The following is a 140,983-nucleotide window of genomic DNA, read 5'->3' on the forward strand; positions in this document are numbered from 1 at the left end:
TCACTGTATTTAAGCTTAAAAGGGCAATAAAGGGGGAAGAAGATTGAAACTGAAAGAAAGGAAACAAATGTGTTTTGCAAGTTTTGGGCGTTAAATAGGTGGGAGAAGAAAACACCAAAAGGGTGATTAATTACCAAATTAATGATTCTAAACTTCTACTTAAAGAGATTTGCTATACAAGTACTCATTTCACAATGGTAGAAAATAAAATTGGAGCGTTTAATTTTTGGACAAATGAAAAGATTTGTGTAAGTTTTGAATTGTGTGAAATGTATGGGATGAGGATGGAATATTCATGGGGGCCATACTCAATGAATATTATTGATAGTTGTTTAGATATTTGACTTGTTGGCATTGGCGATTTGGCTCCCCTCTCATGTAGAAAACGCCAACTTTTGGCACAACTTTAGGCTGGGTTCTGATTTTTTGTCTGCTCTGTATTTTATTCAATTTGAAATTTGATCCTATTTTGATATTTTTAGATATTTTTAGATCTACGTGCTCTTGAAAATGGTCTTGTAGCGAGTTCATAATCTCGTTGTTCCTTGGTTGTCCCGCTCGTGAAATCAGCCCTCTCTTCCCACTGCTCATCATCCCTAAGAAGAAGCGTCATCCACCAGATCGAGTATTTTTAGTATAGTTTAAGTTATGTACGGTTTTGTAGTTGTTGTGTAAGAGCGAGTCCAGCTCAGTTTAATTTCTTTATGTTCGTTTGTTTGTTTTTTAGCGTTAGGATGTAATTTTGTTTTTAATTAATGCACATTTTTCCGATGTCAATAAAAAAAAAAAGATTCAATTTTTATAATTTTTAGTTAGGTAGAGTTAAATATATTTACTCCGTCAAATTTTTTAATTTCTCCTTTTAACTCTGCTAATGCACATGTTATATTATAAATATATATGTTTAATTGCATCTTATTAAATTATAAAATTTTGATATACCTAATGTACACCAATCAAATAAGACCACAGTTCATAGATTAACTAATAACTATATATTTTTTTTCTTATAAATTGAAAATAATTTACAAGATTATTTTTACTTAAAAATAGTATCACAATTAGAAATAGAAAGAACAATACAAGCAGAGGGGGTTGACGTAGGCAGATTGGCGGAAAAGTTTGAAAAGGATTTGCGACAAAAGGCTTAAACTGTTTTGCGGAAAATGGGCCGACGGAGTCCGATTGACTATTGTGATACCTTTTCGGAAGCGGAACGGCCCAACGAGTCAAACTCACCTCTATGCTGTGATGTATAGGCTTTTTAGGCCATCCGGTCCGTTTAAGGCCCGAAATCAGCTTTTTAATTATTTCCGAATTTAATTATTTCTTTAATTTCGTTTTAGGGTTTTGTTTAACGTATTTAAACATTATTGGGTCAATGTTTGGAGGCAGTTTTTGACTTTTAATAATATCACAGAGTTTATACTCTTTTCTGGTGGATTCCGGAGTTTTATAGATTTATCGCTTGTAAATATGTGTGTTCTTGATTCGAGAATTGCGCTTGCTTTTCTCCGTTGATTCCGACTGCGTCAGGGGTAATAAGTTATTGAAAAATACAGGTTTAGTATATTTTGATCTAAATCTAATACAAATTATTTTATATTCTTTCTTTCTCATTTTTCTATAAGACTCTTATTTTGTTACAATTTTACACTGGCGAACCTACAAAGTTAACAAATTTATTTAGCTATCTTGTAGTAAAAACTACTAAATTAGTACTCTTTTTGTTTCTTTTTGATTTATCATTTCACTTTGGTGGAGAAGCATAAGTAACTCCAAAAGTGAGAGAAACAAATTAAAAAGTGAGAGAAATAAACTAAAAAAGACGGAAAGAGAACTTATAAATTGAGTTATTATTATATCAAAAAGTGGACAACAATGTGTAGATTAAAAAACGGATTAATAAGGAAATTGTTTAGATTAAAAAGAAAAGCATGGAGTATAACACACTGTAATGCATAATTTACCAATCTAAACATAAAAATTTGCACACAAAAAAATTAGCGTATTTCATATTATAACAAAATTAACAAAAGCATAGTTGAAGATCAAATATCTATGCTTTCAAGACTTATAATGAGACCTAGTACCATGTCGTAATTGGTCGTAATTCTACAATTTAATACTTAGTGGTTGTTTGGTATATGGTTAATTATCTAAGCCATAGAAATTCCCATGATTTTCTAGTTTGGATAGTTATTTGGTTGACCGAAAGTGGAGCAAATGGGGATAATCAAAATCCCTCGAAAACTGAAATTCCACAAAATTTGGGAATCTATTCACTCAACCGTCAACCCTCCTTAATGTAAACCAAACACATTAAGTCCATTTTCTAGAAATACATAAAAATAATTTCCTAAAAAATGGAACTTACAATAAAAATTAAATCCCATATATACCAAAAACCAATAGACTAACAAATTGATATTGACTTTTTAACCATTTTAATTACCATAGAATGTATAGTTAGACTGCAAAGAGACTGTTTTATTTACTATTTGAGGTAAAAGGGTCGCGTGACATAGATCCTTGTAGAGCTTTTAAGATTCATGGTACCATTGTAGAGTTTTTAAATATCAATATGCCTGATAGATCCTATATGAGCCCTATCACGCCACTAACGTAACCTTTCTTTAGAGACAATGGGATAATGTTGATATTAATAAATTGTAAATCTCTCTAAAAGACAAAAAAAAAAATAGGAAGAGATGCATAGAGAAAACCTACTTACAGATATATGTTCTTGTGGTTAAGTCTAGATGAATTTTCCTCTAAAAAAAAAAGTCTACATAAATTGAGGTCTCATATGAGAAGCCTTCACTCCGGAATACTGGCCTCCAGACAGCCAGCAGATGAATGGCAGTGCTTTACTGTTAAGAGACGAGAGTTAGACTCGATCGGCGAGGCATCGGCCAAGCCACTAAAGCTCGTTACAGACTTGCAGTGCCATTTCCCATCAGGTCAAGTTAAAAAATGCTTAACAAAAAACTTGTATGAAATAATTTCATTAGTAGGTATTTACAAACAATTGGGAAAAAAATGAATTCAATATAAACAAATCCATAAAACAAATATGTTCTCTTTTGGATATTTTCTTTCGTTCCTATCTGTCCTACAAGCAGTATGTCTGGTTCTGTACTGTTGATGAATCTTTGCTGTAATGGCTTAAAAGTGGCAAAATTTTCATTTTCAACCTGGTTATATGAAAAAGTGGGCCAAGATAAAAAAAAAAAAAGAAATAGGGGGGGAAGCAAGAGAGATATAGGGGAATCCTTAGTGAAAGTTGATATTCCTGCTACCTGCAACAACTCTGCGACGACGCCTTGAACCAGATCTTCTCTCTCTTGCACGCTTGGAAGGAATTTTCCTCCCCATTTCTCTACGTATTGTTGGTGATGTTCGTATAGGTGGCTGTCGACGTACAATGAGTCTAGGAGGTCGCGGAGGGGGCATGTGCTCCAATAACTCTCTATGGTACGTCTGCAATATGATCATTTTGTTAGATCCATATGAAACTAGCCTGCTCTTTGACAGTCTCCAAACACAAATCTCAAATCTAACACAGTAACATTTCCCATAAAAAAAGCAGTAAGGTGCTGGTAAAACTCGCATCATCAAAAAGATACTTACCTGATTAGTATTTTCACTTTTAACATTGGTTTTCTTTCAAAAAAAAGCACACTTGAACCAAGGAATTATATAGTGGTCACAGGGAGAAAACACATGAGATCTTATGTTATGACATCATTACCTGTATGACAAAATTTCGTCTTTCACAATCAAGGAACATGTTAATACTCCAGCTAACTTTCGACATTATTTTATCCCGGACAGTGGAAAAGCTCAACTGATCTCTAGAAGTGAAACGATCTACTTCATTGAACCACAAGCAGGTAAATAAGTTTGTAATTGGAATATGTTCTCTCAAAATCACACAACCCTCAGGAACATCTGCAAATTATCAATCATCAAGTAATTCACTGCTTTCCCCAAACAATAGAAAAAGAGGAAAGGAACCTTTTATAAACATCATAACTATAACAATTGACATACCACTAGTAATTGGCAGCTTTGCCTCTGAATATGGAGTCAAACCCTCATTACGATAAAAATTAATCTGGTCATCAATAGAGGCATTGTCATACTTCCCACCAGCTTTATTTGCCTCAGCTTCTACAAAGACGTCAAATCTTGTATAGTGCCTTGAAATGGCAAACGTTGCATTCTCACGCCACAAGAACCTGACAATACCACATTTGACTGAAAAGTATGAGATACCAAGATGAGGCAAAGGGGTATACATTCTCCTAGTGATGGAAGAAGAGCATGCATCGGATTCTTAGCGTTATTTGTTGAGAGAATTGGAAGTGCATATAGATAAGGGGTCTGTAGATGTATACTGTAGCAGATGAGTAAAATCTTGCTCGGATCCACAGATGAATGGATGACAAACAAAAAAAAGCCCAGTCTTCTATTTCAAACAAATAAGTTTTTTTTGTCCAGACATTGTCGCAAATCACAAGGAGATTAGGCTAACTGAGAATGCAACCATGTTAAGCATCTAAAGATCTATCATCTCCAGTAAACGAGGAAATTACCAATCATGTCTTATAATTGAAGCCTTGAAGGGATATCCCCATTGACTATGTACTATTATTCCTCCGCACCAGAAAAATAATATATACCAATATTACATGAGCAAAAAAAACTCTTTCTTTCTTCAAGCAAAAGCATTACGCTTCCAATCAAGCCAGAGAAAGCAATACTATCAAATATGGGAGGAAACTAGTTCAGTCAATAAAGTGACATAATATTATTCACCTAACCAGGTCACTTGTGTAAAAATAATCATCATTGCCAATGGAACTGCACCAACTGACGGATATAATGAAAGCATTCTACCACCAGATAAAATCTTTCTAATGTCGCAAACTCAAGACAGAACTATCAAACTACACTTGCTTGTTTTTGCTATCCTTGAGGTATAATTGGCAAGGCTTCAGGGTGGAATCTGAAATATCTAAAATCAAGAAGTCTAATTACTTGAATCACGCATATGATGCTCCAAGATGAAGAATGGCACATAGTCCACCACCCCATTATTTTGGAATCAGTTTGTACATTTCTCAAGTTCAGGAAGTTTCACAAATTTATTGGCGGCGTTCAGCTGCAATTGCATAGCACATAAAATTATGTCTTCATTACCTCACCTCCTTAATCTATCAATCCCTCCTTCTAAGTCCAAGCATTAGTTCTCAGCGTCAGTAAAAGCATAGTGTTACCAAATAAAACTTGTATACTTTGTCATCATAACGAAAATGAAGTGGACACAAAGCAAGTCTGAGTTTGCAGATGCAATTACCTTTCAAGAACTTGATAAGGATCTCGAACAAGCTTAAGTTTTCCATCAATCCAAATAGAATATCGGACATTAGGAAAAAGTCTGTGCAATAGAAGCTTAGGAACCTGGCAAAAAACATTAATCAACAAGATTCTTAATTTGAAATAATAGAATACATATTCTCCAACTATACTGTTAGCCCTGCTCATGCACCATACTCCCTCCATAGCCAAACAAACAAAAGAAAGGAAGGAAAACTGGAAAGGGAAAGGCAGAAGGCACCAACAAGTTTAACATGAGGAAGACATTTTAACAAACAGCACCAGACTATAGCTAAAGCAAACTTTTTTACATTATAATGGAATTTACATATTGAGCCTAAAATATCTGATCGACTAAGTGGTCGAGATATTCCTCTTTTAATTTCCATTCTGGTATAAGTTAATATAATTATAGGACGATAGAAAAGTGCAAGCTAAACTACCAAAATATATGGTGAAATCATACTCAACGAAGAGATCCATGCAGCAACTACATTTCTGCAAAGTCTTTCTTTGAATCCAATGTTTACATAGAAAATCAACCCAATCCTTCTAAATGGCATTGGCTTCATTACCAAGAGCATGTCAAATTTTGTTCTGACAATGGATGCTCGAAAGAGGATATCAAAAGGCCTGCCTTGTTAGTTCAAACCAATACTGTCTCAAATTTATAAGACCTTACTCTATATACACAATAGTAGCAAAAAATGAGCAAATAAGACAGCTATTTATTCACCCATACAGCCATAAGTTTGAAATGGCTACCAGATACCAAGTACTCGAATAGCCAAATGCATTCATCCCAACTCATAATCCATTACCACTAGGTAAATAAATGTCAACAACTCCCACAGCCAGATTAATTCCACCGAAGGGAGGTGTGAGATTACATCAATCCTGATTATAATTAAAATTGGCAACTTATGGAACTTGGACTCTTACTTTTATCTTAAGTACTCGTGTCGGATCCTCGATACTTCGACATGGATATGGTACTTCGAGACTTCATTTTTGGGTGAAAATCATAGACAATTTTCATAATAGAAATGAGCCCGACACTTAGACATGTACTCGACTCCGAGTAACAAAGTTGGCAACAACTCAAACTTATGCAATTCTTTAAAATTGTGTGCTTAGCAATGGAGCCAGTCCATGGGCCAGCAAGTTATGCTTTGCTGCCCTCCAAAAATATTCATAGCCTAGGCATAGCCCACGGGGTTAGGCTTCATGCTGCCTGATGTACTACCAACTTGCTGTCATCCCTAGATGCAACTTCTTTTGGGACATCCAATATAGCAATGTATGCAATTTATTCTGGGATGGAGAGAGAATTATCAACTTCTCAATACCCCAGTAATTCAAAAATTCATTTGTCAATCCCTTGTTACAATAATAAACCAGATCATGATCAGGTAAAATGTTACAATTACTTGAAATTTGATTTTGCAATCATACACAACTTAAATGGGTTGACTAACTCAACACTTACTCTATAGATGGGTAGTCAAGACTTCAACAATGTTTAATCAGCAGTACAAAGAGCTCGTTTGAAGAGAAATATTTACCCCCACATATAGAAGGGCAATAACTTCAAAAGGAATAGATTGATTGAAACAAGGTGTGCATTAAGATTTAAGAGGACCGCATTTACATTCCGACTTGGACATAGCACCATAAATCCAGCCTTTCTGGGGCTAAAATCCTACCATTGGCATGCTGAGAAACAGCTAGTTGGCAACCTATTCTTGTGCAAGTGTAATTGTGCATAGGCTTAATTTTTAACATCACTTAAAAGTCTCTTCAATTGTTACAAGGTACATTCACCAAAGCAATTTTCAGGTATTCTACCAGATTAACAAGTAAGAAGACAATTTAGCATGCTCTACCTTTCCATTGCGCCTTGCATCATTGTATGGAATATTGCGGACAACAATGATTCTCCACAGGCCCACCAACTTGCTGCTTGTCAAAACACTCTTATTTTTCATGTAATTTTCTGTTTCTTCGTCAATGAACATATAAAACGGAACATGCCTTTTTGCACTCTCGCTAATATTTATTGGTTCTTGAATAACATCATAGTTTCCTGCAAATCATAAATCAAGGATGTCAGAACGATAAAGAGCATTGTGACAAATCACAGAGCAGTTTATATGCATTTAAAATACCAAATATTGCGGATGCAACTATGACATCATGATACTTGTTCAACTCGGAAAGATCGTCTTCATCAATATCAAATCCACTTCCGCGACCAGGGCTACTACCTTTCACAAACCTGACAAAGGAGCATATCATCATATATACATAAGCCATATTATCATCTAATCGACAACCATTATACAATTTAAGCAGCACCAGAAACCACATCTTTAGTAATCTATGTTTGATACCATTGACATGAATATGATGACATGCTCTGTATAATATCAGACGGCCAGCACTTACCCACAGTGAACAGTCATCGAATCTTTTATATCAAAGGCATCAGTCCTCTGCTTCAAAGAAGGATATCCACCGAAGTCAGAACCTCCACGAGTTTCACTTTTAGTAGGGTCCTCCTCATGCACAAAAGTCAAATTCTGAAGCACTGGAGAAGCTGATGGTACACGTGGCATACTTGCTGCAGCCTGCTCATTTGACAGATAACATACTCGGCACGCTAATGCAGAAAAGGAAGCAAAGAAGTAATATCAACCATACTGTGCAATAGACACAACTATGGAAAAATATACAAAATAGGAAAGATATTGAGATGACAATTCAGAATTCTGATGGCTTATGTGCTACAATCCAATTATTTTTTTTAAAAAATCTTTTCCACTTTGTTTGGATAGAATATAGGACGACAAGGAAAGGAAGGATGGAGGAGGAAGGGGAGGGGAAAGAAAGGGAGGGGGAAGATGGAGCTCTGTTTTTCTCCAAATATCTCCCATTCAGAAAGGATGATATTTATTAAAGAGGGAGGGAAAATTGATCCTTCCCTCTCCCTCCCCTTCCTTCCCCCAATCCCTTAAGCAAACGAGGAAACTTGTTCCCCTCGCTTTCCCTTCCTTCCTTTTATCTCCATTACCTCCTATCTCAGGAAAGTGTTAAAGTTGAATTTTTTTTCTCTAGTTTTCAATTAGAAAGCTTTGATTCCTTCAATCCTCTATGAAGACCAAAAGATATGTTCTGCTTTTGGCACTCTGGAATTCCCCGGCGACTTTTCTCTATAAATTCACTACGTCGCAATTGATATGTGAAGAAGAGAAAGAAATTTCATTGATTGTAGGAAGGAGTACACATATATTTGGATTTTTAAAGAGGATCACAAAATAGACCACATAGGTTCAATTAATACATGGTCAACAAAAATATTAGAAGACTCCCTTTCCCACTTATATGCAAGATCAAGATAGCTAACATGTAATAGTTTCATAAGACTTACGTCTTGGCCCGAACCGTTTAGTATTCGGCGGAGGAGGAGGGGAAAATGTGAAGTTTTTGCATGGGTGAAGCATAGGAGGTACAAGAGCAGGAGAGTTTCCAGTGGTCTGATTCCGATTTGTCTGTGCGATCTTTGTGAAGTCCTTTGCAGTAGGACCTGAAGATATGGAACCAATAACAGTTCTTCCACGAGCTTTTGAATTTTGAAGAACTTCAAGGATATTTCTATTATTACTTCCTGTCGTTTCTACACAGAGAATGCAAAAAAGCACCTAGGTTATTGACATCAAAAGATTGAAATAATGTCAATCACTCGAAATCAAAAGATTAAAAAGAATGACATAGTCAACTACGTTGTATGAACTTCAGATAGTCAAACACAGAAAAGTCCCCAAAAAGAAGCATGAAAGAAAGAGTAAATAGAGAAGCTGTGATAACTATCACCTTCAAAAATGTTAAAAAAACAATCATCCTTCAATCCTTCAGTACTATCCTATTAATAGAAACACATAACTCAAGGTTAGTGAACTAGTATTTAAGGCGCTTTATTTTGCGGGGATATGATAGCTGGGCTCCAGGAGGCGGAAATCCAGGAAAAATTACCAACTTTACGCTTAAGTCCAATTATTATATTTGGTTATTTACTAAAATCACCTTTTGGAGAAGACGGGTAGATTGTTAGTGTGGACGATTTGGAAAGATATAATTGGAGGTCATGTATGGATAGGTTTCAGTAACATTAGAGCAACACTTCAAGAAAGAATGTGACAAAAAAAATTCAATATACACAAACAGCTTGCATACTGTACCAGTTTCGGCTAATGAAAAAACAGTCAAATCTACACTCAAACTCCCTAAATAGCTGTATTGCTGAAGAAGAATTACAGGCGATAAGGGCGAGATTAACCAACCTTTGTTAACAGTAAAGAATCCTGAAGCAAAAACCAGCAGAGCAAAGACAACCAGTATCACCATTCCAACTTTCCCCCGACACAAGTATCTGCAAATAAATGGAATGCACCTTTCCCTTTCCTTCTCCCTGTAACTTGAAAGTAGCACTTTCGACGACTTCCGTGGGAAGACATAGGATGTGTGATTCTGCAATACACCATTCGACTGTTGTAGTTGCAGCGATCCATAACTTCCAGTACGTAGTCCCAATGACTTCAGGGTCATTGTATCTCCAAACCCACAAATTCACCTCTCATTGCCTTAATCTCCACTACCCCTCACATATCAAGGAACCACTCAAACTTCCCAAATGCAAATTTCGATTCGCCTTCGATAAATTCACCGACTTATTCACTCATACAAATTGATCTCTAATAAAAATGCAATTCAGTAATCTGAACCAGAGAAAAATCAAACAGCATATGTCACAAATCTCGCATTTTACACAACCCATTTCATCATCATTATAGAAAAAAAAGAGATTCAAGCAGATAATGGCGTATCCAAGCAGGTTTCAGTGGGTTCAACTGAAACCCCAAATTCTGGATTTTTTAAAAAAATTTGAGCTCGCATATAGTTAAATAAAATTAAATAGATTCTTACTCAAATATTCGATGCTAAACTACAAACTTTAAATCTTAGAACTTACAATGTATCGTCGAAAAAATCCTTCAATTTCTGTCCTCGAAGAGTAACTTGAATTGATGTTGCAAATACGAAATTTGAAATCGAACCTTTTTAGATAGAAAAAAAACTGGAATGAAATCTGAATTCTGCAATTTGTACTCCGTAAAGAGAGATGTATTCTCTTGTAATCGCAGCAAATTCTAGGGATTGGAATTTGGAGAGCTAGGGTTACAATTTACAAACTTCTTCTTCTCTATGTTTTTTTTCTTTTCTTTTGCCTAAAGAAATAAAAAATAATAATGTGTGGGAGTAGACTGCAGAAAAAAATTACTTTTGCGTGAAATTGTAATTTGTACATTTATTTAGCAACTCTCTCAAATCTTGGGTATTGATTTATCAATATTAAGATTGTTCTTGGGTTTGGTGGGTAGCTTGGTGCGGTTTGAAATGTAACCCAAATTAAACAGCAAATATACGGTTTAATATTTTTTCAATTTAAATTGCACCACATTTTTGTTTAAACTAATCCCAATTGGATCACGGAAAATGGTTTGGTGCGATGCGATTTGTTGTTAACCATATTTTTTGTCCGATATGGTTTTCGCAATCTAAGAATTAAAAAAATTGGTACAAAGTTGCTAATAAACGAAAACATAATTCTCTTAAAACTAGATAATAGATATAAAGAGTCGAAATAAAATAAAACAAACTTCCCAATTCACAAGCTCCGATTGGCAGACGAAGTTAGAAGACATATCTAACCATAAACACTCTGTTAAAAAAAAAGAGGCACGTAGATATCACCACACCCTTAACCAAAACAAATAAAACTTTTCTTTAATCATAAAAATTTGCGATATATGATGCGGTTTCAATTTACAAAAATCAAACCCAACTCAAACCGCAAACAGAACCACAATTTTAAAATTGCAAACCAACACAAATCGCGAAAAAACGATTTGGCGCGGTTCAGACCGCACTTTGAACAACCCTAATCAATGTATGTAAAATAATTTTGTCGAAAAAACAAACATGGATAAATACATATGCTGGTTAAAATTTACGGGAGTTTTTGTGTATGTTATATATCTTTTGTGGTCGACTATACTCGTGTTGATTAATCATGGTGTCAAGTAAGCAAATAAAATGTTACTCCTACCATTTCTGAACAAATTCCAGTAGGAGTACACTCATTGTATATTCAGGTGTACCATGTGCACAGTAAGTCCAAGACTAATAGTCCTTTATTTGGGAAAATAAACATAATGAAAGCTCTAAGTGAGTAAAAATATCCTTTGGCTACTATATTATGCTCATTGTACACCCGTATGTATGTTAAATATTGTTTTTAGCAGAGTTGGGTGCTTTTGTAGATAATAATGTTAGTAGTGTGGCGATGCCATTTTATTTTAATGTGAAATAGAAGATTAATGTAATGATTGATGAGTTAACATTTACCAGTCATTGATGACAACGGGTATTTTATGACATACTTAAGGGAGTATATGGTCATAATTTTGGAAACAATGAGGAATCATGGTGAAGAAAAAATTATTAAATGGTTTATAATTCATGAATAATTAAAGAATATAACAAATTTTGTAGGAAAAATTGTCAAGAATAATTGAACCTTCAAGACATTCGCTAAAAACAAGTCTATTTTTTTTTTTTTTTTGAAATTAACATTAATTTATTGATTCAAAGTCATACGACATCTACAATAAAAATCAAAACTAAACAAATACATATCAAATGAAATAAATACAATTCTAATATGATAAAACCCGGTCGTTGAGTAGATCTAATACTTCTGAAAACCCTTGTCTTTCACATCGCTGTCTGATGCAGCCTTCTGCAAGGGCGTCTATCGATCTTTTGTAGTTTTGAAGTAGAACCGAATTCAATTCAAGTGATTGTAAAGGAAGTCTTGACATCTGTTGCAACTCCGCACAAATTTCGATCAACAAATCAACATCTTGAAATACACAAAAACCCAAAAACAAATTCTCTAAACTCTCACATGGAGAGAGATAAAACCCAATATATGGGTAGACATAACCCAATATATGGGTAGAAAAACTCTCCATTAGAGAGAGACTGAGATTTATTGGAAACATAAACATAAAAAGCTAGTAATAAAACAAGAAAAAGGGCTTACCACCGTCCAAAAGGGTGGTGGTAACCCCTAGGTTGAAAAATTAGGGTTTTATGGGAAAGGAGAGAGAAGAGAGAAAAAAGGAGCAGAGAGGAGGCGATAAAATAAGTCTACCTTTTGATTATCCTTGAATAAGTCAACCTTTAATACTAATATGTTTTTAACAAGTCCATGTCTGTTATTAACTAATTTAACCGCTTAATATGATATGTGTAACTCTTCAAAGGAATGAGAGAGAAAACAAAAAGAAATTAAAAATTACAAAAAAGAAAGAAAAAAGTCGGATTATTTAACTTGTTTAAAATTAATAAGTACTGAAGGTTGACTTATTCAGGAAATAATCAAGAGATGACTTACTTTTTAGCGAACGGGACAAAGGTTAACTTATTATTGGAAATTATTACAATGTTGTAAGGTACAAGAATGATAAAGAAAATTTTAATCATCAATATCATTATCTAAAGCAAAATCCTAAATCCTACGTGTCAAGCTCACAATCACCGAGCAATTCTAGAGCATCCACGTAGGATTGCTTATGTGGCATCCGAAATTTTAAAAGTTTTCGGTAATTAGGGGTGATTTGAGGTAATTATTGATGATTGGCTTAAATTGTGGAATAAAAAAGGCAAGTTCGGATTCTAAAATCTCCAATTATGTTACTAATTGTCAGAAATTTTTTCTTTTCTAATGTTATGTACATCCGTTTTTTCCTATATACTCCATATATGGTAATGAAATCAAAATATCAATCAAGGATGATTTATGTTAATTGTCAATCAACCTTAATTTCGGCCAATCAACTATTGAAATTAAAAAAAAATGCCGAAATTAATTACATTTTAGAGAGCTCTCTTTAAGTATAAATAGTACCGAATTTTCATTCATCAACACTACTCATTTCCGTGCTTTCAATTTGTACTGTCATGCCAACTTCCTCCTCCGCCTCAAAACCAATACCATGTCCTCCACAAAATATTATAAAATCCCATATTCGAAAGGAAAAATGGCCCACTAAAATTGACTATTCGAATTTTCTTGATGTGGAATCTATGGTTTTAACACTATTTCGTGGAGGGCGTCTATATTTCCACGATGTGTCGAGTATGTTCACGTTCATATCAATAGAAGCAATGAAGTTTGGGCTTATGTTGAAGATGTCAATACAACAATAGATGGTTATCGTCTATATTTTGATTTTTGGAATATGATGATATATGATCTACAATGTCATATATCCTCCTAGGGCTTACAAAGTTGATGATGACTATTTTGAAGACATTGATTTAAACAATACGGATTGTACTCTTAAATCATTTAGTCATTTAGTCATATTTATCAGTATCATTAGGCTCATTTGTAATATATTTGGGGGTTGAGTATGATTTACACTTTACAGCATTATTTACCTCTTGGAAATTTGTGGTTGAGTATTTTTGCTTTACAGTATTATTATCAATATCAGGTTCATTTTCTATACATCTGGGGGTTGAGTATGGATTTACTTTTTGAAATTTAATTATGAAATGCAAAAAAATTTTTTTTTTTACTTGTACCAGGACCTATTGCTGCGATTTTGGGCAACAACTGCATCAATAGACCAAGATATTGCTGCAGTTTCTAGCCAAAACCGCAGCAATACGTTATACTTTTTTTAAAATAAAATTCATATATTGCCGCGGTTTTACCCAGAAACCGCAGCAATATGTTCCAATATTGTTGCGATTAAAAACCGCAGCAACATATTAATTACCTATTGCTGCACCTTAATTGCTGCGCAGCCAAAACTGCTGCAATAGGCCACTTAATATAGAATAATAAAACATCATAATAGAAAACAAGGAGAAGAGAAGAAGAAAAGATATTCTTGAATTAATGGAAGAAATGTAGAGTCCTGTAGCATTAGAGCATTTACATTTCATTTATACATATTTAGGTCCCTTTTCATAAGTTACGATGCTTTCACGGGTTGTTTGGTATTTTGATGTAATCTCGAGTAATTTGGACTCTTATTTGAGGACATAAAGATTACTACATGTAGATGACCTTCAACACGATATATCATGTGCCCAAAACGGATTTAGAGTGAAGAAGATACACACGACTTTGTGTACTTGTGCTAAATATGACACATCTGCATCATTTTACCAATAACTTTTTATACAAGAATGATAATAAGGTAATTCTAATTGGGTTGGAATCTAGACTTCAGCTGCTTTCCAACAATATATTACATGTGCAAAACAAAGCTCTGGATCAAAAGTTATAGCGGTTCAAAGTTGAGCTGAAGTCACTGCCTTACTCGCACGCCCGTGCGAATTTATGCTCGAGCGTGCCACCTGCAACCAAAAGCCATGTTTCTTCCTTGCTCGCACGACCAAGCGAGATTTCGTTCGACCATGCATGGCCCTGCACGCCTGCGAAATATGTTTCTTGCCCGTGCAACCTACTGTAATGTCGTTTCTTCCGCATGACCTAACTCATGTTTGTTTATATTAATTTTAGCTTATAAATTGTACTTTAAACCTTATTTTTAGGTTTTTAATTATTATATCATCATTATTAGTTTATACTTAGGTTATTAGAGAGAGAAACTTATAAATCTACATTGTTCTTCAATACTCCACATTTCTTCCATTAATTCAAGTATCTCTTTTCTTCTTCAATTCTCATTGTTTTCTATTATGATGTTTTATTATTCTTCTATATATTTATCTATTTCAATTATACTTTCGTAGTTTATAATCTATGGTTAAGTTTAACCCTAGTGTGAATTAATTCATGATTATACCTTTAAATTTCCAGATTAATTGCTTAATTGATTGTGCATCTTCCAATACTAGGTTAGGGGTAACTAGTATTGTTATGATTTCATTGTCTTAATAAGAACGGAAGTTGGATTTTGACGGATTTGAATATTTCAATTAAGGGCATAAAGTTCTCCATGGGAGTAGGTGGAATGGATTGTTAGGAAGTTAGAGTGTTGTGTTTAATGTCTTTAATTTGCATGATTTCACGGGAGTAGGCGTGAGTGCATATTAGGGAAGCCATAGATACTCGGGAGATGTTTAAGGTATGTTATAGGGTGTACTTTTCCTTGTGAATATTAAATTAATTAGTTTGGGGTAGTAAGTATTATTGTATTAATTATTGCTAGTAGGGATACTTAACTCTAGAGTCTTTTATTTTGATATTGATTTAGCATAGTTTATTCCACCATTATTCTTGATACTAATCTTCTTTAGTCTTACCATTATTTAAGGGCTAATCATAGACCAACTTTCTCTCTATGGAATCGATCCTGACTTACCTAACTACGTAGGTAGGGTGTAAGTGAGGTTATCTATTTTTATTGGGTGCGCTACAACCTATCAAATTTTGACGCCGTTGTCGGGGAGATAGTTTGTTCTATTTAGTTTTTATTGTTGGTGAGATTAAACCGTATATATTTTTTTCCTTTTGTGAATACTATTTTTTTCCTTTTGTGAATATTTTTTAAATTTTCTGAATAACTTTTCTGTATCATGAAGTCATGCTTTTTTTATGACGGGGATAATTCTTTTGCTAAGTAACATAGTCATAATTCTTGGGATTCTCATGTTTACAGTTTTGATGCATCATATCAAAATCCTCCCAATTTTTGCATGAGTTCTCTTGAATTATCTCATATGTTATGTGAATCCCATATATATGCTAGTAATTCTAGAGCAATTTTTTCTTTTCCTCAATACGAGAATGAAGTATTCTGGAAATACTATCATAGACTTGGTGATTTTATTGGTCCTAATCATGGAATTGAACTATGGGATATGCGTCTAGTGATTTATGAGGGGTTAAATGAAGAAACTAGGATGGTGGTAGAATCTATGTCTAATGGAGGATTTTTATTCCAATCTTCTGATTACTGTTGGGATTTAATTGAGTGGTTGGCTAGTGATACTTATAAGTGGGAGATGTCTTTATCAACTAGAGTAATTCCTTCACCCCAAACTTACATTACACCACCTCCTAATCAGCTAGACCTATGCTCATATTTGGAACTTGACAGAACAAATACCTGCACACAACAACAAAAAAAATATGTCAAACTTTAAGTATTTGTCTCATTACTTTTCAACAAACACCCTGCCTACCATATTGCATTACAAGGCCCAAATATCGAGCAAGCCATCATCTTTTCAAACCAAGTTCTTCTTGTGAAGTCAAAGAAAAAATTGTCAATTGTTAGTGGGAAATTCTATGTAGTAGCACCAAATTCTTTTGTTAGGTTGTTTCCTTCTATGCCACCATAAATAGGACCAAAATCACAACATGATCAGAATTGTATTTTGAGATAAAAGAAAACAACCTAACACCTTAACAGTCCCATAATCGTGTACCAAAAACAACTTAACAATACAATTATCAGCAAATTTGACCAAAGAACAACCTAACAGAAGCATTTGTCAATAGACCTGTCCAAAAACAACCTAACATCAACAAATTTATCCAACAAAGTTACAAATATTAGGCTAACTAATGCAAAAAGCATACTACTACGGTGGTTGAGTTACAAATATTTGAATAACTCTTCCTGACAGTGATTTATGGCCTCATCATTGGATGGAGCAAACTCATTTTGTGCAGGGCTTGTGATGGGATTGTTTACTTAAGTATGATTCTTCTCTTAGGGGTTACTTCGGAAAGTGGTGGTTTAACAGAAACACTAATCAATATGGTTGCTCAATAGAACTTTGACCCCCACCCCTTGTTTATTTGATGAGTTTTGAGTAGCTCTGAAATTAAGGGTTGCTTTCTCTAAGTTTGTAGGCTCCAACACCTTCTCATCCCAAATATGAATCAACTTTTTAACAAACACATTGCCAAACATTTTTATCAAATCATTTTCACACCCCAAATTCACTTGCTTCATTTATGCACATATGAAAAAGTAAGGTAATCAATTTTGGATTTATCAACAAGTTCCAATTACTCCAGCACTAAATCAATCAACATCACCTTATTAATGTCCTCTATAGTCACATTAACATACTGCACTATATACTAAAACCTCATGACCACATTATATCCCCCATTCTGAATTTCAACACACAACAATGAAAGAACTCTTAGACATGCATTAAACGTTAAAAAGAATGTACTTACGTACTCTTCCTGTGACAATTGAGCTATTTTTGCATCATGTTCATCTCTAAGTAGTTGTTAAGATAGGATTATTTAATACATTAATAATTTCTAACTAATTGATTTACAATTTACCAAATGAAACTTAACAAAGAGATTATACATATGGAATAAGAGCTTCATTCAAATTTAGGAGTTGATCACATTGCAATTACATGAAACCCCTTCAACAGATCATTGTACTCTAATATACTTATCGAAAATTGTAAATTTCACTCGACTTCACCTGATTGATAAAACCACTCAATCTCTGCAATTGTTTCTCTTGATTGATAGCACACTCATTGAACTTCTACAACTCTTCCTCTTGCATATTTGAAACTAAGGATTATTATTTTTCAAACAACTTTATGAGTTTCCTACTATTATTTACTTCATTTTCATTTAGTGCTTGTTTGGCAAACCTTTTATAAGTAACAGAATTTGGAGCAAATAAAAATTACTTCATACAACATTTTTTTGGGTGATACTTCGTATTTTACAAATAAGCATACATGTAGAATAATCTATTACAATGTAGCAAATTGATAACTCACTCTCAACAAGAAATAATAATGTACAGGTAAGCAGTAAGAAACTATTTACTACATTGTTAGACAATAGGCCAAATGCCAAACAACATAAAATAATTTCAAATTTCCAGAAGTCGGAATGACAATTTTGAGGCTAAACACTTCTATTTTTCACAAGTGTTTATATAAAAACGGTTTCTATAGAATTATTAGGGAGTGTTTGCTATGGTATTCTAAAAAAGAAAAGGGCTTCAATAGGCCAAATTTCCTTTGTTGTAATTTGCAATGTCTACTTGATCATACACCCTCTCCTACCACCAAAGGCTTCAACTCTCATTCCCCACACCGGCACACCCGCATGGTATTTGGATTCCTTTCGTAAGCCACCTCCACGCCACCAATAGAGCACCACCACCATCAGCACTAACCACAACTGCCACAACAACATAGCCATCCCAAAACTCAAACATATAAAGTTACTAATGGGAAGATTTAAGAAAAAGGCAGCACATACAATTAAGTACTCAACTAATAAAAAAAATTCAACAACTATTTAAGAACAAATCAAATAACCCAACAACAATTCAAGCACTAATCAAGAGTTCATCCCCTCAAACAAAACTAAAAAAAAATGAAGAATTCAAGAATAAAACCAAACCTTAAAAAAAATACCAACTCAGCATTAGTTCTTGGTAACAAGAATTAAGTGACTCAATTCATATTACTAACATAAATATTAAACCAACTCGAGAACACGCTTCCAAGTCCCAACCACCATAAACCGCCCTCCCAATGCCACAACAAAACCCACAATCCCCAAACCCACATTCCCAACTACCGAAAACCATAAAAAACTACATGAAACCCCCCACCTATTAATAAGCCCACCCCAGAAAACCATTCTTTACCCTCAAACCCTCCTCGAAAATTTCCATAATACCCACCCCAAAACCCCCTTGAAATTTGCAGCAAGAACCCCTAAACCACCATCAACCCCCCTTCAAATTCGCAGCAAGAACCCGTAAACCATCATCAAATTATTGAAGGTTAGTTTAAAAATATCTAGATGTCTAATGTATCTTAAGGATCGTCTAGAAATATCTTGTAATATATCTAATAATATATGATTTAGAAAACTCTAGACATAAGATATCAGAAATATCTATTAGATGAATATTGAAAAATACTAGAGTTAAGTATGCAACCATTATAAATAATGTACCTAGTGATTGTGTTGATGAATGTAGAAACATAAGTGTTCTACCAAGGTTATGGGTAGCTAAGAGCACCCATGTGTAGTGAGAAACATGAGTTCTCACAAGATCAAGTAAGAGTGAGAGACATGAGCTGATCAAGAGAGCTCCCACAAAATTATTTAGGCGTGGAAATAAGGGTTCTATCAAATAGATAAGTCAGAGATATGGGCTCTCACAAATATATTTATACAATAATTCTTATGAATGTAATCAGTAAAATGTAACTTTGTTATATTATGAAGAGTTCATCAAAACTTCCGCGTGCGCTCCCAAATTTCTATCATGGTATCAGAGGTGGAATGTGATAATGCCAACGTCGGAGTAGCAATAAGAAGATAGGAGATGCAAATTATGAAGTTGAAGGTTGAAGCAAGATAAAAGAAGTTGAGTAAGTGTGAAGTTTAGAATATTTGGAATAATTTAAATTAAAGGTGAAGATAAAAAAAAAAGAATTGTGAAGATATACATTAAGGATAAAAGCACGAGGAGAAATGAAAATTGAAAAAGTATGTAAAAGAAAAAAAAAGATTAAAAAGAATTGAGAAGTAGTTAGTTAGTGACATGAGCACTAAAAAATAAAATGATGGGGTAAGTTGATGACATGAGCATCAACAAGTAAAACAAATTTGGAGAAATTTCACTAAAAGAATGTCAAGAAAAATATAGAATATGGAAAATTTTATTAAATGTTGGAGAAAGAAAAAATAGAGCAAGAAAGTGTTTGAAAGATGCTAATGCCAAGGGCATTAGTAAAGTATGTTGGTGACAAGAGCATCAACGGTTAAGAAAAAGCTAAGGAAAAAAATATTCGCAAAGAGAATTTTGGAGTTTGCTAATGATATGAGCATTAGCAGTGATGGGTGGTGACATAAGCACTACAACATAACAAAAAATTAGAGAATCAAATATTTTTAGCGACGGCTGATGACACATGCATTAGTAAGCTAGTTGATAACATGAGTATCAACGAGAAGATCATAAAACTTGAGAAGATTGAGGTTGGTAACATTAGTACCAACATAATTTCAAACAAAAATAGAAAATAAAGATGAGAAGCAATAACACGAAATTGTTTGGAGAAAGTTATGAAGAATTTAATATCAGGGGTGGTACCAATAACATAAAGAATTGAAGATCTACAAAAAAAAAAAGTGAAAAGAAGCAAATTTGAGGATAATTGATGACATGGGAGCCTATAAAAAATGGAAAGAAACTTACAAGAATCATTTTTGATGGCTACAAGATATTTCAATATAATTGTACAGTCCTTATAAATGTAATTAGTAAAATGTAATTTGGTTATACTATGAAGAGTACATCAAAACTTCCGCGCCCGCCCTTAAATTTCTATCACCCCCTTGAAATTCGCACCAACCACCCTTAAAACCGCCTTTGCCTCCTCGAAATCCAACCCAACCACCTTACTAAAATTTTCAAGCATGAAGCAAATTCAAGTAAAAACTAAATAACATAAACTATATTCAACGCTACATACCTCAACCACTGCGAAAATTTTCTATCCTTGTTCCTATACCTGCGAACACAATTACACGCTCAAATATCAGAATTACTTCAAAATCTAAATAAAAATTGAAGTATCTCACCTCCATCATTAAACAAGATTGGTCTCGGTTCAGACTTTTGAAAATACCAATATTTTTCTTGAACTTAACTAATTGATTAGAACCAGCTTCATTTTTAGGGTAAAGAATATGATGTTCTTTCCATAAACGACCTTCAAGTTTCAAACTCCTCGCATCAATTAAACTCTTTTCCCGCAAACAATTAAATAACTGATGACGCCATTGTCATCCTTCAGAAGCTCAACTATCTCACTCTTTCGCTCATGAGAATTCAAACCTGAAAGATTTCCTATCCCTCGAGCAGTTCCATTCTAGTTCTTAAACTTACGAATGCCATTTTTACCCAGAAAGAAAGCTAAGGAAAATACAAAAGTGAAAGATAGAGGGAAAAGGGGTGTTATGTCGCCACTCGATTAACAATGATGATGGATGAGTAAGGACAGTATGGTAATCTCATATGGACACTAAGTCCTCCCTCTTCCCTTACCTTTATCTAATAGAGATTATTACTCCATAAATTGTAAATTATAAAAGTTTATTGGTATAAGATTATTATTTTTAACGGTATATTTATTGGGCCTGTTCATTTGAACTTATTTCCGGTTCCGGTTCAGTTCAGTTTCTCTCAATACAAAAGAACGAGACCTTAGTATTCATTATTATTAATAATCTTTTTTATCAGTATTATTATTATTATTATTATTATTAATATTATTATTATTATTATATTAGTAGTAGTAGTAGTACTTTTTTTTTGAGGGGAAAAGAAAATGGCATTAATCAAGGGATAAAGAGTCCATAAGTACATAAGGAGTTACATTACAAAGCAACACAAATAAAACCTAGTCTATCCTGGAACGTCCGAGAGATCAATAACATTAAAAAACAAAATGAGGTTAAGAATTTCATTCAATCTCATTTAGTTGGGCTTGTTGGTCTTCTCGAGAAAAAGATTAAGGCTACTAATATGGGTAGTCTATATTAGAGAGTTTTTGATGGCTGGTGCTTTACTTATTCAAATTTCAGTTTTCATAATGGTGGTGTGTGATTATGGCCTAGAAGCCATGTATTTTCCATGTCAATATTGTGCAGGTATCTAGTTAGTATATTCATTCATATGTGCAGCATGTTAGTGGCTTGGCAGGTTTCTTTTGCACTTTTGTTTACGCCTTTAATGAGAAGGAAGGAGCTATGGGAGGATTTGAGGAGTTTCAAAACTAATGATCCATGGATCATTTGTGGTGATTTTAATCGTGTTATGAGCATTGATGAAAGGGTTGGAGCTCCTGTTAGGAGTTCTGAAATTGATCAAATTGTGCAATGCACGATTGAGTGTAACATGGAGGATGTCAAGGCTACAGGTCACTTCTTCACTTGGAATAACAAACAACAAGGAGCTGCTAGAGTGTTTTCCAAGCTTGACAGGATCATGGCAAATGAAGCCTGGTTAGAGATTTATGAGACTGCTGAAGCTACTTTTTTGAGCAAGGGTGAATTTGATCATTTACCTACTCGTCTTACAGTGCACCCTAAAATGGACTCAGGTTATAAACCTTTCAAATATTTTACAATGTGGATGTTGGCTAGTCAGTTTAGAGGTATTGTGGAGAATGATTGGAGTGCTGAAGTTTCAGGCTCCAAAATGTATGTTGTGATATGTAAGCTGAAGATGGTAAAAAGCAACTCAAAGAGTTAGACAGAACAGGGTACAATGAAGTTCAGGCTTCATATTTGAGAGCTTATAAGGATATGATTGTAGCACAGGATATTATGCATCAATATCCTATCAATGAAGAGTATACTAATGCTGAACTGGGGGCTATTAAGACTTATAAGTTGAAGCACAAGATTCACATGGAATTTCTAAGACAAAAGGCAAAAATGTCTTGGATTAAAGAGGGTGATGAGAACACCTCTTATTTCATAATAGTATGGAAGCTAGAAGAATGCAAAATCATGTTTATGCTATTTATGATTCTGAATGTGTGTGGCATGATGAGAGTAATATAGTTACTCAAGCTTTCTTGAATTACTACCAGCAACTTTTTGGTAGTACTCAAGACAACAAAAGAGCTGTTATTCCTGAAATTGTCCATAACGTTCCTTTAGTGATAGATATGCATAGAAGAAATTTGGATTCTCCTTACTCTATTAGGGACATGCCGGAAGCTTTGAAATCTATTCCTGGGGATAAAGCTCCTGGCCCAGATTGCTTTGGATCTCAATTCTATTGAGATGCATGGGAGATTGTTGGAGATGACATGGTTAGTGTTGTTCAGGATTTTCTCAGAGAAGGAAGATTGCTTAAAGAAGTCAATGCCACTATTATTACTCTCATTCCTAAAAGCAAATGATGTTCTAATGTGAGTTACTTTCGTCCTATTTCATGTTGTAATGTAATTTATAAATGCATTACTAAGGTCTTGCGTAATAGGCTGAGAAATGTTTTGTCTGATATTATTGATGAGAATCAGGGTGGTTTTGTTCATGGTCGATATATTATTCACAATATAATGGTGATTCAAAATCTTGTTAAGAATTATGTTAGGAAGTCTGTTCCTCCTAGTTGCTTAATGAAAATAGACTTTCAAAAGGCTTACAACATTGTTGATTGGAATTTTTTGATAGAAATGGTCCATGCTATTAGTTTTCCTGCTCACTTTGTTCACCTTGTTATGGAGTGTGTTACAACTGCAAAATTCTCTCTGTTGATAAATGGTAGTATGAAAGGTTTTTGTAGTTTAAAGAGAGGCTTGAGACAAGGAGATCCGATTTCTCCTCTCCTTTTTGTCATCTGTATGGATTAAGAAGATCGAGAAAGTGGCATATACATTGGATTTGCCAAATGACTTAAGTCGAGTTCACAATGTTTTCCATTTATCTCAGTTAAGGAAGTATATATTCCGGATGTGTTCCATGTGATCAACCTGAGACCATTGAGTTAGATGATAGTTTGATTTACGCGAAAAGACATGTAAGAATCATTGATAGTAAAGTCAGAAGTACTTGGACTAAGAATCTAATATTAGTCAAAGTATTATATATACGGTCAAACCATCAGACTGAGAAAGCAACATGTGAAGCTGAAGCGGATATGCGCAAGAAATATCCTGCGTTGTTGTCCGAGGTTAGTTGTCGAGTTACGGGGTCGTAACTCCTTTTAACGGGGGTAGAATGCGATAGAGTTTCGTGCTTTTAACATATATAGTTATTGCACTTTTAACATATTTTTGAGTCATTATATGCATTTTAGACATCATTTTGTGAGTCAGAAACAATTTTGGACTTTAATCCGTTTTTGGAAAGTGATTATGACTTTTTATCTTAAATTTCGAGGTCGAAACTTCTTTTAAGGGGGGTAGACTGTAATACCCCATATTTCTGAGTATTTATTGAAGTAATTAAAATATTTATTTTCTAACATAAATATTTTAAGCAAAGGGTATTTTTAACAACTTCACTCGTTTTTAAATTATTTTGGCGCGAAAATGACGTCAAAATGGATTTGTTAAGTTTTTAGTTTTAAATCCTAGTCATAAAAATTCAAAAACAAAAAAAAAAGAAATTTTTTTGGGCCATTTTTTATGGGATTCTAGTAAATGGGGAGGGGGTTTTGTTTCGTGAAACTTTAAATTTATGATGGAGGTTACAAATTTTTGGTAATCTCCTAATTTATGGTGAACGTTATAAATTATTTAATTTTGGAAATTAAGTATTGTTTATGCTAAAATTTATCTCTTACGACGAAATTAAAGTTTGGGACGATTCAACCAGATTATGTGTAAGACAATGAATGAATGCAATGGGGATCAAAGGGGACGAACACACAAAGATGGTGACGCGAAAAACCCCAATGAAGATGGGTAAAACCGCAAGTGGATGAAGATCCACCAATCTACTATGGTTGACTGTCGTTATGAGCTAGTGACAATTATTACAGAGTGTGTTTTTCTTTTCGCCTAGTACAAAGAATGTTTCGTAGTCCTATCTCATGATGCTTGTTCTTCTTTTGTATGCCTTTTCTTCCTTTGGCTTTTTTTCCAACGAATACAATAATAAATTCTAAATCTATTACAATGGTAACGGTAGCTTGATTATAGGAGATCTTCCTAATTATATCATTATGTCAACGTCATCCTGCAAAAACTCAGCCATAATAGTTTGCCCCCAATTGTCGAATCGGGGTTACGCGAAACCATAGACAATTGTTAAAAAATCATAAAACCAAATGAAGAATCTTTAATGTAATCAAGGCACTTCACCAAAAATAAGCATAGAAAAAATCTCATGCGATAAATATGGAAAAAATCCTTCGGAAAAAACATAAGGGAGGAAACAAAATCCGCTTGGGCGGTTATACTGGGCAACCCAAAGGTCTCAAAACGAAAAAGGTAGTTTTTTGTTTTTTAAATAGTTTAATTCTAACCGTTAGCCCAATGTCATGATTGCCTTTGAAGGCAAATATCGTGGGCGGTTAAGGATTTACTTTCACCAAATCTTTCTCTCTCCTTAAGTAGATAGTTTCCATAACTCCATTATTCTCTCCGCCGGAAAATCGACCACTGATACCAGGTAATTTCATACTTTCCGTTCGTCAATTCTTTAATTCGCACTTTTCTTCTCTTCCTCAATTGCACTTGTGCACCTATAGACGTAGCATTAGGACATTCGTGAAAAACCAAGAAAAATCGAGGGGTAAAGAAAAAGTCGTGGAACAGAGGAATGACAATGAGGATGAACTGTCAACGATGTCAGAGGAAGACATGCTAAGGTTTTTAGACTTAGGGAATCTGCCCGAAAGTACTGTTATTAGGAATGCCGAGTCTGATGAACCACCAGAAACATGTCCCCCCAAATGGGTGGTGCTTTATGAGTACCCCTTCAAAATAGGCCTGAGACTTCCCTTCATCCCCCTAGCAAGAGACCTGATGCAGATTTACCAGATCAGCCCTAGGCAGATTATGCCTCAAGTCTGGTGGATTCCGAGCGTCATCGACAGGGTGACGGCGTCATGGGAAGAAGCCTTCACCCTTCACGACCTACTGTTGTATTATGAAATTAGGGTCAAAGCAAAAAATAAAATAACCCTGCATGCAAAAGCGAGGTTAGAACCTCTGGTTTGGGGAGTTCAGTCGAATGACAGAGGTTGGAAAAACAGATTGTGTTTGTGAAGAGGTCTTCGCTAGGGGAAGCTGGGAAATCCTTGATTAGCGGCTGGAACACTGAAGGTGTGTTTATTTTTAGTCTTTTTACATAAGTATTGCGTCGTTAACACTACTCTTACATCGTTTCTACTGCAGGTCTTAACCCCAAGTTAATGTCGCATCACGACGAGTCTCGGAGTCTCTGCGACAAATTTTCAAAAGTACCAGAAGAAGACAGGCAGTTCAGAAGAATTCTTTTCGTTTCTCAAGATAGTTGTTCATCTATGGCATCTGGTGATTTTACTTATTCTTCCTGTCTTAGAGTACAACTTTTATCAGAAAAATTCACTTTACTGACTGAAAGCTATTGGACAAGTTCATCACAATCGCGCCCTAGGGGGAGTCTGGACAACCAAGCACTGGCTGAGATGCTGCGCAAACGCAAGAGGGAATCCTCTGCTGAAACTGTATCCTTGTCGACGTCGTCGACAAAGAAGGACACAAGTGGACGACGAACAAGATGTCGCGTCTAAGACGCGTAAAACCGACTTTCTAGCCCCTCCAGACAAGAGTGGGCCTTCGTACACTGTGACTGTTCCCAACGACATTATGTCATTGGAGAGGTCCATATGGCCTGAGGCTGACAGGTTCCTTTTTCCTAGTGCTACGGAAAGGATTAAGGAACACATTCTTCCTCGCATGATGTCGGATGGGTTGGAACTCCTATTCTAGGTATAGACGCTTAACTTACTTTGGGACATTATGCTATTACGACAATAACTTATAGCTGCCATATGACATACATTCTCCTCTCTTTATGCAGTCCTCTCAACATCTCCTTATGGCGAAGAGGGAGATCTCATCCCTGCTGAAGAGTCACTTGACCATGAAGCAGAGGATGGAGAAGGCTGAATCGGACGCGAAGTCCAAAGGCACTAAAGTGGAGTCTTACAACAAATCGATGGAGGTAACTCTAAAGAAAAATGGAGAAGAGCTGGAGGAAATTAAGAAGAAGGCGACCAAGTTGGAAGAATCCTCACGTCGAGAGATCGAGGCTCTCTAAGCGAGCATTGACGCACAGAAGAATGAACTGGACCTTCTTGAGGCTGAAGTGACGACCAGGGTCAGGGCTAAGCTAATGTACTAGTTCCTGATGAAGAAGACGGCGTTGTGGACGCCACAGAAGGATATCGACCTGTACCTTAAGTACATGGGGTCAATAAAGGATCTGATGGACGAAGAAGACTTGGCTGCGAAGGCAGACTCTTCATCAAAGGTGGATGAGAATGCTCCGTCCTGCGCCGGGTTTATTGCGTCGGACGTGCCGCCCGACCCGGAGACTGAGAAAGAGGTCGCAGCCGCTCTTCCGTCAACTGATGTGTCGCCGGAAAAAGAAGCAAACAAAGCCTCCGACGCTTAATTTTTTTTTTAAACCGTTCTATGTTATGCACTCTTTCTCTGAACTTTTATCGAACTTTGTTCTGGGTCACTCAAGGGAGTGACTCTTTGTTCTGTACTTTTTGGGTCACCTACGGGGGTGACCATAACTTCTGACGTTTGTACTTTTGGGTCTCCCATGGGGGTGGCCGTGACTTTGACAATTATGCTTTGTGCTTTTTAATCTTATGCTTTTACTTTGTGCAACATGCGTGTGTCTCAGTCGTTATTCTGACGTTCCTAGGGCATAGTCAGGCGCTTAGTAAGCCTTCTTTGGTCGTTCAGACGTAACGTTTGGACTTAACAACTTTGAATACACATAGGAAGTACATAAATACTTACATGCAATTGCCTGAAAAATACATTGAACGTCGAAAACAGTTGTGGCTTTGAATAGCAGTGCCGCTGTCGTAACGTTTAGCTGGGGAAGATAAAGATCGAAAGACTTTAGATTGTGATGACCATCACTTCTCGTTTTATTGTATAATAAGATGCAAGTTTACTCGTCACGCTGTAAAGACCGCCGCAGCGTTATTGGAACAGGTGGGAATGACTTGCCTGGAAGTCAATAACACACAGTGAGAGAACACTAAGGTCGCTGGCAGTTAGCGACGCAGAAATAATATCATTTATTCCTTACACAATGATGGGAAAACAAAATAAATTACTTAACTAGAAGAAGTATCGTTTGAGATGTATAGCGTTCCAACTGCGTGGTATAGAGCTTCCGTCGCGTCGGACCAGTTGGTAGGCTCTATTGCCTACTACCTTACTAATTTGATACGGTCCTACCCACTTAGGCCCTAACTTACCAGCATTAGCTTCTTGTGTGTTTTGAAATACTTTTCTTAGGACCCAATCACCTTCAACAAAGGATTTGGCTTGGACATTTTTATTAAAACTCCTTGCGACTACTTGCTGTTGTGATACATATTAATTAAGCATATGAGAGCATTCGAAATGAAAAAGAACAAAGGATAAGAACAATGTATCTAACCGGTTCGAATGAACGAACAAGCACCTCTTACACAACCCAAATAACCACCAAACAAAGGTAATAATAAGGTGAAACAACTTATTATTCAACCTACTTTGAATTTTAGCTCTCAATTCAATGAAAGACGAGCATACAATCAAAGATTTAGAAGATAAACAAAACCATCCCGGTTTTGGGCAGAAAACGCAACTGTTTTCTAAAAGAGATAACTCTCTCAATTTTCATTAAACAAGGCTTAAATTTTACATCCTATTAGTAAACTATTTATAGTACAACATATCCAAAAATCACATAGAAATAAGAAGTATAAATATATTAAAAATATCCTAAAAGATGATTAAGCTGCTGGAATCTCGGACAGAAAGACCTTTCTCCATTCCTTTGGCTATAACTTTTGATTGGATGCGAATTTTGTCATGAAACCAATTGTAGGGTTTCCTACACTTGAAGATCTTTCCAACCATAGGTCACACGCCCCAAGATGATGACGGGAAGTGGCTGCCCAAAGTAGAACAAAATGAAGCTGCTGGACGTGTGAAAGGCAGCTTGGTATACCTTGCCATGAAGTTCTCTCCTCTCATTTGTTGGTGCTTCTTTGCCCATGTGAACTTCACATGGCCCTTCTACTCATCCATGAGATCATCAACAAGCTTGAAGTGGCTTGGAATTTCAGCAAAATACATCTCCTTAAGCTATAACATAATCGGATTACAAGGAAAATAAGCTAGCTTAGCTCTACACATGATTAACTTAACTAATCAACCTAATTAAGCTAATTAATCACCATCTAAACTTGATTATCAATACTTAATGATGATTAAGGTATCATTAGTACTAATTAATCTTGATTAAAAGGATATTAGCAAAAGATTAGCCTAATTAAGATGCTTAAGAAGAGTTTTAGGGAAAACCGTGCTTGTTCTTGCTTATTACCACCTGGATTAGAGCAAATTAAGCCCTTGAAAACCTTTTTTTTATTCTCAAAACTATCCATAACCAATAATTAAATAAACTTATTAAAAACTTTGGATTGGTTAGCTTAGAGCAGCTAGATGCATATGCATCATGTTGAGCCGCCATGCGTACCAATGCTGCGTCGCGCAACTCTTCAATGGTGTCCAAGTCGTTGACGAGCTCGTCACAGTTCTGCTGCTCCGTCGTTAGACCACATCTCGCAATCGGGACGTTCACTTTAGAAGGCAGGACAACTTCACATCCATATACTAGTGAGAACGGTGTTTATCCTGTCGCAGTGCACGGTGTCGTGCGATTAGCCCATAAGATGGAAGGCAACGCCTCCGCCCATTTACCCTTCTTGGTTGTGAGTCGTTTCTTCAAAGTGTCAATGATCGTCTTATTACTAGATTCCGCCCGTCCGTTGGCTTGCGGATACCTTAGCGTTGACGTTAACAACGATATGTTCCATTTGTCATAGAAACGTCTTGTCTCGTTGCTAATAAACTGAGACCCATTGTCGCGTATTATTTCGGACGGGACACCAAACCTGCAAATAATGTTATTATATATAAAAGAAATCACTTCCTTGTCACGTACCTGTTGGAAAGAACCTGCTTCTATCCACTTAGAAAAGTAATCAGTTAGTGCCAACATAAAGACCTTCTGGCCTGGGGCTGGAGGTAAATTACCAACTATATCCATGCCCCATTTCATGAAAGGCCAAGGTGTTAAAGTAGGGTGCAAAATTTCGCAAGGTTTATGCGTCATACCTGCGTGTCATTGATAGCTATCGCACTTAACAACATACCTTATCGCGTCTTTCTTCATTGTGGGCCAATAGTATCCCATGCGCATCGCTCTATTGGACAAACTATGCCCTCCTGAGTGATTTCCACATGTCCCTTCATGCATGTCCTCTAAGACTTTCTCCCACTGATCTTTTTCCAAACAACGCAGATAGGGCCCTGCAGCAGATTTCTTGAATAGTACTCCTTGAATGAGCACGTACCGGGACGCTTTAAACCGAATTCTGCGCGCCTCTGCCTTGTCTGCTGGAAGCACGTTATTAGCAAGATAATCATAAAGCGGTTTTGTCCAACTAACACTTACGTCCTTAGCGTCGGGGTCGCTCGTAGCCACGAGGTTACCGATGTTATCAACGACATTTTGGGTGTCTTGAAGTTGTTCAGTCGTTGCTGCGATGGTGTCTCCAACATTCTTAGCGACTGCGGGATTTGCCAGATGAACTATTGGGATGGAAGTAAACGAAATGTCCCTTAAAGAGGATCCGAGATTGGCCAACGCATCCGACTGCGTATTCTGGTCCCTTGGTATCTGCAAAAATGTCAAACGTGTCAAACACTTTACTTTTACGCTGAGCTATTTCTAAGTACATAGCTGTTATGGCTGAATTTTTTGACAGGATGACATTGACGCAATGATGCGATGACTCAATGACATGATACCATCTGACATAGCGACGAAGTAATTAAGACCCGAAGACGCAGCAGAGGACGTGAGATTAGAGCTGGGGCATTAAAGAGTAACGGTCCGGCTAAATAAGGAAGGAGTATAACAAGCCATAAATTCAGCCGTTGAGGAGCGTGAATCAAGACGTTGGAGCCTAAGTGAAGGAGATCACCGTGATTGAAGCATAAGAATAAATGTAATAATTAGTAGATTTATTTCTGTATTCGTTGAAAAAGCCAAGAAAAAGAAGAAGGCATATAAAAGAGAGGGAGAGGTCTTAGACGAGTTTTTTACGCAACATTATTGGAAAAACGCTAGAGAGAACTTAGCATTCTTGTAACGACAGTCAAGTCACAAAGAAAGATAGTAAACTATATTAGTTTGGTGGATCTCCAACCACCCGCGGTTTTTTTACCCATCTTCATTGGGGTTTTCCGCGTCACCATTTTCATGTGTTCATCCCCATTTGATCCCCTTTACAATCTTTTGTCGCATTGTCTTTAACATAATCTGGTTAACACGTCCCACAACTTTAATTTCGTCGTAAACGATAAATTTTAGCATAAACAATAGCCATTTTAGAGTCTTTTGCCACGAATTCGCCTTTGATTTGGCTAACTATCAGCAATGAATCGTTGAAGACTTTTAATGCTTTTGCTCCCATGTCTTCTGCTAACGTCATTCCTGCTATGAGCGCTTCGTACTCGGCTTTGTTGTTTGTCGCTCTAAATTTACAACAGATGGCTCGTACTACCTTGCCCCCTTGTGGCGACTTTAGCACGATACCAAGACCCACACCACGAAAATTGGAAGAACCATCAACAAACACTACCCAAGACTCGTCATTTACTTGGTTAATCTTTGCAACTTCATCATTTGCAAGCTTTTCTAATTCAGGCTAAAGTCCGCCACGAAATCTGCCAAAGCTTGCGACTTAATAGCTGTTCTCGGATGGAACTAAATGTCGTACGCACTAAGTGCTATTGCCCACTTACTCATGCGTCCTGTCAATTCGGGGTGTCGCAAGACATACTTGACAGGATAGTTAGTCATAACGATAACGGTATGCGTCTCAAAATAGTGCCTATGTTTTTTAACAGCTACAACTATAGCTAAAATGAGTTTTTCCAATGAGGAATACCTGGTCTTTGCGTCTAGCAGAGACTTACTGACGTAATAGATTGGGAGCTGCTGACTTTCTGCTTCTCGTGTCAGGACGACACTGACGGACACGTTACTCGCCGCAAGATAAAGCTGCAGCATCTCTCCGTCACTTGGCTTGGACAGCAACGGTGGTGACGCCAAGTATCTTTTGAGTTCTTGCAGCGCGTCTTCGTGTTCTTGCGACCAGTCGAAGCCTTTATTCTTTCTCGGGACGTCATAGAATAGATGACATCTTTCGGACGACCTGGATATAAAACGGTTCAGCGCGGCTACACGATCGGTCAATTTCTGCACCTCTTTGACGCTCCTCGGAGATTGGATGTTGATAAGAGCTTTTATTTGGTCCGAGCTAGCTTCAATCCCTCGTTGCGTAACAACATATCCTAGGAACTTTCCTGCAGACACTCCAAATGTACATTTTGTGGGATTTAATTTCATGCCATACCTTCGCAGGACGTCGAAAGCCTCCGACAAGTGTTGGACGTGATCGCCTGCTTTCTTGGATTTGACGAGCATATCGTCTATATATACTTCCATGGTGTCGCCCAATTGGTCTTTGAACATTTGGTTGACCAATCGTTGATAGGTGGCACCTACATTTTTCAAACCAAAAGGCATAACGTTATAACAATATATACCTTTGTCAGTGACGAACGCGTCTTTTCTGATCGTCCGGGTGCATCAGTATTTGGGTGTATCCAGAGTATGCGTCCATGAACGTCAGGAGCTCGTGGCCTGCCGTCGCGTCGACCATTGCGTCTATATGAGGGAGAGGGAACGGATCCTTGGGACACGCTTTGTTCAAGTCTGTGAAGTCTATGCAGACTCTCCACTTTTCGTTCTTCTTGCTCACGACCACGACGTTGGCTAGCCAATCTGGGTATTTTACCTCACGAATCTTCCCAGTGCCGATCAGCTTTTGAACCTCGTCATTGATGATTTGATTCCTTTCGGGTGCGAATTTGCGTCTTTTTTGCTTTACTGGCTTGTGCTCGGGATCCACGTTGAGTTTATGTGTTATGACGTCGGGACTAATTCCTGTCATATCCTCATGGAACCAAGCAAAACAATCTTGATTAGCCTTTAGAAAGTCGATTAACTGACCTCGCATTTCTTGCGACAACGTCGCTCCGATTCGAATGACATGATCGGGGATGGATGGATCGAGCATCACTTCATCCACGTCCTGCTCACTGGGCGCATCGGGCGCTGATCCATCCTTTAATTGCTAGATGGCTGCCTTTGGCGGCTTGAGTGACAAGCTGTAGCATTCTTTCGCGGATTTCTGCTCGCCCTTTATTTCTTGAACCCCCCACTTGGTTGGGAATTTCAGCGTCTGATGATAAGTCGACGGGATGACCTACATCTTATGTATCCACGGGGTGCTAAAGATGATGTTGTATGCTGACGGGCAACCCACGACGTTGAATCTGGTTGGCAAGTTGACACCTTTGGCTAACGTTGGCAACGTGATCTCCCCGACAGTGTGTTGGGCCTCTCCACTGAATCCAGCCAAAATAGTAGATTTTTTAGTAATATCTTTATCACACAATCCCATACCTTCGAGGGCGCTTTTGAATATGATATTGGCTGAGCTGCCCCCATCGACTAGCACTCGCTTCAACAAGCAATTACTGGCTGTCAAGGATATGACTAGTCCATCATGATGTTCTACACGTCGCAGACTTCGTCGTCTTCAGAGGTAGTTGCCATCGCTTCTAGCTTACGTTCTTCCGCTGACCTGCAAGATTTAAAAACGGCGGACGAGGGGGTGCCCTCTCTTGCTAGCCTTTTGGCTGCAGAGTACATTAGTCCACATACATCAGACCCACCAGAAATAACATTAATTACCTTTACGTGCGTGGGTGACGCGTGAGGGATGGACTGTGCAGGATTCTTCTCGAAGAATGCTTTCCCTTTATCGCTCAAGAGATCCTTGAGATGCCCTTTATTAAGCATCAACGCGACCTCACGTCGCAATGCAATGCACTCCTCCGTCTTATGGCCATGATCATGATGGAACTGGCACCACCTTGTCTGGTCTTTTTGCACCTCCGGTCGGTCACTCTTCTTTGGCCAACAGACGGGTGCTCCGATTTTGGTCAAGGCATTTACGACGCCTCCGACATCGACGGAGAATCCATAGGAGTCTAGATCTGGGAAGGTTGGGGACTCTGTCCTCGCGTCATTACCTGCATTTTCGACAACGTCAGTAACATTGTTTACCTGGTTTGAGCGACCATACGGGTGGTTTCACCAATTATTCTTTTTGGGGACGAAAGCCTTCCTGTCGCTGGTAGCTTCCGGTGCACGACGCGTTGATATGGTGTTGAGGATGTCATCGTCTTCTTCCAGTCTCATTTGGGCCAACGCTCGTGACTTGACTTCCTCGAACGTTTGGCACGGGTACTTCGTGAGACGGTTGTATAGTTTCGATCGCAGAATTAGTCTTTTCCTGAAACATTCAATAGTAGTCTTAGTATCAAGATCTTTAATGCTAATCATTTCTTTATTAAAGCGATTATAATAATCGCGAATAGATTCTTTAGGTCCTTGGACGACGCCATATAGGTCGCTCGTCTGCTTTTCCAGGCTACGACTGCCTTCAAACTTCTCATAGAACTTGTTGACTAGGGTGGAAAAATTGCCGATGCTTCTTGGCTTGAGGGATCTGAGCCATTTGAGAGCGGGGCCGGTGAGCGTGGCTCCAAAAGACTTGCACATACAAGCTTCTACTAGATGCCAAGGAATTGATGCTTGCCACATCCGTTGCTTGTACTGGGCGACATGCTCGCCTGGATCAATCGAACCGTCGTAATTAGCAGCGAGGGTAGGCAGGTTGAGCTTTTTTGGGGAGCACAGCCCTCGCGATCCTCTCTACGAACGGTGATTCTGCATAACCGTCTGGATGCTCCACGATGCTTGGCGTCGGGGCCCCAGGGAGCTGGGACATGAGCTTCATTAAGCGCCTATTCTGCTTTTCGATCTGGACCATGCGCTTTGCCATAAGATTCACTTCTCCTTCGCCTTGATCGTTCTCTTCATTATTCAAGGGCTCTTCACCCTTAGGCTCTTCGTCATTTTCAGGCTCTTCTTCGTCTAACTCAGAGAAGTCCCTCATATAGGGGATGTCGTTCAAATTAGCGCGATGTCGGACCTTCGAAGCTTTAGACGATGCTAACTCCTCTTGCAATTTTTGGATTCTTTCCTGCGATGTCGTGAAGTCGGTAGCTAGCCACTCATTAGCTTGCTTCATTTCGAGCATTTCAGCTCTCATTTGTTCATATTGCCTCTGCATTTCATCAAGATTTGGTGTTTCTCCCATTTGATGGATTTTGAACAGTAGTTGGTCTGGTTATGCCCCACGGTGGACCCCAAATAGTTTATGCTAAAATTTATCTCTTACGACAAAATTAAATTTTGGGACGATTCAACCAGATTATGTGTAAGACAATGCAATGAATGAATGCAATGGGGATCAAAGGGGACGAACACACAAAGATGGTGACGCGGAAAACCCCAATGAAGATGGGTAAAAACCGCGGGTGGATGGAGATCCATCAATCTACTATGGTTGACTGTCGTTATGAGCTAGTGACAATAATTACAGAGTGTGTTTTTCTTTTCACCTAGTACAAAGAATGTTTCATAGTCCTATCTCATGATGCTTGTTCTTCTTTTGTATGCCTTTTCTTCCTTTGGCTTTTTTTCCAACGAATACAATAATAAATTCTAAATCTATTACAATGGTAACGGTAGCTTGATTATAGGAGATCTTCCTAATTATACTCCAACGTTGCAATCTTCTTCCCTCCTTTGCATAATCTACTCTCTGTCAACGGATCTCACGGCTACTTTAATGTCTTCACGTCATAGTCGTCGTGTCATCATGTCATTATGTCAATGTCATCCTGCAAAAACTCAGCCATAACAAGTACTATCTATTCTGCTCTTATAAATACCCCGTACCTTAAGCCATCTTTTACACACAAAAACTTTAAAGAATACATGGAAAAAGATTCCTTTTTTCTTCTTAAAAAACATTATGCTCATGATAGATCATTCATGTTTGAATTCATGATTAAGTTCATGTGATAAGTTACTTATTGGTTGATTAGGTGAAAGTTCAAGCATAAGAATAAGTGAAGTTACTAGTATACTCTTTGTCGGAGATCAAGGTACGTTATGTAGCTAGATATTTTAAAATGTGATTTTATGTGATAAAGTTGTTTATTAATTTAATGGTTGAATCGATTTGGAAATTTGAATTGAAGTGGTTACAAAATTTTATTATTCACTCTTAGAAGTGAAAAGAAGGAATGATTTTATCAATCATTTTAAGATAAAACTTTTATTATCTATTTTGGAAAATTAAATTACTTTTACAAGTAAAGGTTTGATTGGTCATTATGAACTGTGAATGTTCAAAATGTTGTTTCCGATAAAAGGAGGTTCATTCATGACTTACAAGTCATATTATTATTATTATTACCGCTTGATTAACATCAAGAAGGGTTTATTAAAACTTACAAATCCTATTATTATTATTACCGCTTGATTAACATCAAGAAGGGTTCATGATTCAAAATCCACTTGTTGGCAATTATTGTTACCCCTTGATATACATCCGTGATATTCCGCTGCAAGTTATTTCGTTAGTTAGTAGTTGGTTGCCGAAAGCGTGTTAGTCACGTGTCGATAATACTCCTAAATTACTCAAATATTATTTACTAAATTATTTCTTTAAAAATGAGTAATTTGGAGGTGTTACAAATGCATAAATTTTCTTTTTTAAAATCTAAATCATATAATTTAAATTTTTTAATTATGTCATAACAATAAAGACTAAAGCTTACTTGAACTTGCTGAAGTTGTATCAATGTACTCAAGGACAATGTAGCACTGACAACGAACTTGTTTGTTTCAACGAAATCAAGAAGTCATGACTATTTGTTGCTTTGATGTAGAGAAATAGGGGGCAAAAAAAAAGATTATATATTTAACGTCATTCGCAGAGAGATTGATACACAATTTACAAAGAGCGTAGGAATTGTTTTGGCAAGACATTCTAATATTCTAATTCTAACAGAATAAGTTTTGTAGAACAACCCTATTTCGAATTAGTCTGTTTTGGAGAGACGGTCTCACGTTCGTGTTAACGTGAGATCGCTGGTGTCATGCTGACATCACACGTGTGCATCAAGCAAAATCAGTAGAATTAGTTAAGTGCTTGCACCTATTAGTTATGCTAGCCTTGAAATGCTTCTGGATGAATTAGTTAAGCGCTGTAGTATATTAGTTAAGCGCTGGGGTATATTAGTTATATTATATATTCCAGATTATGATGCATTTTATTGACCCTAACTTCAGTATCACACATAAACATTCTTCCTTTCTTCTCTAATCCATCGAGACACCCTAAAACATGTATTGTTTTCTTCCTCCATCATTCTCTGCATTCAACCTGCTTTGGATGTTTAATTTGGATGTAAGTAAAATATTTGAGCACGAGTTTGCAATGACAATGTCCACAAACACTTACTTTGTTTTTTCACCTGATAAGATGTTTATCATGTTTGAAGTAAAAGAAGAGTTTGACACATATATTCATCACAAACAATATATATTGTCCATTGTTAGATGATAACTTGCACTTGCAAAAACTTTGAAGAAACAGATCAGATCACTTTTGGTACCGAAAACTTAACTTTTGCATCTGAAATTTTAACTTTTTATCTGAAAAACATAACTAATACCTAAATGTTATTAGTTATTAATTTATTCGTAATAGTTAAATAATATGAAGTAATAGTTATGCTGCTAGTATTGTTGTATTTTCATGCCTTGAGAATCATGCACATGCATCAATCACAAAAATACCACATAAGTATATTTAAAAGGTGGATTAGATATGTAAAGTGGAAAGTGTGGAACAGATAAATGAATAGATAAACCAATGTAACCCCATGGCGATATGAAACGACCGCGAGAGAATTAGTTCTACAATCTCATTCTCAAAAGTCAAGATAATGAAGATGCAAGAAAGACGCTCCAAGAAGTCTACGAAAATACTTCTGCAATTATAAACAAAGCCTTAACTACAAAACCATTCATAGAAGAACGATGCTCATCAAATACTACTACATTGGTCATTTTATACCCGTATGATTTAAAACAAAGAGAGGAAGTGCAAGAAAGAAAAGTCATTTTGAGAAGACTAAAAAAAATAAATTCCAAGAACCAAACTGAAATTGGTACAATAATTACTCCAAATGCTAGGTTGTTTTAAGTTATTTTTTCAGGTTGTCTTTTGTATTTGACATTTTAGATTTGTAAAAACGTTGTTTCTTCGTTTATACTAGAAACCAAAATAATGCTCAATTAATCTTAACTAATTATAGAACAACACTAACTAATGTATTGAATATGATAACTAAAAAACAATGGACGTCTACATAAAGATTACCAGCTCTAAACTATTGTGCTAAAATACTTAACCAATTCTCCAAAAATATTAACTAATTCGCTAAAATATTATCTTGAGAATTTGTGAGACGCGGTACGTTTTCTAAAAATATATATCTCTTGGGTTGGTCAGGACTCACGTTAAGACTAACATGAGACCGTCTTTTTTAAGACTTTGTGATTCCGAATTGAATCCTTAGTTCCAATTGCGCGCAGTAGTGGATCGCTAATTCCAATCACAGTAGGTTAATTTAATACATTAGTATAGTCAATATTTCTTTTTATATGTTACTTTGATATAAAATTTTAAATATAGTATAAATGGATCTTAATATAAAGTACTTTTCAAACACTTTCCAATGGTACAAAAATTATAAATTTTATGAATTATATATTAAAAGTTATAATCAATTTACTATATTTAAGTTTTCCATTGTGAACCCAACTCTATATTTGCATTTTAATAAGTTTAGAACTCTATTTATATTCAGAAAAAAAAATGACATGACATTTAATGAGCGCGACAAATGATATGATATCTATACAAATATATTAAAAGACGTGTGAAAGAAGTCTATGTGCCACGTGGCGCTCTCCTTAAATTTTTAATGGAAATGTTTTATGTCTATGTGGACTCCCCACTTTAAAAAAAAATGTATGAGTGCAAGGTATTGAACACATGACCTTTGAAATGAAAAGTAAGAGCTTAACCATCAATACACTATAACTTTGTTGTCTAATGTTTCAAATAAAATATGATGAAGTCTTGTAATAAATATAATTAACTAAAAAAAATAAACAAGTATATACATGTCTAACACTCTTATTACACTTACAAGAAAATATTGATGTCATATTCTCTTACCACGATTCTTTTTAAGGTATTGTTTTCAAACTCAAACCTTACAAATTTTTTTCCTTATCACGTCGTGATGTGAATTTTTCAATTTCTTACAAAAAATACGAAAAGTAGCAAAATAAATTATGAAATTTAAAAATAATAACATATTTGTTTATTGTAACTGACCCGAGACATTGCTCGGGCAAACTAAACTAGTTGATTGATTAAAAGGCGATCCTAAACAAGAAACGGTGCCAGTTGACACTCTCTACAAGGATTTATTAATCGATGTAATCACGTACAATATAAAATTAAAAAATGCTTTATATAAGATTTGATCCCGTCACTTGAAGCTCATATATTAAAGTTTTAACCACTAAACCAAGTCATATTTGGTGTTATGAATTTAAAATAAAATATGAGTAAATGAAAATATCATTATATAGGACATAACTCAACCTAAAAACTAGTTGTTTTAATTAATCCGAGATGGAGGAGATATAAAATAGAACGAAATGTGATATCATTCAATGCAAGTCTTTTCAATCAAAACATAATAGAGAGTTCTTTATTCAAATACATATATTATATATCTTCCAGAAAACACTCGAAGAGAACATTCATATTGGCATATGATATGCCATTTATTTAGGCCTCTCGATCTCTTTGCTCGTCGTGCGACCTGCATCATCAAACACCAAAGGCAAACAACATTAGAGAAACACATATTACACAATCCAACTCTTTTTATACTTGGAAACATATTAGTAAATCATACACTTGAATCTAATACCAAGTAAGTGTTGGCCCAGTGGTGATGGGGACTGGCTTTGGTAGGACGGACCCGTGTTCGAATCCTCGCAACACCCTTGGGAGAGGAATGGAACCTAACCACCCCGAACTTGGCCTCGATCCGGATGTAGCCCAAAGGGTGAACCGGGTGAAAACACCCAAAAATACACTTGAATCTAATAGTTACAAAGTACTCCCTCTTTTTTTTAATTTCATTCTCACTTTTTTATACGTATATCTCTAAAGCAACTCTAAATTTGAATATTTTTATTATGTATTAATAAGAATTATAATGATTGAATATCAATAAAGTACTAATGGATACGAATCAAATAAGACTTCGACATAACTATATTTTTCTTATAAATTGAAATTTTTTGAGAAAATTCTCTCTAAGTATGAATATTGTTAAGATTCCAAAAGAGAAAGATACACAAATCAGAAGAAGTACAAATCAACCAATAATTGTAACATACTCGTGTGACGCTAGTTTTTTTTAGAAGACAAACACAAAGGAACATAAAGTATCTGATAAAAAAGGTTCTAGCTGTCGAGCTAATTACCTCCAATTTGAAAAAATAATGCCAAAATTCTATTCAGGGCCGTCTCATAAAATTAGGGACCTTGTGCTAAAATAAATTATAAAGATAAAATTTTTTGGTGAATAGAAAGACGGAAGAGTTATATATTGGGCTTTTTGGAGAATAGGAGAAGAAGAAAAACACCAAATAGAAATTAATCTCTTTATATTTGTAATTAGATTTAGATTTTTTTTTTGGGCGGACCACTAATAAAATTAGGCCCCTTATATTTCGGAGGCCCTGTGCAATTGCTCATCCTGCACATGGCCTTAGGCGCCTCTGATTCTATTTTAGGTTGTGTACATAACTTTGCCTTAAAACATATACATTATATCAAGCATATTGAGTTCTGAGAGTTCATATTAATTTAAATAAATTTCAATAAGTTCAAAAGTCTCAATAATATCCAAGAGGTTCAGGTAAGTTCAATAAATTCCAGAATAAGTTTTAATAAGTTATATAAAGAATTATAAGTTTAGATAAGCTCAAATGAAAAGGAATGACGGCATATGTTACTCCGATACGGATTGAATATCTAATCGGATACGACTTTCAAGTATCCAACTTGGTTATTTGGTAGAAAAAAGTCGAAATTTTTAGTTTAAAATAAAGTATTCAATTAAGGTATTATGTCGTGCACAATACGACACCACACCCCATTTTTGAAATGATAAATGAATGTGTCGGAGTAACACTGATGACATTCACCAGATCAAATGTGACTAATTTATAAGGTTCAAGAAATTGTGTTACCATATTAATCACTGTCGCTGTCGCTGCTGCAACCACCATCATGGTGTTTGTGCTTCTTGTACTCAGATGACTTGCCACATTTCTTCTTGTAGCTCACATGGTGTCCATCTCCATGACCATGGTGACCATGGTGTATGTTACCATGATGGGCCAACGACCCAGGAACCTGACCATGATGGACCGATCCAGGAACATAACCATGATGACCTGCACCACTATGTCCAAGATACGGGACAGCGTGTTGCTGGTGGTGATGCTGGTGATGGTTGTCATGGTGGTAAAGGCCGTCAACGCCGCTATGGTGGTTGTTGTGGTGATCATAGTTTAGCTGGTGATCAGGGTAACAATTATAAGAGGCCATTGCTAGTAGTACACTTTCTGGCTAGTATTAGGAGACAAATGAGATATATTTTTTTGGCCTTGCTTTGTTTGATATTTGATCGAATTGAAGCACGTTTATATAGGAGTTGGACAATAGGAGCGTGGCAGAGGAATTTATGCTTGATTTTGAAATGGACGTTAGTTATCACATAAACTTGGATTCTATTCTTTGTTTTAAGCTAAAAGTAGCATATATTCAGAACTTATCTTGTTACTTTATTTAGTGCGAACTTATCTTATATATTCTATGGGATGTTGACCTTACTCAAATTCCTTTAAAATCTGACTTGTGTGAACCGGTTCACGTTAACATTAGTGATTATATTGCATATAATTTCACATTATGTTCTGCTAATAAAATACAATCCGTCTTGCGTGGACCCGGTTCACATTAAAAATATTGTGGATCAGACCTAGGCACGTACCTGTAGGAATCTATAAGTACTATAAGCGGAATTTCATGAATCTAATTCATAAGCACTTAAATCAGGATCACATGCATATACAATTAAGGATCACATATTATAAGTTTAGAATTAACCTTTGTAGCGTGAATTCAACAAAGCTTTGAATAACTCGGATAAAGAACCTCAGATGTGATTCCTCTACTTGGTCCACCAATCCGGATCAACACTCCACCAATACTAGTTGGAAAGGAAGAAAACTTCTTCTACGTTTATGGAGTATAACGTGACTTTTGAGAGAGAGAATAGGAGAGAGAAAATAATAATAGAAAACTGATATATTTTCTTTTCTACCTAACCCAATATATGAAAGTATCTAGGTCAGAATTTTCTCTCCTTTTCCCTTCTCTTGGCCGGCCACCCTAGGGCCCTCTCTTGTCTCTACGCTTCGTTCGTTGATCCAAGTTTAATGTGTGACCTTGTAAGATCCATTACATTGGGCTTCAGGTTTATTATTTACTAATCTGAAGTTCTATAGCTTTCTCTAGCAAGACGTACAGACGACCCAATATAATGAATTTATTATATCTCTATAATACGATCCATTATATATTAGTAATTGCATTTAAGTCGAGGACATAAATCCTTCAATCTCCCACTTGTCCGAGACGAGTGTGCAATGTTTTATTCCTCAAGTCTCTTAATGTCTTAATTTGATAGTATGATCATATTTCTATATCATCCATACTAGTTTCAAATTATTCCTTGAAATTCGAGTTCAAATTGTCAAACAAATGATCATCGAATGATCCATTTGAGCACGGCCATGCATTTTCAATTTTTCCTCTTCAAGGGGCCAAGACACCTATCCTATTCATATAGGAGGACTTTTCCAATCTTGTAGTAACCAATACTCCCACTCAACTTTTAGCACAACCTGAATGCTGCCTTTATAGTCCCCTTTTACGGCATGACGTTTGACGTATCAAAGTTATATCAATCATTGGGCTAATAATGTTCTACTCATGTCTCAGGAATCTACTAATATAATTTCGAAGTTCAAAACTTCTAAGTAGGTCAGTTCGACTATGTATCAACTATACATATCCATATGATTGATTAAACATCTCTATGTTTCCATACCCATGAAACGCGCTATCAATCAATCTTATATGCTAATCCCTTTAAAAGTCATTTATGTCCAGTTTAATGACTTAGATTAGGAACTTTAATATTCTAGAATTCTGTTCACTTATGGTTTTCATTCATCAAATCACATATTTGACAAAACCATAGAATTCAAGATATATTTTGGACATTTTATTTAATACCAAACCAAAATTAAATAAAATTAAATTTATTCTCATAAACATAAATAGCAAAACCATGTCTTTACATTGTAACCAGTTTCTCTAAACCTAGTACAATCTAAAGCCACTCTAACATTTGCTTCAAGCCTATAGCCCTCATGCTTGGGTTGAGGTAGCGATTTAGTTAGCGGATCAGCCACGTTTTCATCTGTATGAACTTTGCAGATTCTGACATCCTTCCTGTCAACTATCTCTCGAATGAGGTGATACTTCCTCATCACATGTTTGGACTTGTTATGTGACCTTGGTTCTTTTTCTTGCGCAATAGCACCATTGTTCTCACAAAACAACTCAATTCCTTCCAGAACACTAGGTACGATATCCAGCTCTGTCAAGAACTTCTTTATCCAAACTGCTTCCTTAGCTGCTTCAACTGCTCTAAATATTCTGATTCTGTCGTAGAGTCTGCTACAGTGCTTTGCTTTGAGCTCTTCCAGCTCACTGCTTCCTCCATTAGACGAAAGACATACCCTGACTGAGAGCGGTATCATCCTGTCGGTTTGGAAGCTTGCATCCGTGTAACCTTCAACAACCAACTCACTTTGTCCCCCATATACTAAAACATGCTCTTAGTCCTCCTAAGTACTTAAGGATGCTTTAGCTGCAGTCCAGTGTGCTTCTCCTGGATTTGCTTGGAACCTGCTGCACATGCTCAAGGCTATGCAACATCAGGTCGAGTACTTATCATGGCATACATGATAGACCCTATAGCCGAAGCATAAGGAATACTCATTCGCTTTAACTCTCAGGCTCAGTCGGGCACTGACTGTTGCTAAGCGATATGCCATGTGACATGGGAACGAAACCTCTCTTGAGTTTTCCATGTTGAACCTTGTAAGAACCTTATCAATATAAGTTTCTTGACTTAGCCCAATCATCCTTCGAGACCTATCTCTATGGATTTTGATTCCCAGTATGTACTCAGCTTCTCCAAGGTCCTTCATAGAGAAACAACTTTAAACCATTTCATGTCTGACTCAAACATTGGTATGTTATTTCCCATGATTAGTATGTCATCTACATACAGAACCAAGAAGACTAAGCTGCTCCCACTAAACTTCTTGTAAACACAAGATTCTTCTTTGCTTTTGATGAAACCAAATTGTTTAATTGCCTCATCAAATCGAAGATTCCAGCTCCGAGATGCTTGCTTCAATCCATAAATGGATCTCTGAAGCTTGCAAACCCTTTTAGGATTTTCTGGATCTTCAAAACCTTCAGGTTGTGTCATGTACACATCCTCATTCAAGAACCCATTCAAGAATGCGGTTTTGACTATCCATCTGCCAAATTTCGTAATCGTAAAATGCAGCAATCGCTAAAAATATCCAAATTGATTTAAGCATTGCTACTGGTGAAAAGGTCTCATCATAGTCTATACCATGAACTTGTCTGAATCCTTTTGCAACCAGTCTTGCTTTGTAAACATAGACATTTCCATCTTTGTCTGTTTTCAATTTGAACACCCATTTGCATCCAATAGGGTTAACCCCATCAGGCAAGTCAACTAGTGTCCAAACTTTATTCTCAGACATGGAGTCTAATCGGATTTCATGGCCTAAGCCATTTCTCAGAGTCGGGCTCGTCAAAGCTTGCTTGTAGGTAGTAGGTTCTGAATTTTCCAAAATCATAATTTCAGAATTTTCAGTCATTAGGAAATCAACCAACCTGTTGTTTGGAATCCTTGTCTACTAGACCTACGCGGGGCCTAAGCATCAAGAGAAATGTTATCTTCAATAGTTTGAAGATTTTCGCTTGAATCAACTTTGAATGGGACGGTAGGAGGTTCACGCGTTGAATACGTCATCTCCTGAATGACTTTCGTCTTGTTGGGCCGTCTCTAACATGGTGTGAGCCACGTCCAGTTGTTGCTCATATCGAATTTCTTCGAGTGTTATTTTACTCCCACTTGTCTTTCTAGAAACAAATTCCTTTTCAAGAAAGACACCATCACGAGCAACAAACACTTTGTTCTCTTGACGGTTATAGAAGTAATAACCCCTTGTCTCTTTTGGATATCCCACAAAGAGACATTTATCTGACTTGGGTGCGAGTTTGTCTGATAGTAACCGCTTTACATAGACCTCGCATCCCCAGATTTTAAGAAAAGACAAGTTTGGAGGTTTTCCATTCCATAACTCATTGGAGTCTTTCTACAGCCTTTGACGACCTCCTATTTAGTGTGTGTGCAGCAGTTTCGAGAGCGTATCCCCAAAAAGAAATCGGAAGATCAGCAAAACTCATCATTGATCGAACCATATCTAGCAATGTTCGATTCCTCCTTTCAGATACACCATTTAACTGCGGTGTTCCTGGTGGAGTTAATTGTGAAAGAATTCCACAATCCTTTAGATGATCATCAAACTCTTGGCTCAAATACTCACCACCACGATCGGATCACAATGTTTTTATTGTCTTACCGAGTTGATTCTGTACTTCACTTTGGAACTCTTTGAATCTATCAAAAGATTTCGACTTATGTTTCATCAAGTACATATAGCCATATCGACTCAAATCATCAGTGAAGGTGATGAAGTAATTAAACCCTCCCCTTGCGTTTGTGCTCATAGGACCACACACATCTGTATGTATGAGTACTAAAAGATCGATGGCTCTTTCACCTTTTCCAGTAAATGGTGATTTTGTCATTTTCCCCATTAAGCAGGATTCACATACATCAAATGATTCGAAATCAAATGATGGAATTATACCGTCCTTTTGTAACTTGTGAATGCGCTTTTGGTTTATATGACCCATTCGACAATGCTAAATGTAGGTTAGGTCAGAATCATTTGATTTCTGTTTCTTGCTATCTATAGACTGGTAATGATTTGTCAAGCACATATAAACCATTTATCAATTTAGCTCTGGCATAGAACATATTATTGTAAGAAATGGAACAAACACTTGTTCTTTATTTCAAAGCAAAAACCTTCAGAATCCAAAACTGAAACTGAAATTATGTTCTTAGTTATTGCAGGAACGAAATAACAATTATTTAATTCTAAAATAAGCCCATATGGCAAGTGTAGACTATAGCTCCCGACGGCAAGTGCATCAACTCGTGCTTCATTTCCAACGTGTAGCTCTACCTCGCCTTTTGCCAGCTTCCTACTTCTTTCCGAAATTATTCCTTGATGAAGTGTTGTAGTGATAGGCCGTCGTATACCAGTCAAAAATAATTCCTAACAAACCTTCTAACAATGTAGCAGAATAAGTAGGGTCGAATCCACAGAGAGATGGTCGTTCTAATCCAACTTCTAAGGTATGGAGAAACTGAACAAGATCAGAATTAGTTATCGCCCCTCCCCCTCTCTATCTCTTTCTCTCTAAACCCTAGCATTCCTTACCCTTTCTTCATCAATTAGGGGGCTGCCATAGATGTTTTCATCCATGGTAAGCCCCTCTCTCTCGCTCTTTTATTTTCAATTTTTATTTTTATTGAATAAATTAGTATCTCTTTATGGAATTTTTTTAGTACTCTCTGCTGTGGAGATCTCCTTCTCCCCTATGGGAGTTGTGAGTATGGTTTTTTTTGTTTTTAGGTATGAGAAATTGTTCTCATTGTTGAAGTTCGAGACTCAACATGAAGATATTAGAATCTCGGATGCGGTAAACATGGCTCGATCAAGGTTGTTCTTCCCAAACTATGTCAGAATGATAGACTTCCTCATCAATAGTTGTTTGATTCAGCAAATACAAGAGGGTTGCGCTGTATTGCTCGATCTAGTTCATTGTAGTTTTTTCGAAGACGAATTTGATTTAACCTTGTTTGATTTTATCTTGTTTTTATTTAATATCTATTGTAGATGCCGTTTGGCCTTCGATTAATGAAATTTCTCCTTCAAAAAAAAAAACAAGATCAGAAATATGTGAATTAAGGTTCTAAACTAATAAATATAGAAAATCAAACTAAAAAGATCTAGGGAAATGGTTCACCATGTTTATACCGATTCAATCAATACGATATAATTCAACAATGCTTGGATTGAGGGTCAAGTAATTAGAGTCTTTTGTTAATCCTACGGTCAGGTCTTAACACTCTTAGATCAATATATGATAGTATTATCGCTAAACATAATTAGATCTACCAATTTGACAAGCCTCTAATGAGTACGATCTTTAAATTCTCACTCCTATTAGCTAAGAATAACCCATGATATTGCGCAATTACATGAATTAAACAATTATAACAAATTAATAGGAATTAGTCTAATCCAATCCGATCATTGAAGAACTTTAAATCACAATCAAAGAAATATAAACATGGATTCCCAAATCCTATAAATAAAAACTACTCAATCATGAAATAAATAACAAAACCTAAATCTACAAAGAAATCAATGAAAGAAAAAAATGAAAACAATAACCTTATGAATTAAGGAAGATCATGAAAAACTAGGATTTACAACTAAAAACTAGAGAGAAAAAGAAGAAAAGCCTAAACTATGAACTAAGACTAAAATAACGTGATAGAGAGGAGAGAGAAAGAAGTTATTCCTAATCTAAATAATATTCAATAACCTAATATCACTAGGAAAGTAATTTACCAGATAAGAAAAGTCTTGAATAAATCATTTAATGGGCGGATTAGTGATCCGCGCCTACGATGACAATTTCCAGCAGAAACAATTCCAACTTCGAAAGGCATAACTCTTTGAGTAGAATTCTCCTCAGGGCGTGGCACGACCTATCGTCGGAAAGATCTTCATGACTTCAATTATAGTTTCCAGATCTGCTAGACTTATATGATTCTAAGAAGCATATCAAAAGTGATGATCAGAAGAGTAGACATGACTCCTTAGCTTTTCACATTTCTTCTCATGATTTTTCACTTTGTTTTCGCTCGAACTCGTAGTATAAAGTATCCGTAGCATTGCACCCTCCTTCCAAGAGGTCCTAATCCTCAAGCTTAGCTAATTGTACTCAAAATACATTCTCACTATCTAAAATTGATCAAAAACAAGAAAACATACCGAATAGGAGTAGAATAACATAACTTAAGAATATGATGCAATAATAAACCTAAATATGAAACTAAATGCTCTAAAATGCAGCTTAAATGTACCTAAAAACTATATATAAATATGACTTATCACGTAGCTTTAGCTATGAAGACCAACGAGGAGTCGAGATTAATTGCTAAAGCTTTAAGAAGACTACCAGATGAGTTACGAATGATGATACTTGCGGCTGCGGAGTTTCCACGGACAGAGCCTTCGAAATTGATTTTGAAGGAGTGTTGGGGAAGCGACTCCCAGGTGACCAAGATGGAGGTCAATTAGAAAACGGGGAACCAGAGGAGAAACAATTGTTAACTGTCTCCCTTAGGCTCCATTCTTTATGAAGCGATTTAGATTTATGCATGATTCTATGAATATTGAGTGTGGCTTTATTAAAGATAACATCAGTTTCTTATTTCCATATACTCAAAAGAAGGAAAACATATTTTGCATTAAGATTTTTAAATTTTCTTAGTTGGAATGATTTGTTAAATGTGGTACTGAGTAAAGAAATTGCGGAATCCAGTCTTTTTTTTAGGGGAGTGAAATCCAGTCTTTTAGTTATTGTGAATCCCAAAGAGGTGCAAGACATTGTTTAGAAACAAAAAGATGGTCTATGGACTCGTTTACAAAATTGCAGAAGCTGCACTTGCTAACTAGAATGATATATCTTTTAGCTAGAATTTGTCTAACTCCCAGAGTATTATGAAAGATTTGTTAGAGAAAGATTTGGAGCTTAGGTGGAATTTTCATTTTCCAAATCCAACGATATTGTCATTTTTCTTTGTTGAGGGGGACTTTATGGATAGCCAATTTGCTGACTTGATAGTGAACTCTCCTAAGGATAAGGGTCCCCAGATGGGTTCGTCCGGTAGTGGTTGAAAAGGAATCCGGATGCCTTTTATGGTGTTGATGATATATTCTAGGAGAAGAGTTTTTAACTTTTGAAGGTCCCATGATCTATTTGGGAGGATGAATTGACTCAAAAGAGTAGAACTGTCTACTTGATCGTGGGACAAGCCAAGCATGTTTAAAAGATTATCCTGGGAGCACCAGTTATGCAACCAGAACAGGAATTGGTTGCCGTCACGATTTTCCATCGAATGCCTTTTCTGAGAATAAATCTTTGAAGCAAAATTTTTCTCCATAAAGGTGAATCTCAAGGTTTAGGAGGACAACTGAAAAAAGACTTTCCATGTAGAAATTTTTGCATGATTAGTTTGACCCAAAGGTTATTTGGATCTATTAGAATTTTCCAATCGACTTTAAATATATAAACTTGATTCATTGGAAGGGTTTTCCTCAGGCCAAGGCCCCCTGGGATTTGGGGGTGAAGATTTTATCCCATGCAATGAGAGGAGTAGCGCTTTGTCTTTGTCTTATCTCCAGAAGTATTTTCTATGAATAATGTCAATCGATTTGGCAGTGTCTGAAGAAAGGACAGTTGATGAACAAGTGTATGAGGGAAGAGATTCTAAATTTGTTTGAATAAGAGTTATCCTTCCCGCTTTCGAGAGGAATTCGAATTCCCAAAGATTTATACGTTGTTCTATTTTAGAAAGAACTGAATTGAGGTATGTTTTAGTAGGATGGAATGAGCTAAAGAAGATGCCCAAATATTGTCCTAAGGATGATTTTGGTAATATATTGAATTGCTTGGCTAGGATAGTTTCCTTACTGGTTTGTACATGTTTGGAGAAAATAACAGATGATTTATGGAAGTTGACTAGTCCGCATGGAAGATTGTAGAATTCATCAAGTGTTGTTTTCAAGTTCCTGCAAGCATTATCGGATGCTTTACAGAAGAGGAGGATATCATCTGCGAACATAAGACAAGGGATATTTGCTGTTTGGGGGTGAATTTTGAACCCGATGCTAGAATCTCTATTTTGAGATTGGAGGGACAATTTTTGAATTAATACTTCCATGCATATAATGAATAAATAGGGTGATAAGGGGTCACCTTATATAAATTACCCGAGATGGTTGGAACCAGGGGGCGGTGGAGCCATTTACTTTTATTGAATAAGAAACGTTACTGATACATTCCTTTATCTAGAGTATCCAAGTAGGTGGAAAGCCAAAAGCTGATAGTACTTCCCATAGAAAGTCTCATTCAATCCGATCATAGGATTTTTTCATATCTAGCTTTCACACCACCCTGTTTTATTCTGTGATTTTTGAAATGTGTTGAGAGCTTCTTGAGCTATCTGTAGATTATCATGTATGGAGCAATCTTGGGTGAAGGCATTTTAAAAAGGGCTTATTTCTCTTTGCAAAATAGGATGTAGTCTGTTTACAATGATTTTATTAGAGATACCTTTATAAATTGTATTGATTAAGCTAACGGGTCTAAAAAGGGTCAGGGGTTTTCGGAACTTCTTTTTTGGGGATCAAGGTAATTAAAGTGTGATTCAGGGATGGTGGTAATTTACGGTGATGGAAGAAGCTTTCATGGCTATGTGGATATCCTTTTCTATGATAGGCCAGTAGCCTTGAAAAAATTTAGCACCATAACCATCGGAACCTGGAGCTTTGTTGGGGTTTATATCAAAAATTGCATCTCTAATCTCATATGGAATTATTGGGGCTGGTAGTTGTTCTGAGTCCATATTGAAAATAATTGGAGTGAGAAAATTGAGATCCAAGGTTCTTGGGGTATTGTTAATTGATTCAAAACGTTGTTGGAAAGACTTGGTCAACAGATTAGTTAGATCATGATGAGAATCAACCCGTTATCCTAAGTCATTTTTTAATCTGAAAATAGTTGATAAGGTTCTTATTTTGCCCTCTTGTTATGAAAGGATCTAGAATTACAGTCATCTTGAGTCAATCAAGTTTTGCGGGTGACATTACACCAAGATTTGTGGTTTAAAACAAGTAATTTTCTCTCTGAAGTAATAATCTATTGATATGTTTGACCCATATATCGTTGAAAGGTTGTTGCCATAACTTTGTTTGTAGTTATTTCAAATTTTTATTTGTTGGCTTGAAGTTTATTTGATGTATGTTTGTATTTGGCTTTGGCCCACGTCTTGAGTTCGATTTTGGTACGAATTAATTTTTGCTGGATGAAATAGAAGCGTGATCATGTTATTTGAATATTCCAAATTTTTCTGACAATTGAGTGTGAGGCTTTATCTAGGAGCCATAAATTTTGGAAACGAAATGGTGAAGGTTTGGTTAGAGCCCCTTTATTGGTTGAAAAAATTGGCGCATGATTTGACACAATGAAGTTTCTATAAGTGAGTTTGCTTTGATTGAAGTCGTTAAAAAAAGTGGGGTGGGAGATAGCTCTGTCAAGTCTTTCGTACATGAGAGTGTTACTAGAGATGCCTCTCTAAAAGAAGGCTTTTTGGAAGCAAGAATGTCAATAGGTGAGTGTGTTTTTGGTAAATGTGGAAGCCTTTTTAGTTGATTAGTCTTTAAAGGTGCACCACCAAACTTGTCTTGATGGAGAAGCATTTCATTAAAATCGCCTATTAGGAGCCATGGATTGTGAACATTTACAAGGAAAGAATTGAGAGTTGCCCAAAAAGCGACTTTCTCAACATTTTTTGCCGGACAATATGTCCCTATTATGGAGTAAAACTTGTTAGATGGTTTGTATAGAACTTCTAAATGTACTAGACGATCATGGGTTACGTGATTTTGTAGGGAAATATTGGTATATATTGTTCCACCCAAACCCAAATTTCTCCTGCGCGGTTAATCGGGTCCATAATAATATTATTATGACATTGCAGCATTTTTAGTATCCGATTACTATTAAAGTTATTGGTTAGTGTTTCAATAACAAAGATAATATCTGGTTTATATTTATTTTAAAAGTAGATTAGTTCGCTTGAGGCTTGGGGTTTTCCCCCCTTGAATATTCCAGCTTAATATTTTCATTTAATCTTGACTGGATTTAGGCTTGGATCTGTACTTAAAGCAACTAAGGGATCTGCTGAATGGGCCGAGAGCCTTGCTTAATCCACTTGCTTTGGAACTTGCGGCATTGAACAACCATGTTAGTGGGTGGAAAAAGCACCTGTCAAATAGAGAGTGTCTAGCACTTGATTTTGTAGGGCTTTACAAGTATGTTCGTAATAATGGATCAAAAGGCCCAAGTTCTTAATTTTTTTCCGATGATCTATCCGTGTCTCTTTTGGTACTATTTTGACAGGCTAAAGTCGTATCACCTAACCAAAAATAACCTAAGGTCCACTAACTGGTAGTCAAGAAAGTTAGGATCGAATCTATAGGGAGATAGCTATACTATTATATTTGAACTCTAATACTATACTAACTAAATCAGATGAAAAAGGTTGGTATACTGAACTAAGAAAATAACCAAATCACAAATATCAATTAAGGGAAAGACTAGGGAACTGTTCACCATATATGCAATTCAGGATATCAAGAGTGATTGAAGAACTCAACGAAAAAATTAAACTAGGGCACATGTAATTTCTCTCAAACATTACCTCCCTCGAAGGTCACATAAGCCGCTCTCGCATACATAGATAGTTAAGCCTACTATTGAGAGCCTATACAAAATCATACCTCTCTGTTTAAAATGTTGTATTGCAACAATAATCAACACAGTTGGCCAAACTTGCAGATTAACTTAAATAACTCAATAGCAAGAATCAAACAAATCAATGAATTAAATAATCATTCAGTCAATCCCTCATATACAAACATAGATCCCTAACACCTAGAAGGAGACTACTTACTCATATTTATGAAAGCAATAACATTATCAATATAGAAATTCATACTTGGAATACTTGCAAATAACTATGAAATTGAACTAAGCAATAATAGAGAAAGGAATAGAAAATATTACCAATTTGAAGAACTATATTGAAACATGTAAATAATCTAATGGTGCAATCTTGAATTCAGCGAGAAAAGCAATAAAATAAAAACTAACAAAAGGTATCTCACCAATATTCTGTTTTTCCTATTTATACTAAACCTAAAACAGAGTGAAAAAGTAATATAAAACTAGCCCAAAAATATAAAAATTAGTAAAATCGAGGAACCGCCCGATCGGGCCTAACCCACCCGATGTAATCGGGCTAAGCAGTGTTTCTTATAACTCAAAGCACGGCAGTAAAACAAACCCCCGATGGAATCGGGCTCAACCGTCCGATCGGGCCTCAACAGCAAACCACGACTAGGCGAATAACACCTGATCAGACCCTCAACAAAACCTCTTACTGACACTTGTTGGACACCGGTTCGTACTGACACTTGTTGGACGCCCGTTCGGGATCAGGGCGCCCAATGAGATCAGGCTTGGGCTATTATCTTCGCTCCTAGGCTTCAAGTGCCAAGTCTTCAAATCTTCTTTTGTCCAAGGGTCCCATAAAGTGTCCTCGGGACCTCGAAAATCAGCATACGAGTGTTCAAACCTCTCCAATCTACTTTAGCAGTTATAAAATAACATAAAATAGGAAAATAGTTTCCCAAAACCTATAAATCAACACAAACCAGAAAACCACCACTAGATGGAGAAAGTCAGTGTAAAGTGCTCCTAAGAGCACCATTGACACACACTTTAGCTTATAAGTAGGGGAAAACCTCTATATAAAACCATAACATCATGTTGTTGCCGAGTATCTACGCGGATGGAAATTTATTGAGCTGAGACCTAAAATTGTCACTCGGTGTAATCTGTGAAACCATAAACAAATGACCCATGAATTAGTACAATTAATGAGAGTTATTACCCAACATTTTTGAGGGGTAATTAGCAGTCTAGCTAAGTATCTTAAATCAAAATACAGAATGACATACTGCATTTGCCATAAAATCGAATAAAAATAGCAAAAAGACTCCCTTGTATTAAGATTTTTAAGCACCAAATGTAGAGTCAATACAAAAGGAGGAGGATCTATTAATGGGTGCGATACAATTAAGTATAAAAAAAGAAAAAAGGTGCAACCAAAAATGGAAGAAATAACATAGGTCCTCCAAAGTAACCCAAAAAAAAATGATTAGCCCTTAACATGATAATTAATTAGTGGGGGAAGAGGTGCCTTCAGACTCGTCCCTTTTGCGACACTTGAGACCATCCACCGCATGCTCACTATCTCCCACCATCGCAAAGGAGGAAGGAATCTCGGTCATATCCGCATCAAAAAGGGCATTTGGGTTTTTATAAATAACACCAAGGCTTTTAGAAAATCATCATCCAAGTCATCACTTGTTTTTCCAACATTGAGGTCTTCGTGAGTGTGAATGGAACTTAAGAGGGGAGGATTAAGTTGGACAACATCATTGCTATTAATTTGAAACTCAGCAAGAGAGGCGAAGGCATTGGTGATAACAACTGTATCGGCAAAGTGAGGAGATGATGGAGGGTTAAAGATGACTTCATTGCAAGTGAGATTATGCTCACCATGATCATTGGAGGGGGGATTTGTAGGTTGATATTTTTTGCCTTTGAATGTGGTGCGATAAGCAAAACGCGATCTACCACGACGTTGAGATTTGACAAAGAACCAATCATTGTTTTTATTGTTGATGGAAGAGGGAGGATTGAGGTTACTATCTTCAAGCTTGGCCACCACAAGCTCAAGGCAAAGGGCCGGTTTGATAGGAGAAAGAGCAAGAGTGTGGTCTTTTTCCCAACCAGGGGGACAAACCTCATGAACTCCCTCATAGGATAGGAACAATTCCGAGGACTCATAATCGGAAGTCATTATAATGGAGCGACAAACGAGTTTACTGATGTTAATAGTTAGACAAACACGAGCAAACAAAGCCTTATAATCGTTTTGAAGAGTGAACCTATCCAGCAATTTGATTAAGTGACTAATTTTGTGAGTGAAAGTTGCTACATGAGTCCAAAACCAATATTCATCAGGTAGGAACAGAATTTTGACCTATTGGTCAACATTAGTGATGGTATGAAAGAAGGGCATGAAAAAAGCTCTTCAAGGAATGAGGACGAAGTTGAGGCCTTAGACAAAACAAGGTCTTTTCTCCCTAACCTCAATCTTATCAATTATTGGATTAGTGAATTTGATGAGAAACCATCCATTAGAGAGACGACGAATAGAGAATTCCTCGTGAATGAAGTTCCAATCTTGTTGAAGGCAGTTTAGAACTGTGGTGGTATGCAGCAGATCACCCCAAAGCTTACCAGAAAAATAGGAGGATTTGTAAAGACCTAGTTCGGTTTCATCTAAGGTGGGAGCTACAAAAATTGACACTTGGGGTAATTGGATTTGAAACGTTTTGGAGAGGGGGATTCAATAAAGTTAAAGCTTCCTCCTATGAGGGATAGTAATTATTTATTTGTAGAATTTATCTTTAATGCCTTGTTTGCTGCTAATAACTGAAAAGAAAAGGGAGAATGGGGCTTCGAAAATACGCATAATGAGAGTAATAATTATTAGTAGAAGCATAATTACTCTAGATTTTTTTTTCTAAATGAGAGATATATATTGAACCATCAAAAAGACAATTTACAACCTAACCATGAAGTCTAAGTGAGGACAAACCAACTAGGTTGGACCCCCCTCACAAAGACTCAAGAACTAGCTACTGTGAATGTTCATCTTCAAAACATGAGGAACACACAACAAACCACGAAGGATCGGAGGCCAACGAACGACGAAGATGTTGAGCGACGACGAAGGCGTTCGAGCGAACGACGAAGGCGTTCGAGCGAACGACGAAGACGTCAAGCGAACAATGAAGGAGGAAAAAGGAGAGTAGGAAGAGAAAGAGGAGAGAGAGAGGATGTTGAGCGACGAAGGGCAGACGAAGGGCCGACGAAGATGTTGAGCGACGAAGGGCCGACGAAGATGTTGAGCGACGAAGATGTTGAGCAACGAAGGGACGACGAAGGATAAAAAACAAGCGAGGGGCCTGGGCTGGCGAAGGAGGAAAGAAGATAGTAGGAAGAGGAAGAGAAGAGAGAGAGGAAGAGGAGAGGACGAAAAACACCTGATATGTGTTTAAAAGACTAAGGGGAAACCCTACTTAATTTGGGTCGCGTGTTTTATATGAAAAAAAAGTCTATTGCTGCGGTTATTTAAGGAACCGCGGCAATAGGCTTCTGAAATTAAAATATTATTTTTTAATAATATTTTAATATATTGCTGCGATTTTGGCTAAAAACCGCAACAATATGTCTGGTCAAAAAGTCAAATTTTTTTCAAGAATTTTACGTTGAAAGCATATTGCTGCGGTTTTTGGCCAAAACTGCAGCAATATGGTTATTTTATATTTTTTCTTTTCTTTTCACGTGATATATTGCTGCGTATGGGTAAAACCGCAACAATATTACTGCAGCAATAAGCAATTATTCTATTAGTGCATTACATTATGAGCAATAAACCTTCCTTGAATGAATGCACCCTAGTTATCAGCTATAATAACAGGAAGCACACTTCTCATTCTATCAAAAATAAGCTTAGTTATACATTTATAGACCACATTACAGCAAGCAATGGGTCGAAACTCTGGCAGATAACTAGACACTTAATCTTTGGAATCAAGGTTACTAGAGTATTATTTGCATACCTGATCTTAAGAAGTCTTTCACAGCAGTTAGCACATCAACACCGATAGTATTCCATGCAGCTTTGTAGAACTCGGTACTAAAACCATCTGGGCCTGGAGACGTCTCCAGGAATTGAAAAGAGAGCAGCTCTGCCTCTTCATTAGTTAGTAGTAATTGATGTGTGCTTTGTCAGAGGAGTGATGCAGATGAGGGCACACCATGGGAGAGGTGAGGGAGGAGAGGTCAGGTTGAGAGAGGTAAATAGGATTCTTGGAGAAAGATTTTTGGTCTTTTCTTTCTTTTCTCTTTTCTTTCTCTAGAGAGCTTTTGCATCTTTTGTTTCTCTCTTTCCCTATCACTTGCTCTCTAATGCATAATGGTATCTTTTGTATATGAAGACTTTAAATAGATCGATACCTCAACTTTTATAAATGAAAGCAAAAATATTTAAAAACATAATGTGCTTGAAGATCCATTGATTTAGCTAACCCCAAATTTTGAGTTAGGATTGAGCACTTTCAGACCCGTAAACTAAACTGACACTTAATTTACATAATTAATATAAATCAGATGAGAGAATGAGTCACGTGAATAAAGTAGACCGCATTAACCTCTAGCTATCCAAAAAAAAAATACATTTGACTCACATTGCAACGTCATTTGTTATACTTTTTGGTAAAAAAAAACAAGTTATTTTATGTTCTGACAAATATATTGGTTATCTATAGAATAATATAATTCAAAAAATTCATTTTGGTGAGCTCTGATACAAATATGTTTAGTGATCAACCTCGAAATGGGAACAACATATTTGGTACTTTTAGGATCACCAAATAATTTCCTTATTACTTATAATTGAAATCGAAAAATTCTCCTATTAAAACAAAAGCACACTTGAAAGTTGTTCACTAGATATGGAATAAAGTACAACCTTTTGATACAAAGAAAAACAAATACAAGGTGAATTACAACCACAAACACTCATCGGCATGTTCTTTTCTTGCCATCTAATTTTTTAAAATCCAACATCAAACTGAAAACAAACAAAATATCATTAAATTCAACTATCACTCAACAAATAATCCAATTTATTCTAAGTGATATCACACCCCTTGATACTTTAGCATGGTACTAATCCATGCACAACAGCTCCATCCATTCATAAATTAGCATCTCTACAAACAAACATCAATGAAATTCATAGTTAGAAACCATCCAATATAATATATATTTCCAGCATACTTAAGAAAATTTATGCATGCAATAATTGAAAAATAAACCATACATCTAGATGCTTGACACCTTCCTTATACTTAGCTCCTTCCTTGTGGCCATGACACTTCTTAACATGACTTATCACCACACGTTCTTCAATCTTCCTCTCAATACTACTACAAAAAAGGGCAAAGATAACACTCCTAAATTAACTCTTATTTTACCAACTGTTATGTAAAGTCTAAATTTAACATTTTAACAAAAGAACTGTTATCTTAGCTTGTATAGAAAATATTACACTTAACACTTATCTTAATATGTGTTATCTTTGCTATGAAAGTAGTTTATTGTGTTTTATTTTATTTTTTATGAGAATGTAGTGAATTTTTATTAATAATAAAAATTTACTTAAAATAATTATGTTAAAAAAAGAACCGTTTTATTTTCAATTACTTTTAGGAACAAGCTTTCTACTCCCTAAAGAACAAACTTTCTACTTCATAAATCCTTTTTCTTTTATTTTCAATTTGCTGTAACTGAACCAAGTTGTGGGTCTGTTCTCGGCTCGCTCAACGCTTCTCTCGACTCCGGTTTTCACCTCCGATCTCCACCTCCACCTCTCTCTCAGTGGCGGGGCCAGTAAAAAATAAACGAAAAAAACACACTGCCAGACGCGTGAAGGTGAGGAAGAGAGATGAACGATTTTGAAATAAACACGCTGAAAGGAAGAGAGAGACTGAGGAAGAGAGAAATTGAAAAACGAAACCCTAAGCTCGGCAGCGGAGGAACGACGACAGTCGACAGCACATTCGCATTCGCCGGAGACGAAGATGACGAGCAGTGAGGAAGAGGAACGAAGTCACGAATTTGAACTTCGAACGGAGTCAGGAGCGGTGAGGAAGAGACGAAGAGGAACGAAGCCACGAAGCGACGGAGTCAGGAGGCGAAGCGACGCCGCCACCCCACCGCCCACATCCATTCGCCGTCGCGGACCTCCCGAGACGCCCAGCACTCACTCATTGTCACTCCAGTCAGTCCGTAAGTTTTCTAACCCTAAGTTTTAGTTTTATTTTAATTTTTTTTAAAGGTAATATTCACATTGTTTGGTTGTGAATTATGATCTTGTGAAATGTGAATTTGTGATTGTGGATTTATGGTTGTTGATTTGGAATTGGTCATGAACTCTATTTTGTAAATTGCTAGTTTGCAATTTCGAATTTCGAATTTGTAACATACATGAATTTTGTCCTTTGAGCTAAAGATTGAGAGCAAGAATTTTGTCCTCCGTGTTCTATCTGGCCCGGCAAATAAGGGAGAGATAGAGAGAGAGGAAGAGGGGCAACTATACACTATGCTGCTGAAGGTGGAGTTCAAGGAAGTTCCTATGCTTCTTTTTCAGTTTTGGTTTTGTTTATATGGGTGTTCAATCACTCTTCAATTTCATGTTTTTGTTGTTTTCTTGACGTAGTTTTCATCTTTTATTTTTAAAGATATCCTTATATGATAAGATGATGGTGACCAATCTTTCTTTGGGTCGCCAGGTTGGCTGATGTATTTCTGGAGAAGAGCTAGAAATCATGGTGTGGAACCAGATATAGCAGATGAGCGCGTGCACTTTTGGATCTACCATAGTGCACGAGCAAGTAACTCACATGACGCAGTTGATGGTATCTTATTTTTCCCTGTCAGTCTATGGAAAGTTGTGTATGGACTGTTTGCAATAAACAATTTGATCATTTGATCTAATATTCTTTTGGCAACACCCAAAGAGAGCAGAAATTTCACGTAGGCTTTGAAGGACTAATACAATTTTTTGTTTATGAACAAATGGAGGAATTGCTTTGGTAAAACATATCATATTCACGATAGATGGATTATAATGCACACAGTAGTGCAGTTCTCTTAATGAACACATAGTAAACCAGAAGCAAAAATTGCTGATTGTAGAATCATCAACTTGATCACCATATTTTTAGTTTGAAACACCACCACGATTATCATATTATTATTTTCAAAATTTGGCGGAAAATGTTTGATATTGTGGAAACACGATATTGCTACCGCGGTTTGATATTTTTACGGATTCCCCTTATATGAATGTAACATTATGCATATAGGAGTTTGAGATTACCCCCATAACACATACTCCTTTCATCTCGAAGTGTGTATCCGTTGTTTTACATTGTTCTGTCCCATATACTGTCCTTTGCTAATTGTTGATAAATGCACATTCTTTATTTCATTATACTTAAAAGATATTTGTTGAATCTCATTGTTCACTTAAGTTCCATATAAAATTTTATGGTATGTTCATTACTATCTGATTGCTGCTTATCATATCTACCATTACTGACAAACAGCAAAGAGTTGTGTCAATTATGCTGAATAATAACTAGAGAATTTCTGTATTATGGAGCTTGGAAGTTGGGGTTGGAAAACCAGTTGTGGAAAACCAGTTGTGGAAAGTTGTTGCAGCAGCTGTGGGATGGAATCTTGATACTACGGTACGGACACGACTACATTTTGTTGCAGGTGGACTAGTTATGATTGGAGCAAACTAACTCAAAGTTGAAAAAAAGACAGAATCTCTAGGAGAATGTTGAAATTTTCACTTAAGCTCTTGCTTTTAGATATTATTCTAGTGTTTAAACAAGTAAACCTTAAACTTATTTAGATATAGAGGAATATTTTGTAAAATGGGCCTGATTTCTTTTGAAGGATTAATAAGCCAAAACATTTGTTCTTCTAACAGTTAATTAAATACTCTCATCATTTATGTGTGTGTACAAGGGAAGTGGTATCAAATTTGTGAAGGCTGGCAATTTCTCTATCTCCCCTCATATGTGTGTGTGTGTGTGTGTGGAGGATGGTGGTGTTGGTGGTTGTGTGTGCGTATGGGTGTGCAAATTTCATTTTTTGTATCTATGATGTAATTCTAATATCTCTTACCATTTCTTGGTTGAAGTAGATCATATTCCCTGAAGACCATCTTTTGCAAAGATTATTTACTCCTTCACTAGCTAAGAAGCACGAAGAGCATACAAAGTGGTGTCAAATTTGTGAAGGTTGGCAATATATCTATCTCCCATCATATCTAAATCATTTCTATTATGGTTGTTTTAGTTATAATCTAGGTTTAATTTTACATGCATTTCAACTGACTATAACACCTAGTGATTTGTAAATGTAATAGGGTAATATGATTAAAAACCTAGAAGTTGGTTCTGATGGAAGAGTGGCTGCAGTGAAACTTGAAAATGGCTCTACCATAGAAGCAGATGTTGTGAGTTTTTCTTTCTTATGATCTCTGGGTTTGTTCCCTTTGCATAATAATAAGCCAATGATTTGGTTCTAAAGTGTGATTCTTGCATGTTGTTGTCCTGGTAGTCTGCTTTTGTTTCCCATGAATATCAAAGCAGTCTATCTGAATGTATCTCAGGAGTTCTGAATGAAATTTAACTGAGTTGCAGGAAGAAAAGAAAACCATAACTTTCTTAAACAGATTCCTCTTTAGGAACGAATTGAGAAGAATCAAGATATAAAGACTAATAGGAAAACGACAAAAGTTTAAGAAAGCGACAAAAGAGATCTGAAGTATATGGAGGCAAAGAAGGCCAAGTATATAATCTTTTCCCAATACCATGTGAGGGTTATATAATTTCATCGTCAGAATGCTAAAAACCGACCTTTTTTCTACATCACATTTGGTTAGAGGTTCAAAAACTGGACCCTCGATGGTAAATTTGAACAAATTGACGTTATCACCCACAAAACTATAGACAAACTTGAATCTTCGATGGGCACAAGGAAGAGTTGAGAGGGTATAGGTAGGAGGCTTGCTGGAAAGAATTAGAGAAGTTGACAATGTCAAGTCACTAGGTTTGGATTACCAATCAGGTTACTTTTTTCTTATCTTACGAAAAGAACATTAGTAGACAAACATGCAATGAGATTGTTTAAACCTTAATGCATCCCATACATGTTTATCTATAAAGTGATAAGGAAATGAGGCCCAACTCATAATTAATACTTTGTACTGAAGCATGTAGTTTAGAAACTAGAAAGCCCGTCTATTTCAAGGTGAATGTAGTGGCACCTGAATTAATATACAATCTTATTGTTTAAGTCTCAAAGATGTTGTTGTAGATATTTGACAATTTGTGGCACATACATACAAATGCATAATTGTTTTATGAATACTTATTATGTAATCAGTGGCGGATCCAGGAATTTTTTAATGGTGGTTCACCATAAATTACCGTTCACTAAATCAAAATAATTTTTAATAAAAAATACTCCAAACTAAATTTCAATCGAAAAGAAGATAAATATATAACCAATAATTATACAAAATACAACCAAATAGTACTAGAAAAACCAAATATCCAAATTATACTACAAATACAACCAAATACTAGTAAAAATGATTACAATTGCTCACGACGAGTTTTCATGTTTTGATATCGATTTACAATATCATTCATGCTAACATTCAAAAACAAATCATTCTCTAAATAAGTAATCAAACAATCATTCAACATTTGATCTCCCATACTATTACGCAATTTGTCTTTCACTTGCGTCATTCCAGAAAATACCCTTTCTACACTTGCCGTTGCAACGGGGAGAAGTAACACCAATTTTAAAAGCAAGTAGACCCTATCGTGAGTTTCAGACAATCCCGTCTCCACAAGTTTCATTGAAAGCTCACTAAGAGTCTTCAAATTCCAAAACCTTTCATCCGATCTCATAGCAACAATAAAATTCTGAAGTGTATGGTCAAAGAATATCAATTCTGAACTTGAAAATTCATTTGGATAGAATTTTGCAAGTTCAATCAATTTTGCTTTATCAAAAGAAGCAAACCGATTAGTTGGATTCAAACAAGACATACACACAAGTAAATCTTTACTTATCTCAGGGAATCGATTATCAAGTTCTTGCAACTGAAGATCAATGACACTCAAGAAAACTTCCACTCGAAAATGATGTAAATTTGACACTTGTGGGCCCTTGCCTCTAAACAACCTTCTCCCCGGGACAACATATTTCCCCTCCATGCTAGGAACCTCAATGTCATACTTAGCCATAAAAGAAATCACCTTCTCCATATGAGAATCCCATCCTTCATCTCTCATCTCTTGCAAATTAATCTTGGTCACATTAACCATTCGCATTGCATTTACAATGTCTTGATCACGTTTTTGTAATGCCACATTCAAGTTATTTGTTATCCCAAAGATACCAACCATCAAATGTGCCACAAATACAAAATCAAAAGACATCAACAAATTTGTAATAGTTTGTGCTTTGTTAGAATCAAGTGCATCAGAGACTTCTGCAATGTCATCAAGCGACCCAAGGATGGAAGGATATAAATCAAGCACATTCAATATTGTTTTGAAATGAGATGCCCAACGAGTGTCACAAGGTCTACCTAACCCACGTTCTTGATTTAAACCCGACCCTGTTTCAAGTTCACCTGAAGACAATGCTTCCACAATTCTTTGAGCTTGTTTTTCACGAAGAAATTCTTTCCTCTTTGGTGAACCTCCCACAAAGTTCAAGAGAGGGGCAAGTACATCAGCAAATAACCAAGCACAATCAGAGTTTTTTTTAGCAAGTGCAACTTGAGTCAACTGAAGTTGGTGAGCAAAACAGTGGACAAAGTATGCTTGTTTACATTCATTCTGTATTAGAGTCTTAAGGCCATTAATTGAACCTTGCATATTACTTGCCCCATCATAACCCTGACCTCGTACTTGAGAGAAAGACAAAGAATACTCCATCAACAATGACTCTATAGCAGTTTTAAGAGTCAAAGAAGTAGTATCGGAAACATGCACAATACCAAGTAAACGCTCCCAAACTTCTCCCTTTTTATTCACATATCTCAAACAAAGAGCCATTTGTTCCTTATCAGAAACATCAGCAGACTCATCAGCCAAGATAGTAAAGAAACCACCATCAATATCTTTAATGATTGCTTTAGTTGTCTCTTTTGCACATGCATTTATGATATCTTTTTGGACAATTGGAGAAGTAAGTTGACAATTACCAGGAGCATTTTTAAAAACAACTTTTGAATATTCAGGATCCTTTTTTGAAAGAAGAGTCAACAACGAGATAAAGTTACCTCTTCTCAAGGAACTTTCTTTTTCATCGTGACCACGGAAAGATAATCCTTGGAGTAGAAGCCATTGTATAGTTTCGATCGAAGCTTCAAGTCGTTTCCTATAAGCACTCATAGTTTCCTTTGTTTGTTTTGACAAGGCAGAGGAGATACTTGACTTCTGTTTCTTGAATAAATCCATGGCTATCACTGCTTTGTTGTGAGCACTCGTGTGTTTCCCGACATGTTTTTTATCGTATCTAATCTATTCCAAGATTTGAAACCCCACTAACAAAAGCATCACCTCCAATTGCATTCTCATCCTTGAATAAATAACAAAGAAACAATAGGCAGCATCCTTTTCCACACTATACTCAAGCCAACTCCATGTTTCAAACCACTGGGCAACAAATCGACGGTTTTTTTGTGCAATAAGTGTTTGAGGAAATAGAAAGTCTTTAGGTTGACAAGGTTTTCTCTCAATGTAAGTTCTCCTCACTAAATCTCTATCATTTTTATGAAAATCACTCATCTTTCTCCTTAATCCTGGGTCTTGTGGAAGATTGGCGCAATCAATTTCACTTAGTCTTTGACCAAAGACCGGAGCGCTAGGAGGATTATGAGGGGAATTATGAGGGGAATTTGGAGGGGAATCATGAGGGGAATTTTGAGGCGAATTTTGAATTGAATTGTGTGATGGAGAGGAATGTTGTTCGCTTGCTAGTTGAGGAGACAAAATTTGTTCACTTTGTGTTGGATGTGGAGGAGAATTTGGAGTTGGATTTTTCTTAGTGAAGAAACTAGCAATGTTTTGCATTTTGTTTGGAGTACGTTTTCTCTTCATTATCAAATCTGAAAATCAAGTAACAATTGAACTAAATTTGATGTATCTCACAAAATGAAACATGTCAATTTGTCATAACTCATAAGCCATAAACTATCATCAACAAAATCAACAATAAAGTGATAACACTCAATTTAAATATAATGTAATTCCAAATACAACAACAAAATCAACATTTATAACAATTCTACATTACATAATCTGATATATAAACACCTATAACAACTGAAATTGCAATTTATTTTTCAATTCTCATGAAATTGATAAACCCTAATCTATAAAGTAAAACAAGAAATCAAGCAAATTGAGTAGATTAAGATGTACCTAGAGTAAAACAAGAAATCCGGCCACTGTCGTCCACCAAGAAATCTGATTTCCGACCACTTGAAGAGTTGAAGCCACGAATAATTCCGACCACGTACTTGAAGCCACGAATCGCCCAGACGCGGAGACGCCCACTGCCCACGACGGACGAAGCCACCAGCCCACCAGCAGTGATGAATCGACCACGAATGCGCCACCGGTGAGGTCGGGGACGAAACCAGTCAAGCCAGCAAGGCAGCAACGAAAACGTTTGAGGTTTTATGAGAGAGAAAGAAGTATGCGATTGTGAGTGAGAGAAAAGAAGTTTGTGACTGCAGCCCACCAGCGTGATTTTTTTGAATTTTTTTTTTTTTTTTTTTTTTTTTTTTTTTTTGCTGGTGCACGTGCACCAGCGTGGTATAAGGTAAATCCGCCACTGTATGTAATTACCTTTATTGCAGTATTATTACGGCATTGGTCGAACCTATTCTCACGAGAAAATTGATGAACTCAAAGTGTTGTGGATTACATATGTCGGAGATCAACAAGAAACACAAATGCTGAATGAGTTCTAACTTCCCGCCTATTTTTTTTTTTACCTTAATCCATTTTTGGATGTACGTTATATTTTTGGATTTGGATATTAATATCATGTGGATGTGGCTAGTCTAGATTTGATTGTTTATAATTTAGATTAATATTGATTTGTATATATAGTAGTTTTTGGAAGTTTAGAATTATGAATGTTCGTTGAATTATATTGTAAAATAAAAATTTTGGGATTCAATTTGTTGGTTGTAAGATCCTATGGGTTGAGTATTATATAGCAGGTACTGTACGAAATTTTTGAGCTGCTGCAATTAACGCCTGCTTACAGGTGAGAATATGATAATTAAAAAAACAAATATCATAGATAACAGTTATAGGTAATATATGTTACATATATTATAGGAAAACATAACAGTTATTCAAGATAAGTGTTAAATTTTCCTTCTTCCAATTTGTCATATAAATAGCAAACATAACACTTATTTACAAAATGTGTTATCTAGCGGTATAACGTATATTATAAATGACTGTTATGTTTTCTCTGGCAAACATAACACTTTTGTCAGGTGTTATGTTTACTTTACATTACATTGACTTGGATAACACCTCAAAACTGTTATGTAAAGCCTTATTTAACAGTTATCTTTGCCATTTTTTGTAGTAGTATAACAATTGTTTCTGATTCATCAACATCCGAAGCAACGCGATCTCCGTGGCCGAAACGTTGACGTAGCTTGTGACTCCTCGCGTGAGGCGCGTCGTGACGGTGCTTGTTAGTGGCTTGTCCATGCCCATTATGTCCAGGTAGCTTGTGACTCTGCGCCTGAGGCGCTTTGTGACGGTGCTTGCTAGTGGCTTGTACATGCCCATTATGTCCATTTTTGTGCTCATTATGTCCATGTTTAGGGTGTGCATACTGTGCAACAACATGAGGTTGATGCTTGTTAGCCTGTGGCTGCTCATTTTTCTGCTCATGCCAGAAGTGGACATGATGCTTCTTATCATTGTTTTGCCCAATTTTTTGATGTCTTGTTTGATCAATGTGACAACAAGCGTTACCATATTGAGCAGGCTTGCATATATGCATGGTAAAAGAGTTTTTTTCCTTTTTCTTTTGGGGGGGGGGATGTGAATTTCTTGCTGGTTTGCTACTAAAGAAGAACTTGATATGGTTTATATAGTAATTATCTGTTGGTGGGTATTTTTCTTTTGCTTCCACTCTTACATTTTTTAAATTTGTTATTCTAAATTTGTTATTCTAGAGATGGGTTCCATGGTACATATTCTTATTTTTGGTTCGTTTATAGTTTTCTTTAAATTTAAATTAATGTTCTTTGTGACATAGAGTTGATTGAGAGAATGGAATATTTGATCATATCAACATAAAGCTTCCAGTGTCTTCATATCGTAACAATTGTTAAATTGAGTTGCCCATGAGTTTTTTGTTTTTCGGAATAATGAGATATTGAGGTAGGGAGCATCGAATTAGGCAACCAATTGTTACTATATGAATTTGAGAATTCCCTTAGGATACGGTTACTCCACTTGATGGACTATATATGATCCAAAATAAACTTAGGCCCTGTTTGACACTAGCGTTTGAGGTAGCGGTTTGATAAGATCAAAACGCTACTTAAGAAAATTATGAGTGCTTGGTAAGGTAGTGATTGTAGTAGCGGGTAGCGGTTGGAGTAGATTATGAGTAGCCGTTGTGGAACATTACTACACGAGTAACGTTTGAGATTTAGAGCTAGCGGTCTAGCAAACAAACACTATATAATAGCATATGGTAGAATTATTAACCAATGTTTTTCTTTTTCCTTTTATTGTTTATATATTAATTATTTTATTTTATGGTAATTCAATGTTTATTTTACAATAGCAGAGATGTAATTTAAATATTTAGTTTAAAGAAAATATATTTTTCAAGTATTTTAGTAACATTGGTAATATAAATTTTTCGAGGGTCGAATATTTTCTTAGATTTATACATTTCTTTGAGCAGCTAAAAAGTCGTATAGTCCTTTTGTGTAACTTCTTTGAAAAAATAAATATTGAATTTAACTATTAGACCTGATAGTCCTGATTACTACACCTAATTATGTTATTTTATCTTGTGTTTAAATATTATTAACACTAATTATACCTTATAAGCCTTGAAATTTGTGGTTTTGAATATGAGCAGAAACACACTCTGAGTTGATCTTGGATGCATGAAATGTCTAACTTCGAAACAAACGAGCCGTTGATTTCATGGTTTTTTCTTTTATTGTTTATTAATTGTTTTATTTTATGGTAATTCAATGTTTATTTTACAATAGCAGAGATGTAATTTAAATATTTAGTTTGAAGATAATATATTTTTCAAGTATTTTAGTAACATTGGTATTTGGTAATATAAATTTTTCGAGGGTCGAATATTTTCTTAGATTTATACATTTCTTTGAGCAGCTAAGAAGTCGTATACTCCTTTTGTGTAACTTCTTTGAAAAAATAAATATTAAATTAACTATTAGACCTGATAGTCCTGATTATTACACGTAATTATGTTATTTTATCTTGTGTTTAAATATTATTAACCCTAATTATACCTTATAAGCCTTGAAATTTGTGGTTTTGAATATGAGCAGAAACACTTACACACCCTGAGTTGATCTTGGATGCATGAAATGTCTAACTTCGAAACAAACGAGCCGTTGATTTCATGATTTTACCAGCAAATGAGCTACTAGCTACTATTGTTTGCATTCACACTAGCAGGCTAGCAGCTATATCATGCTCTTTCTTGATGTTTATATGGAGAATTTGTCCTCCAGTTCTACGTGGCCGTTTGAATGGTTAGGTATCTCTTTATAAAAGTCATGCTTCCTTTTTTAGATGAACATATGTTTGTTCATGGAGCATGACATTTGACAAGAATAAATGGACCATACCAAGCTAACTAACAGTCCTTTATAAGTTTCTAGTCTATTCGGCTTCTGCTGCTGAAAACTAGAGTTGTCAAATAGGCCGTGTTATGTTATTTAATATTTGCGTTATTTACTAATTGTAAAAAGTCTCGACACTAACCCGACTTGTTTAACTAATCGTATCGAAACCACTTGACACTAACCCGACCCTTTGATTAAGATTTTACCCGTGCCAACCCACTTAACCTATTTATTCAAATTATAATCCCTAAAAGTTTTCAACAATAAGTTGATTTTTATGTTCAATATTTATCGATCTATGTTTATTTAGGTAATAAATTGCTAGTATATTAAAAAGATTTGAAGAATTCGTGGATGTTTTGGCAACTTATATCCCAAATGGTGCTAAAATGTTGAATTTTCCTATATGTTTAAGTTAAATGTGTAAAGTCGGTTACTCGTGTCAGTTTGTGGTTGAACATCTCAACACTAAACCAACCCGTTTATTAAACAGTAAAACACATGTTAACCGTTTATATAAACGTGTCAAAAAAACTTGACACTAAACTATTTTTTCCATGTACATTTCGTGTTCCTCTTGTCGTTTCAACTTGTAACTACTCTACTCAAAACAAGCTCATTCTTTGAATTTGGAGGATGATTTTTCTTTGATTTTGAGACTTTATCTTCATGTCCTACTCAAACTCTACCCCTGAGTACGAGTCCTCAAATCGAGTTTGTAAATCATTGAAATAGTTTACAGTTGTTACTTTCAATCAATCTATTCCTTGGAGAACCGATCTGATGAAGGTTTTGAAGTAACAGAGGTTTTGGAAATTTTAGGAGACCAAGGTTTAATTAACATTTGGTGACGGGGTGGCGTAGGTGGTGTGGCGACGCCAGTGGTTGTGTGGCGGCTAGGGGTGTGCACAAACCGGTCTGGATCGGAATTTGGACCGGACCGGACCGAAATTTGGACCAGATCAGACCAGAATTTGGACCAGATCAAAGATTCCAGTTCGGTCCTCAATCCACAAAAATTCCCGAGTACGGGTTTCCAGTCCGGTCCGGACCGGTTGGACCGGAATTTCTTTTATATTAGTTAAAAAAAGTTAAAAAGGTAGAAAGTTAGAAAGTTAAAAACCTACTATTTATTACTTTAGGATTAATGTTATTAAAAATAATTTTTAATATATTTATTTTATAAATATATTTAAATGAAATAAAGAATATTTTTTTAAAAAAAAATATAGATTATGGTCCAACCGGTCTAGGACCGGACCACACCGAAAAAATTCTGGTCCGATCCTGGACCGGTGCACACCCCTAGTGGCGGCGACAGTGGTGGTGTGGAAGAAGAAGGGGAAGAGGAAGTGAATGAAGGGGGGAAAAGTGAAAAAATGAAAAGTATAAAAATAGCGTATTTTATACGTATTTAGGACGTTCCTAGAAAATTATAGGTCATCATTTAGCAACCCAATTATCACCTTCAAATTCCTTTTATTCAAGATTCCAACATAAATGATCTTTCCATTCGACTAGAGGTGTTCAACGGGTCGGGCACCCATATTTAGAGTCTTGATTCAACCCTTTTGTAAGAGGGCTTTGGAGGATCGGGCTCAAAAAGGATTGGGTTGGAAAACGGGTTGTATGAGAAATATAATTGGGCGGGCTAAAAATCGGCTCAACTAGGGTGAAGAAAGGGCTCTCTCCTCTTACTCTCTCTCTCATCTTCTCTTCTGACTCTCTTTCTCCTCTTCTCTTCTGACTTTCTCTCTCCAATTTCATTTTTTGTTGTCATTTTTCCTCCTCCACCATTATTGCCGGAGGAAATCTTAGAGCTTTGCTTTTTTTTTTTTCCATTGAATTCCCATTTCTTTCTCTCTCCTCCTATTGCCGCTGCAATTTAACAATTTTAATCTCGTACATTTGCCCCCTTCCCCCCTCCAAATTAAACAGGTAGATATCAAACCCTCTACCCACATAACATAGTAATGTAAACATACACGTTGATATTGATATTATCATGATGAGTTTTCACCGCTTTCACGAGTCATGGACCGACAAACTCAACAAGCTAATCACCGAACTAACATATAAAGGATGTTCAACGGACCGGGTTGGAAGGACCCGAATCCATCCTGACCGGTTTAACTTCTACATTTGGCCCATCCCGACCTGGTCCGACAAAGTTAGGTCGGACCCATTGATTTTTTATTCAATGGTTGATATTGCTCAAACTCTACCTTGTAGAGTTATTTTACAACTCTAGAGGATCCAAACACTCCAGCTGAACACCTCTACATTCGACTAAGTGAAAACAAACAAAAGGGTATGCTGAACCTTTTAATTGGAGATCGCGGAGATATATGTAAACATGGTGATGAGTACAAAGTACGCACCATTTTCGATATAGGGCGTGGGTATCCCAATATCATAGAGGATCTTGTGTCTTATTTTGCATCTTATTCTGTGTCTCAACCCCTTCTCCTTCTATTATATGACCAAAAATTAGTGATGTGTCAGAAGGAGAAAGGAGTTAGGACATAATATGGGATATCGAATGGGACAAAGGGAATTCCTTGAAAATGGGACAAAGAGTGTAAAAAATAATGTGATCTCATTAAAAGTACAAGTGTTGAAATTGATGTAGGATATAGATGAAAAAGGAAAGTATTCAAACTAATTTGAGAAAAAAAACAATGTCTGATGAGTTTATAAAATATGTATCACATTTAAAGGAATTTTCTAAATCGATTACAATGATATATCAATTACAAAATTTTGACATGTAGAACAAAAGTTATATTTATATTACGTATTGGGGTTATCTTAAGATATCGAAAATAAAATTCTATCAAAAAAAATTATCCTAAAATCTCTATACGTTTTTTGTAATTAATTTATTATTATCTTAAATCTCATTCGCTGAATTAATTAGCTTATGTCGAACTTTAATATATTTAATTAATTAATTATCTCAAATCTTATTCGCCAAACTATCCTATGTGGCACTAGAATTTATATTTTAAATAAATTACTTATGTTTGATCCCATTGGTCGAAAATGGGTGTTTGCTTATGCAGCGCTCCTAATGCTCCCGAAAAAAGCCACCTTTATATATATATACTAGGGCTTGGGAAAATGCACGGACTCTTTGTGAAGAAGATGTAGACTTTTGAAATATTCATATATCCCATTTGACTGTATTTTTTGTCCGACATAGAAGAATAAAAGTTACAATGTAATATATATGTTATTCGATTTTTTATATGTATATTGATAAAATACGAAATCAAAGATATTATTAGTGATTATAGTTTTTCAAAGTTTAGCGTTATAGTGAAAGTAGTTCAACTATTTGAAATAAAAGAACTATTGTGTCATCCATATATAATTTCATTTGTACGTCTAGAAGTCATGTTTATACATTCAAAAACTATATATGCATATTCATAATCTAGTTTTATGTTAGTACAACCAATACCTATTTTGTATTTTGCATGTCCATATATAATTTCTCTTGTACATCAAAAAGTATGTTTGCACATACATAATTTATTTTAAATCTTGTCTATACACAAGCTCTTTGGTACATCCAACAAGTATATATATTTACACATCTAAAAACTATGTTTACACATCTAGAAATTTGCTATTATACATCAAGAAAATATGTTTCTACATCCAAAATAAAACAAAATTTTGATTGTCAAACATAAGAAGGGCAAAAAAGTCTTTATCAAACTCTATGTTGGCACTAAACAATTTGGTTTCTAGCCATTTCTCATATCAATTACATACGGCTATATTAGACATATTGTTTTATTATCGAACATTTATTTTTTTGGTTCAACAGTGGGCTCCAGCTCCACCCGTATTACTCATCTCAAAAGGATTGGAGGATGTAAGTGCAGGCAGGGCTGGCATTAAGTTGACTTAGGGTTGAGTTCAAGTTGACCTGTTTGCTTAGATGGATGGAGATCGTCAACCCAACCCAATCCAACCTATTTAGTTAAACGGGTTGAAATTTTCAACCCAACTTGATAATAAATGAGATCGACTTGAAATTGATCCACTAACCAATCTAAAAGTATCTTCAAGATTTCATTAACGACAATCTGACTAATAATTACTTAAGTACATCACTAACTAATAAGAACTTCGAAGTATAAAGATTCCATGCATAATGAGAAGACAAATCCAAATAAAATAGGAAATACAACCCCTTTTTATATACTGTTCATTTAACTTGGAAAATTGATTTTTTGGATTGAGAAAATAAACGGGTTAGTGGGTCAACTCAACCCGAATTTGACCCAAAACTGGTTAGATGGGTTGAATTCAGGTTGGAATTTTCAACCTAACACACCTCTGTACAAACCAAATATGCATCATTCATGATTAATTTTAACAAGCCAAAACTAAAACTTATTACTTCATTTAAACATATCTAAAGACAGGAAAATTGAAAAGTACATACCTTCCTAGGCTCACAACTCTCATGATCACTCTCACTGTCACTGCTGCTGCTGCTACCATCGTGACACCGCCCTTCTCTGTTCTTCTTCTTCTTGTGGAACATCCCGGTGATCTTACCGATTATTCCATGATGTTCGTGATGATTATGGTGGTTATGATTCGGCGCGCCTTCACCCACAACCTCATGCTTATAAACGGAGCTGAATTCCGACACACCATGCTGATTAATTCTTGCCTGCTCATTACCATAGTAGGAAGTTTTGTCATATACTACTACTGGTCTGCAGGAGTCCATTTCAACCGAAACTAGTAGAGTTATTCTTTGTACTTGGTGAGTGTTCTTGTTTTTTCTTTTGATGCTAGGGAAGTAGCGAAGTATTGGCCTTATATAGAAAATGCAAGATTTGTTAGGTCTGCATGAAAATCATCTAGAAAATTTCCTCTAGAAAGATGATAAAGACTAACATTATTACAGCATATATTCTGACATTTTTGGACAATTATGTTGAGTCCGACTTAAATTTCTATTCCATGCAAAGATTTCCAGCACAAAATCAATAACTTTCGGTGATTCTAGTAGTTTATATCAGAGGCGTGAGATATTATCTAAGGTATGCTGTATATGGATGAAATTGAGTTATAAATCACATCCGGTAGGTTTACAAAGTAGTTTATATTCGCTATTTATCGCTGTGTAACCCACCTGTAAGCAATAAACAAAAAAAGGGATGGAATAATCTTTTGGGTTAGGAAGCCATGTCATGGAAGAAATAACTCTGCAGATGCCTTATACTTCAATTAGGAGCATAAACTATATGCGAGTTGGGACTAGGAATTGAGGTTGGCTCAAGTTGTGAGCTTCTCCATCTTTCCTAGTGAAGTTTAGGGTTCAATTCCTATCCCAAAGCATTTGCTTGCGATTAGGGGGTGTATGTCTTGTATTGAGCCTTTAGGTGGGTGGGCCCTATGACAGGACAACTCGGAGGATTTCTTCCTAACTTTTTTTTAAAAAAAATGTGAGTTAGGACTAATTGTCGCACATCGAAGGAATAGAAAGAGAAAGACTAACATATAAGATTGGTAGGCTACTCTATCTATTACTATTTGATTTTAAGATGAAACCTTGTTAAGCTTGTATGTGGTTAAACCGTCTCCAGCATGAGCTTGTGATAGGCCCGATGAAGTTATTATCTATCTGGAGGTCTAGTATTCCGTTCTTGTCATTTATTTGTCTTTTTTTTTAGATTTTCTGCCTCAAGAAAGAAGCAATCTTTTTTAAAAAAAAAAAGTTGTTAGAAATTAAAGTCATACATCTATATAATACTTCACCCGTGATGAAATAACTGCAACAGTTCTCCCCGACATAGAATCCTAATTCCTAGGGAGACTTTGTTATTGAATAATTATTGAGATGATTAACCATAAAACTACCCTAATCACCAACCACCACCATCACCACCCGGTCCACCCCACTAGCCACCTTCACCGCCACCGACCATCATTCCTATTTCCACCACCACGACCACCAAATCAACCCCAAAAACCTAGAATTCGAACCAAAATACCAAATTTGAAAACCCCGAATTCGAAAATCCCAAATTTGAAACCCATAAATTCAGATCTAAGAAGAACGCAAACCCACAAATTGAACGCAAATGAAGTAAGCCCGTAAAATGGTGTTCGAGAGGCGGCGAGTAGGACCGAGAATTGAAGAGAGGAAGACGAAGATTGAAGGAGGTTGAGAGGCGTGAGCGAGAGAGAAGAGAGAGGCGGCGGCGAGTGAGAGAGGCGAAGGTTGGTGGTGGTGATAAAAACAAGACGGGTGGTGATGATAGGAGGGTTTGATGAGTGGGAGTGGTGGTGATGTGTGGAATCATTAAGTTTAATGAATTTGTGTTCAATTAAAATGTAATGAAAATTAGGATGTTAATTATAATTAGATTATTATTTTCTTAGTTAAATAATGGCATTTTTGTAACTTTGCTGAAAAGAATTTACTAAAACAAGTAAGTTTTCATTTGTTGCATTTTCTTTTACATCTCAAAATGGCAAGTGTTGCACTTATTTTGTTATGGAGGAAGTAGATATTGGAATCAAAAGATTAAGAGACTACTTAAATAAAAATTCCTCTTCTTTAAACAAAACTAAGATCGATAAATTCGATATTGAACGTTTGTACATACCGTCTACCACATCGCAATTTCATAATACAAATTTTTACGAAGAGGGATCAATTGATGTGACAATATATAGTCTTAGAACGAGAATTTTCCTATCTAATATATAGAACTACAATCTACAACTCCCATCTTAATTTAATCAAAGATACCAATTGTCAAGATTGTGCATTATTGATAAGTGTGAAATTTAAAGTGAAACAATTAAATAAGAAGAGAGGGGACGACGTACGTCAATGACACACACGTAATTAAGCCTTAGTGTACTTACTAACTTTAATAGGGTATACTTGGATTGAGAGTAATGCATTAAAGAGGATGATGAAAGTCAGATAAAGAAAAATTAAGGTGGTTAAAGGTGATATATCAAGGGGAAGATCAATGGGTGATAAATAAGATAAAATAGTGCAGGTAAGAAGAAAACGGTATGAAAGAGGTATTGTTACCCTTATTTTGGGGATATTAATTATTACCCATCACCTTTGTTAAGGTAATTCTTATCCTCATATCGGAATAATAGCTTTGTGCTTCCTCATTTCTCATCACAATAGGCACTACAACTTATCCTTTTATTAATTACAATAGTTCGACTTTTATTACTTTTCTAATCCAAAATCATAAATTTAAATCTACGGAAAAGTTGAATATATGGTATTTCTTGGTAGGAGACTCATGGGTGTCCTGCAAGACGATCTTACAAATTTACATAGTAACATAATGATAGTTTTTCATGATGATATAGGTGCAACCCTGCTCCCTCATGCCCAAACTTTGTTTATCTCTTACCCTTGACTTCAGTGCTAATAATGAAAAGTGTGGTATACCTTCCATTCTTCCAACAGTTATGTAATCTCAAAAAAAAAAAAGGTTTTATGGGTGTCTGTAGGTGTAACCGAAATCACTAATCAAAAAGGAGTATGCTAATTATGTTCAATGAAGTTGTGGGTCTAGCTAGCATCAGCATGCAATATGCATACATAAATATTGGAACATCTTATATCTGTTTCCCCGATTTTGTTTTACTGAAAAGATCTTGTCACGTTCATTCTTTGCAAAAAGAACCCTATATAAAGTTTGGCAGATCTATCTTTTTACACGTCTCTAAACTCTAAAGTCTCCACTAATGCTTTTGCTGAACTGAGTTAAATGTGGGATCTAGCTAGCTAGGATGCTTGGAAAATTTAGAGGGAAATTTGGTTGATTCAATTCATCAAGCAAAGTCTGGTTCAATGCCTCATCTCCACTGGGCCTTCCATTGCTTTGTGTAGTACAGTAGTATTTCCTTTTTTAAAATAATTGGAACATTTGATTCTTACATTATTTATATACTTCTTTTGGCCGTATTTTATAAATTTAACATAAGGAAAAATATAATCATATAGGAATTGGGATCTTGTTCGAATTATCTAGTTCCAAAATATTGATTTTTTTTAATATTTGATAGCTGATAAGGAATTAGAGATATTATTGATTACCTCCTAAAAAAAAGATATTATTGATTATAGTAATGCATCAGCAACTGTGGGCGGAAAAATACTTCAAGTAATATGAAATAGGGGAAGTATTTGTATGCCATTATCTCTTATTGGTTGATTAGGAAGTGTTTTTCAATTTAATTATAAAGTGATGACTCTATTAATCCTCACAATCAATAAAAAATTAGTAGCATGCAAATGGTACAGATGATTTTATTTCATTAAGACTTAGAAAAATTTTGCCTGACATAATTATTATTTGAGATATGTATTTTATTTAATGGATAAATCTAGCTAGCTACTCTACTCACTTTCTTTTTCCATCCGTTTTTTGAAGTTCTACTCAGTAAGCTTTATTTCTCATTTGACAAAAATCAAAAAATATATACTATAATATAGTCATGTTTGCCCCTCACTCTATCTCTTCTATACTCTCTATTTCTCTTCAAATATAATAAACCCACACTCTCTTTCATCATTTAAAAAAATAATAAAGAAATCAACTGAACTCAGTTTCTACGTTCTCTGTCCAAATTGCCTTAAAATGTGTATCTATAGTAATTGAATAGATCTTCAAAGAATGAAGGGAGAGTATGGTCGTGTGGGTAGTGATGTAAACAAGAGTGTGATTAACCTTAGTGATGCAGACGAGATCCGATTTGAAATCTTTGTTATATTACCTTCACAAAACCTTTATTAAGTAAATTAAATAACATGTACCTAATCAACAATAACTTGTAAGAGTATAATAAACAGGGCGAATCAAGTCTTATTCCAATTTCCAGAATCGGGTCAAATTTTAATAAACCAAAGTAATTTCAGGTCGGATAATCGGATAGTCTCACATATTGATTGGTAGGACTAGGAGGCACTACACAATTTAGAGAAATAGGAAAACAGTTGCATTATTGCATTATTGCATTATTGAACATTGATATGGGACCTTCCCTTGTGTAGAATTGTGGTCTTAAAGCCTTTACTGACTGAGCAACATGCAACAGTGAACAGTGGCAATTTTGCAACTACCTAACGATATTTAATAAGGCCATAGGATTAGGGTCCCTTTTGTTACACAAAACAGGAAACTGGAGAGTGTGTGATGAAAATGAAACTGGAAAAGCTTAACGACCTTTTTTACATTTGACTTGAAACATAGCAGCTCTTACTTTTTCAAGTTTCTATATTCTACAGACTACATTATGTTTTCCAACTCCTGTACAGTACTGCTGTAGTAAACCTTTTCTTTTGTTTTGATGGAAAAGGAAAGCGCGTATACTGATTCCATTTGCTATTATTTCTTAATTTTCATTTTGTTATACTCCCTCCGTCCCATAATATAAGTCCTGATTCTATTTTTACGCGGGAATTAAGGTAAAGTGGAATCTTGTTTTATTTTGGATAAAAGTATATCTTTGTAATAAAAAATAAAAACTGAATATTAATGTTGCATGGTTTAATGTGTAGAGGAGTTTAATAGGGTAGAAGATTCCAATTTGTCATTAATTATAGTGCATTGGAAGCTGAAATTATGAGGGCATTTTGAGAATAAAATTATTTTCATGAGGGTATTTTGGGCATAATTATTGATTGAAAATAGAAATAGGACTTATATTTTGGGACACCTTATAAAGAAACAGGACTTATATTATGGGACGGAGGGAGTAGTACTATTGCGCATTCCGCCTTTCTCCTAGCAAAGCTAATCCTAAGCCTTTTACAATTGTTAAGCCAAAAACTTGTAATCTTGGCTTATGATCGATCACTTTGACTAAAGTCTGCTAAACAACAAACACACGCTTAGATCAACTGGTAAGGAAGTTGTACTGTTCTAGCTTAATCAGAGGTCTCAGGTTTGAGTCCTGGGAATGCAGCAGTGTGTGTTGGGAGAGCTTTCCCTCCAATTGGGGCATGACCCGGCTCGAATCCGGATTAGTCGGATCCAAAAATGAATTTCGGAAACTAGATGGGTTCACCAAAAAAAAGTCTGCTAAATAAATGCAGTATAACTTATAAGAGAATTAAAATAGGAATTTTCTACCATATATACCGACAAATTTTTTTATTCAACACATATATTCGATGTTTTCAAAATTCATTGTATATCCCTCAAAAACTTTATAATTTCTTGATCATTAGCTCCTAATTCCGTTACAAAACCCTAATTTTTTTATCAGTTTCTCGAAAAGTTGCTAAAGAAACCATAAGTCATGTGCGAATAATTAACATGCCTTGTTCACACCTTTGAAATACTATTATAGAGTTATCTACTAGTATCAGTTTTTAATATTTTAGTTCACTCAATTTTAGCCATAGATAATGTAGAGTAGCATAAAGCCATAAACTCATTTTCTTTAAAACTTAATTAGGTTCAAGTATGCATTAATACTATCCAAAAAAGTATTATGATTATATGCATGTTGTAAAGAGAATGGAGGGAGTATATAATTAGAAATCAATGGATTATCATATTGGAATTTTGTATATGTTACATATGTTTCATTTTCTACTTCTTCATATCAATTTTATGCTATAATTTATTCAGTTACATGTTGACGATACAATTATCTGAAAATGGAGGTAGTCTATTGCACTTATCCAATTTTCTTAGTATTATCGTATACTGTAGACAATAATATTCATTTTATAGATTATATTCACTCATTTATCTGTGTTGTTGATGTGTCCTCTAAGATTGCTCAGAAATGTGAGATACTAATGAGTCAATTAAAATCACATGAGTTATTTTTGTTCCACATTCGATCTTCCACATATTTGAATCTTTTGAAACCAACAAAATTTACAAATTAAGTCATCACAATAACCATGAAACAAATCACAAAGAAAACCCACTAAAATAATATATAACCTGACATCAAATCTCATTTACATTCTACTCACTACACACCAAAAATCTTCTAACATCATATACACTAATGATCAAATCCATTGACAATTAAATTAATCATTGAGATTGATTGATTGATATCAAATAATAAGAGTTATATTTTCTCTCAAAAAAAATATAACAACAAGAATCATACCATATACAATTAGCTGTAATCAATAACCATCCTTCCAAAATCACATAATTTCCAAACCAACCAAAACAACAATACAATAATAATCCAAAAATTTGTACCAATTAAATTATCAATGAATATAACAATGGTGTATATAATATATATGTAGTTTAGTTAAGCAATTAAAAATTTGTCTTAATAGTAGCTAATAGTTTAATACCCCTTTCTAAAATTAGCAACTCCCACGCGTCAAAAAGGGCGAGTAAGTAGGCGTCCCCCTCTCCAAACAAAGAATGTCTCACTCTCACAAGTGTAGTCTTCTCTCTCCTCTTCTTCACAACGTATAAATTCCTCGACAGTAAAAACTCCATCAAATTTTTAATAATAATAATACCACTCTTTCACTTTCTCTCTCTTCACATACACACAACAACAACAAAAATACACACACACTCTCTTCTCTCACTTTCTCTCTCCTCTTCAACCAAATTAATGCTCATTCTCTCTCTTCTCATGGACCTAGATCCATCTTTTTTTCCCCTTAATTTTAACCATCAATTGCTCAAATTAGGGTTTCATATTTGACAATTTTTTCAGCCATTTTATTGCTGAAATTGGTGAATGTAGGGGTTTTTTTTTTTTACCGATGCGATTTTCGAGGAGTTAGATCTAATGCGATGAGATATTGGAGTAATTTGGGGGAAGTGAAGTGAAAGAATTTGGGGAATTTTATGAAATTAGGGTTTAAAATGGGTTGCATTTGTTGCAAACCATCTGCAATTGAAGATGATAGTAAGGAGAGTCCGAGAGAGAGGTTGTCAACTAAAACGTTAGTGTCATCAAGAACAGCTTCATTGAGGAGAGAAGATCGGAATAATAATAATAATCATCATCAAATTAACGTTAATAATAATAATAATACTAATAATATTGAAGGCGGTGATAATAATAATGAGGAGAAGGTAATGTTGATTGATAAGCAGGTGAATAATGGGAGTGTTCGTTTACATGGGGAGAGTTTTGAGAGGAAGAGAGAGAAAAAACCGGAGTATGTAGTTGCTGCTGCTGTTCATGCTCATCATCATCATCCCGCGAGCGGGACGGTTCCGAAACCGGTTGAAGGAGAGCAGGTGGCGGCCGGGTGGCCTACTTGGCTCGCCGCCGTTGCCGGGGAGGCTATCAAAGGATGGGTGCCCAGGCGGGCTGATTCATTTGAGAAGTTGGATAAAGTATGATTCAATATTTTGTCATATTGCTAATTTGATTAATAATTATGGTATGCTACATTATGATATGATGCTTATTCTTTTATGTATTTTGTTTGGACTAGAGTTGATTGTTAATTACAGGTTGATTCATATTTAGGTGATGGAGAGTTTTGATTGGTCAGCTGAATTTGATATTATGGTACCTTAGATTTATGAGGAATATAGTGAAGTTTTACTTGGTCAATTTTTAAAATTTTTTGTAGTGTGTGTAAGAATTTTGGACAAACATGATTAGATTATATTAGGAACTTTTTGGGTTTGGGGGAATTTGAGTTTATGTGGCTTTATGTTTCAGGTTGCTTTCACGTTTCCTCTTGATGATTTGATGATCTATTTATTTGTCTGGTTGTTTGATTATTGTGGAGAATGGGTCAGAGATAAGTAAAAATTATGGTGACAAGCAAGTTAATACTACTAAGCTTTTATGTATCACTAGGAATAAATGTTGAATTTTGACTTAGTGAGGACTTTTGTTAACCTCAAGTTATTCTTGTGGGTTTTGACTATGGGTCTGAAGGTCATTGGATCAATACTTTCTCTGTCTAAATGATGAATCACGTGTTCGCGTGAGAAATTCTCGTACTATTGAATAGTAGCTAGGTAAATTATCTTGGCAAATGTTGCTTGTGTTGTAAGAGGTTCGTAATGGTTTTGCCTGGATTTGATGGAAGGTCATATGTCTTTTTTTCTAATGTTCTCCTGGGGTGTGTGTTTTACACTGGATTGTTTGATATTGATGTTTCTTGGATATAGAAGGTTGTAATATATTGCTTTCTGTTGCTTTTACCGAGGTTTATGTGGAGAAATGGTTTTCTTATTTATCATTATGCAGCTGGTTCTGATGAAAATTATGGTCTTTACTTTCTATTTTAGCCATAAATTAGATTTAATTGATATGTCACAAGCTTAATGCTTGCAGTTTCAATTATGTCTATTATTTTGTACATTTAGTTGAGTTGCTAACTTGATTTTTCTAGTTTGGTTTATTTTTGCCATCTTTCTTTACTGCTTGTCAATTATGTCTATGCGTGTCATTTTTCTCAGATTGGCCAGGGCACTTACAGTAATGTCTATAGAGCTCGGGATCTTGAACAAAGGAAAATTGTTGCTTTGAAGAAAGTAAGATTTGACAACTTAGAGCCTGAAAGTGTACGTTTCATGGCTAGAGAGATCCACATTCTACGTAAACTAGACCATCCTAATATAGTAAAACTGGAGGGTCTTGTTACTTCGAGGATGTCTTGCAGCCTATACCTTGTGTTTGAATATATGGAGCATGACCTTGCAGGGCTTGCATCACATCCAGCTGTAAAATTTACTGAACCACAGGTATATATTCTTCATCTTTGTGTTCTGTTTCCTTTTGGTTTCTGCAGTATGTACACTATAAGAAAGCCTAGGATTCAGAATATTTTCTTTAGAAATTGATCAATCAAAATACAATTATTTTCTAAGCATTCAACCTTCTAAGCTGCGCATATATGCACAGGTTAAGTGCTACATGCAGCAGCTGTTATGTGGACTTGATCACTGTCATAGCAGAGGTGTTCTACACCGGGATATAAAGGGATCTAATCTTTTAATTGATAACAATGGGATACTGAAGATTGCAGACTTTGGTCTGGCAAGCTTTTATGAACCCCGTCAAAGCCAGCCGCTAACAAGCAGAGTTGTAACACTTTGGTATAGACCTCCAGAGCTTTTACTTGGCGCTACATATTATGGTGCAGCGGTGGACTTGTGGAGTACTGGTTGTATACTTGCTGAACTCTATGCTGGCAAGCCAATAATGCCTGGACGAACAGAGGTATATGGTTTACTTCTCTTGTCATAATTTTATGCTCATTTGAGATTGCTTTTGTTCACTGCTCAAATATACATTCTCGAGTCTGGGTTCTGTGAAGTACTCATTTTGCATTAAATGGTTTAGGGTCAAGGCTGAACGGCTATTGTGTGAAGAAGAGCTGAAAACCAAATTCAGAGATGGAGTATTATCCATTGGATGGAATTTTTTCTTTAGCAGGACTTAAGTAGGGTTTGACCTTTTGGGGGTTCTGTCTTGCTGGGAGTTATAGTGTAGTCATGCTGATTGCTGTCCAGTTTAATATGAGGTTAGGAACTTGTTCCATTTTGTTGTTGTGCAAAAGTTTATGAAAACAATTTACACTGTTAGATTAGGGCTTGTGAAATACTTCCTCTGTTCTTTTTCTGTTGCAACAATTACCACTTTGGGTAGTTTCGCATCTATTGCAACAATTCACTTTTGGTAAAAACAACTTTAGAGTAAGAGAATCGGTGAATAACTGAGTGAGAGTGTTGGAGAGTAATTGTTTCGAGAGATAAAAACAGATGGGGTTTTTGATATGAGGGCTAGAAGAAAATTTATTAGGGTTTGAAGAGTTTTATCTATATGGTTTTAATATAGGTATATTGGCGGCATTCTAGGTACATGATTCAAGGCTCCAATACAAAAAAAACTCTTGGAAATCAGATTACCTATAATAAATACACATTTATGGGTCATGTTCGGGTTATAGTCTTTGATCTGAAGCGGACCCATATAATTAGCAGGTTGTGTCACACTCACACCGACCTGTGTAATTAGTCGGGCTAGACCCTTCGACCTGAACCTGCTAATAACGGTTCGATTTCGTGTTGGGTTGGTAACTGTTTCGCCTTTTACCACCTCTAATTAAAGGCTACCTTTATGCCAAACTACTCACCTTTTTCACTTCCTTAAAAACCATGCCCAAACCCATTGTTGCAATAGAAAAGAATGGAGGAAGTAAGTGATATGATTAGGATAAGTCAGTGCGACAAGATTATGTCTTTTTGATGGATATTTGTGTGTCTTAGGGGTGGGCAGTCGTGATTCTCTATCCCATTGTGTGAATCATCTTGTGTCTCATTATATATGGATGTACCATGCCATCTTTATTTAAGTTGGGGATGTGTCCAAAACAAAATGAGTTGGGACGCAAGATTTGACCTAAGATCCTGATCCAGGGTAGGGGCTATAATTTCTGTGGGAATTTTATCCGGACGAAGGTGAAACCCTCATCTTTGTTTACTGATTCTCAGGAAGTCGCTTTTGTGTTGAATAAAATCTTTATCTTGTGAATTCTCGACTTAAGTAGTGAACTTTCTATTCTTGGCATATTCTACTTTCTTCTGGCAAAGTTATCTGGTCTTCATGATACTAATATCTTCAGCAATCTCATCGTGCTGATATCTTGAAATATGAACGAAGAGTTTATTTGTTGCCCTATCTTTAAAATGCCTTTAGGTGGAACAATTACACAAAATTTTCAAGCTTTGTGGCTCACCTTCAGAAGAATATTGGAGGAAATCAAAGTTACCTCATGCAACGATTTTCAAACCCCAGCAACCATACATTCGTCGTGTTGCGGAAACATTCAAAGACTTTCCTGCTCCAGCTCTAGGTCTTTTGGAGACACTGCTTTCAATTGATCCTGCCGATCGCGGCTCTGCCTCTTCTGCCTTGAAGAATGAGGTAAATTTGTCTAACCAGTGGAGATTTGAAGAAACTTCTATAGAGAACTACATTTGATCTAGTGATCAAATTATTTGAACTTTGATTCCTTATGTTTTTTTGGTTTTTGGTGAGGAGTTTGTGCTTTTGTTTTGCAACCTCCTGTCAACTTTAATACGCTGACCCTTCACGCCAACTTGGCAACTTCTGCTTGAATTTTTTTTTTTCCTTATCCATGGTATTGAAACCATTTTAGAGATGTTTATTTATCAAATATTCATAATTTTTATTGCTCTTTTTACTTGTTGAGATGGTACGTTATGTCTATAGATTGATTCACATTCTATGTAACAGGCTTATTAAGTACCATATTGACTTTTGGTGCTATTTACATATTCCACTCTGTCCATCTTGCGATCTTGTATTATTTATTTATTTATACGGAAGGAAAAATATAGTCATGTGGGACCGTGTTAGATTTGTGTCGTTATATCAACTTTTCATAATTTTTACTTCTATGTAAGTAATATTACTAATGCTGAAAATTGAGCATCGACAAATGTGTCAAGGCTTTGAGTACAAGTACAACTGTAAAAAGGATAGGGGTAGTATTTCTAATATGGAAACATCATCTTTATCATCAAGATATTGCTTGTTAACAAGCTGTTAAACCTTTGTGGAGAGACCTAGAGGTACGAACTATGCACTTCTTTTATGGGTTACCAGATATCAGTTGATTTTCCTTTGAATCTTTGTTCAGTTTTATATGAGCTATGCACATACCCAAAAAAAACCATGATAAGAGCTATGGTATGTTGTTGGGCTCTTAGTTGATTTTCCTTTGATTTGCTGCTAACTGTGCTTGAAAGTTTTGCATTATTTGGTATTCTGAATATTATATTTGCTCTAGCATTGGGATTCAAGAAATTGTTTAGCAAGACAATCTTTTGTGTGTTTGTCTGTGGGTTTGTTTGTTCTTTTTCCTTTCTTCTCGCTCATATTTAAGTGTTATTAATTTAGCTGAATCTTGTGCCTTTATTCATGCATTTGGGCAACTATACTATCATGTTCATCGTGATCGGTAATTTCTTTGCAAGCTAGTTTTTCAGGTTTCTTTTACATATCCTGGGTTTAACAGTGTTTTTGTTCAAATTTTCAGTTCTTTGCTACAAAACCACTTCCTTGTGATCCATCAAGCTTGCCAAAGTATCCTCCAAGCAAAGAGTTTGATGCAAAAATGAGAGATGAAGAGGCGAGAAGGTATTTTTTTTATTGAATATTTTAACTATTTTTCCATCATCCAAAGTTATTTTGGGGTGAACTTCTTTCCTAGGGAATATAAGCATTTGGAGGGTAATAGGTAAATAGCAAGGTGTTCTTCACAATTATGCTATTAATTGCATTACACTCTTTCTAGTATTTGAATATGGGCAATATTTATGAGCTAAAAGGTAAAGTTCTACCCAGTCCACAGTTATCTCTCTCCCTGACAGGGCTAGTGTTCAGCAGCTTATGTTATATCCTTATTCAGATTAGATGTTCTACTTCATACTTCTGTACTCCTAATATTTCACAAATCAAAATTTCACGAAGACTCACTTTCGCTACGGTTCCGGTGGGTATGTGACAAGCATTTGCGGCAATAGGTCATGTGAACCAAAAACCTATTAATAGATTTTTTTTTTTTGCAAAAGGAAATAAGGATCATCTAAAGTCGAAATTGTTGTGGAAAGACATTTACAAAAGTCTAAATTTCTAGATGCATGACTTAGAGAGGGCGGGGTTACTGTTTTTCGGAGGTCTTTTCAAAAACATTATGAAGTTTTCCCATATATATATTCTATTAGCTATGTTTATTTCTTATTAAGTTCTATTTTCTTTTTCTTTATCTATTTTCTGTAATTGGGTATAATTTATGGAATCAATCTCTTTCAAAGATACCTCTAGGCCTTGGGGTGGTCACCCCTTGTCATTAGACCACCGTCTTGGTTTTCTTCATAGCTTTTTCCTAGGGGGTAAATCTTAAGTGCTAGTGATGATCCTTAACTGTGCATACACATAGTTTAGGTGTAATATGGGGGGATACCAAAGAGTTTCCATATCGGCAGCTGAATCTCTGTTATTACGGAAACACAATGCATTAAAGTTGTATATAATTAATCTTCCTGAGTTAATCTTCCTGGCCCATATAGACATGTAGGCTTTTTTTAAAGATCAGGTACTAGTACACTCAATTTCAGGTCCCGTTTCTGTTGTTAACCTTTTAAAACAGAACATCTTTTTGCTGATGATTCCACTTGCACTAGCTTTAAAGGTAACCCCAGAAAATAGTGTGTGTGTGTATATACATATATATATATATAGAGAGAGAGAGAGAGAGAGAGAAGAGAGAGAAGAGAGAGGATGTTGTAGAAGAAAGGAGTCATGACCGATTTATGAACTACTAACCCCTTCTTCTCCAAAAAAAAAGGAAGAATGAGGAAGCTTTGCAGATATGCTTATCGAGTATTTTTTTTATTATCCATGCAGACAAGGAGCTGGCGGGAGCAGGGCCCATAGGGGTGATCCTGAAAAGAAGGGAACACGAGAGTCCCGAGCAATCCCTGCACCAGATGCAAATGCAGAATTAGTTGTGTCGATGCAGGTGCTTTTCCTGTTTATGATTATCTTCATTGGTTGCAGTGTTTTAGACTGTCATTCTGTTGAATGCTCATGCAGCAGTCAAAATGATCAGATTCAGCTCAGGGATTGTTTGATGATTTGTTGAGTAATTACTCCTTAGTGGTTACCAAGGTCTAACACACTATACATTTTGGGTTCATTATGATTTATTCTGGCACTCTTGGAAGAGCCTTTTTGTTGTGCTTAAGTTGCATCTTTGATTGTCCATCTTTCGAAGCGTTGAAAGGTTTGCGGATCAGAAAAAAATATATCTTTTGGGCCTTTCTAATAGTTTCACCAGGATTACGGCTTTGTTACTTTTGGACTGTCTCAGACCTTACTTAACTCAGGTTCACATTAGGTTGGTGATGTTGTGGACTTGCGTTGGGTGTGGTAAGGGGGACTTAAGTTTTGAAAAGGGAGATAAAGTATGTGTGTAAGTTACTTCTACATCTTTAGAAAGCGACCTGGCCCTAGAACTTGACTTTTACTAACCTGACCTGATATTTTAAATTGATAGCACAAACTTTTAAACTGAAATAATCGAGGGGAAGAAACACATAATGCTTTGGACACATAGGATCTACTCCAACTTAGAGTTTAGGGTCAGGACTCAGGGTTGTGATATATCGATCTGTGACCTGATGCTACCTAACCCATAGTAATCTGAACCTAATAACCCGATGCAAACCCAACCTGACCAACCAATTGCGGAGGTCTAGTTGCTAATGCTATTATGGTTGGATTATGCTGGTCCTTGCTGTTTGACATGGCAGAAGATGCCTATATCTTGATGTGTCAGAATTCTTACCTGTATCAGATGTCTTTCTGAGTTTTGTATATCCTTGGATATGTATTCGGTTTCATTTTCCACCAGATTCCTCATATACTGTTCGTTGTTGTACTCCCTATGCATTTTCATATCTTGAACTTATCGCTATACTCATGTATATGCTGTTTTTAGAAGAGACAAGCTCAATCTAATTCGAAGAGCCGAAGTGAGAAGTTTAACCCTCACCAGGAAGATGTTGCTTCTGGCTTTCCGATCGAACCCCCTAGAGCAACTCAAGCAATGGAAGAATCTGGTATAAGCAGGCAGGGGCACCATCATAAGAGATCATCACATTCAGGACCACTTGTTAACCCAGCAGCGTGGGCAAAGGCTGGGAAGAACTTGGATGATGCTCCTAAAGTGTCAAACGGGGCTGATTTATCAACAATATCCGGTTCAATGGCAGCGAGGAGGAGCTTCTTATCTGAGGATAAGAGAGAAAAGTCTAGTTCTCTGCAACCTGGTGTTCCAAAACTAGTTGCTAGGTTCCCTGGATCATTCAAAGAAAAATCAGAGTCCATGAGTAGGCGAGATCAAGCAGATCAAATGCAGGGTCTTGCAAGCTCTCATCAAAATGAAGATGGAAGAAGCAGCAATAAAGATCCTGTCCTTGTAAGTTCTTTCTTCATTGGCTCTCTTTTTCCACCGTGTTAATTTTTAGTATGAAACAGCTTGAGCAATTGCATTTTGGCAACGAGAAATATATTCACCCTTTTTCGAATAAAACTGAAGTAGGTGTCTTGGATTTGTAATAATCAATGGGTCTGTTCTTGTTTCTCTTTTCTTCTTAGGGAAAATTGGCCCAGATCTACTCCATTGTAAAATCACATAATTTTTAACCAAAAGTTGCAGAATCAAATACTAGAATCAGTTTCCTGATTCCTGTCTGTTTATCTTCCTATACCTAATCTATCATGTTGTTTACTTTGTATTCTCCAGCTTGGTTATGGGTCAAAGGGCAACAAAATTCACTACTCCGGACCTTTAATAGTCCCTTCAGGCAACATGGATCAGATGTTAAAAGATCATGATCGCCAGATCCAAGAAGCAGTAAGGCGAGCACGCATAGACAAGGCTAAACTCAGAAAGATGCAGGCTGAAGGAAATCAAGTATCAAACACTTCATTATTTGTTAGTGGTCGTTAAAGCAGAGTAGGTAATATCAATGTAAAGATTTAGAGCAAAAATTTGGCTAGAAAGAGATTGCTGCAGATAGCTGAAAGCAGTGATTTTTGCTTCTTGAGTGCGAGTCACATTTTGTTTGGGAGAAATCCATTCTTTTTTCTTGTACAGGTTGGTCTTTTGCCCTGCAAAACTTGGCTAATGGCCGTTGTGCTGCCAAGCTTGTGGCTCCTCCAATTAATTATAACTCACTTGTAATCAGCTATTTATTTGCAATTTCTGTATCAAAACATGCCATCTTGTAGAGTTTCTTTATGTGGCAGCTGTATCATTATGCCTGCAATAATTGATGCTCTGCTTATTAGGTAGCTATATTGAGAACCAATACCCATTCGATACATGATGAGGTCTGTCAAGGTTATCATGTTGTGCTGTTATGAGGGTAATTTATGATGATAGTAAAGACTTATTATACATACACCTGTCACCAAATCCATAAGATCTGATATTATCAGGAGATTTTTGGTCGTCTTGATATGCTTATCGCTGTAATATACTAATGACGCATTTTGACTTGTGCACTATTCATATATATTTCACTTTGATCTTATTTTTTTACTAATATAAAAATATAAAATGTTGGATTTTGTTTCAATGAATATATTTTCATAATATTAAATTTTTAAATTTTTACAAATACATAATTAAAAATATTAATTGTTAAAGCTGTGCATTGGAAAACGTGAAAGTCAAAGTGTGTCACTTGCTGAGAAACGGAGGAAGTAATACCTTAGCTAGTTGGATGCACCAAAATTTAAACGCTTAGTTTCTTAGCAAGCCCAACTGAAGATCAGGTGACCTGAAATTTGCCTGAACTCAAAGCCATCTGATTCAAAACCAAGCTGACTAATAATACGCGTGAAGATAAAATTTTAAAGAAGCATTTAACATATTATTGCACCAACAGATATGGTGATATTTGGTTGTGATTCTGCCACGAGAGCTTGCGTTTCAGATGAATGGCAAATATTTGTGAAGATTCGAGTAATGGTGCTCACGTTCTGTTCAAATAAGTTTCTTTAGTATTTTTATTAATTTGGTGATGTGAGTTTATTATTGTGTTTTAAATGGTTACAAGTCGTTACTTGATCTTCATCTTTTAACGCCATGTATTTATATCATAGCTTTGGACCACTTTTTAATTATAGAACTATTTATTAGATCCGGGTTATGTCTCGGGTAAAAAAAAATTTCATTTATTAATATAATATTTTATGATAATAACACTAAATGATACAACTTAGTCAAGTGGTTAAGACTTTAGTATATGTAGGGATCAAATTCTATATTATGCAATTTCTAAATTTTTTTATTGTACATGGATTACAGAACTAAAATTCCCTAAGGAGAGTGTCACGTGGCACAATTTCTTGTTTATGCACGCCTTTTAATACATTTATATAGATAGAAAGTTTGGATTTTTTTAATGGTTCCTTTATAATAGGATGTCTCAATTCGATACTCATGTTTCATGTACATTTCACCTCCACTTTTTTCAGGTCTCTAAGTACCTTTATAGTGATGTAGACGAGATTATATCCAAAGCTTCGAGTACTACTCTCATAAGATTTAACCAAGTTAGATGACATTCACTTTAAACTTAATGACCCTTAATCACTTGTCTTTTCACTTATAGTGTTTGTTTAGAAATATTTTATGTGACCTGACAGAATTTTGACTTAAGGTAGCAAGCTGGCGACAATACTTTTGTTTACCCCATTCTCTTTCTTTCTACTTTCTTAGGCTATGTTTAGTTCACCTGAAATTTTCTGATTTGAACTTATCTGATCTGATCTGAACTTATTTTTTCTGATCTGATCTGATTACAAGATCTTATCTTTTAGATTTTTTTCAATATATAAGAAAAAATATAGTCATGTGGGGTCTTGTTTGATTCGTCTCAATGAGTACTTTATTAATATTCAATTATTATAATTTTTACTAATATGTAATGAAAGATATTTAATAGTAAAATAATTTTAAAATATAAGTCTGATCTGATCTAATATGAACTTATTTAATCTGATTTGATTAGATCTGAAATAAGCAAAAATAAGGTGAACTGAACATATCCTTAAGAATTGTATCAAGTTGATAATGTTTTATGTTATAGGGAACTTACATCTCCAATGTCAAGCTAAAGGCCCATTTAAATTGATGGGTCACAATACCTTCCCAAACAACATTTCTAAGTTACATACTTCCCGAGTGGATTAACCACAACACATCTAGCTTCACAATATCCCACATATTAATAAACAAAATTTGACAGTTTTTCATCATCACTAATTTGCTTTGCCAAACTTATCTCTCTCTCTCCCAAGTCCCAATAGTTGAGCTACTAGGTCAAAACTTCATTAAATTGCTACTAAGATTATCAATTAAACCCTTAATTAACTACTTCCTCTGCTTCATTTTAATCTACACACTTACACTTTTTACGCATGTCAATGCAAAACTTTGAGGACATATATCTTTAGTTTTGTATTTGTAAAAATTATAAAAAGTAGATATTAATAAAATACATGTTATGATGAATCTAATAAGATCGCACATGACTATATTTTCATCCGCGTATAAATCACAAATGATGGTCAAAGTGAAATTTGTAAATAGTGTAAAATATCAAAGTGTAACAATTAAAATGAAACGGAAAAAATAACTATTATTAGATATTTTAGTATGTTTACCATGTATATATTTACTTTTATTCTAGGAAAAATTGATTTAAACAGTCCCAACTATGGGCATCCTGACAAAAACAGTCCCAACTATCGTTTTTTATTGTTCAGTCTCAACTTTAACCCCACCTTTACACTAGTGGTCCAAGTGGACTGGTGACTTGCTAAACCGGTAAAAAACAAATTAACTCTTATTTTTATTTTTCTTTCACCAGTTTTTTTTTTTACCCCTCTTTCAGTCTTTCTCCCCGCACATCCTTCTCCCAGCCCCCACCCCGCAGTCCTAGAACGCCCCTACTATGTCCGCCCACCCTCTAACCCCTAACCCCATTCCATGCACCCTCCCTATTTCTCTCTCGCCTTCATCTTTAAGGGTTTTCGAGAGGTGGCTTCAAAGGTGGCAGAGGTGTTTCGGGGGTGCGGTGGGGGAGGTGTTTCGTGGGACGGGAAGATGTTTTGGGGGTGATTTCGAGGGTGGGGGAGGTATTTCGAAGTGATTTCGAGGGTGGTGGCAGTGGGGAAGGGTTTGGGACTGAATGGGTGGCTAGGGCAGGGGAGCTGAAGGAATGAGTGATTTCGGGGGAGGGGTGGCTAGAGCAGGGGGAGGGGTGGCGTAGGAGGGGTTTCGGGTGTAGAGAGTTTTACAGGCGGGAGGAGGGTTGGCTGGGGCAGGGGATGGGTGGCGGGGGGAGGATTGGCTGGGGAAGGGGGTGGGTAGCGAGGGCAGGAGGAGGGTTGGCGGGTGAGGGGTTAGGGGAGGTGGGGATGGGGTAGTGGGTAGTGGGGTGGAAGGTGAGAGAGACGGGTGGCAGTTGAGAGGGGTGGGTGGCAGTTGAGAAGAGGAGGGAGCAGTGAAGGAAGGATGGAGGGAGGAAGAAGATAGCAAAAAAAAAGGAAAATTACCTGGTACAACAGGTTTTTTACCTGCTGAGACTATTATTGTAAAACACCCTTCAAAGTTGGGACTGAACAATAAAAAACAATAGTTGGAACTGTTTTTGTCAGGACGTCTATAGTTGGGACTGATTAAATCAATTTTTCCTTTATTCTATGAAAAGAAAATCCATTATATGATTCTAATTTTAGGCCTTTTATATAAAATTAAGAAATATCGAGCCAGCTTGCAAACACAATCGTCAATCGACCTAGCAGAATTCAGGCTGTACAAAGAAAGACATGGCATATAGTCATTTGCTTAATTAGTTGGTTGCATGTAACCAAGCATGCTTGATAGTGGACATCATTTACCATTTAGCCATGCATTACCTTTCTAAACCATAACTTAGCTTAGGAAATGGATTCCCTATATAAAACCAGCTTCCACAGATTGGTTAATAAGGAGTAAGATCTTGAATTGAGGTAGAAGTTGAAGGGAATAATAGTCATGAGGAGAGACAATTCGACGGCGGTGGCGGCACTGGCCCTGGGGCTCATCGTCATGGCCCTGGTTGGCCAGTGTTACGGGCAGTTGAACGTTGGTTTTTATCAAGGAAAGTGTCAAGATGTTGATTTTGATGTTGAGCAATTTATCCGTCAGAGAGTGGAATCGGCGTATGAACAAGACTCTACTCTCGCAGCTGCTATGCTTCGTATGCTCTTCCATGATTGCTTTGTTAGGGTATGTTCCTGTACTAGCTTTCAATCAATATATATCAATATAAATATATTATTAAAAACATGAGATGAAGGATTTTAAATTTGTAACTTGCCACATAGTAGACTTGGTTATTGAGCAGGTTGGGTCAGGATAAGTGCAGGTTATAAGTAGGTTGGGTCATAAGAGGGTCACCTCATAAAGGGTCGTTACCAGGTCGGGGCAAATGGGTAGCGGGTCAATAATGGGCGTGCTAGCAAACGAACAAGAAAAACAAAGAAAAAAGAGAGCCAAAAGTGAGTTTAAATAAATGTGAATCCGAATATGTAATTATTTCTACAAAATCTATTTTATTTTTCAAAATCATCGGGTTTCCTATTATGACCTTGTCCAATAAAACCCTGTCTAATTAAAGCTTTTTAGATTTGACCCTAACTCTTTAGCTATTAGGCTACCTTGTCCAATAACCAGGTCTACTGTCTACCCATAGCTAATAATTATTGATGATGCATATTAATTTGTTTTCCCATAAGGTACTTATATTTATTATCTATTAAGAAGTGAGATATATGTTATATTATGATTTGGTGAATAGGGATGTGATGCATCAATTCTACTCAATGGAAATGACACTGAGAAGACTGCCGGGCCAAATAGAACAGTTAGAGGCTACGAACTCATCGAGGATATAAAAAAGGCTGTGGAGGAAATTTGTCCAGAAGTTGTTTCTTGTGCCGACATAATTGTCATAGTCACAAGAGTTACTGTATACTTGGTAAGTAAAATTAATGTTATCGCTAAATAATCCATTGAATTTGTATTAATCTCAATATAAGGAGCTAACTCTAAAGAACCCATATCACATAAAGTATGCATTACCATTAGTGCTTAACAAAATTGTCATCACATTCACTTTATACTACGTACTTCATATTGCAAACAAAATGAGATGTACATTTCATATCTCCTTACATTCTGTATGTCAATTACTACTCTGATCTTCAGGCAAGCGGCCGCACAAATTGGTACGACGTCGAAACTGGAAGACGAGATGGCGTTATCTCTCGTGCTAGTGAAGCCAAGAGCAACCTACCTGCACCAGACGTGCCCGTGCCCAAGGCCGTATCAATGTTTAATGTCATAGGATTATCTGTAGAAGACTTTGTCCTTCTTATGGGTAAACCATATATTTTCTTATATACAACCATCAGAATTTTGATTACATTACATTTATACATTAAGCTATTAGTGTCATAGTGTGGATGTGACAATTTCTTTAACCTCAATAACTCTACTTATCTCTTCTGATTACCAATGTAGGTGGTCATACTGTTGGCATATCACATTGTGTCAATTTTCAAGATCGTTTGTACAATTTCGGAGGCAATCCCGGAGCATCCGACCCGAGCATTCATCCAAAGTTTCTACCAGTTCTTAAGAGTACATGTCCAAAGAATGGAACTGGTGTTAACTTCACCAATCTTGACCAAATAACTCCCAAGTCTGTAGACAATGGCTACTACAACTCAATACGAAAACGTCTTGGAGTTCTACAAATTGATCAAGACATTGTATTTAACCCATTGACAAGCTCAATTGTGGCACATTTTGCAGCTAACAAGGCTGATTTTGATCTTAATTTCGGTGTTGCATTGAATAATTTGGCTAGAGTTGGTTGTCTTTCAGGCACACAAGGTCAGATTAGGACTACTTGTGGCTCTGTTCGGGGTTAAGAAATTGAGTCATCTTATAATGGAACATCCATTTTTAACTAGTTTCTATTATTTGGATTTAGTTTGTTGTTTTGTTCTTTCAATCACTCAATGTTTTTCTTGTACCCGACTTCTTATAGAGGTTGTTATTGGGTTTCCAACTCCATGTGTTTTTTCTTATAATTAAGTGATATATTAGGGTCTAATTCTTGTTTACATATTTGGCAAGGCATTTCAAGTACCTGAAAAGTTGAAGTGTTGAAATGTTTAAGGTCTTTAAAAGATTAAGTGTTTGAAAATTTTCATGTCATTGAAGTGATTGAAATTGAGAGTTCACTTTTACTTCAAGGGAAAAAACTCTGCTGACCCACCGGGTTGTCTACCCACCCTATGTGGCGTCTTGCGTGGCAGATTACATAGTTTGCTTGGCTTATGTGGGTGCACTGATGTGGCATGTCTTATTGGCAGTCATTGAATAGCTATTAATGCTATGTTTTCTTTGGTTTTTTTTCACATGTTATTAATGGATTGTACAACAATTACTCTATACAATGTAATTCATTGTTCCACGTTTTAAGATCCACGCAATTTATACTCTCAGGTCTCCTTAAAGAAAATTCTTCTCTTCATCTCATTTCATTATGCATCTAAGAGCCCTCAAAAACGGTGGTCATAACTGTATAGATATGTATTTTTTTTTACTAAACTGAAAGGGAAAAAAAACACCCTTGTCATTCTAATCAAATTAAAATGTTGTAAATATCAATTGGACAAATCGATCACTGTCATATATCAAAATTATTTTGTTGAACCAATTATTCTAATTATTTTCATCCTGCAAATCCATCATATAAGAAAGGATTGGTTCGGGACTCGGACGTTGTGGCTTGGCTGTAGCTTCACTAATAGTCTATGTTATGCTTCTTCCTTTAGTTTCTATTTCATTTTTGGTGATTCCGTTTTTTTCCAACTAGTCGTTGCTTGTAATGTTGTTAGAGTGGGGATGGTCGGATGGATATCTGTAAGGCTCGACTAATCTGCAGTCCTTACTTCATGTATTTTCATTCTTCCTCATTAATGGAATGACATGATAAATTATCAAAAACAAAAATCCATCATAAAAAGACCGATTTATAAAATGGTTAAATACAATTTCAGATTTGATCAACTTTTGATAAAAGAAAAGGACATAGTGATAGAGAAGATTTATGGTTTAAATTTATCAAAAAACTCAGAAATATGAAAAATTATACATCACAAGAGATATGAGAGAAATGCTTTATATAGGTACTAGGGATGGGCATGGGTCCAGGACCCTACCCAAACCCTGTTAGACCCGACCCTAATTTAAGGGTTTGGGTCCAACTTTTTCAGACCCTAAGGGTCCGGGTCCGGGTCTGGGTCCAAGTAAATTTTTTAGGGTCCGGGTCTTAAAATTTTGGACCCAGACCCTACCCAGACCCGACCCTTAGACCCTAAACTTATTTAATATATACATCTTAACTTTTTTTAAAAAAAACAAACTGATTTTCTAAAAGACTAAAACCTAAACTAAAACACCAAAACACCCATTCTGAACTCTTATGTAAGTTGTGTTTGTTTCGTTTTTTCAGTTTGTATGTTTGTGTTTTTGTTTCGTTTTTTTTTCAGTTTATATGTTTGTGAATTGTGTTTGTTTCGGTTTTTTTCTAGTTTATAAGTTTATGTTTGTGTTTGTTTCGTTTTTTTTCAATTTATATGTTTGTGTTTGTTTCATGCGGATTTCAGATGATTATTGATATTAATAATGCTGAAAATTTGGCAAAATAAAAAATTTAGGCCTGGACCCTCCAGACCCTCTAGACCCTCCAGACCCTCCAGACCCTAAGGGTCCGGGTCAGGGTCCAATTTTTTCAGACCCTTAGGGTCCGGGTCCGGGTCTGGGTCTGCAAAAATATTTAGGGTCCGGGTCTAGGGTCCAGCTGGACCCGGCCCAGACCCTACCCTTGCCCATCCCTAATAGGTACTTTTAATGGAGTAAACATGCAAAAACAAAAGAAAAAGGGTCGGGTGCTGATGAAGAAAACGGCGACGGCGCTGTACAGATAAAGAAGACTCACGACCCTGCAAGGGTTGTTACTTGAAATTCTTTTAGGGCTGATGAAGAAAGGGGCTGTAATATTTTTTCATGGAAGATAAACAGACGCGTGGACTTGTGAGAGAAAATGAGCGAATTGTGGCCATTAGATGTGGTTCACCATTTGAATCCAATGGTTAATAAGAGTGATTTGTGTACATCATGTTTTATACTTGTGTGCCCTTGATTGTTCTAATCTGATGGTTTAATTTAGATTTTTCCTATAGTATGGGTTTGGATTTTGCCTTGAAACACAAACAAGTCGACATCGACTGTCGTTTTTAATGATTAAACTAAAATATTTTTTCTTTTTAATAATAATAATAATATAACTATTATTAGTGTTATTATCATTAACATTGATACAATTTTTAAAAATATCAACTTGATTAACGTAAGTTTTGAGTTTTAAAGCGGGTATTGATGACGATTAACTCAACTTGATTGACGACTTATCAATTTAATTGATCGATACGTTGATCTAATCAATATCGAGCTATAAACTAATTTCATATCGATCATAAGTTTATATATTTACTTGAATTTAAATTAATCCATTATAGATAGCAATAGGACAATAATAATACTAACAGTAGTATCTTAATCGAGAACATGTTAGCTAATTAGGATTTATAACTAAACTTATTTTAAACTTTATCCGAACCAAGGTAATGTTAAATTTTAATCAAGTACAAAATTATCAATATGCACGTTCATGAATCAACTTAGGTGGACAAAATTAGTTTGTCCACTTATATTGATACACTGATCTTTTCAAATTACACTTTGTCTCAATCCAATTAGATATTTTAAGTTTGTAAATGAATGTATAAATATATGGCGATTAACTTATAGTCTTACATGATCACTTTAATTATAGGATCATACGATGAAGATTGCAATTCTACGCTAACCGAATGATCAATATTACAATTTTATTGTACGACTTCTATTATTTTAATTTTACATACTATTGCTAAATATCAATTGATCAAGCTTGAACCACATATTGTAGTCATCAGTAATTCATACTATTTAAATCCCCTTTACGCCATATGATCACTTTAAAAAAAGAATAGTGTAATTCTCCCTTGATTCCGGTATTCTCATTAACTATATATAGTAATACAACCTAATCCTCCTCAGTATATCTCTATATAAGATAACTTTACATAACTAGTCAATATTTATAGTTACATAATTATATACATTAGCGATGCCTCGATAGTCGACCTCGGCACTAAAGCGTGAGACTATAGCTTGATGCTTTGAAGACCAATAAATAAGATTATCACCTAAGAAGACACAATACCTAGATGTAATTGATCGATGAAGCTTGTTATATGATCATGTGACTAAGACTTTGATTTGAAACAACTAATTGATGGACGAAGCTTGTTGCACTCCCTCGTGAACCATATGATCACTTGAAGTATATGATGAAAATCGCAATTTTAAACTAACTGATTGATCAATATTTATATTTCAATGTTATCATCCGTATATTTATAATCTTTTTCGAACCATATGATTACCTTAATTATATGATCATATGAGAAGATTGCGATCTTAAATTAACTGATTGATCAATCTTATAACTTTATTGTACGACTTTTATTATTTTAATCTAGCCATTGTTGACTATAATTTGATCAAGCTTCAAATATATAGTGTAGTCATTATTAATCCATATTATATTAATCCGTTTCATTAAGCAATATTCTTTGTAGTACATTTTGCTCATTTGGATGGTTTCAATTGAGTAATGAGCAAAAATAAAAACCTGCGTGTACTATATATGCTCACGCTACACTCAAGTGTATAACAAACTTTGAAGTTAACTTATGAAGATACAAAAGGTATTGTTTTATAATGTGTCATATATGTTAATTTATAAAAGAATGTTTTTTTTTGGGTGAAATAGAAATTATTTTTTTATGTTGATAAATTATAAATAATATTTCTAAGAAGTAAAAATGTAAAATAATATTATCTATTGTGAATAACATGTCTTTTATTGAAATGATGTTACCTTTTCTTTCACTAACACATATTCGATGAATCTGTGTACAATAAAAAGATAACTCTTTCTCATTCCATTTGAGAAAAAAATGAAACTGAGTATTCCTGCAAAAATAACGTTCCCAAAAGTTTTGCAAAAAAAAAAAAGAACGAAGTTTTGATAATATTATTTTACTATTTTATTATCTATAATGAAAAAAATGAAACTAAATCCTAGAAGCTATTTTTCATTAAGGATAGGAATTAGTTTATCACTAACGTTGTAGATAATTCTTTCACTTAAACCCAAAACAAATCAAATTGAAAGAATATCATCTCTAAGTTAACAATTCTTTCACTAGATGTCTACAGTAATTATACATGGGAACCATGAAAAACTTTTGGGTATCCCATATGTATGGTTCCCATGTCATTGACGACCAATTTTCAAATTTAAGTTCTCAACCTGATTTTCCCACTCAAATTGTTCTATATAAATCATCTTTCACCAGCCCTTATGTCACTTGCCTCACATTTGATACATAGCAAGAGAAATGAAAATGGAGGGAATAAAAAAAGGTAACCCAAATTCAGTTGGTGAGTGCATTTCACAATTTTCACTAAGAGGAATGAAATTCTTTTATGAAGGAACAATGTCTGACTACAACAAACGAAGTCTTGAGGTCAAGGAATTGATCAAGCGTTTGTTGATCATGGGAGAGGGTGCTAAAATGAAGGAAGCTATGGCAATGGACAACCCACTTGTTACTCTTGTGAAGATGACTTTTGAAGAAGAGACCTTACTCAATAGTGGTACTTCACTACTTCCTATGAGTCTCCTTTAGCTTTATACAAATCGCCAAAGATGAAGAAATAACTTTCGGGGAACTCCTTCATCATCATCAAAGAAGAACACAAAAGTGAATCATGGATTTACGAATGCTTTCAAGGTTGTTGCAAAACGTGTTACTGAAATTGCGAACGTTGATTCAGATTGATTCCGGTTTTGATTATTTTATTGTGTTGTTTGATGGAAGAACTATTATCTAGTTTTTTTGTTTCTATCTTTTCTATTTCAATGTCATGAGTTGGACTTATTTGTCTCATTTAAATGAAAATTCCAGTGATGAATGGGTATAATAAGTTCCTATGGTTTTATTATTTTTTGTCCTCTCAAAAAAAAATTTATTTTTTGTTAAATTAGGCAAATTGGATAACTAGGTAAATAAGGGATATGCCACATTTGATCGCTTCCCCTTAAAAAAAAGGTAAATAATAAGGGATAGATTTTTCATTGCAAGTCAATTTAGAATATTATATCATCCTAATTTGTTAAGCAATCAAAGATATGATTACATATATATGGTAACGTAAATTTTATTCATTGCACAATAAATATTCAGAAGTTGGCTATGTTAGTATGGTTGGGCAGGAGAGGGTGGCGAGGTGCGATAGAATTCACGGGGTTGTGACCTGTCGAATATTGTGTTTGCTGGACAGGCCGGGCAAATTCGCGAGATGTGACGAAGGTCCCTGGGTGCGACACGAGCTTGATGTTCATACATGAAATTATTAACAATAAAATGCTCAAATGGATTTGATAGTGTTATTATGCAAGAGTTGAGTATTTTGATTAATACATAAGCTTGATGTTCTCCTTAAGCAATTCTCAAAACATTTATACTCATTCTATTTCAAGTTTCAACAATATTTCCAGGATAAATTCTCTTAAGGCGTCAATAGATTTTTTCAAATACATATGCATTCACATTATTGCACTTTATTTGTTCCTCTCCACTGTCCAATCACCCCCAAAACATCCAAAAAATTACAATTCTTGCTCAGCTTTAAGAGTGATTATTTTAGAAAAAAAAGGTCCATTTTTTTCCAACGGAAGTTGATCTTCTTCATCTTTCTCTCTCTGTTGCGAGAGAGATTTTCTCTTATTACGCCTATGCCTGAGTGCCTGACAAGTTCCGCATCCATCCTACGACTATTATTAGGTTCTAATAAACATATTAGAGCTTTCTTATGAATATCTTACCTCCCAAGATTTTGAGAATGAAATAAACATAGCTAAATCATACATACATGTCATATCATTTAAAGTATTCTACTATTCTTCCATCTTTACTAAGTATTAATTTAAGTAATGTCGTTTTGCACAGAAAGGATTCCAAGTTGCTATTTTAATTAATTTTACATCCATTTTCATATAAGTGCATCTTTTACTTACTTTAGTTAAGGGGAATGGAAATTAAATATAGGCTATGTGAGTCTATTGACATATTTGCGTGACCATGGAAATGTAGGAAGAACAATATATGGAGTATATTATAATTTCAAGCAATTGTGTGAAACATAAAATGAAATAAAATAAATCAATCAAAGTAGCTACTTTGAGTTCCTAGAATTAGAGGGCACCTGATTACTTATACAGAATACTGAAGGGAAAGAAAACATTCATACTCCTCAATCTTTCCCATTATTTGGATAATTACGGAGTGATGTACTGCAAGTTACCCAAACGCTAGTTAGGAAGGATATTTTGTGTGGATACTTACATGGCCACCTACAATAGGATGCTTATTAATATTTATTTTTGGATGATTGGTTAATTCTACCTTATTTTGGCGTCGATCTAACTGTATACAAAGTCGAATTATACAACTTAACATGGTTATTTTATACATCTTTGGACATAATATAAGGGGAATGAATTCTGTTTTCTGTGATTGTTTGGCTATATCTAAAAAAAAGGCCTTTAAGGAACACAATGTGTAGTTCATAACATAAATTTTCAATTCACTTACTCACAATTAGTAAGACTACTAGACATGAGTTAATAGAAACACAACTTCTATTGTTTGAAGATGTCACCACAATTCCACAACTCAATGATGTAGCACCAAAATTAAACTAATAGACATCATCCAACAAAATCACAACTCCGCTTGTGAAAAATGAGCCTCCAAAATTCAGCAACTTAATGATGTTTGAATTAGCCATCACGTAAGAATTGTTTAAATCTGTTTTCATTCCCTACTCCTGGACGAGAAGAATATGAACCTGCAAATAAAAATTAAGAAGTGTTACAATGAAATACACTTATATTATACATCTTTAAGTACAATTATATGCTAGTCTTATGTCAAAAGCAAGTACTGACTTGGTCCCATCTGTGTTGGTGCATCAAACTTCGTCATTGGAAAATGAAACATGAAGTTAATATATTGCTCAACTTTTAAAAAAAATAGTCATAGCAGACAATTTGTTGTAAATAAATAACTTACTCGCATCCCTTGAAAATGAGGATAAGAAGGCATAAAATTCCTGTGTGCACCATTACGTCCATATTGATTATACAACTGCATAAAGGAAATATAAAAAAATTAGAAAAAATCTACCTCCACAGTAACAACTACATAGAGGACAAACATTCCCAAAAGTAAAACACTTACTTGTGCATTAGAAGAGCTAGGAATATAATTTGACATTATTGCATACTTTATTCCGTGGAACTGGGATTGATCCTAATTGGAGAAAAAAAGTTCATCAAATCTTATTTTCATCTACATGTATGCAATATAATATCTTTTAATAATTGTGACCACTTTCTTTAGAAAAAATAAATACTTCTGACCACTTTCCATATCCAATATTTTAATCAGATGTGTGATGATGACTCTTCTTGTATATAGCAGACTATTGCTCATTTGCATATCCTTTCCTCTTGCTTGGTTTTTTTCCTTTACCTCTACGATCTACTGGATCATTGACTTTTTGTTGGTGCCCTAAATCCTCATGTTGATGACTATGTTCTTCTTCAGCTTTATCTCCTTATGAGAAATGTCTTCCATATAATTTAGCAATTGTACTCACAGTTTGGGGGTACTTCTCGACATCGTTCACCCAATGCCTTCACTTCCAACATCAACTTAGATAAAGATTCCATCCAGAAAGAATAAGGTTTCTCATATATGATTGCCAAAGAAGCAATTTCTTCAAATTCTTTATACAAAGAACTATGCCTTTTCGCTTGTGGATTTTTATCGGGAGTGTAATATGGAACCGAGACTCTTGTGTAATCTCGTACCATATCTTTTCTCCATCTAGATACGATGTACTTCTCAATAACACACTCAACATCCTCCTCGTGATATGCACGAACTACATGACAACATAAATTCCCCTAAATTCAAAATGTTTACACTCATAAGTCTCGATCTAATGTCACTTTAAAATTTTGTCTCTGAGGCCACTTAGCCTTTTTTTTCACCACATCATACACACAAACTCTTCCATCATCTTGAAATTTTGTTGCACTAGTATAAGTCACCAAACACACTTGATCTTGAAATTCTCAAACTTTTTGGATGTATAAAGGCGTTGAATTATGCTCTCACTTACATATTCAGTGAAACACATCGTTGGCTTATTAATTGAACGAAAAGTTTTAATGTACCCGTCATTTGCCCGTTTGCCTAGTGCAAGGCTATGTTGATCAACAAATTCTTTCAACGAAGTGTTCAGATTCACAAATGCTTTGAAAAAGTTATTCATACTCTCACTCCATTGGGTGCTAGACATTCCAGCCCAAAAGTTATCCTTGAAATAAACAGGAACCCACCTATGCCTTAGAGCATACATATCGTTAAACCAATTAACATCCTCCAACTTATATTTTACCAACATATCTCCATAATTCTTTTCAAACTCTTCAACATGAAGAGAATCACGGAGAGCATGTTTCAATGCCTTACGAATATCATCTCTTGCTTCATGAAAATTTAGATGTTTCTTTGCATTTCTCAAAATATGCCAAATACACCATCGATGTTTGGTATTAGGAAAAACCTCTTTGATTGCATTCCCTATATTATTAGAAATAATTTTCAAAGTCTACTTATGACAAATTATTAAGAAATAAAATAAAATGCATTAGAGCAAGTATTAAAGTGTATGAAGGTTACCTATAGCCATGCATTGATCAATTATAATACAATTTGGAGCTTTTTCGGACATACATGCTAGCCACGTCTTGAACAACTAAACATAGTTACTTGTATCCACATCAGCATCCACGTCATGTGGGTAGGCGACATGAAGATTTTCAATAAAGACTCTTTAATTTGCATTCTCCATCTGATTTTTTTGTCAAATATTAGGAAAGGTACACAACAATCACACGATCATTTGGGGAGATTTTAAATCAATGGTACAACTCTATTATCAATGTACATTTCAATTTACTAAAACAAACTTTACTTAAAGTAAATAAGTGAAAAAAAATTAAATAGTAAAAGACCTTTGCATTTGACAGTGGATAAAGGGAGCTCATATTCAATGGTTTAGCAACCTCATCAAATTTCTTTCTCCATTTTACTGTCAGTCTTAAAACTCTATTATTTCAAAAAAAATCTTCTATATTTGAAAAAGAAATTCACTCATCACTTGATAATTATCATTTACCTTCATCAAGTTGTAGAATTTGGGATTATTAATGCCGACAAAAAACCTCTTGTTAAGCGATTTTCATAATCACGAATAAGGTATGTAACAAAGTAACTAACTCTATGGGTATATATTCTTGGAATTGTTGTAGTGTTCTTAAGATTTTTTATTGCCCAATTTTGTTATCTTTAAACTTGCAAAATTTGTAACTATTAGAGATAAATGTTAACATGGTGCATGATAATGTATTGTGTTAAATCATCTTTTTAGTCTCCATCCATGATATATCATTATTATTCTGTTTAACATATTAGCTAAATTTATAAAAATAATGTAGAATAATTACAATGGCTACAAATGATGAACAAGTTGCTAGAGGTGGAAAAAAGGTTATTGATCTCAATATTGGATATCCTAGTGAAGAATGTAGTAGTCATGAATGCTCGGGTATCGACTTTAGTACAGACACTGAATTAGATATGATCAGAGATGACATTATTGAAGATGATAATGTATTAAGAGGTGATCAAAATCCAAATGAATGTAATGGTATATCCTTATATGAACCAACACCCACAACAATTAAAGAGCCACTAGTACCACCTAGTGTAGGCATGACATTTGGATCTTATGAGGAAATAATCAGTTACTACCATGAATTTGGAAGACAAAATGGGTTTCAAATGAAAATTAGAAGTCGGGAAAATGTTAAAGGAATCGACAGCGGAAATGGCAATGATTGCACAAGGTTGAGATTAGCATGTACGAAAGAAGGAAAATTCAATTCCAGAGAGAAAGATCCATCAAAAGCGGCACACACTCAGATTACTGGTTGTAAAGCTAAGATTACTGCCTCAGTTGACAAAAATGCTAGCAGATGGAAGCTCACTACTATAATTTTGGAGCATAACCATCCTTTGGATCCCTTAAATTCTAGATTCATGTCCAACTATCGATTTATTAGTCCACACAACAAGAAGATTATTATGACAAATGAGAGGGCAGGAGTACCTATTAGCAGAAATTATGCCACATTTGTTGTGCGTTATGGAGGATTTGGAGCTGTTCCTTTCTCCGAAAAATATTGTAGAAATTTAGTGAGCAAACATAGGCGATTGTGTCTTCAAGAAGGAAATTTTGCTGCCACGGAGAAACATTTTATTGAGATGTCTTCCAAAGACAAAGATTTTTATTACATGTACGACACAGACGATGATGGCACACTTAAAAATATCTTTTGGGCTGATGGAAGGTGTAGAGCTGCATATCGAGACTTTGGAGATGTTATATCATTTGACACCACATACTTGAGGAATAGATATAAGATGCCATTTTTCCCAATCATAGGTGTGAATCATCACAATCAATCAATCTTACTTGGATGTGCTCTAATTTCTGGAGTGGATACAATTAACTATGTTTGGTTGCTTAAGACGTGGCTAGCATGTATGTCCGGAAAAGCTCCAAATTGTATTATAATTGATCAATGCATGGCTATAGGTAACCTTCATACACTTTAATACTTGCTCTAATGCATTTTATTTTATTTTATTTCTTAATAATTTGTCAAAAGGTTACTTTTAAAATTATTTCTAATAATATAGGTAATGCAATCAAAGAGGTTTTTCCTAATACCAAACTTCGATGGTGTATTTGGCATATTTTGAGAAATGCAAAAAAACATCTAAATTTTCATGAAGCAAGAGATGATATTCGTAAGGCATTGAAACGTGCTCTCCATGATTCTCTTCATGTTGAAGAGTTTGAAAAGAATTATGGAGATATGTTGGTAAAATATAAGTTGGAGGATGTTAATTGGTTTAACGATATGTATGTTCTAAGGCATAGATGAGTTCCTGTTTATTTTAAGGATAACTTTTGGGCTGGAATGTCTAGTACCCAACGGAGTGAAAGTATGAATAACTTTTTTAAAGCATTTGTGAATCTGAACACTTTGTTGAAAGAATTTGTTGATCAATATTGCCTTGCACTAGGCAAAACGGGCAAATGACGAAAGTGAAACTTTTAGTTCAATTAATAAGCCAATAATGTGTTTCACTGAATATGTAAGTGAGAGCATATTTCAATGCCTTTATACATCCAAAAAGTTTGAGGAATTTCAATGCCTTCTTATCCTCATTTTCAAGGGATGCGAGTAAGTTATTTATTTACAACAAATTGTCTGCTATGACTATTTTTTTTAAAGTTAAGCATTATATTAAGTTCATGTTTAATTTTCCAATGTTAAAAGTTTGATGCACCAACACAGATGAGACCAAGTAAGTACTTGCTTTTGACATAAGACTAGCATATAGTTGTACTTAAAGATGTATAATATAAGTGTATTTCATTGTAACACTTCTTAATTTTTATTTGCAGGTTCAAATTCTTCTCGTCCAGGAGTAGGGAATGAAAACAGATTTAAACAATTCTTACGTGATGACTAATTTAAACATCATTAAGTTGCTGAATCGTGGAGGCTCATTTTTCACAAGCGGAGTTGTATTTTTGTTGGATGATCTCTATTAGTTTAATTTTGGTGCTACATCATTAAGTTGTGGAATTGTGGTGACATCTTCAAACAATAGAAGTTGTGTTTCTATTAACTCATGTCTATTAGTATTACTAATTGTGAGTAAATGAATTGAAAATTTATGTTATGAACTACACATTGTGTTCCTTAAAGGCCTTATTTTCTTTAGATATAGGAAAAAAATCACAGAAAACAGAATTCATTCCCCTTATATTATGTCCAAAGATGCATAAAATAAACATATTAAGTTGTATAATTCTACTTTGTATACAGTTAGATCAACATCGAAATAAGGTAGAATCAACCAATCATCCAAAAATAAATATTAATAAGTTAAGCATCCGCTATTGTAGGTGGCCATGTAAGTATTCACACAAAATATCCTTCCTAACTAGTATTTGGACAACTTGTAATACATCACTCCGTAATTATCCAAATAATGGGAAAGATTGAGGAGTATGAATGTTTTCTTTCTTTTCAGTTTTCTATATAAGTAATCAGGTGCCCTGTAATTCTAGGAACTCAAAGTAGCTACTTTGATTGATTTATTTTATTTCATTTTATGTTTTGTACAATTGCTTGAAATTATTATATACTCCATATATTGTTCTTCTTACATTTCCATGGTCACGCAAATATGTCAATACTCACATAGCCTATATCTAATTTCCATTCCCCTTAATTAAAGTAACTGAAAGGTGCACTTATATGAAAATGGATGTAAAATTAATTAAAATAGCAACTTGGAATCCTTCCTGTACAAAACTATATTATTACTTAAATTAATACTTATCAAAGATGGAAGAATAGTAGAATACTTTAAATGATAGGACATGTATGTATTATTCAACCATGTTTACTTCATTCTCAAAGTCTTGGGAGGTAAGATATTCATAAGAAAGCTCTAATATGTTTATTAGAACCTAATAATAGTCGTAGGATGGATGCGGAACTTGTCAGAAACTCAGGAATAGGTGCAATAAGAGAAAATCTATCTTGCAACAGAGACAGAAATATGAAGAAGAGTAGCTTTTGTTGGGAAAAAAATGGACCTTTTTTTTCTAAATTAATCACTCTTAAAGCTGACCAAGAATTGTAATTTTTTGGATGGTTGGGGAGTGATTGGACAGTGGAGAAGAACAAATAAAGTGCAATAATGTGAAAGCATATGTATTTGAACAAATCAATTGACGCCTAAGAGAATTTATCCTGGAAATATTGTTGAAACTTGAAATAGAATGAGTATGAATGTTTTGAGAATTGCTTAAGGAGAACATCAAGCTTATGTATTAATCAAAACACTCAACTCTTGCATAATAATACTATCAAATCCATTTGAGCATTTTACTGTTAATAATTTCATGTATGAAGATCAAGCTCGTGTTGCACCCAGGGACCTTCGTCACATCTCGCGAATTTACCCGGCATGCCCAGCAAATACAATATTCGACACGTCGCACCCCCGTGAATTCTATCGCACCTCGCGTCCCTCTCCTGCCCAACCATACTAACATAGCCAACTGCTGAATATTTATGGTGCAATGAATAAAATTTATGTTACCATATAATCTGGAATCATATCTTTGATTGCTTAACAGAGTAGGATGATAGAATATTTTAAATTGATTTGCTATGAAAAATCTATCCCTTATTATTTACCTTTTTTTCAAGGGAAAACGATCAAATGTGGCATATCCCTTATTTACCTAGTTATCCAATTTGCCTAATTTAACAAAACATAATTTTTTTTTGAGAGGACAAAATATAATAAAAACATAGGAACTTATTATACCCATTCATCACTGGAATTTTCATTTACATGAGACAAATAAGTCCAACTCATGACATTGAAATAGAAAAGATAGAAACAAAAAAACTAGATACTAGTTCTTCCATCAAACAACACAATAAAATACTCAAAACCGAAATCATCCGAATCAACGTTCACAATTTCAGTAACACCTTTTGCAACAACCTTGAAAGCATCCGTAAATTCATGATTCACTTTTGTCTTCTTCTTTGATGATGATGAAGGAGTTCCCCCGAAAAGTTTTTTCTTCATCTTTGGCGATTTGTATAAAGCTGAAGGAGACTCATAGGAAGTACCACTATTGAGTAAGCTCTCTTCTTCAAAAGTCATCTTCACAAGCGTAACAAGTGGGTTGTCCATTGCCATAGCTTCTTCATTTTAGCACCCTCTCCCATGATCAACAAACGCTTGATCAATTCCTTAACCTCAAGAGTTTGTTTGTTGTACTCAGACATTGTTCTTTCATACAAGGATTTCATTCCTCTTGGTGAAAATTGTGAAATGCACTCACCAACTGAATTTGGGTTACCTTTTTTTATTCCCTCCATTTTCATTTCTCTTGCTAGTATCAAATGTGAGGCAAGTTACATAACGGCTGGTGAAAGATGATTTATATAGAACAATTTGAGTGGGAAAATCAGGTTGAGAACTTAAATTTGAAAATTGGCCATCAATGACATGGGAACCATACATATGGGGTACCCAAAAGTTTTTCATGGTTCCCATGTATAATTACTGTAGACATCTAGTGAAAGAATTGTTAACGTTAGAGATGATATTCTTTCAATTTGGTTTGCTTTGGGTTTAAGTGAAAGAATTATCTACAACTTCAGTGATAAAGTAATTCCTATCCTTAATGAAAAATAGCTTCTATTATTTAGTTTCATTTTTTTCATTATAGATAATATAAATAGTAAAATAATATTATCAAAACTTCGTTCTTTTTTTTTTTGCAAAACTTTTGGGAACATTATTTTTGCAGGAATACTCAGTTTCATTTTTTTTTCTCAAATGGAATGAGAAAGAGTTATCTTTTTACTGTACACAGATTCATCGAATATGTGTTAGTGAAAGAAAAGGTAACATCATTTCAATAAAAGACATATTATTCACAATAGATAATATTATTTTACATTTTTACTTCTTAGAAATATTATTTATAATTTATGAACCTAAAAAAATAATTTCTATTTCACCAAAAAAAAACATTCTTTTGTTAATTAACGTATATGACACATTATAAAACAACACCTTGTATTTTCATAAGTTAACTACAAAGTTTGGTATACACTTGAGTGTAGCGTGAGCATATATATAATACACCCAAGTTTTTATTTTTGCTCATTACTCAATTGAAACCATTTAAATAAGCAAAATGTACTACAAAAGAATATTACTTAATGAAACGGACTAATATAATATGGATTAATAATGACTACACTATATATTTGAAGCTTGATCAAATTATAGTCAACAATGGCTAGATTAAAATAATAATAGTCGTATAATAAAGTTATAAGATTGATTAATCAGTTAGTTTAAGATCGCAATCTTCTCATATGATCATATAATTAAGGTGATCATATGGTTCGAAAAAGATTATAACAATACGGATGATAACATTGAAATATGAATATTGATCAATCAGTTAGTTTAAAATTGCGATCTTCATCATATACTTCAAGTGATCATATGGTTCACAAGGGAGTGCAACAAGCTTCGTCGATCAATTAGTTGTTTCAAATCAAAATCTTAGTCACATGATCATATAACAAGCTTCATCGATCAATTACATCTAGGTATTGTGTCTTCTTAGGTGATAATCTTATTTATTGGTCTTCAAAGCGTCAAGCTACAGTCTCACGCTTTAGTGCAGAGGTTGACTATCGAGGCATTGCTAATGTATATAATTATGTAGCTATAAATATTGAGTAATTATGTAAAGTTATCTTATATAGAGATATACTGCGGAGGATTAGGGTTGTATTACTATATATATTAAGTTAATGAGAACACCGGAATCAAGGGAGGATTACACTATTCTTTTTTTAAAGTGACCATATGGCGTAAAGGGGATTTAAATAGTATGAATTACTGATGACTACAATATGTGGTTCAAGCTTGATCAATTGATATTTAGCAATAGTAAAATTAAAATAATAGAAGTGGTACAATAAAATTGTAATATTAATCATTCGGTTAGCGTAGAATTGTAATCTTCATCATATGATCCTATAATTAAAGTGATCATATAAGACTATAAGTTAATCGCCATCTATTTATACATTCATTTGCAAACTTAAAATATCTAATTGGATTGAGACAAAGTGTAATTTGAAAAGATCAGTGTATCAATATAAGTGGACAAACTAATTTTGTCCACCTAAGTTGATTCATGAACGTGCATATTGATAATTTTGTACTTGATTAAAATTTAACATTACATTGGTTCGGATAAAGTTTAAAATAAGTTTAGTTATAAATCCTAATAAGCTAACATATTCTCGATTAAGATACTATTGTTAGTATTATTGTTGTCCTATTGCTATCTATATTGGATTAATTTAAATTCAAGCATATATATAAACTTATGATCGATATGAAATTAGTTGATAGCTCGATATTGATTAGATCAACGTATCGATCAATAAAATTGATAAGTCGTCAATCAAAAATGACAAAATTTCAGTTGAGTTAATCGTCATCAATACCCGCTTTAAAACTCAAAACTTACGTTAATCAAGTTGATATTTTTAAAAATTAACGTATCAATGTTAATGATAATAACACTAATAGTAGTTATAATATTATTATTATTATTAAAAAGAAAAAATATTTTAGTTTAATCATTAAACGACAGTCGACATGAATTGTTTGTGTTTCAAGGCAAAATCTAAACCCATACTATGGGAAAAATCTAAATTAAACCATCAGATTAGAACAATCAAGGGCACACAAGAATAAAACATGAAGTACACAAATCACTCTTATTAACCATTGGATACAAATGGTGAACCACATCTAATGGCCACAATTCGCTCATTTTCTTTCACAAGTCCACGCGTCTGTTTATCTTTCATGAAAAAATATTACAGCCCCTTTCTTCATCAGCCCTAAAAGAATTTCAAGTAACAACCATTGCAGGGTCGTGAGTCTTCCTTATCTGTACAACGCCGTCGTCGTTTTCTTCATCAGCACCCGACCCTTTTTCCTCAGTTTTTGCATGTTTACTCCATTAAAAGTACCTATATAAAGCAATTCTCTCATATCTCTTGTGATGTATAATTTTTTATATTTCTGAGTTTTTTGATAACTTTAAACCATAAATCTTCTCTATCACTATGTCTTTTTCTTTTATCAAAAGTTGATCAAATCTGAAATTGTATTTAACCATTTTATAAATCGGTCTTTTTTATGATGGATTTTTGTTTTTGATAATGTATCATGTCATTCCATTAATGAGGAAGAATGAAAATACATGAAGTGAGGACTTCAAATTAGTCGAGCCTTACAGACATCCATCCGACCATCCCCACTCCAACAACATTACAAGTAGCGACTAGTTGGAAAAAACGGAATCACCAAAAATGAAATAGAAATTAAAGGAAGAAGCATAACATAGACTATTAGTGAAGCTATAACCAATCCACAAAGTCCGAGTCTCGAACCAATCCTTTCTTATATGATGAATTTGCAGGATGAAAATAATTAGAATAATTGGTTCAACAAAATAATGTTGATATATGACAGTGATCGATTTGTCCAATTGATATTTACAAAACTTTAATTTGATTAGAATGACAAGGGTGTTTTTTTTCCCTTTCAGTTTAATAAAAAAATAAATATATTTATACTGTTATGACCACCATATTTGAGGGCTCTTAGCTGCATAATGAAAATAGATGAAGAGAATAATTTTCTTTAAGGAGACCTGAGAGTATAAATTGTGTGGATCTTAAAACGTGGAACAATGAATTACATTGTATAGAGTAATTGTTGAACAATTCATTGATAACATGTGAAAAAAAAAAATCCCAAAGAAAACATAGCATTAATAGCTATTCAATGACTGCCAATAAGACATGCCACATCAGTGCACCCACATAAGCCAAGGAAACTATGTAATCTGCCACACAAGACGCCACATAAGGTGGGTAGACAACCCGGTGGGTCAACAAAGTTTTTTCCGATAGGCAATATAAATTCTAGACTAATCTAACAAATTACCCTGAATTGTACAAAGATAGACTTATGTTAGACTACGACTTCCAACCACCCTCCCATCATATAGCCAATGAAACCAAATATCAAAAGATATGTTTTATCTAACTAAACTAGGATTAAGCCTAGTAGCTTTCTTGCATGCCAAAATATTTTTTGCCACTCAACCACCCTCACATCAAAATAATTGCATAGTCATAAATTCCTTTTTAGGTCATATTATTTTGGACTGAAATTAATTGAACACTAAATTGAATTGAACTAAACTAAACTAAACTTGAACTAAAGCTACGAGAAGAAACTAATTAAATAGAAGTGAACTAAAATTAAGTCCAAAATACAGGGCCTTAGACTAAGAGTCCTACTAAAGTACATGATTTCTTTTTTGGCAATTCAAAACTATTCTTGGCTACCAAAAAATTAGTGAGCACACCATACAACCTAAAGGCCCTGCTAACTTCCTAACAACAAATTAGGAAGAAACAGCACAAACAAAACAAAGTAACAACAAATACAAGATCAATAAACTTCTATCTCTTTCATTACAATTAACAGCTACTCTAAATATAATATCCTTGATAACTTGAGTAGGCTGAAGCAAACAACCTTTAAAGATCTTGTTATTCTTTTCCAACCAAACTGCATAGACAGATTCTGTAAATAAAATTACATAGAGCTTTTCTTTACTTCTTGAATTATGAGCTTTCACACTAGCAGTAGCTAATTCATCCTAAAAATCATTCCTCTGATGCTGCATATTAAGCATTTGCAGCAATGCTTTCCAAATTATCTCAGCATAATCACAAGCGAAAGATAAGTGATCGCAACTCTCACGTTCCTTGTTACATATACAACAAGTTAGAGAACAAGGGATAGTCCACTGATGCAACCTGGCTGTTGTGGCTAACCTATTCTGCACACATTAGTAGAATAATTTCTTGACAATACAAAATATAGACATGTTAGAACCAAAATAGGCCATTTTAGTCCATTTTAGGCCATTTTACTTGAAAATGAATGAACATGAATAGTTTGAAATTAGTTCAAGTTATAAACACCTCAAACATTATATATATACTTGGTTTCATGTATTTGATAGTAGTTTTGATTGAAAATACAAAATATAGACATGTTAGAACAAAAAATAGGCTATTTTAACCCATTTTGGGCCATTTTAATTCGAAATGAATGAATATGAGTAGTTTGAAACTAATTTAAGTTACAAACAGCTCAAACAACATATATGTACTTAGTTTCATATGTTTAATAGTAGTTTTGATTGAAAATACAAAATATAGACATGTTAGAACAAAAAATAGGCCATTTTAGCCCATTTTGGGCCATTTTAATTCGAAATGAATGAATATGAGTAGTTTGAAGCTAGTTTAAGTTATATACAGCTCAAACAACATATATATACTTTGTTTTATGTGTTTAATATTAGTTTTGATTGAAAATAAAAAATATAGACATGTTAGAATCAAAAATGGCTCTTTTAGGCCATTTTACTTCAAAATGAATGAATATGAGTAGTTTGAAACTAGTTTAAGTTATAAAAATATCAAACATCATATATATATATACTTAGTTTCATGTGTTTAATAGTAGGTTTGATTGAAAATACAAAATATGGACATGTTAGAACCAAAAATAGGTCATTTTACTTGAAAATGAATAAATTTGAGTAGTTTGAACTTAGTTTAAGTTATAAACATCTCAAATATATCATATATATACTTTGTTTCATATTTTAATAGTAGGTTTGAATGAAAATACAAAATAGAGACATGTTAGAATTAAAATAGGCCATTATAGTCCATTTACTTGAAAATGAATGAATATAAATAGTTTGAAGTTAGTTTAAGTTATAAATATTTTAAACATTCTATATATACTTAGTCTCATGTTTTTAATAGTAGTTTTGATTTAAAATACAAAATATAGATATGTTAGAACCAAAAATAGGCTATATTAGTCCATTTTGGGCTATTTTACTACGAAATGAATAAATATGAATAGTTTGAAGCTAGTTTAAGTTATAAACGCATCAAAAATCATACATATATACTTAGTTTAATGTGTTTTATAGTATTTTTCATTAAAAATACAAAATATAGACATGTTAGAACCAAAAATAGGCCATTTTACTTGAAAATAAATTAATTTAAGTAGTTTGAAGTTAGTTTAAGTTATATACATGTCAAATATAACATATATATACTATTTCATGTGTTTAATAGTGGGTTTGATTGAAAATACAAAATATAGACATGTTAGGACCAAAAGAGGCCATTTTAGTCCATTTTACTTGAAAATTAATGAATATGAGTAGTTTGAAGTTAATTTAAGTTATAAATATTTTAAACATTATATATATATATATATATATATATATATATATATATATATATATATATATATATATATATATATATATATATATATATATATATATATATATATATATATATATATATATATATATATATATACTTAGTATCATGTTTTTAATAGTAGTTTTGATTTGAAATACAAAATATAGATATGTTAGAACCAAAAATAGGCTAGTTTAGTCCATTTTGGGCCATTTTATTTCGAAATGAATGAATTTGAGTAGTTTGAGGCTAGTTTAGGTTTCAAACATGTCAAACATTATATATATATATATATATATATATATATATATATATATATATATATATATATATATATATATATATATATATATATATATATATATATATATATATATACTTACTTTCATGTGTTTCATAGTAGTTTTGATTGAAAATACAAAATATAGACATGTTAGAATAAAAAGTAGGCCATTTTAGTCCATTTTGGATCATTTTACTTGAAAATGAATAAATTTGAGTAGTTTGAAGTTAGTTTAAGTTATAAACATATCTCAAACATAATATATATACTTTATTTCGTGTGTTTAATAGTAGGTTTGATTGAAAATACAAAATATAGACATGTTAGAACCAAGATAGACCATTTTAGTCCATTTTGGGCCATTTTATTTTAAAATGAATGAATATGAATATTTTAAAGTTAGATTATGTTATAAACACCTCAAACATAATAAATTATGATGGAAAACATAATATGTTTGACCTTCTCGATGCGATTCCATATAGGAAGCACTACTTGTCTGCTGTGAACTCTAGATGGAGGGATTTTAAGAGCAAATTGGTATCTGGTTGGTTCATAATGATCAGAGTCAGATCAAGGAAAGAGAAGATAGGTGATACTCCGCTAGATGTATACAAGCACATCAAGAAGGAGGATTGGCTTACCTTTAAAGAGGCTATGACGTCAGATGATGTTGTAGTAAATTTATAATCTAATTATTAACTTGGTTTTATTAATTTAAATTATGCTCTACTAACTTAATGTGTTTTTGTTTTTGTAGAAAAAGCGAGAAAAGGCGCTCGAGAGTGCAAAAATGAACTCACATCATCACCACTTAGGTCAAAGGAATTATAGGGATGCTAGAGAGTTGTGGAAGCAGGAGAACTTCTGTCCACCTACTTTTGATTCTGGATTGTCATCTAGTACACCATCCTCCTCGGTGTCCTCTCATATTAACGGGGGTGATGACTGGTGGTGCGTGATGCATAAGAAAGATCATGTTAATAAACAGCGATTTATTCCAGTTGAGGAAACAAAGATTGTAGCTGACAAATACGTATGTATATTAGTATAATTTTTAGTTTGACATATCAATATGTTTTTTCTTTATTAACTACATTATACTTGTAACTTGTTCTTTGGGCACTTGGAGTACAAGGAGAAGCAAGCCAAGGGCGAGTTCAATCCAGTACGTAACAGAGACGCCCTTTTTATGACTCTTGGAGAGAAGCCAGACCATTCGGGACATTTTTTTGTTTTTGAGGCGTCAATGTTGGCTATAGGAAGACTTTTGGACGCCCACCTCCTAGGAACTATTGAAGCTCGAGTCGGGAACAAGAGGAAGCATTCATGTAGAAAATGACTGAAAGGTGGAGAAATGACATTGCCACTTATATGCAGAATGTGGTGATTTCACATCCCACTCAGCCACATACTAGGCCATATCCTTTTTTTTCTTCACCGTTTTCTGTGCCATATCCTTAATAGCCCACTCAGCCACCTATTCCACCATTTGTTCCATCATCTGCTTCACCATGTGCCGAGCCATATGCTTCACAGCCTACTCAGCTACGTACTCCACTATCTGAATTTTCCGACACTCATTCTCCTCAGTTGAAGGTACATATATCTATTATATATACATGTGCTTTATACAAATAATTATCATATATACACGTCCTTTATACAAATAATTATCATATATACACGTGCTTTATACAAATAATTATCATATATACACGTGCTTTATACAAATAATTATCATATATACATGTGCTTTACACAAATAATTATCAAATATACATATGCTTTATACAAATAAAAATTATATATGCATGTGCTTTATACAAATAATTATCTTACCTAATTAATTAGAACTTTGCTTTATTGTTAGGATGATATTCCATTTCGATTGTATTTGATAGATCCAACTAGTGGAAAGACTCGTCTAGTGGCAGATGCACATTCTTATGCTTTTGATGAGACCACAATAGTTCATGGGTCTAGAATGATGAATGATCACCTTCGATGAAAATTCATCGTTTTGTAGAGAAGTATGGTGCCACTACCTGTCCCCGTCCCTGCATATGAAATCGACACTACAACTACTGCTTTGTGTACGTGGGTGCAATGGCCAAAAAATTTAGTGCAAATGTTATGTGATGAGGTAACTGTTCAAATCTTATCCATCCTTTTTGTAAAAATAATAGCATTAAATTGAAATATTTCATAATTTTACGCACGTTCTCAAAAATAATATTATGTTACACCGACACCTAAAAAATGAAAAGGGATTTCGGTGGAGGCTGTTAGATGTTCTAGCCAGCAACTTTCAGCCGGTTCGGCTACTCGTTATAGTCCAGTTGTCGATGATGTATCGTTCTTGGACTCCCTCACTGAAGAATGTGGGGAGTTAGCGGATACGCTTTCCCCTGCCGTCGCAGACGATGATGTTGTTGGTGTTATCTTGCCGAGCTCCTTGTTCCATTATTCAGGAGATGCCACCGCTTATCTGACCAAGGAGGATATTGATCAGTTCCTGAAAGGAAAGATGCTTAATATTTCTATTATCCAAGTGCACATGAGGTAACAATAATCAAAGGTTTGATTTTTTTTTTTTTTACATTTCATTATATGATAGTTGTATTTTTTCACATAAAATTTTCTTTTGCCAATGAGTTTTTAGGGCAACGCAGTCTTACTTGGATGGATTTGGGGATGCTATTGGACGTGTTTGTTGGATGTGTACGGAGAGTACCGCAGATGTGAATACATTGGAGAATATAACGACTTACATTCATTGTGCTTTGATTGGATCTGTCGTTCGTGGTGCTAGTATCATCTTCGCGCCAATCTTTCAAGAGTAATATTCTATCTTAATATATAGTTTTACAAATATTGATTGTTCCATGACATGTGAATTTTTTAAGTAATTATTGTTACTCAATCTTGCAATAGCCGTCATTGTATGCTCCTTGTCATATGTCCCTCGCTCGGGACAATTTATGTCTTTGATTCCGCTAGCTTACACAACGAGCGGAAGTTAAATATTAGACCGCCTATGATAGCGTAAGTTGATCGGTTTGATATATTTAAAAGGAATTGAAATTATAACATACAACAATTAAAGTCTAAATCATTTGATATTGTGTTATGTAGTGCTTTTAGGAGCTTTAGGTTGAGCGGCAACACAGTTCGTTGGGAGAAGCTCCTTTGGAAGCGTGTTGAGATATAATAGACTTGTTTTATTCAATTAAAAGCCTACGTTATTCTCATTATACAGTAAATTTTCTCATTTTCTTAAAACTTTTGATAAAGTGCCCACAACAACAAGGAGGCATGGAGTGCGGTTATTTTGTCATGCGATACATTTTTGACGTACTCACTTCATATTTTGGTTCAGAAGATTTCGATGAAGTAAGTTTTTGTTTACTTATAATTAATTCATTTCATATTTTATATATTTAAATATTTGAGGCTAACTTTGGTGAATTATTTTCAGGTTGCTCGTACCTTTACCCATGATCCTTATACGGAAGATCAAATCAATGAGGTGAAAAATAAGTGGGCAAGATAATTTATTGATAATTGCATTGTGTAGGTTAGTTAATATTAATTTTCTTTGTTTTTCTACTTTTAGACGAATATAAATTAGTGCAACTTGTACCAACCAACATTATCGTTCTTGATTATATATATATATATATATATATATATATATATATATATATATATATATATATATATACTACCTCTGTTTTTATTTAGTTGCAACATTTTGACTTTCACGCTTGCCAATGTACAATTTCAAATCGTTTTATCTCTAATTGTATGTAAGTAAAAATTATAAAAATTTGATATTATGAAAGCTTACATCGAAACAAATCAAACAAAACCCCACATGACTATATTTTGTTTAACATATAAATCAATAAATGTGGTCAAATAAGAGAACATGAATAGTGCAATTTGTCAAACGTTGCAACTAAAAGAGAACGGAGGTAGTATATATATATATATATGTGTGTGTGTGTGTGTGTGTTGGATTCGCATGATATCTATGTTGGATTAAATGGTATTTATTTCTTATTGAATAAAACTTGGAATTTGGATGGTGGACGTTGCAGGAAAATTGGTTCTTAGAGGATGATGGATGTTTGATGAATTTTGAATAGATGTTATGTTGTTGGATAAATTTTGGATGATGGATGTTGAATGTTGAATGAATTTTGGATAATGGATTTTAACTGTTGCATATAATATTGTACAGGTTAATTCCCAATTATGGGTTTATCCAATTTACAAACAGAGCTCTGTCGAAATTTATGCATAAAATTTTGTTGCATATTGTTGCATTCTGCTTGCTGTATCCTGCTTCTTGCATGAGGAGGTTGGATGGGAAATACGTGCATAAAATATATTTTTTTTGAAAAATTCAGTATATTGTTGGTTTCTAAGGAAAACCGCAACAATATGCTATATTTTATAATAAGAAATAAGCATATTGTTGTGGTTTTCCCCATAAACCGCAGCAATATTTCAACATATTGCCGCGGTTTCTAGGGATAACCGCAGCAATATGCATTTTTTTATATTATAAAATACAGCATTTTGTTGCAGTTTTCCCTAGAAACCGCAGCAATATACATAATTTTTCTGATATAAAATAATTATATTGCTTCAGTTTTCGCTAGAAATCGCAACAATATGTTGATATATTACTGCGGTTAAAAACCGCAACAATATATTAATTACCTGTTGCTGCGCCCTTTAATTGCTGCGCAGCCAAAACCGCCGCAATAGGCCACTTAATGACCGCAACAATAAGCATTTTTTCTACTAGTGACAGCAAGCAAAACCGAAAATTTGTTGTTTGGTGAAGCCTTGATATTACATAAGATTCTTCTCCAAACCACTCTATCTTGATCACTCATGAGAATTGAGTAGGTTTTCTTAAGAAGCCAAGAGGTGTTGATGTTACAGTACTCCAATCCCCTATGTCTTTAATCAATCTTCTGGATTCAATAATCTTCCTAAGAAGCCAAGAGGTGTTACTACTAATAGCAAGAGTATAGATATCTCTTTTCTTGATATAATAAGCATGAATCCATAACCCAAAGCTTATCTCCTTTAAAAGTCAAAACCCAAAGTAACTTCAAAATTGCAGCTTTATTCCACAAAGACATATATAGATATATCAATAACATTCCAGCCACCAGCAAACTTAGGCTTAAGAAAGTTATACCAAGCAATACGAGCTTTCCTAGAGAAAGAGTATTGCCAGTCAGAGATACTTCCTACAAATGCTCTCCACTTCCTTAATGACTTTTAATGACAAAGGAAAAATGTGGCGGTAGTAATTTTGCATATTGCTCAAGATGGTTTTGACCAATTGCAATATACCAGCATAAGAGAACAGATGAGTCATCCAACCCTGAGCTTTCTCTATAATTTATTCAATGAGAGGTTTAAATTCAGTATGATTGAGCTTCTTTGAAGTTAGGAGCACCCCTAAATATTTAAAAGGCAGTGTCCCAGTAGGCATGTTTATATCAGCTGCTAAAGAGCTAGCTTCTTCTCCTGTAACTCTAGTCATGTAAATACAACTTTTCTCAACACTAGGCTCAAGACCAGAAGCAAGAGAAAACTTTTAAAATACAACCATCAACTTTGTGACTGAATTGATGTATGCTCTTGAGAAAAGCAACAGATCATCTGCAAACCTGAGGTGTGTAGCTACAACCTCTCACACTCAAGATGAAAATTAAAGTCAGAATCCAGATGAAGCTCTTTCAAACACGTACTTAGATACTCCATGCTCAAGGAAAACAAGAAGTGAAAGAGGGTCTCCCTATCTTAACCGTATTCTAGCATTAAAAGAACTTGTAGGAATCTCATTAGTTAAGTGAGAATAAGAAGTTGTTCTAACAAAAGCAAGAATCTAGTGAATCATATTAATGGGAGCCCCAACACTTTCAACATGTTTTCTAGGAAAATCCACTCCACTAAGTCATTGGCTTTCTTAATGTCTACCTTTATCACACACCTAGGAGACATATGAGATCTATTATACCCCCTAATCAACTCAGTTACTAAAATGATGATGTTGTTAATAATATGTCTTTTAGGTTTAAAACCTGACTGATTGACTAACTATATCACCAGTAACCTGATGAAGCCTATGAGTAATCACTTTAGAAATGATTTTGTATAGGATTGTACAACAAGCTATGGGCCTGTAATCCTTGGCATATTTAGTATTAGCCTTCTTGGGAATCAAGGTAACAACAATAATTTTCACGAGTCTATGCATATAAGAATTATGAAAGAACTCTTTACTGCATCCATAACATCATCCTTTATATATCCCAACTCTTTTTAAGGAGACATCATTTAAGCCATTTAAGCCCGGAGCTTTTGAATCATCTATGGAAAACATATCATGTTCAATCTCATTATCTGAAACAGGTTTTGCAAGGATTTCACAAGCATTCTAACTCAGCTTTGCACCAGATCTAACATTAACAAGATCAATTGCTGGTAAAGTATGAGCACACCTCCCCAGTAGTAATCTATAGAACCCAATTAGTTCATTTTGAATGTCAATTGGGTCAGTCAGAACTTCATCATTGCTATTACTAATTAAAGAAGAGCTATTCCTTGCCTTCCTAACTTTCACTATAGTGAAGAAGTATTTGGAATTTGTGTCTCCCATTGAGAGCCAATTAATTCTTGATTTTTGCCTAAGAATGTTGTCATCCATTTGGACCAATATCAGAGCTTTTCACTACAATCTTTCTCTTCACATTGCAATGTATCATTCACATTCAGGTCAGGGAGAGCCTGGATAGCAGCAAGTTTTCTCCTGAACTCCTCCACCTTATGATGAGCTTGAGTAGTGCTTAGTTAGAATCTGCTTCAAAGCCATCTTGACTTGTTTTGATTTCAACCAAACATTTTTCACCTTAAATCTTCCATCTATACAATCCTAAGCTTCCTTCACAATGTCATGATAGTTAGCATGCTCAAATAGAATGTTTTGGAATTTGAATGGTTTTCCACCTTTCACTGAAACAGGATCAAGATTAACCACCAGAAGAGTATGATCTGAAACTCCATAGGATAGATAATTAACCTTGACATCAATGGACTTCTCAATCCATTCAACGCTAACCAAAGCCCTATCAATTCTGCTTACAGTTATGTAATCACCTACGCCCTTATTATTATAAGAATAATAAAATCGAATACTGGGAGTTTCGAGGACTCTAGCCTCCAAAATAAAGTCAGCCATGTCTTTGGTTTCTGCTTCGCTAACCAAATTATCATTCATTCTATCATTAGATTTATAAACAACATTGAGATCTCTAATGATAATGAAAGGAATAAAACATCCAGTATTAGTTTCTAAAAGGTCCCTCTATGAACTCCTCCTATCACTAATGGTATGTAAACCATAGACCGCACACAAATTGAAATGAATAGAAATAGTCAAATTCTCAACTTCCATAACATCATACTGCTTAGAAAGGTTGTGGATAATCAATGTAGCATCACTATTCTGCCACCCAACCCAAATTCTACCTTTAGGAGAGGAAGAATAATTGCAACTCTAGTTCCAAGCATTACCAAATGTCCTCTGAATTAAACTAACATTGTGAGCTCTCACTCTAGTTGCAGGTAGCATACAAACACTTATCTTCTGAGTATGTAAGAAGTATTTAATTTCTTTTATTTTGAAAGGGCCATTCATACCTCTAACATTCTATGAAGAAATTATCATTATGATAGATAAGGGTTTGGTACTTTGCACCCCCAGGCCTTCCTGATCTTAACCTATAGTATATTGCACCATTCTAGCAGACTAAAAAGCCACTTATTTTCCTTTAGTCTTAGTTCTCCTAGTCACAATTTTTCATATATCCTCTTCCTCAACATTAGCCTCTTTGTCACCTTCACGTGTATTAACTGGAGTTTAAACGACTAGAGTAACAAGAGTACTAGGATCTACCACCATGACAAGACCACTAGAACAGGAACACTAGCATAAATGCTAGGGTCTACTGCCACACTGGGACCACCAGTGTCTTTGTTACTCACTTCGATCAGTTGTGTTCACTCTAGTCTCAATTGTTGTTTTCTTCATTCATTTCTGTCGTGGTTTCTCACGAGCTTTAGGAGGCTTAGTTTTAAAAGCAAAGTTGTGTCCTATAATCTGACATTTTTTACAAAAATGAGGTAACCAATCATACACAACTTTTTGCTCAATAATATTCCCATTAGGATATGCAATTTTCACTGACTTAGGAGTTTCTTTTGTGACATCCATCTCAACTAAAATTTGTGCAAAAGATACCCTCAATGTCGGAGTAGTACACTCATCTACATACAATGGTACATCCAGTAAACTACCAATCCTACTTAACGAGTCCTCACTCCAGCAATTTAAAGGCGAATTAGGTAGTTTCACCTATATTGACACAATTTTCGGCACTTCAGCATGAAACTTAAAAGTAGTAGTTCATTGCTTGACTATTAATGGCTTCCCATAAATAAGATGAGGCCCTGAATACAAAATTTCATCCCTACATTCTCTATTTGATAATTTAATCACAAAGTAAACCTTCTCATGCTTAAACATTTTAGGATCCTCAACTAGGTGCAATTGAGCAACTATTTATGATTTTTGTGCCGTCAGAGTAGGGTTATGTCCAACAACATGTACTATTATTGAGTTAACTCAGATTTCATTCATTTTCTCAACTTCAGATTTCTCCAATCTAGCTGTAGGAACATCTTCCACAATTACAGGAGCAATAAAAATTTGTAACTCTATACCTTTATTTGAAATTTCGCTCTAATTTGTGAAGCTCTTCCAATTCTCCTAGTTTCTTCTCCAGATGTAACCCCTACAACTTTCTTCACTTGAATCTCAGCAGGAATGGTGACATTCAGGGTCTGGGTTACTGTTCCATTGGATATCGCCTTCTCCTGAGCTAGCCCTTGACCATTACTAAGTCTCTCTTGGTATAAAGACTTTTTCGGTGCCGGCGAGCTGCTTGTCGCCTCGTTGGTCTTCTTCTTCCACCCTATTTGGCTGGGAAGCGCACGATAGAAACGAACCTTATCGTGCAACGCCAAGCTTCCTAGAGAAAGAATGTGTGTCTTACTTTCACTTAGGCTCCGTTTGGTAGGGCGTAAAACGTTTTCCCGGAAAACTGTTTTCCTCTATTTTCAGTTTTACATTGTTTGGTTGGCAAAAGAGTGTAAAACCATTTTCCATTGGGGTAAAATTACTCTCCCAAGGATGGAAAACCATTTTCCTTTCAAAATGAAGGGAAAACTATTTTCTTTCTTTCTCTTGTACACTCCTCTCACTACCTCCTTACTTTCCCTTTCATTTTCCTTTCATTTCATCATTTTTTTTACATCGAACCAAACAACGGAAAACTAAATTTGGAATTGTGTTTTCCATTGTAAATTGTTTTCCATGAAAATCATTTTACACTGAAAATATTTTACGCTCTACCAAACGGAGCCTTAGTGTAACAATGAATTTAATAATGATGAAAAGTACATATTTTTACCACACGTAAAATTTAATCCATAAGGGCTAACCATATGTAGGAGTCATTTTTTGAACATTAAATAATAAGCCCTATATATAGGCAATATAAATTCTATATTATTTGAATTGATTGGTAAGAATTAAGAAATAAGGCTTTGTGGCATAATGTGCAGGATATAAAATGGTTTGAAAAATTGTAATGCACAAAGTATTTGTTAGATCGGATTGGCCTTTAGGCCAATTCCATTTTATTTTCCCCTTATCTGGAGAATTCTATCTAACATATTTGTTATTAATAAATAGGCGGGTTTGAAGGCCAATTCCATTTTATTTTCCCCTTATCTGGAGAATTCTATCTAACATATTTGTTATTAATAAATAGGCGGGACAAACCCGCCTACTCCATGGGAACTTTACAGTTTCTTTTGGTCTACAAACTCCAATAAGTGTGAATCATTGAAATGTTATTAGCAACAATATTAAGTTGTACAAAAGTTATTGCATATATTGCACAAGAATAAAAGGAGTATCAATGATAATGAAATTTTTGGCGGTGGTTTTTATTATAGGTACAAGTCAACTTTGTCAATTTTCAATGTATGAGCATAAATCCTCCATGCATCCGTATTTCCTGAATTAGCTGGCAATAGTATACAAATGCTTAAATACTAACATGATAGGATACATATAAAAATAACATTGAAGTCAAATGAGGAATTTGATTAAATTGCACCACCGCGCTCATTGACTTGCTTACATGTTCAAATTAAGCGAATATGACATTGAAAAGGCTTACTCCAAAAATGCAGCTGTCTGATGTTTAATTGAATAGAAATTTTGAGTTAGAGAAAATATTGACATATTCCTCGTTTGAAGGTACTTCCATGATCCTTTGCAAGAATAATGAGAACATCTGATAGCTAATGATATATAGACAGAGAGAGTCCAATATATTAGATGATGTGCTCATGTGGTGCAATAATTTAAAACTGGGGAGTACTATTTGAATTTATTGATTTAATAGAATTATATAATATGATAAAATTGTTGATTAATACGATGTTGAGAAGCCATAATTATTTCATTTTTAATGGTGCATGCTATTTGTAGTTTAAATTTGAGCTCTTCTCTTTCAAACTAATATAATTTTACTTCAATAAATTCAATATACCACTATATGTATTAGGGGTGAGCACAACCGGGTACGCGGTAGAATTTTATAGACCTGTACCCAGACTTGGACTCAGTGGATATTAAAAATCTGGAATTGGAATTGGAATTGGAATTGGTCAAACCGGGTCCTAAATTTTTGGACCCAAACCCGGAACTGGTGGGTACCAGGTTCAGAACTGGGTACCCAGTTGTAAGTTGAACAACATACTAAGATAGACCAATTGAGCAATAAAATTTTTAAAAAAAATTAAATGGGCCTAAAGGCCTACTAAATACTAATTTTTTACTTAACAACTATTATCCTATTACCAAGTCTATATTAGTATATGGAAAAAACCAATTCTAAGTACCGGGTACCCAGACCTAGACCCACTCCAACCGGTACCCAGAGCCGAAACCGGTCGAACCGGGTACCCACCAGGTACCGGATCCGACAAAATTCTACCCAAAATTGGAACCAAATGCAACCGGGTCCATTTTTTGGACCAATACCCGGACCCAGTTGGTCCGCAACACATATAGGGGATAGACACAAGTTGTGAGCACATGTGAAGAGGAGAGAGATAAAAAAATTGCTTGTCATAATTAAAAGAGATAAAGAGAGAATCTTCTACTTTCTCCGTTTCAATTTAGTTGTGACACTTTCCATTTTAGGAAATTTCATATTAGTTGTTATATTTTCATTTTGGGTAATAACTTCTCTCTCTCCTATCACATGGGATCCTTTTGTTTTCTTTCTTTATCTGTGATTTTAAAAGTGTCACGACTAAATCGAAACGGAGGAAGTAAATTTTTTTTAAATTGGTAAGATAAAAGACCCTACTGAACTGGCACCTCGTCACACAAGTATAACTTGTCATGTTTGCAAGTCAGGCTCTTTGAAGGGAGAGGGGATGGTAAGAGAATCTTCTACTTCATCCGTTCCAATTTAGTTGTGACACTTTCCATTTTAGGAACTTTCAAATTAGTCGTTACATATTCATTTTGGGTAATAACTTCTCTCTATCTCTCTCCTATCACATGACATCATTTTGTTTTCTTTCTCTATCTGTGATTTTAAAAGTGTCACGAATAAATCAAAACGGAGGAAGTAAATTTTTTTTAAGTTAGTAAGATCAAAGACCCTACTGAACTGGCACCTCGCTAAGTATAACTTGTCATGTTTCCAATTTAGTTGTGACACTTTCCATTTTAGGAAATTTCATATTAATTGTTATATTTTCATTTTGGGTAATAACTCCTCTCTATCCTATCACATGGGATCCTTTTGTTTTCTTTCTTTATATGTGATTTTAAAAGTGTCACGACTAAATCGAAACGGGGGAAGTAATTTTTTTTAAAAAATTGGTAAGATAAAAGACCCTACTGAACTGGCACCTCGTCGCACAAGTATACCTTGTCATGTTTGCAAGTCATACTCTTTGAAGGGAGAGGGGATGGTAAGAGAATCTTCTACTTCATCTGTTCCAATTTAGTTGTGACACTTTCCATTTTAGGAAATTTCAAATTAGTCGTTACATTTTCATTTTGGGTAATAACTTCTCTCTATCTCTCTCCTATCACATGGCATCCTTTTGTTTTCTTTCTCTATTTGTGATTTTAAAAGTGTCACGAATAAATCAAAACGGAGGAAGTAGATTTTTTTTAAGTTGGTAAGATGAAAGACCCTACTGAACTGGCACCTCGCATAAGTATAACTTGTCATGTTTGCAAGTCAGACTCTTTGAAGGGAGATGGATGGTAAGAGAAACCTCACCCCCAAAGAGCCCCTAGTGGGGTTTGATCCCATGACCTTAAAGTCATAAGGCCAAACCTTTTACCACTAGGCCAAACTTTGCTTTGTTAGAGAATCTTCTAAATCTTTACCAATATAATTCATCTGTTTCTTTTTAAGTACAACACTTTGACTCTTGCAATATTCACATATCTCACTTAGATCGTAATTTTTACTAATACTATATATATATATATATATATATGTATATATATATATATATATATGTATATATATATATATATATAAATGTATATATATATATATATATGTATATATATATATATATGTATATATAATATTATATATATATATATACATATATATATATATATACATATATATATATATATACATATATATATATATATATATATATATGTATATATATATGTATATATATATATATACATACATATATACGTATATACATATATACGTATACACATATATACATATATACATATATACGTATATACATATACATATATATATATATATATATATATACACACACACACATAATAATAATAATAATAATAATAATAATAATAATAATAATAATCATATAAAATGGTGTTAGATTTGTTTCAATGAATATTTTCATAATATCAATTTTTTATAGCTTTTACAAATACATAATTAGAGATATTAATAGTCTAAGTTGTGTGTTGACAAACGTAAAACTTAAAATGTTGCACTTTTTTAAGATATGGAGGTTAGTACAAGAGAAAATATCGTCATATGAAATCTCATTTGATTCATCGATCTCAATGAATAGATTAAGAATACTAATATGCATGTAATCAGAGATGTTACTAATATAAATATGCATTGGCAAACGTCAAAAATCAAATTTGAGGAATGAAACGAAACAGAGGGAGTATAATAATCTTACAGCTAATTTGAAATCACCTTAAAAAGAAAGTGTTGCAACTAATTTGGAGCGAAAGAAGCAATTATACTTCCATGCATATGATGTTTGTACGTAGTTAACCTATATAAGAATTGTGACGTATCTAATGATAAGTACCCCTTTCGCTCCTATTTGCGCTTCCTACATTGACAATATATGGGAAAGTAAGTGAAAGTTGAAAATGCTTTCGTGAACTTTTCAATTTTTTTCCTGATCCATATGAGTCACAAAGGCAGTACAAAGTACAAAGAAGGGGAGCGAAATTCGAACATGTGACCTATTGTTCACAACACTTCAATCTTAACCACTAAGCCAAGACATCCTTGGTTGTCAACTTTTCAAATTAATAATACTTCCTTCGTTTTTTAATAAGTGACATAGAGAGAAAGTAGGGGAATACCAAAGAGCCTAGAGAGAAAGTTGGGACCATTTGTTTAACCAATCAAATGTGAGTATTGGATAAAATAAGCTGGTGAAACATTAAATGATGGTTAAGATGTAATAAATAAGAAGTATTTTTTTTATTAATTTAAGCTACGCGTTACTTATTGTAACATTTCCCTAAAAGGAAAACGTGTTACATATTTAAAAAATAGAAGAAGTACTATAGTTGTATTCTGGCGTGGAAAGTCTATTGTGAGAAGTTAGGATATATAGATTTCCCGAAATTCAAGAGAGGATGAAGTTTTTTGGTTTAAATGCAAGGTAAGGATTACATATTACTGCTCTACTTCTTTGAAGGAGTTGTGGAACTTGTAAATCTAGTATGACAAATTATCAGCAGGGCATGTAGACATATAATTGAAAAATATATCAATTCTATAAAAGTCGTCTTGTGTTAGTATTTAGATAATCTTGTGTTGGAGTATAATCTATAGTAATATTCTGTACATTATGTCTAATAATACCTAGTTAATTAGTAATTACATTGCATAGAGACAAAAGGATCTTCCACGTTGTTGCATTATTCTAACTGCCAACTCGGAAATATGGTGCATTACTTTAAATCATGAGTAAGAAAGTCTACTTTTGTTTCTTCTCGCCGTCCATATATAAGTGATACATGCTTGATGAAAGAAAACATCCAAATTTACTCAAAATTCAAACACTTGAAAGTTAAAATCAACTTTATCAATTACAAGTAACAACTACCATTCAGCTAAGTTTAGTACCAAAAGAGAAGCTTAGAGAAGGCTGCAACAAGAAAAAAAAAGAAAGAAATGAACTCTTGTATTACATTACTTAAGGCACTAACCATTTGGGTGGTCTTGGCACTAATTAACAACATTGGTGAGTGTCATTCTCATCATACTAACAACCCTTGTTCTAGTTATTCTCCATATACTCCAGTAAACCTTTCTAACCCTCCTCTTAATCCTCCTAGTGATTCGGTTACGCCTTCTAACCCTCCTCTTAATCCTCCCATTAATGCCTTAACCCCTTCAATAAGCCCTTCTAGCCCTATTATTCATAATCCTCCTATAAGTTCGTTTACGCCTTTAGTAAGTCCCTCTAACCCTCCTAATCATCCAATAAATCCTTCTAATCCACCTACAAATTCTCCTAACCCTTCAATAAATCCTCCTACTAATTCTTTGTCCCCTTCCATAAGCCCAATTTCTCATACTAATCCTCCTATTAATACTCCCATAAATCATTTTACTCCAACATCAAGTCCTTCTACAACTTCTCCTAGTCCTTCAATTAGTCCTAGCTCTCATACTAATCCTACAACTCCTCCAATTAATCCTCCTATGTTTCCTATTACACCTTCAAGCGCCCCTAATCCTCCTATGTTTCCTATCACACCTTCAGGCGCCCCTGTTCCTTCTATGTTTCCTATTACACCTTCAAGCGCCCCTGATCCTCCTATGTTTCCTATCACACCTTCAAGCGCCCCTGTTCCTTCTATGTTTCCTATTACACCTTCAAGCGCCCCTAATCCTCCTTTGATTCCTGTTACACCTTCAAGCGCCCCTAATCCTCCTATGTTTCCTATTACACCTTCAAGCGCCCCTGTTCCTTCTATGTTTCCTGTTACACCTTCAAGCACCCCTGATCCTCCTATATTTCCTGTTACACCTTCAAGCGCCCCTGTTCCTTCTATGTTTCCTATTACACCTTCCAGTGAACCTGTTCCTTCTATATTTCCTCCTACACCTTCAAACGCTCCCATTAGTACTCCCATAAATTCGTTTGCACCTACACCAAGTCCTTCTAACCCCCCTATCAATTCTCCTAGCCCTTCAATAAGTCCTAATTCCGTATCAAATCCTTCGAGTCCTCCAGTTAATCCTCCTACAATTTCCATTACTCCTTCGATAAGTCCTTCTAGTACTCCATCAGTAACACCTTCGAATTCGCCTAGTCCATCTCCCACAACTTCTTCCAAACCTTCTGGTTTGCAAGTAGGGTTCTATAAAGGTCTATGTCCTAGTAGTATAGTGGACGTTGAGGCTACCATTACAGCCAAAGTCCAACAACATTTTCTCAAGGACCCAACTCTTCTTCCCGCCCTCCTCCGCATGCAATTTCATGATTGCTTCGTTCATGTAAGTACTTAATCTTTCCATTTTAATCACTGCTACACTTTTAGGCCAAAACATATATGATTACTCATTAATTTTATACTACATCCAGTTTAATATTATTTTCAACGATTAGACATTTTCTACTCACACTTTATGTCGAATCATTGCAAATAATATGAAACAAAGTAGTACATGTTTGACTATGTAAAAGCTATAGCATGAGTTACACTTAATAGTTTCACATTAATTGTATTTTTTTGATTATATAAAAGATAGCATGAGTTATATATACTCATTATTTTATAATTATATGGTTTGATTTTCTTCTGTTAGACATGACTAGCTAATGAACTAATTAATTGTTTTATGTGTAATTTTTCAAAAGGGATGTGATGCATCAATATTGATCGATGGACCTTCTTCAGAGAAGGTTGCGGGCCCCAACTTGAGCGTGAGAGGATATGAGTTCATTGATGCACTAAAAGATGAAGCTGAAGCAGAATGTCCTGGTGTCGTTTCTTGTGCTGACATTATTGCTATTGCTACGAAAGAACTCATTAAGCTGGTAAAAAATATTCTTATTGTTTTCCTTTTATATCTTAAAGAAAGTAGGGTTCATTATTTTGATCTGTAAATTTATTATATCTTCTAATGAATATGTGTTTAAATAGGGTGGAGGACCAGAATATTCAGTAGAAACAGGAAGAAGAGATGGACTCATATCAAAAGTCCAAGATGTGAGGCTTCCAAGCCCTTTTGCACCGGTCATCCAAAGTATTTTAGCATTTCGTCATAAAAATATTACTATAGAAGAGATGGTGGCTCTATTTGGTACGATCATATATACTTCTCTTTGTTATTTTAGTCATAGTTTGCAATCTATTTATATAACCTTTTAGATTAAAAGAAGAACTATATAACAGTTGCTTAACGTGAAACTGCAACCCTCTCACACGTCACAATAATTTTCGTAGATATTATTTATTGTGAACAAATAGTGTGTTTATATAAGTTTGTCAACCTAGTATCCTAAACTAATGATAGATTATTCTAACTCCATGTGGACTTACAGGTTGCCACACCGTTGGAATTTCCAACTGTGTGTTCTTTCAAGATAGACTTTATGAAAGTACAAGTCAATTTGACCCAAATATGGATCCAAAGCTTCGGGAGCAACTAAAACCTACTTGCCCCGAAGGCATAACTGCAAACAATTTCACCTTTCTAGATCAAAATCCAGAGAGTTCAAACATAGTTGACAACTCATTTTTTGATCAAATTCTCAAACAAAGAGGAATCTTACCAATAGACCAAGCATTAGCGCGCGATCGTCTAACTAGACGCTTTGTTCTACAATTTGCTCAAAATCCTGCCTTATTCAATGCTAAATTGGTAAGTTCTATGATTAAGCTACAAGCTGTTGATGTTCTTACAGGAGATGAAGGAGAGATTAGGAAGGTTTGTAGTAGAGTTAACTAAGAGTCACAAGTGTAATATGGGAGAAAAAGAATGTTTTTGTTTACATTGAGATTTGTATTATTTTATGATCGAGGAGTACAAGAATGTAAAAGTGTATGTGTTTAGAGGCTTTTCCCTTTTATTTGAGTATAGCCTCAAAATTGTAAGGTTTATCAAATATCAGCTTTTTATTCGGCTCTAATATAATTTCAACTTTAATTGTTTGATGAGTTAAAGTTTCACCTTCAAATGTATGGTAAACTTTTTTTTTTGGCAACGGAGTATGAGGTAAACTTGTAGTGGGGCTTATTGGCATTTTGAGCTTCAACTCCTAGTCTTATAGAGTTGACTCCTTATACACTCTCTTGTGCACGTTGATCCTTGGGTGCGCTTGCACAATTGAGCTACTGAGGTGGAGCACTGTTGAAGCTGCTTTGCTATTTAAAGAATGTAAACTAAAGTAATAAACAAATCAAACACATATATGAATAGATTAATAACCACATAGGATCTTGGTTTTACCATAGTAGATATATAAATTAGTCTTTTTTTTCATTCCCTACGTGAATACATGATAATGAATAATGCCGCCACCTAACTTAGTCCAGATCAAAAAAAGAATGAGCATAGACCCATTTTCAAGTTGAACATTTATTCCAATTTAAAACCCTTCAATCTATTATATAACCTATTTCTAACTACATTTAAAATCTAATTTCTAAAAATAATGGTTATTTGTGACTTGAAATTTTGTGAAAATGGCATAACGATGACTTTGAATGCACATATCTCTCAATCTATAAATGGTTTTTGATGTGATTCAAATTGAAAGTATTATCTTGGTCCAAGATCTTTTCAACGGCAGGTCATATGCCCAATTTCGCTGAGAAACGAGAAAGTTGTGGCTGTTTTACAAAGAACTGTCGAAACTGGAATTTCGTCTCGCGTCCGAGCGGGCGGGTTTTGGCCCGACCGGGTAGTTTGGCTCAATCGACCAGGCGACGCGTTCTTTTCACAGGTTATTCTAATTTTTACCCAAACTTTATTAAGTTGTCATTAGAGTTATGCTTGGAGTTTATTCTAGGGTTTATTAGGGTTTCCTTATGTTATTTACTTGGTGATCATTGTTTGACACACACTTTAAGCCATTACAAATTTAAGGACTCCTTGTATATTCTCTTTGTTTTCTCCATTATAGTGAAGAACCTCTTGAATCCCCTACCTATTGACGTAGGTCTAATTGGACTGAACTACGTAAATTCGTGTATTGTTCTTGTTTAATTTCTTTATTGTTTTTCTCATTTTTATTATTTTATTGACTTGTTCCACATTAATCAAACGCTACCACCCGTTTTCTAACAATACTTTTGAAAACCAAATTTTCGAAAATATTTTTCGTGCCCAATTGTTAATAGGATTATAGTTTAATAGAATTAATAATTTTTTAATTTTGTTAATTATCTTCTATATATATATATTGCAAAATATTTGTTCTTAAATATTTTTCAATTAAAGTATATTAAATATGTTCCAGATGCGTTTAGAAAACTCTTAAAACTCTTACTAAAATAATCTTTTATGGAGATGATTCATTCAAAAAATAATAAACAAACGCAGAAATTAGGTATTTGTTTCAAGGGCGAGCCACATGCATCTGACACATACTGTCCAAGGGAGTGCATACATTGTGTTAAGAGAATCGCTCTAAGGGGTCGTTTGATTGCCATGAGGGCAAGGCAATAAAATCAAAAAAGGGAGAGAGGGAAAAAGGAAATTGAAAATCCTTAGATATAAAACAATGTTTGCATCACCATGTGTCTTATGTGAGTTGTTTGAACCTATCTGTTAACATCTTTTCCTACAGATAATCAAATAATTTGTAGTTTTTGTCCTGCATACTAACTTTGTTTTGTAGAGGCCAATGTATATACATCAGTTCTAAACTGTAGAGTGTTTAGAATCATTCTATGTCCCAACACCATATACTTTGACTATTGGTTTCATGCGGTCAAAGTGGGGCTTCTGTAAACACATAATTGTGTCTCTTCATTTAAGGGCCCAATGAGGAAACATACCGTAGTCTTAATTGGTCCAACCCAAGGACAGAGCAGTCCAAACAACCATCCTAAAACTATTTTTTAAAAGTGTATTTCTAAATCATATTTTAAATTCCACTTAATTATTTATGATAATTAATTATATTTTAAGTCCAACTCTTTGAAAAAGCCCAATTAATTGTTTAATTTTGTGGTTTGGTTGGAAATACATTTCTCTTTCTTTGATGATTTAAATATGATTTCAGATTATGTAATTTATATAATGAAATAATTAAATTTCAGATTTTTTTATTATGTTTAAATTAAGGTTTTAAGTATTAAAGCATGAATATTTAGGATTTTATGAGTTGGAAAATCATAGTAGTATAGTATAGTTTACAAAATTGAGTACTTTTATGATTTTGATTACGTTTAAGTATGTTTTAAAGGGGTTTAATTTTTAAATACCTTATAAGTTGCTAGAATTTTTATTAATACGCTTATGATGGAGTTTTAATTATCAAAGTATGAGTTTTTAAGATTTTCTAATGACTAATATAGTAGTACTATACTAGGTAGTATTAAGAATTAAATTTTTAATGGTGGGAAAGGTTTTAATTACTTATAAATAGGGTTTAAAATATTTTAATATTGCTAAAAATTTATTAGAGTATTGATTTTTGGTTATATATATGTTGATTATCAGTAGGTGGAGAATTTTCTTTGGGCGACTTTTAAGCTTGTTAAAGTAGCCTCGAACTTTGTCTACACAAGGTACATACATACCTATATATGTGGGTTGGATTAGTATCATCTCCTAAGGATGAGATTTATGTAGTATCATGTATAGGGAACTATTTAAAGTTCATATGTGATTTATATTCAATTGATGAATTTGCATGTTTTATGCCGTTGTGTGAATCATATTGATTATGATGATTATATTATGTTTGTATGGATGATTGATGCAAGCATATGGGATTATAAACTTTATTTTATTAATTCACATGAGGGAGTAATAAGTATGTTCGTATTGGGTCTTGGATCTGAATCATGTTGTGCTCTTTGGATTATTTAATTACTTTATGCGGAACCGAATTAATGCCTTATTTGGTAAGTGATGAGTGATATTTATATCACTCAAATACCTAATTCTTCTCATGTTTAGAGTAATTTTTCCTCTTCATTTATCATTTTTAGCTTATTTTGCATAATTTATAATAATTGAGTTAGTTGTATCTTATTTGTGAATATTATATATTTTGGCTATTTATATAGAGTTTGGTAATGTGTATTTGTGTTTGATGTTGTAGGATCAACATTAAAGGTCTCCATACCACACACCAAGCATAGGGTGGAGCAATTTTGTCAAAATAAGGGCTTTTGAAAGGATTTGTACACAAGGGTCATATTAAAACGATTATAACTTTCATCACAAGCAATATTTTGAAGTGATTCAAGTTTGAGGTGAAAGTTTAGCTTGATACCTTAACGAGTGTTCACAATCCCAATTCCAGTGAAAAATGAAAGAGATATGACTTTTTGAAGTCAGGCGCCTCTGCTGGGCCACCCGAGCTGTGACTAGCCCGTCCTGGCTTCTAAAGAACAGAGCTTCTGCCTCGAAGACCCTGCATCGTCCGGACCTTAACCCAACCCGCCTGGGGTGCCTTGATCACCTCGCCCGGGCCTTGTGCCAGCCCGTCCGAGCTGCTATTATTGCGTGTTTTTTTTATCGGCCCGTTTTTGCTTTAGAACGTTACGTTGTAATTGAGGGAGTTAATACCCCCCTTAGTCCATTTTAAGAAAAGAATTTTTTATTCTATTCACCACTCTTAGGTTTAGAATATTTTTGGGGTTTTAGGAAGGATTATCCTCCATAGCTTAGTTTATGGGAAAAGTGAGAAAACTCAAAGATAGATTGAAGATTTGAAAATTCAAGGGTGACAACTTGTATTTGAAGATTCAACAATTTATCAACGAGCATTTCTTACTCTTTCCCTCTGTTCTTTTATTGCTTTATTTTAATTTTTAGCATTGTTTAATCTTCATGTTTAATAGTTAATCTAGATTAAAATTTTCTTTTTTTCCTAGTTTCTTCTTGTTTGTTCACTAGATTTTTTGTTTTGTTTTTGCTTTAAAGTCTTGATTTTTGGTTTTTTTGCTATTTTTGGATTGGTGATCTATTGCTAGTTTTTCCATGTTTAGGATGTTTGGTAGTATAATGGGTAGTGAGTAGTTTATTAACTAGGATTGGAGTAATTCAATCATTGTTTCTATCATATATTCATGAGTAGAGTTTATTAGGTTGGTTATGTTTGGGATTTTTATGCAATTTCAATCATTTTGATGTGAGCTCCATTATTACCTTTTGATCCTTTTGTTGTCCATTTAACGATTTACTTTTATGTGGTTGACCTTCATGATTGATTGATTAGTTGATATACATCACTTGTTGATTGTTATTAACTTGGGTTTGATTTCAATTCCTAATTAACTAGGCCTAGTTAGGTGATAACACCTCGAAATATAGGTTTTGTTGCCATAATTAGAACTCTAAACTCCCTAACAACGATTTTAGAGGTATTTAGGTTTGTTTATTCCCTTTGCATATCCCAAATGCATGTAACCCTCTTATTTCTACTTCGTTGTTGGATGTGAACTTATGATTGCGGTGCTTTCCCATTCTTGGTGCTTTTCCTATTTTGATTTCAATATTTTATACCCTTAGTTTAACCAAAACTTGACGATTTCTTCGGTCTAGCTGATTGTTAAATTAACACATATTGGTGCTCTTTAGTCCTTGTATAAGAATGACTCTTGCTTGTCACTTTACTTAGTTTAGTTGTCTAGTTAGGTTTTATTTGACTTTAGGAGACTAGTGACGACCTAGTTTTCCCTATTATCAGTAAGTTGGTTATTCACCTATGAAAGGTTGGTTGGTTGTTGGCTTGGATCATCAAATAAATAATGGTATGTATTTAATATTAGAATTATCTTGGGTTGTTAAGTTGATGGTCACTTATCTAATCATAAGATAAAAATGAAAGTTTATGTATCTTTGATAACTATATTGTTTGTCTTACTTTGTTAGTCATAACAAGTAAATAACTTATTAATCACTTAAAGTGGAAGGTGAATAACAATAGATTTAGACTTGTGCACGTCTGAAGTGTTGGACTAGTATGAGTTGGAGTACATGGTGGTAGCCCATGGCTTTTCTTAGGACCGGATTGATCACGATATCCTATTTTTATTTAAAAGGTTCCTCGATATCATAGGCTAGGGGAGTACGGAGTCACACCCTACTCCATCTTCTAAATTGAAGACATCATTTGGTTTATACAACTCTTTCCATTGCCTATTCCATCTAAATTAATTAACTCATTAGCTGTGGAGTCCAGTTGTTTATGCTAAAATTTATCTTTCACGACAGAATTAAAGTTAGGGACACTTTAACAGATTATATATATGTCAATGCAAGGAATGAATGCAAAAGGGGATCAATGGGATGAACACACAGGAAATGGTGACGCGGAAAACCCCAATGAAGGTGGGTAAAAACCGCGGGTGGAGATGGATCCACCAATCTACTATCAAGGACTATTGTTTCCGATGTGTCACAGTCGTTACAGCTTAAGTTCTTTTGTTCTAAGTACAGAATGTCGAATGTTGTCTAGTCGAATAATCCTACTCCTTCCTCCTCTTTTGTATATCATATGCCCTCTTTTTCTCTTTGGCTTTTTCTCATTAAATGCACTATGAATTTCCTAAGTAATTATAATGATAACTGCTCCTTCATCATAGGAGATTATCCTAATCAAAACTTTAACTGACGGGATCTACTTCTTTCCTTCATGTAAATGATTTCTTCTAACGGATGCATTTAGCTGAATTAACGCCTGGTCAAACTCTTTCCTTTTTCAGACCATTGGTTACTGACTGACTTAATCTTCGTATCTTCTCGTCGTGTCTTAGTGTCAAAGTCACTATGTCATCATGCCAATGTCATCCTGCAAAAATCAGCCATAACACCAGTTTAGTAAGAGTCGTCTGCTATATTGTTATATTATTATTTATCACTGCTTAATGTTTATTAGTATCATGTTAGGTTTTTTATTTATTTACTATGTACTACTCAGCTTTGTTGATTACGTGCTTTGTGTGTATGTGTTGATCATGGTTATGCCTTATTGATCCTGTGATGACCCATTTGGTGAGCAATCTCTCGGGATCAATAGAGCATCGTTCATTTCAAGATGATGCATCATGGGTTCAGGATGTCATTGAGAGCTTGTGTCGACTTTATTATATTATAGTTGACTTTTACTTTTATAGTTGAATTTTGACTTTATGTTGGTTTGACTTTTGGAGTTGACTTTTGGTTGACTAAGTTTTATTTTCAAAGTTATTTATTATTATTATTATTTCTGCTGTAAAATTATGAATAAGCCGATAAGTTATTACACTGGTGATAATGCTTTGATAATTTTCTAAGTTTATATTGAAAAGGTATTCTGAAAAATAGAGAATTGTCGAGGTGTTACATCACCTTCCCCCCCCCCCCCACACTGTCACCCTTCCCCTTGCCCCTCCCCTCCCCTCCCTGTAACGCTGCTCCAGTGCACTTATCCCCCTCCCCTTTTGATGCGTCGTAGCTCCTCCCTCTCCCCTTCCATGTGTCTTCGCGTCCTCCCTCTCTCATTCTTTGTGTCGTTACGTCCTCCCCCTTTCCTTCTCTGTTTTGTCGCGTCCTTTCCCTCCCCTTTTATGTGTTGTCATCACGTCCTCCCCCTCCCCTTCTCTGTGTCGTTGCGTCCTCCCTCCCCTTCCAGATTCATCATTTCCCTTCCTCCCTTTTCTCTTCGTTGTTTTTTTTAGGGTTTGGGTGGTATAGATGCT

General features: G+C 34.8%; 8 protein-coding genes and 1 long non-coding RNA gene across 15 annotated transcripts in view; 5 read left to right on the forward strand and 4 right to left on the reverse strand.

Annotated features, from left to right (window-relative positions):
• Nucleotides 1–384, reverse strand: part of LOC104907716 (uncharacterized) — a 1,729-nt gene extending 1,345 nt beyond the window's left edge. The window contains exon 1 of the mRNA XM_057394192.1: nucleotides 1–384. This exon is cut by the window's left edge and continues 1,345 nt beyond it. The gene's annotated coding sequence lies outside the window, so the exon portion shown is untranslated.
• Nucleotides 385–2,980: 2,596 nt separating this feature from the next.
• On the reverse strand, nucleotides 2,981–10,798 carry LOC104907715 (hypothetical protein). 2 transcript variants are annotated; one of them, XM_010696684.4, is made up of 10 exons: nucleotides 10,415–10,783; nucleotides 9,726–10,160; nucleotides 8,816–9,061; nucleotides 7,834–8,047; nucleotides 7,554–7,663; nucleotides 7,272–7,471; nucleotides 5,366–5,469; nucleotides 4,057–4,244; nucleotides 3,755–3,954; nucleotides 2,981–3,483 (listed from the first exon to the last, which is right to left on the reverse strand). In XM_010696684.4, the coding sequence occupies exons 2-10, from the start codon at nucleotides 9,988–9,990 to the stop codon at nucleotides 3,277–3,279; spliced, it is 1,734 nt and encodes a 577-aa protein (XP_010694986.2). In that variant the 5' UTR covers nucleotides 9,991–10,160; nucleotides 10,415–10,783; the 3' UTR covers nucleotides 2,981–3,276. The 2 variants fall into 2 exon arrangements, with proteins under 2 accessions (XP_010694986.2, XP_048498740.1); XM_048642783.2 differs by lacking the exon at nucleotides 3,755–3,954 and having other exon boundaries at nucleotides 3,340–3,483; nucleotides 10,415–10,798.
• A 30,886-nt stretch (nucleotides 10,799–41,684) lies between these two features.
• Nucleotides 41,685–42,041, reverse strand: LOC104907714 (uncharacterized). Its single transcript, XM_048641947.1, has one exon. It carries the CDS (start codon nucleotides 42,039–42,041, stop codon nucleotides 41,685–41,687), a length of 357 nt encoding a protein of 118 aa, XP_048497904.1.
• Nucleotides 42,042–58,312: 16,271 nt separating this feature from the next.
• Nucleotides 58,313–74,160, reverse strand: LOC104907712 (hypothetical protein). 2 transcript variants are annotated; one of them, XM_057394194.1, is made up of 4 exons: nucleotides 71,682–74,160; nucleotides 67,036–67,286; nucleotides 58,633–58,732; nucleotides 58,313–58,522 (listed from the first exon to the last, which is right to left on the reverse strand). In XM_057394194.1, exons 1-4 carry the CDS (start codon nucleotides 71,715–71,717, stop codon nucleotides 58,514–58,516), a joined length of 396 nt encoding a protein of 131 aa, XP_057250177.1. In that variant the 5' UTR covers nucleotides 71,718–74,160; the 3' UTR covers nucleotides 58,313–58,513. The 2 variants fall into 2 exon arrangements, with proteins under 2 accessions (XP_057250177.1, XP_057250176.1); XM_057394193.1 differs by lacking the exon at nucleotides 71,682–74,160 and having other exon boundaries at nucleotides 67,036–71,663.
• Nucleotides 59,055–68,741, forward strand: LOC125496874 (uncharacterized). 4 transcript variants are annotated; one of them, XR_008968955.1, is made up of 5 exons: nucleotides 59,055–59,600; nucleotides 59,824–60,229; nucleotides 61,528–61,627; nucleotides 61,756–61,845; nucleotides 67,032–68,741. It is a non-coding gene; the product is annotated as an uncharacterized LOC125496874 (long non-coding RNA). The 4 variants fall into 4 exon arrangements; XR_008968954.1 differs by having other exon boundaries at nucleotides 61,531–61,627; XR_008968957.1 differs by lacking the exon at nucleotides 59,824–60,229.
• Nucleotides 74,161–80,821: 6,661 nt separating the features above from the next.
• LOC104907708 (probable serine/threonine-protein kinase At1g54610) lies at nucleotides 80,822–90,124 on the forward strand. Of its 2 annotated transcripts, none has more exons than XM_010696680.4 (8): nucleotides 80,822–81,662; nucleotides 82,746–83,030; nucleotides 83,191–83,508; nucleotides 84,988–85,215; nucleotides 86,354–86,454; nucleotides 87,724–87,838; nucleotides 88,823–89,299; nucleotides 89,627–90,124. In XM_010696680.4, the coding sequence occupies exons 1-8, from the start codon at nucleotides 81,165–81,167 to the stop codon at nucleotides 89,831–89,833; spliced, it is 2,229 nt and encodes a 742-aa protein (XP_010694982.2). In that variant the 5' UTR covers nucleotides 80,822–81,164; the 3' UTR covers nucleotides 89,834–90,124. The 2 variants fall into 2 exon arrangements, with proteins under 2 accessions (XP_010694982.2, XP_010694981.2); XM_010696679.4 differs by having other exon boundaries at nucleotides 80,824–81,662; nucleotides 88,820–89,299.
• A 3,642-nt stretch (nucleotides 90,125–93,766) lies between these two features.
• On the forward strand, nucleotides 93,767–96,072 carry LOC104907709 (peroxidase 60). Its single transcript, XM_010696681.4, has 4 exons — nucleotides 93,767–94,168; nucleotides 94,740–94,919; nucleotides 95,150–95,321; nucleotides 95,465–96,072. The coding sequence occupies exons 1-4, from the start codon at nucleotides 93,935–93,937 to the stop codon at nucleotides 95,875–95,877; spliced, it is 999 nt and encodes a 332-aa protein (XP_010694983.2). The 5' UTR covers nucleotides 93,767–93,934; the 3' UTR covers nucleotides 95,878–96,072.
• A 9,702-nt stretch (nucleotides 96,073–105,774) lies between these two features.
• LOC125496483 (protein FAR1-RELATED SEQUENCE 8-like) lies at nucleotides 105,775–107,279 on the forward strand. The gene is made up of 2 exons (XM_048641948.1): nucleotides 105,775–106,927; nucleotides 107,032–107,279. Exons 1-2 carry the CDS (start codon nucleotides 105,775–105,777, stop codon nucleotides 107,277–107,279), a joined length of 1,401 nt encoding a protein of 466 aa, XP_048497905.1.
• A 23,609-nt stretch (nucleotides 107,280–130,888) lies between these two features.
• LOC104907707 (vegetative cell wall protein gp1) lies at nucleotides 130,889–134,284 on the forward strand. Its single transcript, XM_010696678.4, has 4 exons — nucleotides 130,889–132,611; nucleotides 132,976–133,155; nucleotides 133,262–133,421; nucleotides 133,663–134,284. Exons 1-4 carry the CDS (start codon nucleotides 131,280–131,282, stop codon nucleotides 134,067–134,069), a joined length of 2,079 nt encoding a protein of 692 aa, XP_010694980.2. The 5' UTR covers nucleotides 130,889–131,279; the 3' UTR covers nucleotides 134,070–134,284.
• The last annotated feature ends 6,699 nt before the right edge of the window (nucleotides 134,285–140,983 follow it).

The sequence above is a fragment of the Beta vulgaris genome, chromosome 4 (genome assembly GCF_026745355.1).
Source record: "Beta vulgaris subsp. vulgaris cultivar EL10 chromosome 4, EL10.2, whole genome shotgun sequence".
Lineage (NCBI taxonomy): Eukaryota > Viridiplantae > Streptophyta > Magnoliopsida > Caryophyllales > Amaranthaceae > Beta > Beta vulgaris.

Coding starts and splice junctions, on each gene's coding strand:
- LOC104907715 (XM_010696684.4), bottom strand. CDS start 9,990: ATGACCCTGAAGTCATTGGGACTACGTACTGGAAGTTATGGATCGCTG. Junction 8,048..8,815: donor TAAACGGTTCGGGCCAAGAC/GTAAGTCTTATG, acceptor TTTCTGCATTAG/CGTGCCGAGTATGTTATCTG. Junction 3,484..3,754: donor GACGAAATTTTGTCATACAG/GTAATGATGTCA, acceptor ATCATATTGCAG/ACGTACCATAGAGAGTTATT.
- LOC104907714 (XM_048641947.1), bottom strand. CDS start 42,041: ATGGCCTCTTATAATTGTTACCCTGATCACCAGCTAAACTATGATCAC.
- LOC104907712 (XM_057394193.1), bottom strand. CDS start 67,457: ATGCATATATGCAAGCCTGCTCAATATGGTAACGCTTGTTGTCACATT. Junction 58,733..67,035: donor GAATCAGAAACAATTGTTAT/ACTACTACAAAA, acceptor TTGTAGTAGTAT/TGAGAGGAAGATTGAAGAAC.
- LOC104907708 (XM_010696679.4), top strand. CDS start 81,165: ATGAAATTAGGGTTTAAAATGGGTTGCATTTGTTGCAAACCATCTGCA. Junction 85,216..86,353: donor CTTCTGCCTTGAAGAATGAG/GTAAATTTGTCT, acceptor TCAAATTTTCAG/TTCTTTGCTACAAAACCACT. Junction 89,300..89,626: donor GCAATAAAGATCCTGTCCTT/GTAAGTTCTTTC, acceptor TGTATTCTCCAG/CTTGGTTATGGGTCAAAGGG.
- LOC104907709 (XM_010696681.4), top strand. CDS start 93,935: ATGAGGAGAGACAATTCGACGGCGGTGGCGGCACTGGCCCTGGGGCTC. Junction 94,169..94,739: donor TCCATGATTGCTTTGTTAGG/GTATGTTCCTGT, acceptor TTTGGTGAATAG/GGATGTGATGCATCAATTCT. Junction 94,920..95,149: donor CAAGAGTTACTGTATACTTG/GTAAGTAAAATT, acceptor TCTGATCTTCAG/GCAAGCGGCCGCACAAATTG.
- LOC125496483 (XM_048641948.1), top strand. CDS start 105,775: ATGGCTACAAATGATGAACAAGTTGCTAGAGGTGGAAAAAAGGTTATT. Junction 106,928..107,031: donor TGATCAATGCATGGCTATAG/GTAACCTTCATA, acceptor CTAATAATATAG/GTAATGCAATCAAAGAGGTT.
- LOC104907707 (XM_010696678.4), top strand. CDS start 131,280: ATGAACTCTTGTATTACATTACTTAAGGCACTAACCATTTGGGTGGTC. Junction 132,612..132,975: donor TTCATGATTGCTTCGTTCAT/GTAAGTACTTAA, acceptor ATTTTTCAAAAG/GGATGTGATGCATCAATATT. Junction 133,156..133,261: donor CGAAAGAACTCATTAAGCTG/GTAAAAAATATT, acceptor GTGTTTAAATAG/GGTGGAGGACCAGAATATTC.